This window comes from Cyprinus carpio, chromosome A6 (genome assembly GCF_018340385.1).
Source record: "Cyprinus carpio isolate SPL01 chromosome A6, ASM1834038v1, whole genome shotgun sequence".
In the NCBI taxonomy this organism is placed as follows: Eukaryota; Metazoa; Chordata; class Actinopteri; order Cypriniformes; family Cyprinidae; genus Cyprinus; species Cyprinus carpio.
In genome coordinates, this window is record NC_056577.1 from 12,801,304 (window position 1) to 12,945,482 (window position 144,179).

Genomic DNA, 144,179 nt, shown 5'->3' on the forward strand with positions numbered 1-144,179 from the left:
TCGGACATGAACGTGACAGTAGATTTGCCTTTCGCTATTCTCTGGGACGTTTAAAATCCTGAGATTTGCTCTCCGTGACCGGTTTTCCTAAGTCATCAACTCGATCCATAAGCGTCGCACTTTGCTCTTTTTTGATTGTTTTTTTGGCCTCAGACAGTGCCGAAAAATTATCGCTCACTCGCGTCTCTGTGGCGCACAGGTGGGACTGAAAACTTGCCAATGTCTCTGTTAAAGGGGCCATATGATGATTTTTTAAAGATCATTATTTTGTGTATTTGGAGTAACAGAATATGTTGAAATGCTTTTATGTTCAAACAACACATTATTTTTCAAATACTGTACATTATTGTACTCAAATACTGTACATTATGGTCCTCTTTGTCCTATGTGTTTGCGCAGTACACAGGCCACGGAAGGTTAAGACCGCTGACTCCACTGTGTGACCCTGTCACTCTCTCTCTCGCACACACACACACGAAGTGCAAAACCCCGCATTCGAACAGTCAATACCAAATGCTTAAACTAATAACAAAACATACTGCTCAAAAACAAAATATATTGTGTCTAGAGGGAAAATTATAATTTTTTTACCCAGTCATTTAAAACTAACATTTCAGAGCTATAACAACAATACCGTGATACAGTGATATTTTTGCTTAAGGTTATAATACCGCCAAAATCTCATACGCGGCCCATGTCTACCCTCGGAAGAAATCCTGCAGGCGCCCCGGTCATCTATGCAATTCGGAAAAAGAGGCAGCTTTTCTGCATTAGGTGTTTTTCTTTTGTCGGATATATGTTATAAGAAATGTAGAAAAAAAAAAAAAGTGTTTGTGGCTCATCTGCCAGTGGGTGCTTCCACAAGCATAAAAGTGAAACTCCGCCTATGCTTGCCACCAGCAAATTGCTGCATTGCTGATCGTAGTTTCAAGTATCGATACATCTGCCCTTTATGGAGAACATGAGAATGCGCAGTAATCTTAGACAAATTAATCCAGATTTTAATCAAATCTGCAAATTCGTTTGAAGAACCAAAATAGCCAGAGATCAGTTATCACGATTAGAAGATCTGGCATCTTTCAAATAATCTCAGATGTATTAAGCGAGGCACGAAGAACGGGCCCCAGATCTTCAATAGTGAAAGTGCTCTTTTTATTAAATTATTAATTTCAGCTGAAATTTCAATTATATCTGACTTTCTTTTGATAGCTAATCTTTTACCATAGGTCATAACAGAACATCCTCTTTCATATTTTAAATGTTCCTATTGTTTACCAAATACAGCATTATTAATTGCAGAGATCCAATGCTTTTAAGTCTTTCTATAATGGATTTCAAGTCCTCATAGTTTATTAGTGAGTTATTGCTTTTCCAATATCCTCCACTTATTCTATGATTTTTACACCCTGAGAATGCAATTTTAAGGCTTATGATTTTATGGTCAGTTAAAGCAGCTGGCAGTATAGATGTATCTAAAATAAAAGGCTCTATCTCTGATTGTAATGAGATATTTTTGTTGCTCAAGTTAACTGCTTAGTTGAGGTTTTTTTTTTTTTTTTTTAACCCTCCAAATATCAATTAAGACCAACTTCCAAAGATCCATGGAACCATTCATGACCAAATTAAAGTCACAATCAATAAATTAGCATTTTGGTTGTTTTTCATGGTAGAGATGACAAATCACCTAATAACCAAATGTTTGCTTTTGAACAATACCCATAAACATTAATAATAATGAATTTACAATCATTCACATCAATCAATATTAATATCCAATGACCTTTGGAGTCCCCTTGGCTCCACACACATTTTCCACGGAAAGTATGTGCCAAAATTCCAACTAAACCTGAGTGACTGGGGCCATGAGCTAACCACATCTCACCTCCCCGTTGTTTTTTCCCCAAAAATGTAAATCTTCAGGGCATGAATGAGTCTCTTGAATGAAAATTGTCTTTTTTGTATTCTTTGCAAAAAAGAAAAAAGGCTTTTCTTTTCACCAATTCCTCAAGCCGCTGGTGTTAATAGAACTGAACTTTAAGACTAACAAAAACAGAAAACTCCAATAAAAAAGTAATATTAAAGAGGAGGAAAAAAGAAAGCTCTGCTTTTCTACTTCTAAATTTGGACATATGGAAACTAAATAGTAAATAAAAAGTTCTTATCTTCAAAACAATCATCCCTGATTTTGCTTTAAGAGAGCAGGAATCAAGCAGTATCCTTTTTTTTTTTTTTTTTTTTTGAAAGATTTCTCTGCCGTCAACATATGCTTTAGAGACAAAGTAAGCCTTTTCCCCTTCATTGTGTGCTTTCTGTATGTAAGGCCATAGCAGTGCACAAGACGCTTTTTCTTCTTTTGTCAGGTTAGCAGTGGTCAGTACCTATCAAAAGTGGTCAAAGGAAGGAACAGTGATGGCGACAGGGTCATGGACGACCAAGGATTGATGCACATGAGGCTGGCCCATGTGTTCTGATCCAACAGACAAACGACTGTAGCTCAAATTGCTCAAGAAGTTAATGCTGATTCTGATGGAAAGGTGTCAGAATACACAGTGCATTGCAGTTTGTTGCGTATGGGGCTGCATAGCTGTATGCTGACCCCTGCCCATCGTCGAAAGTGGCAACAGTAGGCACGTGATCATCAGAACTGGACCACGGAGGAATGGAAGAACCTGGCCTGGTCTGATGAATCCCATTGTCTTTTACATCACATGGATGGCCGGGTGTGTGCGGGTTTGCCTACCTGGGGAACACATGGCACCAAGATGCACTATGGGAAGAAGGCAAGCCGGCAGAAGCAGTGTGATGCTTTGAGCAATGTTCTGCTGGGAAACCTCTGATCCTGCCATGTGGATGTTACTTTGACATGTACCATCTACCAAAGCATTATTGCAGACCTTGTGCACCCTTTCATAGAGCTGATGATACTCTGCTCTATATTTCTTTTACGGCCCGATGAAACATACAAAATTGCAAATCTACAGGAATGCATAGTTGATATAAACAACTGGATGACTAGAAATTTCTTACTGCTAAATTCTGAAGAAAAAACAAAACAAAAAAAAAAAACAGAGGTTTTAATTATTGGACCAAAAACCTCCACATGTAATAACCTAAAACAATGTCTAACACTTGATGGCTGCTCTGTTAATTCCTCGTCATCAGTTAGGAACCTAGGTGTGCTATTTGATCGCAATCTTTCCTTTGAAATTCATGTTCCTAGCGTTTGTAAAACTGCATTTTTCCATCTTAAAAACATATCTAAATTGCGACCTATGCTCTCAATGTCAAATGCAGAAACGTTAATTTATGCATTCATGACCTCAAGATTGTAATGCTTTATTGGGTGGTTGTTTTGCTTGCTTAATAAACAAACTCCAGCTGGTTCAAAATGTACCAGCTAGAGTTCTTAATAGAACCAGAAAGTAAAACCATATTAGCCTGGTTCTGTCAACTCTGCACTGGCTCCCTATTAAACAATGAATACATTTTCAAATCTTGTTAATTACTTATAAAGCCCTGAATGGTTCAGCTCCTCAATACTTGAGCAAGCTCATATAGCATTATAGTCCTTCACTTCTTTTGCAATCTTAAAACCCATGTCAACTAGAGACCATGTCAAACTAGATGCGCCCCAGAGACAGATCCCCTGCGAAGACCTCACCACCTCGACGACCATCAGCACAAGACCACAGGGACCAGACAAGTCCTCTGCGCACCTGTGTGCAGCCTGGAATTAAACCACGCTATGCTGGTTTCGTCTGGCCAGAGCAAAACTAGCCACCCGACTGAGCCTGGTTTCTTCCAAAGTTTTTTTCTCCATTTCTGTCACTGATGGGGTTTTGGTTCCTTGCCACTGTCGCCTTTGACTTGCTTAGTTGGGGACGCTTGACTGATTGTAAAGACACTATTGGAAGATGAACTGACTTTAGCTGGAAAAATGACTATTATTGTCTTCTTGCATCATTGACAAACTATTTTCCTGTTTGACACTGTAAAGCTGCTTTGACAACCAGTATTGTATAAAGTGCTATACAAATAAAGGTGACATGACATTCATGGAAACAGTATTCCCTGGTGGCTTTGGCCTCTTTTAGCACGGTAATGCTGAAAGCAAAAATGGTTCAGGCATGGTTTGAGGAGCACAACAAGTTTGAGGTGTTGGCTTGGCCTCCAAATTCCCCAGATCTTAATCCAAGTGAGCATATGTGGGATGTACTGAACAAACAAGTCTGATCCATGGATGCCCCACCTCACAACTTTCAGGATTAAAGGATCTGCTGCTAACATCTTGGTGTACTCCTTCAGGGGTCTAGTGGAGTCCATGCCTTGAGTGGTCAGATGCAACCCAATATTAGGAAGATGGTCATAATATTATGCCTGATTGGTGTGTGTGTGTGTGTATATACACTTATATATATATATATATATATATATATATATATATGTGTGTGTGTGTGTGTGTGTGTGTGTGTGTGTGTGTGTGTGTGTGTGTATGCATGTATGTATGTATGTAAGTGCTGTCAAAATTAGCATGTTAAAACAAACAATTAAATTTTTTACTTTAACGCATAATTTTTAACGCAATTAACACAGGGGCGGAGCCAATTCGCCATTGAGTTTTTCTGCATTATCCTGTCCCCTCGTGCATTTTTCTTTCTTGAACAACCAGCCTGTTTTGGGGACTTGAGTGAGTTACTGACATTGTGAAGACCCAATATTCAAAAAATCATAGATTTGGATTGTCCAACTTCTCTTGCTATGACTGAAAGGGTCATCCCTTTGGCCTTCATCTGGACAACCTGCTGTCAGAGGGTTTCAGTTACTTGAGAATTAAGATAATTAAGGAAATTAGCACCAGGTGCCAGATTAACACCAAAAACTGGGAGGTATCTGAAAGTGTTCTCTAATTTTGATCAGTATTCTTTCAAAGATCTCATTTAAGTTTTTTTAAACTGTGCTTCAGAATACAGTTTCTGAAATATGCTTGAAAAACTACTGCCCTTCTACTCCTGTTAGGATAAGTTCAACTAGGACTAAGCAGCGACCTTGAAATTTAGAAAATTGTACCCAGATAGCAAAATTCCTGAGGCCCTGATCTGGCCCACATACTGCGTGGAATGATGGCAGTTGGGCGTTCCGCTCCTGTTTGCCAGATTTGGGCCACAAGCAAGCCATAGGAAGGCTGCATGCCAGCCATGAAAATAAATAAATATAATATACCAGAACTGGCCCAAATCTGGGCCCCATTTATTTTAATTCTGGCCCAGATCCGACACCTTGCCCCGGCCCACACACACTGTGAAGAATGATGGCACTTGGGCGGTCCGCTCCTGTTTGCAAAATTTGGGCCACAAGCAAGCCATAGGAAGGCCGCATGTCAGCCATGACAATAAATAAATAAAATAAAGTAGAACTGGCCCAAATCTTGGACACATTTTTTTTTTTTTAATTCAGTAAGCCTTAGCATTGCTGCATGTAAGCCAACCAAAAAAAAAAAAAAAAAAAAAAAAAAAAAAAAAAAAAAAAAAAAAAAAAACTGACACTGGCCCTAATGTTGGCCACAGTTGATTTTTATTCTAACCCTGGTCTTCCCCCACATTCCTCATGTGGCCCACATGCTGCATGGAATGGTGGCATTTTGGCAGTGGTCCACAAGCAGGCCACTACACAGCCCCATTTTAGCTAATAATGATCTAAATAACCCATAAATATACAGTATCTGGGCCACACTGATCCTTAAGTGAGCAATACATCAACAATACTCAACATTTTTAAAATATCCTCCATAAATGTTCAAATAAGTTCCAGAAATGTGTCCTACTTGAAAAAAATCATCCCAACCCAAGTTTCGCACAAGCAGCAATTCAAATGTCACATACATATTCAAAGACATATTCCAATACTTTTAAAACGGTTCTTCACAAGTTTTAACTTAAATGCTTCTCACTCAGACACTACCCACACACTAAGTCTGTGAGTGTCATAGCTACGCTGTGTTAAAGAGCACACAAAGAAGATGAAAGGCTATATATCACAAGTCTTTAATCCAACAAGGGTAAATCCAAACACAATGTAGCACATCAACATTTAAAGCATGTAGACGTCAGACCAGACATACTCAGTGAACATACAGGAACTTAAGTACTCAGACCAAACAAGGATAATTAACTAGGCACACCTGAACAGAATAATACAATCAACAAAACAAGGTAAACGGTGCAAAAGGAAAACAAAGTCCAAATTAACAAACTGCGACAATACGAGTACAATCATTATGGTGCACTTCTGTTTTTATGCTGCACAGTACACACAAAAAATTAAAATTAAAAAAATTAAATCTGCAAGCAGCGATGAAAGGGCCCTCGCACCCGGGCTCACCGCCACCCGCTGGCCATAGCTGAACAGCAAATTTTGGGAAATATGGTTATAAAATGGTAAATGTTTGTGCCAAATTTCCTGTTGCCAGCAGGTGGTGCTATGACTATAAATCAATATTTGCCTTAAGATGAGTTCAGGCCAGGACTCTTATCAAACATGTGAAGTTTGGGGTAGATCGGACATTGTATGCATGACAATGTCCGTTACAACAACTTCCTGTTTCATAGTATCAATAGCATGCTTTAGTATTTACTAAGTGTTGCTAGCATGTCTGAGAATATTTCTAGCATGTTTAGCACACAATGGCATATTTGACTGTGTTGCTAATAGTGAATAACGATGTAAACCATGTTAATTCCTGTTGCCAGTAGGTGGCACTATAACTATAATGAAATGAACATGAAGATATCTTCAGGCCAAGACTCTGAACATGTGAAGTTTGAGGCAGATTGGACATTGTATGCACGAGTCACAGTTATGTTCTGCTTCACTGCATTAATAGCATGCTTTAACACTTAGCTACATGTTGCTAGCATGTTTTAACATGGTTCTAGAATTTTGCCAGCCTATTTAACACTTGTTGTTGCTTTTTATTATGTTGCTAGGGGTCCATAACAGTATTAAACATGTCACTTCCTGTTGCCAGCAGGTGGCGCTATGACTATAATCGAATGCGGGCATGTAGGTGTGTTCAGGACAGGACTCTTATCAAACTTGTTAAATTTGGGTCAGATTGCACACTGCATGCCAGAGTTACAGTAACTTCCTGTTTCACTGCATTAATACTTTAGCACTTAGCTAAGTGCTGCTAGCATGTTTTAGTTAGTTTCTAGCATGTTGCCAGTGTATTAAGTTTGGGGCAGATCGGACATTGCTTGCCTGAGTTACAACAACTTTCTGTTTTATAGTATTAATAGCATGCTTTAGCACTTAGTATGTGTTGCTAACATGTTTTAGCATGGTTCTAGAATGTTGCCAGCCTATTTAACACTTGTTGATGCTTTTTATTATGTTGCTAGGAGTCCATAAAAGTGTTACCCATGTCACTTCCTGTTGCCAGCAGGTGGCGCTATGACTATAACTGAATTTTGGCATGTTGATGTGTCCAGGACAGGACTCTTGTCAAACTTGTGAAGTTTGGGGCAGATCGGACATTGCTTGCCTGAGTTACAGCAACTTCATGTTTCACTGCATTAATAGCATGCTTTAACACTTAGCTAAGTGTTGCTAGCATGTTTTAGTATGTTTCTAACATGTTGGCAGCCTATTTAGCACTTGTTGACACTTTTTAATATGTTCCTAGGAGTCCATAACAGTGTTAACCATGCCACTTCCTGTTACCAGCAGGTGGCACTATGACTATAACTGAATTTGGGCATGTTGATGTGTTCAGGACATGACTCGTCAAACGTGCGAAGTTTGGGGCAGATCGGACATTGCTTGCCTGAGTTACAGCAACTTCCTCTTTTATGGCGAAACATCAAACTTTGTCAGGCCGCCAGGGACACGCCCTTCAATGAAAACTCAAGATCTTCGCAATTTAGCATCGTAAAGGCCTTATGATTACACTTTTAAAGCACATTTAAAGATGATCAGATTAAAACTGTAGGAGGAGTTTGTCAAAGTAGGAGGCATGGAAATGGCAAAAACTACACAAAAATCGTACAGGAAATTCAAAATAACGTACTTCCTGTTGGGTTTTGGATTTTGTACCAAGAGACTTTATTGTAGGTAATGGTGTGTTACACGTGTGTACCGATTTTCATGCATGTTACGTGATACGCAGTTTGAGGCGCACTCCATTGAAATTTAACAGGTGGCGCTATCGAGCCATTTTGCCACACCCACTTCTGAAACCTATATCAGATGTAAATTTTCACCAGTTCTGATGTGTGTGCAAAGTTTCGTGAGTTTTGGAGCATGTTTAGGCCCTCAAAAATGCGATTCATTTCGGAGAAGAAGAAGCGGAAGAATAATAATAAACGGAGCAATTCCAAGAGGGGCCTCACACCACTGGTGCTCGGGCCCTAATTATACCTGCCATTAAAAGCATGTTTCAAAAAATAAATGCTGACTATGAATATTTTTGCCCGGTGAATAACACATCATGTTGCCCAGCAGTTCCCAATTCCACTCCTTGCAAATCCATTCCAAAATGCAAATTCATTCTTTGCCACATAGGTGCCGCTTTTGGAGCGGTAAAAAAAAAAAAAAAATTCCCAGCGGTTTCCACAGTAATGCTGTACAGAACAGCACTGAGCTCACAAATGCTGCTTTATCAGGCATTACAGGCATGATGAAATGAAAATGAGACCAATCACCGCAGATTAGAGTCACGCAAAGGAGTGGCTTGGAAAAATGAATCGTTGAGCGAATTGTTTAGGAGTCATTGAGCAAGTAAGGTAAAAATAAACGCATAAGACAATGAAAGTGTTTTTTGACCTTGCATGCATGTCAACCTGTTGCTGGGAACTCCCCAAACCAACACATGAACCTTTCATTAGTCAAGTCACCTTTATTTATATAGCGCTTTAAACAAAACAGATTGTCAAAGCAACTGAACAACATTAATTAGGAAAACAGTGTGTCAATAATGCAAAATGACAGTTAAAGGCAGTTCATCATTGAATTCAGTGATGTGTAGCGTATGAGGCCTGAACCAGACAAATTAAAGATTCGATCGGGAGCCTGGTTGAAACATGAGCCAAATTCCACAGAAAGGCAGGATGTTGTAAATCAACTCCTAGCACCACAGTCTGAACCAAGATAACTAACCAACTCTTTCAGAGAACAGCTTTCAACATTAACACCATTAGAACAATTATTGACAATTTCAATTCGAAGAAGAGATTGTCTAATTTGGGGCAAGTAATCGAAGAGATGGACAGTCTGACCCTCACATGTAAAGCCATGAGAGTAAACAAGATCGTTGGATTGACTTCCCCCCACCTAGCAGAACCAGACTGAAATTCCGGGGACATATCCTTACTCCCCAGAATGGCACAGAGAATGCCTTCCAATGCATATATGCACCAAAATGAACTCAAAAAATACTTCTAAATGGATATCAGTCCATTGCTTAACTCCATATCATACATGTAACCCACACATTTGATTATAATGTTTCTAATCACTTATTGTGTATGTCTTTTTAAATAACTCTTGAATAGCTTAAGGGATCATATTCATGTTTAGTATGTGTGTGTTCGAATCTTCTTGCTTGAAACATTTCTGACCATCAGTTGTTTGTCAAATGTATCATATTCTTGTTATAGGAATCATGTCCAAATTATACCCTGCAAGAGCGGGAAAATTAGGACCACGTACTTGATAAGATAACATATGATTTATGAATGGGTGGGACAAACAATGCAACACCCCGAGAAAAGACAATATCTAATTGGTCAAGACAACATTTGAGGTGTGGCCAAAATGCCAGTTTTTAATACTCAGGACACCATCAAATTTTGCTTTTAGCCTGCTTTTGGCTTTTAGCCTGCTTTTAGCTTTTAGCCTGCTTTTAGCCTTTGCTTTTAGTCATGCTTTGTCATCACTTTTAGCGTTCTTCGAGCGCCGTTCCAGCGTGCTTCGGCCTGCACGCCTGCTACTTAGCCACGATGAGAAGAAACACCACCTAGTCTCATCAAACTTTACTTCTTTTCTTTTCCGTTTGAGAGTTTCGTGTTCTGAGTTAAGTTTTGTAACGCCGTGTCTCCGAGTCTGACCTCGAGTGCCCGTTCAACTTCAACCAGCAAACAACTCCGCATCGTCAGCCAATGCCCAACCACGGGCTTCCCAAGACGTCACTTCAACGACCACTGAACTTCCAGCCAATCAGCAACCTTGGGAAACCCCCTTTTCAGCAACAACAAGGGGAACCCCGTTACACAGGCATCACAAGTAACGTACCTCCAGACTCTGATCTGTACTGGTGTTATCTAATATAATTTTAACCTAATTGATGAACTCAATGCGAGGGTTAATTAAGTGACTGATGGTTGTTCATGTCTATGCAATTTCACGTATTGCTGTAAACTTGGGATTTCACATTTTCATTCTCTTAAACCCATTCTTTCCTAACTTTCTATCCTCCTGCAACTTGTGTGAATGTGTGAGTGCGTGTGCTTATGTGTTAGATTAGTTTATATGTCTTAGATTTATCCAATAAAGCCTTATTTATATTTGAAAAGATTAGTATCTTGTGTTTTGTGCTTACAAGTTAATGTCTTAAACTGCCGATCTTGTTACTGTGCTAATTAATAGTGTTTTTACTATACTTTGGATATTAATATCCAGTGCAGATTTGATGTTATACAGCTCGTTCAACGAATCGCTGGCCGTTTCAGTGATCAGCCGTGAAACAGTGATTCTGTTCAAATCCCCTTTAAAATCTTAAATGATTCCCTTTGAGCTAAATTGACCTGTTTCCCTTACAGTATTATTGGTGGAGCAAATGCGGGCAGTTTAATCTAAATTGTGAGCATAAACCAAGTTATTTAATATTTTCTTTTGCTGCGGATGAAAGATGAGAAGCTTCTGATTCGAGACGTGTGTGTGTGACCCGTGACGTAAGCAGCGTGCGACCGCTTGAATAGAATGAATGCAGAGGAGGCTGTAACTCAAGTCCGCCTCTCCATTGTTAAACGGCAGTAAGTGAACAAAGTTAACGTCTGAGATCGTACAATAAGGTAAAAATTTAGCGTGTTCCTCATTTTTGTAATGCCTTGTTTATAGCTAAATTGATTTCACTGCGTGTTCCAGTGCCTCTCAAAAGCTATACTCCCGGCAGGGAATCTCAGTCACCGTTCGCTGAACCGAGCTAAACTGTAGTAATTCAAAGGGAAATAAATCGGTGAATAAATGTTCCTCAATCTATTTATCAAAGCCTCGTTATTCATAGTTTGATTGCCAGTGCGTGTTCCACTGCCGAATCAGATGCTATTCGACTCCCTGGGTTAAACTTTAGAGATGAATGTTTCCCTGTTCACAAGGTGAATGCAATCTCGCTTAACACTGCGTGTGTCCGAGAGTAATTTGAATGGGAGTGTTTTAAAAGCTTGATCAAGTAAATTTTAAGTTTGTACCAACAACAAAGAAAACCTGTTGTGTTTGTGTGTCCAGAGAAACTGGCACAAAGATTTCAGATCCGCCGAGATCGACATCAGTTTTCCCTTAACTACAGCACGAAGCTGCTATTTGAATTAAGTTAAAGTTAACTCTATACCAACTGAGAATTTAAGCGCCACATCGCAAAACCAACTAAAAGCGGTGTTGTTATTTGTACAGTGTTGAAATGCGCCGACATTTCATGTAACATGCTTAACTGTACTTGCAATGCAATGATTCATGTGCTAGTCCACTAGAGTTTGTTTTGGTTGCCACAGTTACGACCGTGACACGGAAGTCTTAACCTACTTCCGGAGCAACTTTGAACTGCGCACGCGCAGCGCATCGACGCTAGTGTAAACAAACTCCACGGTGTTGCTAAGCTAACGAAACAGTTGTATTTACATTGAAGTCTATGCTAAAGCCACTAGCCTCAAAGGTTAGCAGTTAGCATTAACATCCAGTAGTTGAATAGTGTCTGTTTGGGCAACGCTAAAGTGATTTAACCCTTTAAACATCTCAACTAACACTTGTTGGTCTCTTTCTCTCTTTTATTTCTCTCTTGTCTCACGATACCATTAATTTGCATTTCACTAGAAAGGGAAATACTGACTCACAATTATTAATTGTGTCAAATTTAAATTTAATTGAAACATTAAATTTATTTGGAATCATTCAAATTTCCCCCTCAGATCATTTCATATGATCATTACTTCTAGTATTCTCTTTTGGGCCTAATTATTTTAGGTATGAATAAGCCTTGAACTTTGAAAGTTTAAGTAAACTTATTCTACCTAATTTATTTATTACCCATCTTAATAAATTTTATGCAGACTTATACTTATTATTTTATTGCGTTTTACCCTTCTTGCTTCCTGTTTTGGTAATACACTTAACCACTATTGTTTTATTTATAGGTTTTCTCCTTTATTTAATTAAATTTTAGCTTATTTTTGCCCATTTATAACTTTTTAATTTGACCTTTTCTTACCATTTCTTTCCTCTGTGTATTCTAGCTTGGGAACGACACACCTGAGCCCTAAAAGGAGACATTGTTATCCCTCACTACGAGTTCAAATAAATTAGAAAGACAACTCTCTTTCACTTAAAGTTTATTTTGTTTGATTAGTTGTGCAGCAACTAAAACAACGCTCTCCTCATAGTTGAGATAACCTTTACTGAGACTTACCATCTCCATCCTCTCTCTCCTTTCCTTTCCTCTTCACTTTTACCATTTGTAGGGACATGTAAGAACCATCAATCAATTCTATGTGAATGAATACACAATCTTGTCCAAGACGAAGAATCAACCTTATGAATTTGATTGTAATCAACCTCTCCTTTGTTCTTCCTAACCTCCCTACATTTGGAAACACAATCCAAGTTTTAGCATCTCATCCAACGCTGAGATCAATTTAATAGAGACGCGTGTTGAACAACTGTCGCCTTCGCAGCCTCCCTGGTGAGCGGTCCAACTGTAAGGTGTACGGTGTCAGTCCTGTCAGACTAAGGAAAGAGATATCAGCATTATTATTGTATTCTTTTGTCCAAAACAAGAGATTTAATAATATTGTTTACATTCTTGATAACATTTAATTGGGAAAATTAATTTTCCTCATTTGAAAAACAGAAATTGTTGCTTGTCATTGAATTTGTTTTTCACCTCTTTCTCTCTTTCCCTCTTCCTCATTAGAGTGACAAAGTCTTCGCATCTCTAGTCTACTTAGATGCCCTGAGATCAACGAAGTCATCACCACACTACACTAGTGGTTCACAATCACTGACACAACACTTAGTTGTCCCACCACACATAGGCTTTTACTCCACACAGATCTGTGTCAGTCTCTCTTCTCCCCAGTGTGCAAACATACCGCAGACTGCAGACCCCATCACCCATGGGGAAGATGTGAACACTTGGCTGAGAGGCATGACAGACAGCCTCACCCCCCAAGACATTTGAACTGTTATTATTTTTAATAATAATCCTAATCCTGAGAAGATTCCTGACACAAGATTCAAGCCAGAACAACAACCACGAGGAGCTAGTCAAGATCACCAGCCCCCTAAGCTATGCCTTCACAACCCAGCTGAAACTGAGCGACAAGCACATCACCCACCTTCAAGAGGAGCTGACGCGTGCTCAACGTCGCATAGACAAGCTGGAAGTGAAAGTTCAAGATCAACTCCAAGCACCCAACGAGAGGGAGCAGGAAACAACGGAACAAGTTAAGAAGCTCCAAGCAGCCCTGGCAGCAGCTCAGCTCAACCAGCAACATGCAACGGCTGCCCAGAGAGACCTGGTAAACAGACTCCAGTATGCCGAACAGCTACTAGAGAAAGCCAAGAATGACATCAGAGACAATAATTCTGAAATCAGTGCTTTGGAAGACCACCTTGAAAGGTACAGAACTGAAACAGACAATCTGACCCAACAACTAGACGATACCAACGATGAGCTCTACATGGTCAGACCAGAACTCCAATATGCTTACAAGCAGAAACAAGAGCCAAGGAAAGAGAAACATCTCTTAGCCTCATCACTGCTGAGCAGAGCAGAGTCCTACGTCCAAGAACTGGCATATGATGAAAGGAGCGAAGGGCCACAACCTAAAACCTCACCTGCCTTCGCCACACAACCCTTTCCTGCCAACAAAGGAAAACCTCCCGTCCAAGACCTTAGAGCTGCACACGGGATGACCATCAAAGACCTCAACAAGCTGTCTGAAAACATCAGCAGGTTCAGCCCGAACACCACAGAGGGCCACGACATCCAGGCTTACCTGCAAGATATCGAATTTCATCTGGAAATGAGACCTCATGTGACTGACAGAGACAGGTTATACATCCTTAGAGCCACATCCAGTCCAGAGGTACGAAACTTCCTAGATCGACAGCCCAGTCAAACTAAGTCAAACTACCAGCGACTTCGTGAGGTCCTGATTAACCCTCTGAAGTCGATTAACGCGTATACGCGTTTTGGGGTATTTTCTCCTGATAACCCCGAAAAGAACTTAAATTACACTTTCAGTTTTGAATCGTACAGATAAGAGCAATACATCAATCGAATCTGTAAAGGGTCTACTTTTTTTTGTATACAGACATAATAACAACAAAACTTTGTGCACTTATAAAATAAAGATAACAAAACAAGGAGTGCTGTCTGCAGCCTTTGTCTGCGCTGATCTTCAGATACAAATGCGTCATTAAAATGAACTGTAACTCAGTGAATACTCAACGAAGAGACATGAGAGAGATATCTATAGAAAGCCTGACATCTCTACTTTTAAACTAAACAAGTGCTGCTGAAAACAAATATTCTGTGATAAAGTAATCCATATGAAAACAACGCGATGTCCGTTTTTCACGTCTCTCTTCATTATCTTCTAATGCGACCACGCCCCCGCGCCGAGCGCGCGTTTGAGATTCAAATGTTTCACTGAAGCGCGCGGCTTTTGAATACGCCCACACAACAGAAGACAACGCAGCGAGATTGTTCTTCAAGTTTTTATTATTTTACTGTTTGCTTCGCGATGAGAGGAATAAGACATAATTCACCCCAAAAAGATGTGATGTGGTTGAGGATTTGAGATTTGGATTTCCTCAGAAAAAAGAATGAAGCACTTTATTCAGCAGAGATCAGAAACATGAGTAAGTCTCTTTTTATTTATATACTTGTACTAGTTTTCACATAACGTGTAAACATTTTACTAGTTAGACTTTTTCCAAAGACTTTTTCCAAACTATAATTCCTGACTAAATGTATAATCAAGTGAAATATTATGAAGTTTCAATAACAATATACACTACTATACCATTCAAAAGCTTGATGTAAATAATATAAATGTAACAATAAATGTAACTGTAACAAATGTAACAATCATTGCTGTTCTTTCAATTTATCCCCCCTAAAAAAACTAAAAAAATATATTCTCAGCTCATTTCAACATTAATAATAATAATAATAATAATAATAATAATAATAATAATAATAATAACAATAAATGTTTTTTTGTAGAAAATAAGATTGTTAAAAGGATTTCTGAAGGATTGTGTGACTGGAGTAATGATGCAAAAAATTCAGTTTGAAAGTCAGCTTTGATTTTTCCTAATAAACTGTTTAGCTGCACTCACAAGTGAATATTAAATTATGTTGTGGGATAATTAAATATATTCTAAAACTACAAACATAAAATTATATAGATTTATTTTGTCCTCACATTCTTTCTTGTAACTCATCCCTCTCAGTGACACAGCTGACTGAATGGCTCATTATGCAGCTCATTATGCAGGTCTTTGTCTTCTCAGGTGTGAATTCATGATAGTTGACGCCTACTCGCATATGACTTTTACCAACAAAAAGTGTCTTACAAAATTTAAATCAATATATTGTTTTCTGTAAGTGAGTAAACAAGATGATTTTCACATCATTTAGAAAAAAAAATTCTAGGCTACAAGCTCCAGTTCTCAAAATTCCTGGGAACCAATTTTCTGTATGTGTTTTATTGCCTTATTCAAGTGATTTAACATTTTTAGTTTTTCACTAACCACGCATAACATTTTTTTTCTCAAAAACAAAATCTTGTACATACATGCTGCTCACATATTATTATAGCCTAGATTGTGCTGATTACAGTGAGATTAGATTTTAGCCATTTAGATATTTATAAGAAACTGAAAAAAGCACAAATGTCAGGGCATGACAAAACTTCTCCAGGCCCCAAAAATACCCTTAGACTCCAGAGGGTTAAAGTGTTTACAGACCCAGAGTCTGAACATGGACTGTTGACTGCCTTGGAAACCAAACAAGGTCGACAAGAGACTCCACAAGCTTACTACAACCGACTCAAGCCTACTTTGGTGCACACAACAAGCCTGACCTTGAAGAGGATGTGAACTTCAAAAGCCTCTTCCTAAAGAATCTGCACCCTGGAGTCAGCCACCATCTAGGCGTCATGGCCTGTCCGCGCTCCATGACCATCCAACAGTTGCGTGACCTAACACAGAAGGCCTATAACAAGCAAAAGATGGCCTCAAAGAAAGGTAACAAAACATCCACACTCTTGAACTCTGTCAACAAAGACTCAAGCCTTGCACTGGACGACAACCAGTGGCATCACAACACCAGAGTCTTCCATCAATAGCACAGAGAACGTGACACCCATGTCCACAACCGTTTTCAGCCCAACCGCTGGAAAAATCCATGAGACCAGCCACGCTTCTCTAGAAACCAAAAGGATAGGAACAACTGGAATCCTAACCAGACATCCAAAGGTAATCACCTCACACACAAAAGAAAAACTCGTGTGTAAAAGACAAAAAAAAACACCACATCACCACCAATAAAACAACAATGCTGATTATTAACCACACGAACATGACAGCTTACCATCAGAAGACATGGAACAAGTCATGAGACAACTGAAAGAGTTCCTTCAAGACCAGTTTCACACTTATGACCACAAAGTTGAGTCATGCTTGCTGTGACCAGCGACAGAACGGAAGGCCGGTGATCACCTGGTACACCACATCAGAGATGACAAGCACCTGTTCAACAACCACCCGGAACGAGCAAGTCTTTCACGGCCAACCGTTGATGAAAAATCTGAGGTACTAAAGAACATCACCTCAGTCTCCCAACGCTCACTAACAAACTGTCAAATCAACTCCAACTCCAAGAACCACATTCCTGTCTGTGCAACAGCAACCACCAGAGCACAGAAGGTCAGAAAGTCTGCCACAGCCAGGAGGCACCACAAGAAGGGTGCAACATAGGAGACAAAGTTTTGCCACCCAGCTTCACACAGCCATGCCAAACTACCTCCGACTGTCTGCTAAAGAACTTCCTGCCTTGCTGGACTGACCCCCATTAGACCATGGACACGCCCTCATCTAAGCCAAGGATGCAGAGAGCCAGTCTTCAGTGACATACAAGCAAAGGAGGGAGGCAACACAGACTTAAACAGATCTGACCACACATACACTACACCTTTAACACACACAACATTACCTACACCCAGAGGTAACCACATCTACTGATAACACATTCAACAAACATATTCTTCCCACAGGTAGAATGTCCAAATTTTAGTGTAACAAAGTTACATATACCCTCCATGAAGAAACATGCAGCCATCCTCACAATAGGTTATAACACCTAACACTAAGTTAAGGTACATGACACACTAGCTGCACATGACATCCTAGCTCAACAGTAGTTGTAAGCCATGCTAGGAAAACCCACAGCAGCTTTGTTGTTTGTTTTGTTTTGTTCTTTTACCTATCCTTCTCCTTCCCCTCTTTCCTGAGTAGGTGAAACACCTAGACACCCTGCAAGGGTCGAAGGTCTGATATTAGGATTGACTCACCCCACCTAATATCCGCCAGCCACTCTAAAACTGAATGGAAGCCAGAGAGCTCCATGCACGATAGGTCAACTCATTTCATTGCAAATGATGTTACTAGAAAATTAACGGTAAACGTTTAAATTAAGACAACCTAGAAGAACCAAACAAAGTTAACCACAAATTTGATTGGCCAATCAAAATAAAACAATGATTTCCAAAATGATCTAAACTATCCTCAATGTACTAAACTACACTGACTAATTGAACTTAACCATGTGTACTTAAATAACCTAATGCCTGCACCAGTACAGTAACTGTCATGGAGGTGTTGTCTTGTTGTTTGCTGTGTTTGTCTGCTTCTTCTGCCTTTGTTTCTCCAGCGATCGACGATGTCTTCAACTAAACACCTCGCCGATCGAAGTGGGGATATGTAGGGTATGAGGCCTGAACCAGACAAATTAAAGATTCGATCGGGAGCCTGGTTGAAACATGAGCTGAATTCCACAGAAAGGCAGGATGTTGTAAATCAACTCCTAGCACCATAGTCTGAAGCAAGATAACTAACCAACTCTTTCAGAGAACAGCTTTCAACATTAACACCATTAGAACAATTATTGACAATTTCAATTCGAAGAAGAGATTGTCTAATTTGGGGCAAGTAATCGAAGACATGGACAGTCTGACCCTCACATGTAAAGCCATGAGAGTAAACAAGATCGTTGGATTGACTTCCCGCCCACCTAGCAGAACCAGACTGAAATTCCTAAGGAGACCTGTTAACCCCTCTGGTCTTCACAGGACATATCCTTACTCCCCAGAATGGCACAGAGAATGCCTTCCAATGCATATATGCACCAAAATGAACTCAAAAAAGACTTCTAAATGGATATCAGTTCATTGCTTAACTCCATATCATACATGAACCCACACATTTGATTATGTTTCTAATCACTTATTGTGTATGTCTTTTTAAATAACTCTTGAATAGCTTAAGGGATCATATTCATGTTTAGTATGTGTGTGTTCGAATCTTCTTGCTTGAAACATTTCTGACCATCAGTTATTTGTCAAATGTATCATATTCTTGTTATAGGAATCATGTCCAAATTATACCCTGCAAGAGCGGGAAAAAATTCGGACCACGTGCTTGATAAGATAACATATGATTTATGAATGGGTGGGACAAAACAATGCAACACCAAGAGAAAAGACAATATCTAATTGGTCAAGACAACATTTGAGGTGTGGCCAAAATGCCAGTTTTTAATACTCAGGACACCATCAAATTTTGCTTTTAGCCTGCTTTTGGCTTTTAGCCTGCTTTTAGCTTTTAGCCTGCTTTTAGCCTTTGCTTTTAGTCATGCTTTGTCATCACTTTTAGCGTTCTTCGAGCGCCGTTCCAGCGTGCTTCGGCCTGCACGCCTGCTACTTAGCCACGATGAGAAGAAACACCACCTAGTCTCGTCAAACTTTACTTCTTTTCTTTTCCCTTTGAGAGTTTCGTGTTCTGAGTTAAGTTTTGTAACGCCGTGTCTCCGAGTCTGACCTCGAGTGCCCGTTCAACTTCAACCAGCCCACAACTCCGCATCGTCAGCCAATGCCCAACCACGGGCTTCCCAAGACGCCACTTCAACGACTACCGAACTTCCAGCCAATCAGCAACCTTGGGAAACCCCCTTTTCAGCGACAACAAAGGGAACCCCGTTACACAGGCATCACAAGTAACGTACCTCCAGACTCTGATCTGTACTGGTGTTATCTAATATAATTTTAACCTAATTGATGAACTCAATGCGAGGGTTAATTAAGTGACTGATGGTTGTTTATGTCTATGCAATTTCACGTATTGCTGTAAACTTGGGATTTCACATTTTCATTCTCTTAAACTCATTCTTTCCTAATGTTCTATCCTCCTGCAACTTGTGTGAATGTGTGAGTGCGTGTGCTTATGTGTTAGATTAGTTTATATGTCTTAGATTTATCCAATAAAGCCTTATTTATATTGAAAAGAGAAGTCTCTTGTGTTTTGTGCTTACAAGTTAATGTCTTAAACTGCCGATCTTGTTACTGTGCTAATTAATAGTGTTTTCACTATACTTTGGATATTAATATCCAGCGCAGATTTGATGTTATACAGCTCGTTCAACGAATCGCTGGCCGTTTCAGTGATCAGCCGTGAAACAGTGATTCTGTTCAAATTCCCTTTAAAATCTTAAATGATTCCCTTTGAGCTAAATTGATCTGTTTCCCTTACAGATGTCATTGTCCAGCTCAGTTCAGTTTAAACAGTATTTTTGCAATCATTTGCAATGAAGTCAATGATATTGCTGTAAATGAAGTGTCCCCAACTAAGCAAGACAGAGGCGACAGCGGCAAGGAACCAAAACTCCATCGGTGACAGAATGGAGAAAAAACCTTGGGAGAAACCAGGCTCAGTCGGGGGGCCAGTTCTCCTCTGGCCAGATGAAACCAGCAGTTTCCCATAATAGGGGCACTTTAACACAATTCATTTGTGGAACCTGTATTGCGTGCAAAGCATTTAAAAAAAAATATATATATATAGTACAATAAGTATTAAAGTTTTTAACGCCATGTGTTGCAATATATACAATAAATAAAAAGAAAAAGAAAAATACAGCGGTTCAGATTATACAAAATGCTTTACTTTTACTTGATAAAAATTCTACGCTTGACGCATTTTAAAATAAAAAAATCTTGCAATCGAACTGGTGAAAGCTCTAAATAAGCTAAGAGGCAGAATATTCATGTTTATTACTGACATTCGGGCAGGTGGTGATGAGGGCAGATACATCCATCGTTGAATATCAGACTCAATTATTACATAAATTGACAATTTATTTTTGAGATGAGGGGTAAAGTGGGTCTGAGTTTGATCCCTAAATATTTAACTAACTTATTTAAATATTTAACTTGATAATAGGATATTGTTTGGAATAGAAAAATTGAGACCACCGGAATTAAGAGGCATCAAAATAGTTTTAGAATGATTAATTTTAAATCCAGATAGCATGCCTAATTCAACTATAATTCTGAGGGCGTTAAGAAGTTAGCGCTACAAGTCAGATAGAAATAGTGTCATCTACATACAAGGAAATCGAATGGCTTGATGTGCCTAACCAAATTGGTGTAATAAAACTGCACTAACATACTGTACCAGGGGTTCTATTGAGAAGTTTAACAAAAAAGGGGAAACCCTGCCTTGTACCTCTGAATTTTTAAACGTATCTGAGATGAGTCCACCAGTAGATAACCTGGCCATGGGATTAGTGTATAGAGTTTGTATCATTCTATAAACTGGTCACCAAAATTTAACTTCTTTGAAGTATACCACAGAAAGCCCCATTCAAGCCGATCAAAGGCTTTTTCGGCATGATTAAATAGAAGGCCACTAGGTGTTTTCGATTTCCCTGATTCTGCGATGATGTGTAACACTCAGCGGACGTTGTCAGAGGCCAGGCGTCCAGTGATGAATCCTGATTGATCTGGATCAATTAGTTTATGCATTACTACTTGTAGATGTCTGGCAATAACTTTAGCATGGATTTTAACATCCTCATTAATCAAGGAGATGGGCCTATAGTTAGAACAGTCAGAGTGATCTTTGCTGGGTTTAGGTAGAACAGTGATTAAAGCTGTATTGAGGTCTCTGTGAAAATGGCCTTTCGATATAGCCTCATTTAAAGTGCGTATATAAATGAGGCTAAAGGTTGTAACCTAGTTCCCTTTCTAAGTCCCCACATCTTCTTTCTAATACTGATATATTCTAATTCTTATACCGATAAATATTTCTAAGTCTAGCAGAAAATGGCTTTGTTCCTTAAAAAACCTTTGATAGATGCCCATAACATATACTGTAGTTATCATATCGAGTTTTGATTTAACGATCCAAAACTGTGTCAAACACAGCATTCATATCAGATCCAATGATGATTGAATAACCATGAAGAGATAAAAGTTTTTTCAAAACTTGTGGAAAAAAAAGGAGTCGACATATGAGTTTGGGGCATATACTGTATATTAACAAATGCATACCTGTTTCCTTCAATTAAAGCACAGCAATAAGCAACTCGACCTTCGTCATCAGGGCCTTTGTGTTGTGTAAAATTAGAATTACATTTAAAAAGAATTGTCACCCCTTGCTTTTTAGAATTACAACTTGATGATACTATGGGAATATAATGCCTGTTTTGCATTCTTTGGGTGTCTATAGTGGTAAGGTGGGTTTCTTGAAGAAACGCTACATCGATTTTCTTTCTGTGGATAAGGTTTAAAACCAGTGTACGTTTAATTGGAGAATTCAACCCCCTAACATTAAGAGACAATATATTTATATTAACCATAGTCTATACTTGCTGGATTCAACAGAATAAAGCATTATATAAAAAACAGGTTGTTGAACATATAACCAAGATTTTTATATCCAAATACAGCAACAAAATAATTAGCTGGGTGCTTTATGCACCTAAGCGCCCCCTCCCTCTCCAATATAACCCTTTTAGCAAACATCTGTGGTGGTCGTGATTAACCCCTATGATTTAAACAAGTTGAGGGATATAGAATTATAAGATGATTCATACAGAACTCAGAATAATCATCTAACGTGTTTTTTAAAACTACTCTTTATGGCAACCAGAATTAAATTATGAACTAAGGCCCATCTTTTCTAGGTTAGCAAGCTTACAATATTGAACTTAAAACTCTCTATAAAGCAATATCTATCAATCTGCACGAGGTAGAAAAAAAAATACCGTATAAAAATAGGAACATTAACAATTCACTCTGATGGGCTGAACCATGAGCAAACATTGGAAAGGTTTCTAGTCCTTGTATTGAACAAATCTGTGGTCAAAAACATTATAAGTCATCCTCCATCGTCTCAGGCGGGAAGTTTAAAGATCTGCGAGCAGTAAGAGTCGCCGTTCCATCAAGACCCTCAAGATACTTTTCAGCATCTTCCGGAGATTCAAATGATTATTTCTTACCCTTGTAGGTGACTTTCAGCAATGCTGGGTAGATCAGGAAAGTTTCATAACCTTTCTGGTGAAGCTTGGCTCTTACAGTTGATATGCCTTCCTTTTTTGTGCCGTCTCGTGACCGTAATCAGCATAGAACTCCAGACGCGCTCCTCCGGGCAAAGCGGGTTTTGCTTTACGTGCTCCTTGAAGGATGGCTTGCCTGTCAGGATAGCGAAGCAGCCGAAAACAATCAACGATCATGGCCTGGGTGAGTTGGAGCTCGAGCATACGCGATGGGCTCTGTCAATCTCAATCTGGCATGAGCGTGCGAAAGATCGGGGATCCATTTAGGCAGCATTTTCTGTAGAAAACTGACAGGGTCGTCTCCTTCCATTCCTGTTGGCAGATTGACCAGACGAACGTTGTTGCGATGTGACCGATCTTCGAGGTTGTTGCATTTTCATTGGATCTGCTCTAGTTGAGTCTAGCAGAAGTCTTTTTTTGATTGGCGTAAACTGCCTTGAAGATTATCAACTTTCATTGTAATCGACACCATACTTTTACTCAGAGTCCATTTCTTGTTTCATTGTTTAAAGAACAGCGCTGTTTTCATTAATATAGTCATTGAAGGGATTAAGAGCTGTCTTTATCGCCTCTGTCAACATACAAGAAACCATTTCTCACATAGCCCCCTGCTGTGCTCCGATTGCATGGCTAACAACTGAGTGGTTGCAGATAAAGTTTTAATTGTTGGTGATTTTAATATCCATGTTGATAATGAAAAAGATGCATTGGGATCAGCACTCTTAGACATTTTGAACTCTATTGGGGTTAGACAACACGTGTCAGGACCTACTCATTGTCGAAATCATACTCTAGATTTAAAGCATCACTATGTAACTTTTTCTGTGTTCAAAATTTCCTAAATGTATAATGAGCAAGTACATCAAATTCATCTATCAAAACCGCCTTTTTGTCTTATCCCAAATCACTACAGTACATTTATAATATTTTTGGACTATTGTATCCTGTTCGAGTCATCACCGCTGCGTGAACACACAGATACCTGCGTGAATAGCCATAGACAAACTTGGAGAAGTAGCTCCGGTTAGAATGTTCTTCTGGGGGATGCATGCAGTTCTGTTTATTAGCGACAAAATTTAGTGTTGCTGTAATACTATCACATGGAATTGATGTTGATGGTGCTGAAACTATGCAGCCAAGCGATGATATCTCAGATCATTATCTAGGCTTGTGCAAACTTCATATAGCTAAAACTGTAAATTCTAATCCTTGTTACAAGTATGGTAGAACCATCACTTCTACCACAAAAGACTGCTTTGTAAGTAATCTTCCTGAGTTATCTCAATTCCTCAGCACATCCGATAGCTCAGAACAACTTGATGTAACAAACTATGGACTCTCTTTTCTAGCGTTTTAGATACGGTTGCTCCTTAACGCTTAAAAGATTAAGGAAAACAGTCTGACACCGTGGTGTAATGAGCACACTCGCATCCTAAAGAGAGCAGCCCAGAAAGTGGAGCTTAGCTGGAGGAAAACAAAACTAGAGGTATTTCAGCACGATTATTTACAGAGGTGTGCAAAAGGCCACTCTGAAATGTGCAGTTTTACTGTACTGGGGGGTCCAAAAACCAGTCAGTATCTGGTGTGACCAGCATTTGCCTCACATCTCCTTCATATAGAGTTGATCAGGTTGTTGATTGTGGTCTGTGGAATGTTGGTCCACTCCTCTTCAATGGCTGTGCGAAGTTGTTGGATATTAGCAGGAACTGAAATACGCTGTCGTATACGCCGATCCAGAGCATCCCAAACATGCTCAATGGGTGACATGAGGCTGTGCATTATCATGCTGGAACATGTGTTGTTGTGGACGAATGGCACAACAATGGGCCTCAGGATCTCGTCACGGTATCTCTGTGCATTCAGAATGCCATCAATAAAATGCACCTGTGTTCGTTGTCCATAACATACACCTGCCCATACCATAACCCCACCACCACCATGGGCCACTCGATCTACAACGTTGACATCAGCAAACCGCTCACCCACAGATGATCTTGGAGGTGAAGAGGCTGGATGTGAGGTCATGGGCTGGTGTGGTTACAAATGGTCTGCGGTTATGAGGCCAGTTGGATGTACTGCCAAATTCTCTGAAACATCATTGGAGACGGCTTATGGTAAAGAAATATACATTCAATTCACGGGCAACAACTCAGCTCGTCCGTACTAGGGTTGAAACGATTAGTCGACATTATCAACAATGTCGACAATAAAAAAAAAAAGAATAATAAAATTAAAAAAAAAAGGTCGACAAATATTTTTGTTGTTGAGTAGTCAAATAAACTCATATGGCCTGAATAATGCTGTGTGGCATAATAGCGCAAGACTGTAATTCAGCTATCCTGGATGCAATTCAAGAGAAGAACACAGCGCTTCAGTTCACAGCAAATGCAGTCTAAACTTAAAAAAAAAAGCTAAGTGGCATTTGGATGAATACGTAAATATATGCTGCCCCGATTTCCTCTCAATTATCAAATAAACAAAAACTGACAGCAGTGAGAAAGCAGCAGTTAAAAATGCATCTGATTACAGCAATGGAGAAGTTGCACGAGCTCTGCAGTTTGGTACCCCAGTTAAGTCCTGCCATGTCACGTTTATTTATAAAGTACTTCATGCAATAGATAGCCTTAAAGGGTTAGTTTACCCAAAAATGAAAATAAGGCTGCGTTTTACTCACCCCAGAGGCATCCTAGGTATATATGACTTTCTTCTTTCAGACGAATCCAGTCAGAGTTATTTTAAAAATTGTCTTTGATATTTCAAGCTCTACCATTGCAGTCAGCGGGTGTTGCATTGCTTCGGTCCAAAAGAAGTTAAATAAAAAGTGCCCTTCCATTAAAAAAAATAAAAATAAAAAATTCTCACATGGCTCCGGGGGGTGAACAAAGGCCTCTAGTGAATCGATGCAATTTTGTAAGAAAAATATCCACGGAAATGCAGCGGAGAGCTCAAAACAAAGCGACGGTCACTAATTAGAAGATTTGTAAAGAAGACTATCAGAGGATATCGATATAAGCCAAGAAAAGACTGGTTTTCCTTTGCTAAAGTAAGGAAACTTTGCTTCTTTTGATCCTGTAAACAAATGTTGGTTTTCATGAGACTCACCGACGCATGCGCAACGCTGACCTCATACATCATCCTCCCAGAGCATCTTCTGTGTACAACTGTTGGCGCAAGCTACATTCAAGTGATTATTACGTTTTGAATATGGATATTTTTCTTACAAAAACGCATCGAGTTGATACAGGAGGCCTTTGTTCACCGTGTGAGACACTTTTTTTATGGAAGTGCGCTTTTTATTTAACTTCTTTTGAACGGAAGGAATGCAACACCTGCTGACTGCAATGATAGAACTTGAAAGATCAAAGACAATTTTTAATATAACTCAGACTGGATTCGTCTAAAAGAAGAAAGTCATATACAACTAGGATGCCTTGGGGGTGAGTAAAATGTTTTTTGGGTGAACTAACCCTTTAAAATCAATCAGCTTTACAGTACTAAACATGAAAAACCAGAGTCACTTTCAGAAACTTCTCCAGTGTGGAGCTAGCTAATTATAATTTTTTTTTTAATAGTTTTTATAAAATTATTTATATGATAGTTTGCTTTACAGAGATCAAAGCTTGATCTAGCTCAGGACTGTTTTGATTATCATAACCCTATAAGGCATTTTAAGAGATTATATAGTGAATAAAATAGTTTATCTAAAAATAAATATTTTGTTTCTCATCCATATGACTTATAAAAGGAGATGTTAGGCAGAAAGATGTCATTCAGTTACTTTTTCATAAAGCCAATTAAATGGTGAATTAGAGTGTTTCTCTGTTATCTCATTTTGTGCCAAATATATTTGTTTGTATAATTTAATAATTGTAATTACATAATGATTTTCAAAAGCTGAAGTGATTACCTTTATTTGTTAGAATATGTATAACTCAATATTTCAACTAATTGCAAAACCTGAATAATCAATAAATGTCTACTGATTAAAGTTTTGCATCTTTTTCACCATCTGTTTGAAAATCTGCAATTGTAGCTATTTGCGTAATTATCTTCCTTGCATGGGTTGTGCACCGGCACTGCTCCAGCATGGATGAATCTAATGTGTGGCTATCAGTTACCGTACCGGTGTTGATACTGCACTTTTTATTCACCGATTCTACATCTTGAAAGACCCAAATAAGATTTTTCACTGGAGAATGTCATCTGAACAAGTAAAAAAAACCATTACAATAATTTCTAATCAACCTAACAAACTGTTATTACAATAAATTGCGCTATCAATGGTGATTAAATCTAACTATTGGTTAGCTCATATCACAACAAACCAATTATTATTGTTTTCAAATAGCTGACATTAATAACATCAGCAACGCATGAGTGCATGTATTTAATGTGTATTAGCATTACCTGTATATTTCAATTTCTGTAATCTAATCTCTAATTGTCATACCATTCGAATTCTGGGTTTGACTAAGGGTGAATCTCCAGTCACTGATGATTGTCGTTTCAACCTTTCTGCATTACAATCCGCCATTGTTCCAGCTGCTGTGAGAAAAGGCTATCTGTCACCTGCAGCATCCTCACGTGCAATTTAGCATACTAGCCGGGACAACTTCTTTGTTTGTAGATGTGACGTAATAACGCAGCGCCATGCTCGAATTTCCCGCGAAAATCACTCAAATTTGAAAACTTTATTACAAGCCTACCATTGTGAATTGAGTTAAAAGCGACAGTTTTGAACACTGGCTGGTAATGTACTTGCTTAAATTTATTTTGAATAATTTTTAACCAAAAAAAGTTATGGACTGCAGCTTTAATCAGTGAAAAAATCTATGATTAGTCGATTGAAGAAGTTGGGGGAAGTTGTGGCCTAATGGTTTGAGAGTTTTTTTCCATTTAATCATTCTAATAATCGTTAGATTAATCGATTATCAAAATAATTTGTTGCAGCCCTAGTTCGTACAGACATGAATAAAACACATTGAGTATGATATACTGCAAAGCTTTATTTCAGTAATTTCATAATACATTTCATAACAGGCAGAAAACAGGGCACATTTTATTAAAAATAACCTGTGCAAGTTATCTAAAAGAGCTCAATTACTTGTATGGCGTACATGCCAAAATCTTCAGACTGTTTGGAATTTTTAAGCACTTGAAGACTTCCCTCAATTTTGCCCAGTTCAGCATACAGTTTTACCTGAAAAGGGTTGCAAGAAATTTTTCATTGTAATTTCAGCTTTATAAAATAAAAAGCACAGAATTGTAATTTTCCGTCAACAATAAGATTAGATTCAACTTTATTGTCATTGCACATGTAAGGTACAAGGCAATGAAATGCAGTTAGCATCTAACCAGAAGTGCAATAAGCAGTAAGTACAGGATATACAGTGTCTACAATAAGGAATAAGGAACGTGCCCTACCTGTGATCTCACAAACTTGTGAAGATCAAAGACCAATCTTTTGGCTTCTGGTGCCACAGCCAAGACGGTGAAATGAGCATCTAGTAGTAAGCAAACCCAGTCTATGATCTTTAAAAAACAAAAGACAAACACCAACCTTAGACGAACAATATGTAATGCGAAAAATAGTTTGAAATAATATTTACAGTTTGGTGACAGACCTGAGAAATACTTGGGGTCCGTAAAGCTCGGATTTGTTTGTGGGCATCATGAGAATATTTAAAATAAAGGAACCTCAGATACTGTAAAAAGACCAAAAAAATGATTTGAGAGAACAGATCAAAGATTATATTTTTCCCATTGATCCTTTAACAAACAAAGTAAGGCATATCACAATTTAAGGGACTAAATAATAGGACATTGTATACTCAACATAGGCTAGATGTGTTGGTTTGTCTGATACTCACTATGACCTGTGGCACCGTGAGATCTTTTAGATGTGGCAGCAGGGATCTGTCACTGTACGCTGTCTGCAGAACCTCATTTCTATCAGTCAGATTAAAGAAAACATGAAACCAGAACAACACAAAAAAGCATAAGGTTTTTTTTTCTCTTCATTTTTCTGTAAACCAGTAAGAGCAAAGGATACAGAAGGGCACCCTTGTGTAACCCCACAGGACAGCTCATATCCAGTGATAAGGGATCTCTTTGTAGCTTGTTGCTGGGGGTATCAGAGACATCACTCTCTAGTGCTGGGGGGCAGAAGCCGTTCAGCTGCCCTCCCTCCTCATCTGATCGACTGTGTGCCTGAGTCAGCTCTTTCATGAAAATTACACTGTCTGTGTCAAGATTCACAGTCTCCATCTCCAAGTCTGGAGTACTATAGTCAGACAAAGGATTAAAAAAAATGTTTTACATCAGTTCTTTTCAAAAGGCATTTGTGCAAAAAAAAAAAAAAAAAAAAACTAAAAAACAACAAAAAAAGTATTTCTGGGTTACTGTATCTTCCGTAAAATAAGTTGGGACAAAAGGTGCAATTGACCTATTGTACGCCCCCCTTAGTTACAGTTGCTCCCTCGGACAAACAAACAGAGTTGCTCACTGCATCTCACAATGACAGCTGTCGGTGTGAAAACCTTGTTCCATGATGTTTTTGCACAATTTTGGACACAGAAGGGCCACCATTCAAGTGGGAATTAAATATTCTATGGAGGGATATATAAAAGATTTTAAAATAAACATGGTGGGTAACTCGAAGCGAAGGTTTACAGATCACAATGCAAGCGGGAGAAGTCTCATATTACGGTCGTCACGATTGTGGATGACAACATCCCGGATCAACACTGTTCATGTATCGAAGGAAACGATTAAATTAATGTACATTTAACAAGTTTAATTTGGAAAGGCACTGAAATGTAGACCTTTGTTTATGCGTTTTTGACCTACACTTTACATGTGAGAACAGTTCGCTATTTAGGTTTGTAATAGCACTAGCTTAAACGTTTGCTAGTTTTAGCCAGAGATACCTTGCTGAAGCACAAGATGACATTAACGTTCTGCTTGAGCAGATGAAAATTGTAAGTTAACGAGAGTATGACAACCAGAAAATGAACATTTTTGTCTCCATTGGGATTGGGGTTAAATGCTTAGGGACATATTGCTCTGTTTTGTTTGGGTTTAGGAAATGTATGAATTATATTGCCCATCCTTTCAGGATACCTGGAATCAGTGTTACAAGTACCACAGGCACATTGTTTTTTTCAATTTTTTTTAAGCATAAAAACAATCAAACTGATGAGCGCTTTGGATCTTCCAATGTTTCTCTATGTCGCTGAAACCTAAAAATCTTCGAGTTCCACTCCCCGTGCAACTGACACTCGACTGCCATTGGCTCATCTGCGTTCGAGGGGAGGGGCTTAGGTCAACTGCATATTGTTGAGGGAAAAAACAAAAGTTGCATCGGTGTACAAGTTGCATGATGCATGTTAATAGATACAAAAATAAGTAGGGGTGCAACGATAAATCGATTCCATTCTCCGAATGCATTGTGATTCTGAGCTTAGGGTTTTCACAGCAGATGGCGGACTAGGCTAGTTTTTAACCGCACACTTAAAAGCTGACAAATAAGAGCACTTCAGCGTTCTGCTGAGTAATGTACGTGGTTAAATGTACTTGCACCTCTGCTTTTATGACACAAAATTAATGTTAAACATCCCACTGTGAACACTCCTGTAATTCGCTTCAACCTTTTTGAACTTTATGAATGATTTTAGGTTCAAGTGGTGTGTGTTTAAGGAACTGGAAGCAAGCAAAGTACGGCTGTTTCTACAGCACACAGTGCCATCTGCTGTTAAAAACTAAGCTCAGAATCGATTTCAGAGAGAATCATGATCCATTTGGAAAACAGAATCAATCCACAAAACGATTTATCGTCACACTCCTAAAAATAAGGTAAACAATTGGCAAAATAAATATTTACAAACACTACATACTTCATAATGGCACTTATTATAAACAGCATTTAAGCCATTATAAAGGCCAAACCTACAAACAAGCTGAACCGGTTTTGGGCTCACATACCTCCCTCTCATTCAACACAAATTCAAATGTTTCAATATTCGTGATGCAGCCTAAAATTTGATTGCTAAACTATAATGTAAACTAGGCTTTGTACTTCATGTCCAAAGATCCACAAACAATAGCATCCTTTACGTGAGCACATGTTCACAATGACCAAAACATTCCTACATACGACAGACAATTTCAACTGAGCCATGTCATTTTTTCTATATTTGGTTGACTCGGTTTTAGTTTTTTGATGAATTGGCTGTGATTTCAAGTTAGCAATGCTAGAACTAATTTGTTGCGTGTGCACATATTTGCTTAAAAAAAATGTGACATTCTGGAAAATACAGTATTATGGCTCAGTTATTAAGGGTGTAAAGGTCTTAATGTGAGCACAAAACTCACCTGAGAATAGCTTTGAGACAAGCGCAGGTGACAGCTTCAGGAATGTCAGAAAATATTTGGAAAGCAATCTGACAGAGATGGAAATCTTTCTTCACCATGGCCAATGAGAGTAGTTCAGGGCAAACACTACATTTCCAAAAACAAGACAATGAGCATAGTTACACAAAACACTAGGAGATGGGAGACAGGGGCTGAGCAGGTGAGTTCAAACCTGTAGCAGAGGTACCGAGTCTCCAGCAGCTGTAGAAATGCACACTGAGGGTAGAAGTTGGCATCTGTTTGGGATCTTGAAACCAGCTCTAATGCCACCCTGCCTGCTGCCAGCTGGAGGTCAGCCTGTGGAGCCCGACGAATAAACTCACCCACCTCTGCTTGTACATCCTCTACTGCACTAGTCTAGCAAAAAACACACACTGCATGGTCACAACCTAATGAACAATCCATCTGCAAAGGTTCTTGAATATATATGCAAACTCAAAAAAATAAATTAATAAACAAATGTCCCTTTTTCAGGATACTGCATTTTAAAGATAATTCAGTAAAATTAAAAAAAAAAAAGCTGTAAATTGGAAAGGGTTTACACAATGTTTTCCATAAATAAAAACACCAGAAGAAAGAAGCCTAGGCTCTCTGATCATCTGCATGCAATAGGCCTGCTGTAGGGAGGCATGAGGACTGCATATGTGGCCAGAACAAACTAGCCAATAAACTGCAATGTTCGTAAAAGACACCGAAGACAGTGCAGTCCATGAGGATGAGAGTACTGTAATTAAATCAGATGGTCGCTACACCAGATACTGACTGTTACTTTTGATGACAGCATCTCTCATGATGCTTTGCAGACTCTGCTCTGGCTGTTAATGTCTTGTCTTGGAGGAAGTGTGGCTTTGGCAAGATATCTGAAGGGTGGACGGGCCCTCTCCCCTTATATACTGTCAAAGCTAGCTTGCTATTGCTAACCTCTTGAATGTATCAAGTTACAAAAAAAAACAAAAACACTGAGGCAGCCTTATACCTTTATATGTTCAACGAGTTGATCCACTGTCAGTGCAGACTTGACATTCTGCAAAAACAGTAAAAAAAACCTGTTAAAAAAACATTCATAAGTGACAATAACAGATAGAACCAAAGCACATCTATATATACAGTACAATCAAACAATTTAAACTAAAATATTAAAATCAAGTAAAAAAAAAAAAAAAAAAAAAAAAAAATATATATATAAATATATATATATATATATATATATATATATATATATATATATATATATATATATATATATATATATATATATATATATATATATATATATATATATATATATATATATATATATATATATATATATATATATATATATATATATATATATATATATATATATATATATATATATATAGTATATATATATATAATATATATATATATATATATATAAATATATAAATATATATATATATATATATATATAATATATATATATATATATATATATATATATATATATATATATATATATATATATAACAATGAGCTCTCCGACATGCATATGGGAGGGCTTTCAACTGAAAGTACTAACAAACATGCCTGAATCATAAACTGATCATGCAGTACAGTTGAATGTTTCCTACAAAAAAAAAAACAAGACAACAACAAAAAAGGTTCGATATACACTTTACATTAAGTAATAAAATGTTTTTTGTTTGTTTGTCACAGGGGTCTTCAACTTTCAGCATAGTACTTATTTTTCTATTTAAAAACTGGGCCATAGTCCCAAATACATATATATTTATATATATTGCATTTAACCTTAAGGTGGTTTCAAAAAAATTTAAATGTTAAATTCAGAGAATGTGAGTGGAGCAGTGTGATTTTGACTGAAATGAACCAATACTGATTTTGACAATACTTTAGGCCACAAATTTTGTCAAGGAATGAACGTAGTGTGCCGTTTCTGATCAGTTGAATGAGGAACGGGAAATGGTGAACCCGGAGTGGAGTGATTATTGAATGCTTTGAGCGTGGAAGATAAATTGTTGCTACTCCACTCTGCTCACATACTCTGGTTAAGTTTAAAAGTTATTTGAAACTTGATGACCCATGTTATCCCAGCATTACATTTGTTTTAAACCTTTCTAAATCTTACAAGATTTCCAATGTGACCCTATCAAACTGTATTTGTAAGGGTGGGAATCTTTAGGCAGCTCACAATCTTGATCTACATTTTTATTAGGGCTGCCCCTGACTAAGTATTGGTTCATTTAATCCATTAGTCGAATAATTGCAAGTTTATATCGGCGGGGCCTTTAATATGTAGCCTATTCCATGCTCAAGAGGCATTTATTTATCATTTGCATAGTTAACACTGGGGAAAACTGGGCACTGAAATACTTGTGATGAGGCTCAGACATACAGTGACAATTACAGGACCATACATAAATAATCAAATGGTATACATGAACATACAAAATATAGACATAAGGGTAGGGCATTAAGATATTGAAGTGCCATGTGCAATTCCATAGGCAGAATAATAAACACAGACAGAGCAATAAATACAAATATGTGGTTAAAATAAGGGTAGACAGTGTTAAGAGTATTAGGTAGTCCTTAGGTACAGAGATAAAAAAAAAATACTGAGGAAGATCAGTGTCCAAAGTGTCAGTGTAGAGTGTAAAGTATTGCAGCAAAAGTAACAATACAATACAATAAATAGTAAACCTTAAGAGCAGTAAGTAGTCCTGAGTAAGAAGTCTGTGTCTAAAGTGGCAGAAGTGTTTAAAGTTTTGTCAGTAAGTGATTGAAGGTCTAGTTGAAGGACAGCTGGCTGTTAAGCAGTCTGATGGCTTGAAGATAAAAGCCGTTCTTCAGTCTGGTAGTCCGTGATTGGATGGATCGTAAGCGCCTGCCAGATGGCAGTTTGGCAAACAAGTGGTGAGCAGGGTGAGTGAGGTCCTTGATGATGCTGTAGGGCTTTCTCGAGCAGCGCATTTGACAGATGTCCTGTAAGGCCAGGAGTTTGTGTCCAGTAATAAAGCTTTGCTGTACTCCCCACTATCTGAAGAGCTTTTTGGTCAGAAGATGAGCAGTTGCCATACCATAAAGTGATGCAGCCAGTCAGAATGCTCTTTATAGTGCAGCGGTAGAAGTTTGACATGATGTCAGAGGAAATGCCAAACCTCTTCAGCCTCTGCAGGAAGTAGAGACTGACAGGCTGTTCACACTATGATCTCTGTGTGTGGGCTCCAGGAAAGATCCTCAGAGTGACTTCCTGTAATCCATGATCATCTCCTTGGTCTTGCTGACGTTTAGCAAGAGATTGTTTGTAGCACACCATACAGTGAGTGCATTAACTTCATCTCTGTAGGATGTCTCATCCCCATCAGTGATGAGTCCTAGGATAGTTGTATCATCAGCAAATTTGAGGATGATGTTGGAGTTGTACTTATCAGAGCAGTCGTAAGTAAACTGTGAGTACAAGAGTGGGCTGTGTACACGTCCCTGTGGGGCGCCAGCGCTGAGTGCGAGCGTGGAGGATGTGTGCTCAAGCATACTGACAAAGCTTGCCACAAATCATGAGCAAAAATGATGGCGTATTTTGACTTTCTGCACAAGGGCACACTTTGGCTTCCAGTATGAAACATACGATGTGTCTATAGCGCTCAATAATGCTCACACTACCCTATTTTTTGGGTAAAAACAGGAAAATAATATTTCTGTCTAAAGAAATTTTAAGTAAACAAGATAATCAATTCTTTCTTTAGTGTACAGAAGTGTACATGATTTTTTCTCAGTGGATGCCTAAGAGGCTCATATTTCATATTAAAGACATGGACTCGATTTTGATTTTGCATACCTCCTGACAAAAAGAAAATTCTCTCATAGATATTTATCATAACATTTTATAATAAAACCTTAGACCCTTCTAATGATTTATACTTATAGGCTACCTCCATATTAACTGGTTGCCCTGCAGTAGTCTAAAATAGTGTCCTGATAAATTATTAATATCATCTAACAATTATATATTTATTCATAAATACTATATTTGTTATTTTTAATAATGTAATACTGTTATTAAAATGGTAATATTTTGTATTTATTTTTGTTAATACTTTTAGTATGAATAATCATAATTATTATTATTAGTCATACCAATATATAAGCACAAAATTCTGGGACAAATTAAGCTGCCCTACATACAAGCACAAGAAGCCTAGTGTTCTTTTATAATTGGGCTTTTCCCCAAAACTGTGGGGCAAAAATTTCCCAAAATTATACTTTCATGCTTTTGCCGGCAAGTACACTAATTCTCATACTTTAAGGGTATTTATAGCTCCAAACATGCTGTGTAACTGAGGTACTTGTTACATCATAAGAAAAATGGCATCTACGCTAATTAGTCTATTTCTTTCTGAGGTCACCATAGCCACCATATCCAGCCCAGATGGTGGATCAGCACCTAGAGACGACCTCTACAGCCCTGAATATCAGCAGAAACCAGGACAACTACATGAGCCCCAGAGACAGATCACCAGTGAAGAATTTGTCTCCTAGACGGCCATCGGGACAAGACCACTGAACCAGATGAGCCCTCTGCACAATCTAACTTTGCTGCAGCATGGATCAACCTGCAACCTGGTTTGACTGGCCGGAAGAGAACTGGCCCCCGACTGAGCCTGGTTTCTCCCAAGTTTTTTTTTTTCTCCATTCATGGAGTTTTGGTTCCTTGCCGCTGTCGCCTCTTGCTTGCTTAGCTGGGGAAACTTAATTTCGAGCGATATTGTTGACTTGATTGCACAGATATTATTTAAACTGAACTGAGCTGGTCGATGACGTCATTGAATTCAATGATGAACTGCCTTTAACTGAAAATTAATAAATAAACAATTATCCTATTACAAATAAACAATACATTCACTATATATATACTACAAAACTGCTTTAACACAATCTTTACCATTAACAGATCTATATAAATAAAAGTGACTTGAAGGATTTTCTCAATGTAGATCGTAATGCAGGTGAGAGGGACTACATCTAATTAAAATACATACACCACTCACTATTACTCTGGTGCCAGTGATTATACCCCTTTACCCATTTCTTAAGTTGCTGACCCCTGGTTTCACATTTAGTTGAATTTACATTTATCTATTTGATAGATGCTTTTATATATTTAGTTAGATTGCAATCAAGGTACACATTTTTTTTTAATCAGTTCTTGCTTTCCCTGGTAATGAAGCCCATGAATCTGACATTGCATGAACATCCCCACTATAAAATCTGAACTGAAAAACTGGCATAATTGAAAAGTGTCTTACATTTCTGGTTGACATTCTGCTCTTGATTTCTGTTGTCTGTGTGACGTCACTACAAGTCCAGGAAGTCACAAAGCTGCGTGATTTGGATTCTGCTGAAGATAAGGCAAAAGGTATTTTGACACGTTTTTCTGTTTTTACATGTTAACATTTCATATATGTCGCTCTAGAACAGTACAGGGCAGATATTCCATATTTCAACAGAAAAGTCTTTACCACTCCGACTTGTCTGCTTCAGTTTTCCCATAGCAGCTGCGAGAGATGACTTCTGGCAATCAAAAGGAATTACTGAGAGCATCTTCCCATGAGGGACATACAGCTTCCCAGAATAACACCACAACTGTATTCAGGAGAAATTATGTGTTTAACTCAATGCATGATTAAATTATGTATACCTTAATGAAAGGTTTAAAAAGAAATGTATACAAATATATAAAACAGTAATCACACCTGACTATAGATCCTTCCTGCCATTTCTTTACTAGCCTGAAGAGTTTGAAAATGTGTGTTCCAGATGCAAAGGTAATCTACGGATGACAACAACTCAATGATCATTCCACCAATCAGATACAGAGTGATAAAAGAGGGAAGGGAGTGGGGGTGGAGGGAAGTAAAAAAAAAAAAAGTAGTAACAATCACAATGTCATTCAGGAGTAGGGGTGTGCACTAGTCTGTGTTTGTGGAAGTCTTATATTGCACGAGCCACTAGCTCACATTTGAGAATATGTTATTAATTCAGATAGTATATCATTAGTAAGCAACGAGTTATTGGGGAAATAAAATTGAACCACTGAATTAAAAACAATGTCTTTGGGTGGGTGGGGACAAGGGAACATTAAAGCTACATTTTTATGACTGCAGATATATAAACAAACCTCAAATTAGGAAAGAAAGTTGGCGCATGATGGATTTTCAAAAGTACATAAGTAGGCCTGGGCGATAAATTGGTTTCAGTATTTATCGATGGTAAACCATTAAAGAAATAGAAAAAGAAAAATGTTCGATAGCGCACGATAGTTTCATGCTTTTTTAATTTAAAAGCACACTATGACAGCCAAGCAGACAGAACACACAAACACATGCTGAAATGAGTGCCATGCCTGTCTGCGATGAGGAGACTGTGAATCAAAAAAAGGAATTAGTCTAATTTAAAATAAAAATTTGCATTCGAATGCAAAAACAGTGTATTTGAATTTTAGGTGCGTGTCAGGGAGCCTTATCAGTGGCACATGAGATGCAGTTATGATTAAGTAAGTGTCGTTGTTGCATTTTTATGTTTTTGTTAGCCTATTCAGTTGAACCCACAAGATGCGCCGCTGCTGTGTTTTCCATTTAAAATTAGAGAAATATAGAAGCTCAATGTGGAGAAGATATTGTTTAGGTTAAACCAAGCCATTCACACAGAACGCATATTCAGCGCATTTTTGAGATGCAAAATGACTGTTGCACTCGCGTCTCACACAAGAGATGATTAGAAAGCCATGTAAAGTTAAAGGAGGTTCAACTTTAAGAGAACATGTCTCGAGAATTTGTGAGGGTTTTATTCCATTCCACTGTGTCTCATATGTTTTTAAATGGAATCGTGTGATCGGCGCTTTGGCTATTAGTATTAAGCTATGCATAAATACACAATGCTCTTTTGTTCATAATTGTTTATGCAACTTAAAATCATTTGATTTATAAATATTAGTTTAGACGTTATGCATTTTTTTATTTTATAGATGACAGTTATTTTATTGCATTGACAGCAGTTGAATGAGGTGCATTATTCTGCTCATTGCGCCCTCCTGTGGCCTCAGGGGACAGGCCAAATGTTTCCCTACAGGGGTCATATGATGCTTTTTTAAAGATCATTATTTTGTTTATTTGGTGTAACAGAATATGTTGACATGCTTTAATGTTCAAAAAACACATTATTTAACAAATACTAGGGCTGGACAATAATTCAATATCAATATGTATTGCATTATATTTTTTTTCAATAAGTGATATAGCTTTTAAACATTTCCGATATTTTGATATACCAGTGTTTCCCATACATTGATTTATTTGTGGCATTTGACTTCGTTGAATAAACATGAACACTGCACGTTTCAAAATCAAAACACGTCGCGGGTGTTTTATATGAATGTATCTCTGTTTTCAGAAAAGTTTCGATGGCATTTTCATTTTATCTGATAAAGAAGCGTTCATAAGCAGAGCTGCTTTGATTATAGCCATTACTGGAGAACCCACTGGGTCTACCGCTCTCAGATGAGCAGAAAATAATTCTTTAAAACATTAAAAACTTTACTGTTCAAAAACTTTTGACTGGTAGCATATATTAGCCTATAGTTTGAAGGTAAAGATATTAATTTTAATTAGGTGGGTCTGAGACTATTTGACAGTGATTTCACATTTATTGTTTGTATGAAGGCTAAATAAAAAAATACAAAAAAATTCCCCCCTAAAATATTAAATGGTTTTAAATGAGTTGTCAGACTTGGTAAATTCATTTTTCATAAGTTTGTATACACAGACATCTGTTGTGGGCGTTCTTTGCAGGTTTTACGAGGCTTTTTTAATAGTGTTCATATCGATATCGGAATTATATCGTATCGACCGAAATTAAGAAATATATTGTGATATAAATTTTGGCCATATCGTCCAGCCCTATCAGATACTGTACATTATTGTAGGTCCTCTATGCCCCACCTTTCTCAAACCAGTGTTAATTTTGGCAGGGATTTTTGATTTAGTCTTAGTCTTTATCTTGAGACGAAAATGCCTAATAGTCTTAGTCACATTTTAGTCATTTGAGTCTTTCATAGTTTTAGTCGACGAAAAGTCATTGCATTTTTGTCAACTTTTAGTCATTACTTTAAGCCATTATTTTAGTCAAACTGCAGTTACCAACATTTATTTTGGTAGCTATTTTATATGTAGTTTTCAAACAAAAATAGTCATTAATTCTTCTCTCTTTAGACCAAATCAGTTAAGCTTATGAGAAATTTTAATCAAGGACTGAATTTGGAAAAACTTAAATGACGACAATTTTCATTTTTGGGTGAACTATCCCTTTAAACAGTAGTGAAAAGGGAGCAACTTATAAAAATTATAGTTGTTCATATATAATATAGATAATTTAATTTTTGAAATAGAAGCACAATAAGAAAAATATGAAAGACATAGAAATTAATATAATTTTTTTAGATACAGATTTACTTAACATGTACATTTATTTAACATCTTTTGTTGGTTAACATTAATGACATGGATAGGTAACTTAATATTCTACACGAAAGACATTTGGACTACTGTGTGTGTATTTGAGCACTGAGAACTGATCGCACGCTGGATATGAAGCTGAAAAAGTGGAGCGTGCGCGCGAGAGAGAACAGTACTATCAGCGCCATTCCACCTATCCCGCCTTCATTAACTTTAAGTTAATCGACAATGAATTGTGACTCCTGGGAAAAACGGGACGTCTGGTCACCTTAACCCTACCTCTTCGGGTGCTGAGGCCATTGTTTCAGATCGCTAGTTCGTGTTCTGGTAGTCTATCCATCCACTGTGGCTGCCATACTCAGACTATGTGAACACCCCTTATCCGATTGCAATCCAATGATAGGGACGCACATTTTAAATGACAAGACAGTAGCCTATAGGATGTATTTTGAATGTCAGGTAGTCCTCAAATAACATTATAGTCCCGTCTCGTCCTGTTAACAAAGACGCTGCATACATTTCGTCATAGTTTTTATCATCATATATTAGGTTTAGCTCGCCAAGTCTCGTCTTAGTCACAGAAAAAATGTTCGTTAACGAATATTTTTCATCCTCGTCTTCGTTGACGAAATTAACACCGTCTCAAATGTGTCGTTTTCTACAAAGTCCCTCCTTCTGACAAGAGCAGTCACCTCTGATTGGCCAACTGACCCAGTGCATTGTGATTGGCCGATCACAGCAAGCACTCGTCTGAAACGTAACGCCCCTTTCCATAATTGCGAGCTTCATCTTTCAAAATAAATGTAAAGACGGTTAACAATGTCCTTAGTTTTACCATCAGTTCAAGGCCGAAAGGGGAACAGAGTCACGGTACAGACACAGTAATGTAGCTCGTATCTGTTTGCAGTGCACAAGCCACGGACAGTTAAGACAGCTGACTCCACTGTTTGACTGTCTTTCTCTCACGCTCTCTCTCACACACAGATGCAGATGTATTTGAACATTCAATAGCAAATACTTAAACTAATAACAAAACATACAGTAGCTGATTCAGAAGCGCCAGATTGTCGTAGCAAAGTCAGAATTACCTCCTCTCCCAGGTTCACGAAACGGTCGTCCATAACATGCATTGTTCTGTTGTAATCTTAAAGATTCCTAAATGCATCTACTTTCGCAAGGCCAAATAAAGTGGTTTTGCTTTCGCCTAGATACACAGCATCTCCCTGAGATCCCATCATATGACCCCTTTAACACTTATTTATAGGGCTGCAACAAACTATTATTTTGATAATCGTTTAATCGACTAATCACTGATTATTTCACTGATTAATCAGTAGACATTTGATTATTCAGCTTTTGCAGTTACCTGAAATACTGAGTTATACATATTCTAACAAATAAATAAATGTAATCACTTCAGCTTTTGAAAATCATATTATGCAATTACAATTATTAAACAATTAATTTATACAATAAATATATTTGGCACACAAAATGAGATGAGAGAAACTTTTATTCAACATTTAACTGTATTTGAAAAAGTGCTATCACCTTAATATAATAATAAATAAATAAAAAACCTTTCCCAATAATATAAAGATTTTATAATTAGCTCGCTCCACTCTGGAGAGCTGCTTTATAACAGAAAATCAAGTTGAAATTTTGACTGAAAGTGACACTGACTCTGGTTTTTCATGTTTAATACTGTAACGCTGATTGATTTAAGGCTATTTATTGCAGAAAGTACTATATAAATAAACGTAATGTGACTGGACTTTACTGGGGTACTGAACTGGTCCGTGTATCTTTTGGTCATTTGATTTTTTGTTTAATATTGAAAGTAGAAAAATGAGAAACGGCTCCTTTTTCGTTTTTACATTTTTTGCAAAAAACGAAAAACAAGAATTTGGCTTAATTTGTAGTTTTTCTTTCAGGGGTAGAAAAATGAATAAACAGCTTGAATATTCGATTTCTACACGTGGGTGGGAATTAAACGCCCCTTTCTGCTGATTGGTCAGAAAAAAAAATAAAAAAAAAATCAAACTGTCATCAGTTCTTCTGCAGTTCCTCGCGGCAGAATACTAGTCCTCTGCTGCTGCTGGGGGGGATTTCATAGCCTACCCATATTTTCCAAACTGTAAAGTCACTTTTTATCATGATATATACTGTGATTTATTCTAAAATGACTTAAATAATGCATTTAACGTCAAATAACCTTAATGTAGACTTTTAAAAATAGGCGCATCAAGCAGCCTACTAGCTGTGTATTGGTTCATGTTTTTGCGCTAAAGCAGTGCATTCTGTTGTTTTTCTTTATTTTTCAACGGGACGACATTTTTTAGTCATTTTGAATGTACACAAATAAAAATATGCATTTTACCATATGACTATAAATGACAACTTATTAAATTATTTCCCCCTCTTGAGGAACAAATCCAGGTGAACATCAACTAATTCTCAATATTAATTAAATAACTGTTTAGATTGCTGCATATTTCCTGTGCACTTCAATACTGGTCTGTGCTTGACAGTAGACACGTTTTTGTGTTTTATTTAACTAGGGTAACTAGTCAGATGTTGTTCTAAAGGCTTATTAGGTCTACCTTCTTTTTTCCGAAACACACACAAAAATGTCCTGCTCGCACTTACCCATTTAATGGCAGAGAACGGTGACTTTCACTTTTCATTCTTTAAGCGGATGCAAATCTGTCATTAATTAATATGCATCTCGTGGCGTATGGTATATTCCAAACGTTCTGAAGGTATACAGTAAGGTTTGGTGAGAAACAAACCAAATGGCATTTAATTACATTTATGTAAATCTTGTGTTACATTCCTGTGTGCGAGTGCACAAGTGTCAGACTAAATCAGACTACAGTTACTTTTTTATAGATTACATATTATTGACACAATAGAAATAAATGATTCATCGTTTATTGATTCTCTCTAATTCCCCTTTTTTTTTTTTTTTTTTTAAGTGTTCCTTTCTAAAATAGTCTACCGCTTATATACACTCAGAAAGTCTTCCAGTTTGTGGACATTCACACAGTTATCAGTCATTAATCCGGTGGCTATACAGCATTTGACCAATGGGTTTACAAAAATAATTTCAGGTTTAAGAAGTGTGTTCAACATTGCATCAACTACTGATGAACGCATTATTTTTTATTTAAATGATCACTCAGTAGGTTAACCATGTATTATTATGTATTATTGAAAGGCTTTTGTCTTTCAAACTCATTAAAATGCACAAATTCTCATTATTTCTTATTTGCAGACATTCTCAAACTCTTTGTCCTCTGAACCTCTTTCACCTAACATATTTACTTTGAAGGGTGGTCAATCAGCAATTCTGTAAAAGACAATATCTCCCTTGCGTTAAACTAAAACAAAATCAACTATCCTTTAAGTACCCACGCTCAAACAGCAACATTACACACTAAAGTTAAAAAAAGTGAAATCATAATCAGTGATCCTTTAAGTACCCTCTGACATAGATGAATGGTCATATGGCACAAAGAAATGAAAGTAAACATAAAATATTTCATCTTTTTTAGTAAGTGTATGATTTATTTTAATGTTACATTTTTATGATTTAATTAGCCTACTTTTCAGCCTTTCATTAAACTCTACCCAACCCCCCCCCCCCCCCCCCCCCCCCCCCCCCCCCCCCCCCCCCCCCCCCCACGTTCCTTTACGAACCCCAATTTGGGGAAACCCTGACGTAATATAATGTTTAATGCACTTCATGTTGTTAATTACAATGAAAGGAATATGGTCCTCATGGTATATCATTATGGTACAAGATCCATTATCCTGTTTAAATCAGTGTGATAAACGAGTTAGGTCAAAAGTAATCAAAAAGTAATCTGACTATATTACCTAAAACGTGAAATGTAGTGGATTAGTTACTGACTACATTTTTTTGTCATGTAATTTGGAATCAGTAACGGATTACAATTTGTAAGTAATCTACCCAGCTCTGAATATACCCAAGTCAAAGCATTATTCTTTCCTTTTTGTATTAGTTTAAAATATTTATTTTGAAATTAATAATATTTATAATAATAATAATTAATTACTTAATTAAACAAACAAACTTACTGGGGGACCAGGGTAGGATATACAGTAGCCTGCCCTGGCATGCCCAGCTGATGCAAAGCATAGAATTTATATCTTCACAGAAGAAAGCCCTAGGCTCTGCCACAGAACAGGTTGTGTCGAGCCATTCATTTGGCTGGTTGTTTGATGAGAAAAAGATTAAATGTAGTTGCAATAAAAAAAGTTTAAGAATCTGTACAACTGCTGCTGCAGCAGAGGACTAGTATTCTGCCGCGCGGAACTGCAGAAGGACTGATGACAGCATGGTTTGATCTTTTTTGGTCTGACCAATCAGCAGAAAGGGGAGTTTAATTCCCGCCCACGTGTAGAAATCGAATATTCAAGCTGTTTATTCATTTTTCTAACCCTGAACGAAAAACAAAAAATTAAGCCGAATTCTTGTTTTTCGTTTTTTGCAAAAAATAAAAAAACTAAAAAGGAGCTGTTTTTCATTTTTCTACTTACAAAATTAAACAAAAAATCAAATGACCAAAAGATACACGGACCTGAACTGCAGAGCTCATGCAACATCCACATCGCTGTAATCAGACACATTTTTACCTGCTGCTTTCTCACCAATTTTAGTTTTTGTTGCGTTTAATTCATTATTAAGAGGAAAGTGCACATATTCATCCACGCCGCTCAGCATTTTTAAGTTTCATCTGCGTTTGAGCTGAACTGAAGCGCTGTTTTCATCTCTTGAATTGTATCCAGGAGTGCTGAATTACAGTCTTGCGCTACAGCACCACACTGGTCAAACCGCTTTATTGCAGGCTCTTACATAAGGTCATATGATATACGACTACACGGAAAAAAAAAAATTGTCGACTTTTTTTTATTGTTGACATTGTCGATAATGACAACAAATCGTTTCAGCCCTACTTATTTCATTTGCAAATAAAAAATAAAAGGTTATTTTTCAATTTTATTTGGTGTTTGACTTGTTCGACTCAAATTTGGTAAATTAAAAATACAGTGGTTAAAATTAAGTTTTTTTTTACTGCTCTGTTTAAAAAAGGTTATAAAAAATTTTCAATAATTATCAATATCAAATGACGTGAAACATTATATTGTGACCATTTTTTTTAGCTATATCGCCCAGCCCTAATTTATAAGTGACCCAAACTCACAGACCTTGCAGAGATTTAGTTTGTATAGAGAAGCATTTACTACAAAACGAGCTGTTTAGAGACTGAAAACACAATGTCATGAGCTGCTCATTTTTAAAAGAACACAGTGGCACAATTCACGCATTAGACTATATAATTAAATCACAGCCTTCGCAACTAGCTAAATCACACTAATCCATATTAAAACCTTGCATTGTTACAATTCATATTTATCTCAATTTTGTCAGCTTGCATATTGTTAAAACAACAATCAAGATATATATTGTCTGCAATAATACTGCACACTCCTAGTGAAGAGAATAGATTATTAGATTTGAAGATGAAGAATCACCTTTACAAGCTCCAGCAGAGGGGTGGGGGAATCCAATCACAGCCACATGAGCCTCATCAAGCACAACAGCAGCACCAGACATCAGTTTTTCTTCCCCAAGAGGAAGACTGAGACATAAGGAGCAAGATAGGGCCTGGACACCTTCAGCTCCTGTAGATGAACTTCTGAATGGCAACACACTCTCATACACACTGCCATTCAAATCTGAAATAATGCAAAGTAGAGTTGGGCTGCTAGTAGTACAAAACTGTAATTTGGGTCAGATGATAAAAGGAATAAAGAGACTTACATAAGTACAACAGGTGTATGTTACTACCCCTGCATGTGGCAGAGAAGCTAATAGGTGCAGAGAGACCAGGTTCAGTCTCAATTCTGTGTTTCACAAGAGTGTTGGGGTTAAATCTCTGAACATACAGGCAGTGCTCTCCTCTCTATATATATATAAAAAAAAAAAACAGTTTAGAGCTGATTTAATAGGTTCCATTCATTATGCACAGACAGAAAGATCCACAAAGATTCATAGAGACTTCAGAAGAAAAAAAACCTGTTCTGTGCTGAACAAAACGACAAGCTGGTGCTCTGCCTTAACGATAGTGCTCCACCTGTGAAAGGGATTAAACAAGAAACTTACACTTAATTTAAACAGGTCTGGACTTAAATGAGTACTGAACATCAAGTAGTGAGCTAATGCAGTATTAAAATTGTTGGCATTAGCTTCAAAACAATATGCTGCACAAATCATGGCGCTGTTGCAAGTGAACCTTTATTTAAAACTGCAAATACATGTTCAAAATTGTGTTTTTGTCTTACCCCGATTCACTATGGTAAGTCTTCAAATTATTTAAATTGAGCCCTCAGAACAAACTTGAAAGGAAACTCCAGGTTTACATCACTGCATCACTCAAAGGGGGTCTTTTTGTGAAACATGACATACAGGTGCTGGTCATATAATTAGAATATCATCAAAAAGTTGATTTCACTAATTCCATTCAAAAAGTGAAACTTGTATATTATATTCATTCATTACACACAGACTGAAATATTTCAAATGTGTAATTCTTTTAATTTTGATGATTATAACTGACAACTAAGGAAAATCCCAAATTCAGTATCTCATAAAATTAGAATATTGTGAAAAGGTTCAATATTGAAGACACCTAGTACCACACTCTAATCAGCTAATTAACTCAAAACACCTGCAAAGGCCTTTAAATAGTCTCTCAGTCTAGTTCTGTAGGCAACACAATCATGGGGAAAACTGCTGACTTGACAGTTGTCCAAAAGATGACCATTGACACCTTGCACAAGGAGGGCAAGACACAAAAGGTCATTGCAAAAGAGGCTGGCTGTTCACAGAGCTCTGTGTCCAAGCACATAAATAGAGAGGCGAATGGAAAGAAAAGATGTGGTAGAAAAAAAAGTGTACAAGCAATAGTGATAATCGCACCCTGGAGAGGATTGTGAAACAAAACCCATTCAAAAATTGTGGGGGAGATTCACAAAGAGTGGACTGCAGCTGGAGTCAGTGCTTCAAGAACCACTACGCACAGACGTGTGCAAGACATGGGTTTCAGCTGTCGCATTCCTGGTGTCAAGCCACTCTTGAACAACAGACAGCGTCAGAAGCGTCTTGCTTCAAAAATGACTGGACTGCTGTTGAGTGGTCCAAAGTTATGTTCTCTGATGAAAGTAAATCTTGCATTTCCTTTGGAAATCAGGGTCCCAGAGTCTGGAGGAAGAGAGGAGAGGCACACAATCCACGTTGCTTGAGGTCCAGTGTAAAGTTTCCACAGTCAGTGATGGTTTGGGGTGCCATGTCATCTGCTGGTATTGGTCCACTGCGTTTTAGAGCACTTCCTGCTTCCTGCTGCTGACCAACTTTATGGAGATGCAGATTTCATTTTTCAACAGGACTTGGCACCTGCACACAGTGCCAAAGCTACCAGTACCTGGTTTAAGGACCATGGTCTCCCTGTTCTTAATTGGCCAGCAAACTCACCTGACCTTAACCCCATAGAAAATCTATGGGGTATTGTGAAGAGGAAGATGCAATATGCCAGACCCAAGAATGCAGAAGAGCTGAAGGCCACTATCAGAGCAACCTGGGCTCTCATAACAGCTGAGCAGTGCCACAGATTGATCGGCTCCATGCCACGCCCCATTGCTGCAGTAATTCAGGCAAAAGGAGCCCCAACTAAGTATCGAGTGCTGTACATGCTCATACTTTTCAGTTGGCCGAGATTTCTAAAAATCCTTTCTTTGTATTGGTCTTAAGTAATATTCTAATTTTCTGAGATACTGAATTTGGGATTTTCCTTAGTTGTCAGTTATAATCATCAAAATTAAAAGAAATAAACATTTGAAATATATCAGTCTGTGTGCAATGAATGAATATAATATACAAGTCTCACTTTTTGAATGGAATTAGTGAAATAAATCAACTTTTTGATGATATTCTAATTATATGACCAGCACCTGTACCTGCACTATGATCACCAGTAATCACAAGGATTTCTCAAACCATCAGATTCTACTGTGCAAAAAGAGCAGTGCTAAATCACAATTGATAGAAATACTCTACTAAAAGAACTACAAGAACAGTAATGTGGAAATTTAGTTTCAAGTACAGATGGTGGATAAAAAGTCTCAGTGTCTGTTTAGCCTGGATCATATTTCCATTTGCCTTCTATTGTTTTGTTGTTTGTTCTGAGGATAAGGTCTAAACACCATTGATTTTTGATATGACAATTTTCCTTGATAAAATTATAACAAAAGATTGCGAAATGTCTGATATAATGTTTATGCACTAAGCAAATAATGCTGCACATTCATGTTGCCATTTCTGTTGCATATGGGAAAGATTAAACAGAAAACTCACCAAAAGCAGAACGAAGCACTAATTTTTTTTTTTTTTTAAAGGTGCCACACATACCATTTAACAGCTCAGCCCAAAAGACAGCACAGTGCGATTAAACCAAATACATTTACTCACTGACCATCTCAAGTCCACTAAACAGCACTGTGAGATCCAGTGAATAGCGTTCAAGTTTAGCAAAGAGTTCTGATACAAACCACAAATGTCTCAGTGATTTAGACTAGTTTAAAGTAGAGATCGACCGATATGGGTTTTTCTATAGCTGATGCTGATGCTTAGAGGTCAGGGTCAGCCGATGGCCGATATGTGCTGCTGTTTTTTGGGCCGATATCTTGAAGTTTTCCCCTTCATTTGCATGCTAAAAGGTCACACTAATAAGTGGATGCACAACATTTCTACACTTATCATTTATTGAGCACTGACTTGAACCATCTCTCGAATCTTAATTTTGTGAACTGCACAGTATTAAAAATAAAAAAAATTATCCAAAGTTAACCAAACAAATCAATAAACTGACCAAGTATTAAATATATAAAACAGGTAATATATTATATAAAAAGTCAATAATTTACATAAAAGTTTTAGAGCATTTATCAAGTAGAATTATTCAAGTTTGTTGGAACATAAATGTAAACTTAAATATACATTTAAATAAAATACAATTTTATAAATAAAAATCAATTAAACTGAAAAATAAAAAATAAAATCTATAAAAAATAAATAGTAGTGCTGCAAACACACTAGCAACCAGCAACATTTGTGTTTGGTATAAATGACACAGAACATCTAAAGTGCATTCTAATTTCAAACTTACATCGCAGTCTGTTTATTATTAAAATAAAGTACAGTCAACCAAACATATAAAAGGCTACACTGGTCAGTTTAAATAGACCGTAGTATACCGGTCCACTCTGCTGTTATGCCAAGGACGTTTTTGCTCACGTGAAGAGGATGATCTTTTCCGTCTAGTTTACATAAAAAAAATAATAATAATAATAATAATAATAATAGTTTAACATTCAGATACATTGCGAATATGGAAACATTTGGATATGTGCAGAACGAGACGCGAGTAATAACCTCCAAATACATCTAGCCAAAGCCGCGCTCGCTCGTCCTCGTCTGCACGCACTGTCAAGATCTAATGCACTGTAAATACCGGATTTTTTTAAAAACAAATATGCCTACCGGAACGCAAAAATTTAAAATCGAACATTTTGCAGAACAGGATCAAATAAAGTACTGGTCATAATACTCGCAAAAAATGTTTAATGTGAAAAAAGCGGTTCACTGACTGTGCAGCACAGCCACAAGCGCCACAGTTACGTTTGGGATAATTTTATTTTAAATACTATAGTGTCATTTGAAAACATTGCAACTGCGTTTTAAAATACAACAATGAGCACCACGAAACCATTTAAAGAGGCGCATTCAGTGGTCTCCTTGATGGGAAACAGTCAACTAAGTAAAATGATCTCAAACCTATGGCGCGCTCTCTTCATTTTATCAAATGATCATAATCACATCTATTCATTTTACAGTCCTGCTACTAGCATTTTATTCAGACTAAAACCCCTTTAATTCGGGTGAGAAAGCTTTTTTCCCGAGTGGCTTTTGCACAATAATAATACCACTGCAGATGCATTTTGCAGCATTAAGGTTATTAATTGATCGTTAATTTAAACGACGATCGATCATGGAAATGATCAAATATTGACATCCCTAAATGCAAATGAGTTGGATGGAAACCTGGCTATTGTCTGCATCAAACCATGCTTCCGAAACAAATGTCATTCACCGTTCTGGACTGCTGCAGGACAGCTGTCTCTCCGAGCACGGTGCTGTCTGTGAGCCAGGTGGAGTAACGTAGCCCTCAATCACGCTGCAGTGTTTGTGAGAGCTGCCACCTTCTCCACCCCATTTACAGAGTGAAATTCTCTGACTACGAAAAATAAAGCATCAACAAGTGTTGACATTTCTCAACATCACAGCAGTAATGACTTTATGAACTACTTTTCTTCTAAAGTCGATACTATTAGAGATAAAATTGTAACCATGCAGCCATCAGCTACAGTATCACATCAGACAGTGCACTATAGATCCCCTGAGGAACAGTTCCACTCATTCTCTACTATAGGAGAGGAAGAATTGTATAAACTTGTTAAATCATCTAAACCAACAACATGTATGTTAGACTCTATTCCATCTAAGCTCCTAAAAGAGGTGCTTCCAGAAGTCATAGATCCTCTTCTGACTATTATTAATTCCTCATTGTTATTAGGGTATGTCCCCAAAACCTTCAAACTGGCTGTTATTAAGCCTCTCATCAAAAAAACCACAACCTGACCCCAAAGAACTAGTTAATTATAGACCGATCTCGAATCTCCCTTCTTCTGTCCAGATACTAGAAAAGGTAGTATCCTCACATTTATATTCCTTCTTAGAGAAAAATGGCATCTGTGAGGATTTACAGTCAGGATTTAGACCGTATCATAGTACTGAGACTGCTCTCCTTAGAGTTACAAATGACCTGCTCTTATCATCTGATCGTGGTTGTATCTCTCTATTAGTGCTATTGGATCTTAGTGCTGCGTTCGACACTATTGACCACACTATTCTTTTGCATAGACTAGAACACTTTGTTGGCATTAATGGAAGTGCATTAGCATGGTTTAAATCGTACTTATGACCGCCATCAATTCGTAGCACTGAATGAAGAGGTATCATATGGTTCACAAGTGCAGTATGGAGTACCGCAAGGCTCAGTACTAGGGCCGTTACTCTTCATGCTTTACATGTTACCCTTGGGATATATCATCAGGAAACACAGTGTTAGCTTTCACTGTTATGCTGATGATACTCAGCTCTATATTTCTTTGCGGCCCGGCGAAACATACCAATTTGAAAAACTAACGGAATGCATAGTCGATATAAAAAACTGGATGACGAGTAATTTCTTACTGCTAAATTCTAAAAAAACAGAGGTGTTAATTATAGGGCCTAAAAGCTCTGCATGTAATGACCTAGAACACTGTCTAAGCCTTGATGGCTCCTGTCAATTCTTCGTCATCAGTTAGGAACCTAGGTGTGCTATTTGAAAGCAACCTTTCCTTAGAAAGCCACGTTTCTAGCATTTGTAAAACTGCATTTTTCCATCTCAAAAATATATCTAAATTACGGCCTATGCTCTCAATGTCAAATGCAGAAATGTTAATCCATGTGTTTATGCCCTCAAGGTTAGACTATTGTAATGCTCTATTGGGTGGTTGTTCTGCACGCTTAGTAAACAAACTCCAGTTAGTCCAAAATGCAGCAGCTAGAGTTTTTACTAGAACCAGGAAGTATTATCATATTAGCCTGGTCCTGTCAACACTGCACTGGCTCCCTATCAAACACCGTATAGATTTTAAAATCTTGCTTATTACTTATAAAGCCCTGAATGGTTTAGCACCTCAGTATTTGAACGAGCTCTTGTTACATTATAGTCCTCCACGTCCGCTCCGTTCTCAAAACTCTGGCAATTTGATAATACCTAGAATATCAAAGTCAACTGAGGGTGGCAGATCCTTTTCCTATTTAGCGCCCAAACTCTGGAATAACCTACCTAACATTGTTCGGGAGGCAGACACACTCTTGCAGTTTAAATCTAGATTAAAGACCCATCTCTTTAACCTGGCTTACACATAACATACTAATACACTTCTAATATCCAAATCCGTTAAAGGATTTTTAGGCTGCATTAATTAGGTAAACCGGAACCGGAAACACTTCCCATAACACCCGATGTACTTGCTACATCGTTAGAAGAATGGCATCTACGCTCAGTCTGTTTCTCTCTTATTCCGAGGTCACCGTAGCCACCAGATCCAGTCTGTATCCAAGTCAGAGGGTCACTGCAGTCACCCGGATCCAGTCTGTATCCAGCCCAGATGGTGGATCAGCACCTAGAAAGGACCTCTACAGCCCTGAAAGACAGCGGAGACCAGGACAACTAGAGCCCCAGAGACAGATCTGCACAATCTGACTTTGCTGCAGCCTGGAATTGAACTGCTGGTTTCATCTGGCCAGAGGAGAACTGGCCCCCCAACTGAGCCTGGTTCTCCCAAGGTTTTTTTCTCCATTCTGTCACTGATGGAGTTTTGGTTCCTTGCCGCTGTCGCCTCTGGCTTGCTTAGTTGGGGACACTTCATTTACAGCGATATCGTTGACTTGATTGCAAATTATTGCACAGATACTATTTAAACTGAACTGAGCTGCATGATGACATCACTGAATTCAATGATGAACTGCCTTTTAACTGTCATTTTGCATTGACACACTGTTTTCCTAAATAATGTTGTTCAGTTGCTTTGACGCAATCTTTTTTGTTTAAAGCGCTATATAAATAAAGATGACTTGACTTCCTTTATCTCCCAGGACTGTTGTTGAATTTTCCAAAAGTTTTGGCTTGGGGTCCTTCACATGTGGCAGTAGCACTTTCCACCGCACCAATAACACGGTGCTGCCCGCCGAAATGCCTGAATTTAAATCGGCGCTACTAAACACGGATATCGGCCGATGCCAATATATTAAAAAATGACAAATATCGGCCCAATATATCGGCCGACCGATATATCGGTTCGACCTCTAGTCTGAAGCCAGATGTAACAACACTGACATTCTCAACAACACTGCTGTGGAAAACAGGACAAACACGGTTACAATCCAACAATCCAGTTAGTATACATTTTAATCCAAATGGCTACCAATCACTACTGGCCAGTAATTAGGGCTGCATGATAAATCGCATGCGATTGTCATGCGGATCTCGTCAGTAAAGCCGGTTCTGTGATTAGTAGTAAATCTTCATTACGTGCGTTCAGATGGAGCAGCATTTACTACACAGAGTCATAGTTCACTGACAAGCTAAGCAATATCGTGTTCATAATCGCATGTGATTTATCATGCAACCCTACCAATAATCACTTTGGAAAGTTTGATCAGCAGTCTCTATAAAGGTGGATCTCATGCCTATCGTGAGAAGTTTGGCATATGCAGCGGCACCGTCTCAATCTCTGTCTGCGCGGGTGAAATAATTATAATGCTGAAGATGAGGTAGAGATACAATTCATATTTCTTTATTAAAAAAGTAATTTGAAAACTTTCTGTGAGATGTAATTTCACAAACAGTGTGACTGAATCATCATGCGCTCTTCTCTTCCCCTCTTAAAATGTGCAAATGGTTTTGGAATTGTCACTTGCACATTCGGCAGTGTCACATTTTTTGCAAGTTTATAATTTGCATTTCTTTAAATATTGCCAGTGTTTAAAATCAATTCTATTCTAATCCAATTTACAGTAGGTGGCCAACCAGAGTGTGCTTTCTACCACCGTGAGCGCAGTCGCGTCTGCAAAGTGCATTTGCAGCTTTTGACCGCTGAGTGGCGCTTTAACCACAAGTTATCAAACAAATGCATCAAAGCACATTTTCGCAAATAGCCGTCAGCTTTGCCTCGCTTGTGTTACATTTGATGGCTGCACTCAGAGGAAAATGAAAGAAAAACACTGTAGTTAAAATATTTAATATTCACAGATTATACTTTAATAGCTTACTTAAGTCATGTTTGTTTCTTAGAATGAATAAAACAGAATAAAACACGCACATACTTTATTATTCGTCACCTGTCCTTTATTTTGGTAGATAACTACTTGGGGAAAAGATATCTGTCTGTACACTGATTAAAATACACTGATTAAAATTATTTCCATTAATTTAGTAAAACATGAGGCACTGAATAAATTCGCTCCCATTAATTAGGCCAAATACAACATTTATTCTTATGTGTCTACATATTTTTTCTTCAAAAATCTTTTTTGGTTTTATTTTATATCATTGCATGTAAAAATAATAAACTTTGTAATGAATATGCAAAATGTGAAACTGCAATCTTATTTGCAGTCTATAGCATTTTATAATTATTTGTACAATAATACATAACTTGATTTGTATCTTTATTTAATGTAAAAGATTTATAAAAAGTCAAATAGTCTTTAATTTACAGGTTATAACTGCATCTGTCTCGGTTGTAGACTTGTGAAGATTTATTTTTAATGCAGATCCCATACTTTAACCTAAAAGAAAAGTGCTTTCACTATTCATATTCAAGCGTTTGTGAAATTATTGATGTGCATGCAAGACAGGCGATTTTTTTTTCCTGATAATGAAATAACTTAAAACTGGGGTGCCTTACATACATGAGAAATATATACAGAATACTTGAAAGGTCTACTTTTAAATGAACCAATTCAAAACGAAAGCAAATACTCCCTGATTATGCGCATCCTGTGGAGATGAGAGTCGACAACACCGTGAATTTCATCTTGCAGCCGACAAGAAAACATTAGTTTATTAATAAATAATTAAAATGTCTCCTTTTTCATTATTAGGCTACTTCTGCCTGTGCTTTGTGGCAAACTTAATGTGTGTGTTTGAGCACGGAATATATTAGCTAAAGCTCATTATGGATTAGACTGTGTTAATTTAATATAAACATGCAATTAGTTGAATAATGACTTAAATTAATGACTACTAGTAACTAGAAAAAAACTTATGTGGGGGCAGACCTATTAAATACCCCCTTGAAATCTCTGTTAAAGTTTTTAAAGCATTTTATATGCATTTATAAATTCTACTTTCAGAACTGTCTGTAACGGAGAGATGCCTTAACATTGATTTTTACTCTGAAATACAAAAAAGGAAATTTAAATAAAATAGATATTTTACGGTTTGAGAATGGTCAACCCTTCTCCATTCTGCAGATATTATTGCTTCTGGTTTTGTGCATTGTAAACCACAGAAAGTCTACAAAATGTTGTATTTTGGATTTAGAAAAACACAAAGAAATGGTTCAATATATTGGTAATGAATACATTCTGTGAGAATTTATATTTCAGGTTTTGACTGCGAATGTCACATCAGTTACGCTAGAATTGCCCGATAATGAAACTAAAAATAATTAGGCCTACGTGAAGTCTCGGAACAGTTTCTTATTACTGTAATATATTTTTACATTTGTATTGCCAAAACGACTGCAGCATTGCTGCGTACCATTAAAACTGAAAATAGTACAAAGCAGCATAGGCTGTAGATTTAAGAACAAAAGTTTTTGTCTCTTTGGCAGATGCGCGTCTCTTTCGCCAGTTTCTTTTTTGTCTCTCTCTCAGAAGCACCTCATCTCTCCTGAGATGAAACAAAAACATTATATTGTATGTAATACTCTTTAGGCCTATGCAGTTGCAAAAATTGCCTATTTTCGTTTGCTGCATGTTTTTAGAAAACGTTTTTGAGAGAAAAAAAAATAATTTTATTACATTAAGAAATAATTACGGCAGGCCTAATGTTATAATGTAGCCTACGAAAAAGGACATTTTTTAGTTCCCCTCACTTTACAACATATCCTTTAAATTTAACTATCAGAACAGAACACAAATTAAAAATAAATAATTCTAATTAGGGGTGTAATGGTACACAAATATGACTGTTCGGTACGTACCTCGGTTTTAACGTCACGGTTCGGTATGATTTCGGTACAGCAGGGGGAAAAACTAATTTTTTTTTTTAATGGTTTACTGAACAAGTTGCTCTTTCTTGAAATACATTCAGTTATAGTTTCAATTTTCTTAGTGGTGCAAATCTACCTCAGCTTATGCTTAAAACTATAGGGAGCACTTTTACATTATAAGATTACAATTAGGCCTAACAACTCAACCCAAACATAAAGCCACAAGGATGCACTGTTTTATTTCAAATCAAAGTTAAATACACGTAGAAACAGCGCATCCTTGTGGCGCGGATGACACAGAAGAGCACACACAGCATACGGTGATATGGAGAGACACAGAGGAGAGTCGTTAAGTCGTTATTTTTTTTTCTTTGCTTACAAAAAGTGTTCCCGTTGCTTCATATAACTAGGGTTGTGCCGATGGACGATATCATCGTCCATCGTGATGGCTGACTGACATCACGATGGAGAGACACCATCGTGATGCCACGCCCCCGCCCCGCTGCGAGTCGAGACCATAGACTGTAAAAAAAATACACACACTAATCCTAGTCTCTTCTATAGACTATAGTTAATCTAAAATCTTTGCAGGAATTGCTCTGTAAATTAAATTGAGAATATTACTAATGCATATATGCTATTTTAAATACTCACTGTAGTCTATGCCAGAGACGTGACGTGTGTTGGTATGTGAAAATACGGTGTGAGGCATTTGATCTTGACATTGTTAGAATCTTGTCTTTTTTTTTCATGTTAAACACTGTACATTTATTTTAAATGATTAATTTTGTACAAGAAAACAGGCCTTATTAATGAATTATTTGTATCCTATTGTAGTGTCTCGGGAGATCGTGCTCATTGTTACATAGATGTGTGGCTTTACTGCACTGAAGCGGCAGTTTAAACCCAGAATTCAGCGAACGTCAATTAACTTTTGTCTGGTTAATAAATACCTTTAAAGACAATTTTCCTTGGCCATAATGTCAAATCAAATGAAAGAATGAAGGTAATTCAGATAACACAAATTTATTAAAACACAGAAGAACAACAAAGAACAAGAAAACGGGAACAACACTCAGACCGAAACGCGGGATTTACATACATAGACCATGTTTAAATTTCGATGTTTCTGGCCAGAAATACCAACATGTTCACTTTGTCTGGTTTTAATAAGCTTCGAATTGGAGTAACTACACTCCCCGCTGTGCTGAAGACCCGCTCTGATAGCACATATGCACAGATATTTCCGTGCTAATCTGGCCATGAACGGAAACCTTTTTTCGTTCGTTTTCGTTCGCTGGATGGCGAACACGCAAGTGGTCATGAAGACTGGTCGTCTGCCCATCTTTTGCGCGGATCACACATGAGCAGATCTTGCACACAGCTTCAGTCAGGTCCCTTGGCTGCCCACTCTCATCAGGTCTAAATCCAAAAAATTGCCATATAGGCGAAGTAGTACCCTTTTTAGCAACCAATACCAACGCCATTGTATAAACTCTTTAAGTGGAAGGACGCTACTTTTTTTTCCCTCACGTGCAACCTATTGGAAAGCCCGGATGACGAAATTATAGTTTTTAATAAAAAAAATATTTATGTAAAAAGATATTGTAGAGTTAAGTGGGACTAACTTAACTAATAAACACAGAGATATGTGTCCAACGTGTGCTCTCTAAGCATGACTTTATTGAAGTACCTGGTTTACCACTTCCCCCACCTAACCACAAGGGGGCAACGTCACATCATGTGTCCTATAAAATCCCTTAACACTACAGATATATTAAAAATATATTAAAAAGTGCACAACTCTTCTTAAGTGTAAGGACGCTACTTTTCTTCCCCCTTACGTGCAACCTATTGGAAATCGCGGATGAGTCATTAGTTGGGAAATAAAATAAATAAAGTAATAAAGTAAAATAAATAAAGAATAATAATTATATAATAACGAAAAATTAACCCCCAAGCCCCCCCCCCCCCCCCCCCCCAGGCGATATCATCGTCCATCCCGATGTTTTACTGTAAACATCGTCAACTGCCAATTTAAGGGACATCGCCCAACCCTACATATAACCCAGATTGCACGTCTGATGGCAGATGAACTATTCTGACAACGACTTTCATACCTTTTATGGACCTTGACACTGTTATTTATTTGGCAGTCTATGGGACAGTCTCAAGCCTCCAGGTTTTCATCCAAAATATCTTAAATTGTGTTCTGAAGATGAACGGAGCTTTTACGGGTTTGGAACGAAATGGGGATAAGTGATTAATGACAATATTTTCAATTTGGGGTGGAGTATCCCTTTAATGCACACGAACGCAACATACACACGTGTATGTGACTCAAAAGTTAAATGTGTATTTACAACACACTCTTCCAAGCGAGGTCCTTTTTATTCTGTCTCTATAGAAATATTAACTTGTGTCATATAGCTCCGGGTGACTGCTCACTGACAATATCAGTCATTCCTCCATGTTGACTGAGTGACTCCTGAGCAGGTTCCTGACTGGTTAACGCGGCGCGAATTGACGCCGAAGTTCAAATTTTTCAACTCGGGCGTCAGACGCGAATTCGCGTCATTCGCGCCGCGCTAAACGCCTCATTTGTGCCACGAGACCTCCAGACACGCGTAAACGCGTCTTTACATTGACTTAACATTGAAATCATTCGCGCCAGACGCTCTATTCGCGTTTGGCGTGAACGCAGCATTATGATCAGCATTATTAACAATAGCATGCAGTAAGAGCTTTTGTGTAAAGGTCTTTTAATTTTTGATGCATAGACTGTAGCCTAAGACTATCCCACGTTTTGAAATTAACTCACTGGTTTTTAAGTATGTTACAATTTTATATTATAATGTTAGTGTTGTTTTACTTAGCCATTTAGTCAGTTTAACTAACATTGCAATCCAAATACAAAAATAAGGTTTTTAAAGTGGAAGTTAAATTCACTAAACTAAAAATGAAAATAAATGACAACAAAAGCACGGTTGTATTAGGCTATTTTGATTACCCCATTACAGTCAATTTACAGTCAGTGCTATCATAAAATAGACTGATTTGCAGGTTTAAAATTCTACATGTCACATTTTGTCCAACTACAAATATTTCAGGGAAATGTATATTTTAGTCAGAATTATTGCACTCCTATTTAATTGAGCTCGCTCTGTTAGGCATGCATGCGCACAGCGGTGCTCATTCACTGAAGTGTGAAGTTCAGCAGAGAATCCCGAAGCAGAAGGCTCATGCACTTCGGACAGAAAAATGGAAATGTTTCCATGGCTTTCTAACATTTCCAGATGGAGAATATACCTGTGAAATGTAAGTTATGCATTCAGGAAGACAGCACATCTCAAACACATTAAACAGGGCGAGTAGCCTAGTGTCTCTGTCCGCTTAGACTAACATGTGAAACAAAACTATAAACTGTCTTACCAGTATTTAAAGGCCTTAATATGAAGCTGGTCACATGTTTAGAACAAATTGGATTATGCACTTTCTTCGCAGCAGCTCAGTCTGTGTCCTCCACTATATTTTCAGATGCGCTCATATCAAACTACTGTATATCGATATAAACGGTATTGCCTCATATCGAATTGCTTATAAAGAAGACATCGATATATCGTGCAAACTAGATATACCGCCCAGCCCTAATATTTCTACTCCAATTCGTTTTTTGAAATATGAACTTTTAAGTGGTGGATGTCACAAAAACTTAATGGATTTATTCAAACAAATTAAATATTGAAGAACAGTAAAAATTATAATGAATGTGTTATATGGTGCATATTTAGCAAAATGCTCCTCTCTAGAGAAAATTTTAAAATACGACAAATAATCCAAAAGCCACTTAATTCTTTTCAATAATTACACAAACATTACTTTACATTGTTCACAAGCTATTTTCATCTTTCAGTGTTTGAGACGGGACACAGATTTCAGTAAGTTGTAGCCTTCTCTTTCTTTTAACATACCTTCAGGTATTCGTTCATGTTTATTTCATGCTGTAACTGCTATTAAAGTGGAGATGATCAGTTTGTACTGCCGCTTCTAATTGAGGCGCTACAGCGATCTGTCACTCCACATCAAACAGCGCCAAAATGCCATTGAAAATTTGAATATTGTAATAACATGGACAATTTGAAATCGGAGATTTTGTTTCATATCAAAAGTAACAAATCCCAAAACTTATTGCAATTTATCGGATGGGAGGCACGCTACAATGTTCTGTTCATTATCTGAAAACAGGCTTGACTAATCGATTCTTGAGATTTATGAATCAATATTTCGTAAAAATGAGAATAGATTAAAATCGAGAAATCATTTTTTTACCCAGACCTGGCAGATACAGCTTCTTGTGATTGATGATCGTCTCCAAAAAAATCCTGATCAGAGCACCTTAGTTTTGTGCCTGCTGTTTGCAGCCCCATCAGAAAAAAAAACCATTTACAGGCTATAACTCACCAACTGAAAACCCCAGGCAGAAAATTTTTAGAACTCTATTTAATCATATAAAGCCCTGCTTTAAGGGGATGTTATAGTCAGAAGTCTGTGATCTCTGACCTGATAATCTCATCCTCTGTCAAAACATCCTCTATGGGCTGTTGTGGGGAAGCAAGTAGTGAGTCCAGGAACCTGACAGCCCCACAACAAAACAGCACCACTGGCTCAGAGTCAGTAGCTGACAGCACTCTGAGAACATCAGCTGAAACCTGAAATGAAAAGTCAGAAAAAAATATCTTAGATACTAATGTTCAAATGTTACACTTGGTATTAACATCATTTTCAGACAATTCATTTGAAATGTTGTAATTTTTTTTATTATTTTTTTTATAGTCCATTTCAACATTTGGAGGTGGTTAAAAATGCAAGTGGCCACATTGATTTTGCAGTTTAAATGTCAATCCACCTGATCAAAACAGCTCTTTCCTAGAGAAATCAGACAACAAGTTGTAAGTAGTATTCATTTCGTCAAAGGGGTCATATGATGCTATTTCAAATTTTGCTTTCTCTTTGGAGTGTTACAACTTGTTTGTGAATAGATAAGATCCCTAAAGTTGCAAAGACTAGAGTCTCAAACCCAACAAGATATTTATAAAAGTTAAGACTAGTTCACGCCCTCCTAAAACACCTTGTTTAAACATACCTCCACATGTCTGTCATTATGTGGGAAGATTTGCATAATGCCACCCAAATGTTCACGCAAAGAAAGGTGGCGTAACTTTGATTCTCGCTGTTGCCACCGGTGACATGTTGTGGAGACGCTGTTTCTTGAATACTTTGTTTGGCCTTCCAAAAGAAGACACGACTAGAAATCAGTGGTTAAGTTGTATTTACAACACTGTTCCAGAACAATTCAACCCAAATATTCAAATGTGTGCAGCACATTTTATGGAGGACTGTTTCCTGATCCTGGGAGAGTAGACTACAATGCCGACTGTTCTGACTCACAGTCTGTAAAGTATGTTTACATATGTAAAAGATTTGCCACTGATGATTCAAATGCGAGATTTGAGCAGTTGAGTAGCGCTTCTTGATTGTTTCTCCAATCACAAATGCAGACATTGTTTTATGTTTACGTGGCATGATGTGATGCAACGCAACACGTAAAAAGACAGTATAAGACATTATAATCCGTAATTATATCCCCACTGGATGCAACAAATGACTCGTTTGTAATGGGTTTTGTTGTTTTTGTCTTGTTGTGCTGGTGTTCTGACCAGGACATGCATCAAAGTATGGCAAGCGGCGTAACATTTCCCTCACAAGCTTGAGGCATTCGGCCAATCACAAAGCACTAGATAGCTGGCCAATCAAAGCACACCTCTCTTTTCAGACCGATGAGCTTTGTAAAAAATGACTTGTTAAAGAAAGGCGGGGCATAGAGGAGAAACAATAATGTACATTATGTGGAACAATGTTTTTTGAACCTTATACCACAAACACATTTCATTACACCAAATACACAAAATCACGTTCTTTTTAGAAACATGATATGACCCCTTTAACAAAAAATGTGTGTTGACAAGTTTTTTTTTTCCCATAACTTAGAAGAGACAACAATTAAGGGCAATAAATAACCGTGATTATATCAACATGGAATATCATTGACGATAAAATACGAGCTAAAATGCATTTAAAAAAATAAAAACTATACCAAAATTTATTTTTTTTTAAAAAGGAGACAAAATATTATTGCGCATTGCTGTACATGCCTCTACTAAACAAGCTTTCATGTGTGCAGTTGCCAGATATCAAGAGTTCAAAACCAGAAATCAGAGCTTCTCCGTTAAAAAATTACATATGTTTGTGATTGTGGATGTTGAATAAGTAAACTTAGTATTACTCAATTATTTTGGAATTCTGGAATTACTTTTAGGAATTTTACTAAATATTTTTGGTTTGTTTTTGCTAGTTTTCATAAAGTAGACAGAGGGAATGCATATCTAAGTCTTTGATATTACTTTATTAAATATCCTATAATAAATCAGTACACTAAAGGTAAAATAAACCATGTGTAGGCTATGAGTCCACATTCTAGTGATTTGTGCTCATTGGTGAAAGTGCAAGACCTGAAAGACAAAAATAAAATTCTCAAATGACAACAATCCTTTCAATTATAATTGAGTAATAAAAAATATATATCAGTTTACCTATTATAAAGCATGACGAAAAGGTGACTAAAGGTTTTCATTAACTAAAACTAGAGTAAAATGCTCAGACATTTAGTCAACTAAAATTTGACTTAAACAGTATGGAGGCTGCATTAACATTTTAATAATTCACTGATGAACAAGTACTTTCTTTGTTTTCAGGGATGAAGTCGGCAACACTGACTCATCTCCGCAGTAGTGATGTACCTGTATGCATGTTTCATAAGGAATACAATCTGAGAATATTTTTTTTTTTTTTACATTTGAACTGGTTCATTTGAAAGTAGACATTTCACTTTCTACAGATACATTTGTAATGTCTTTAACCCCTGGAATCGATTAACACGTATACGCGTTATGAGGCATTTTGTCCTGATAACCCCGAAAAGAACTTAAATTACACTTTTAGTTTTGATCGTACAGATAAGAGCAATACATCAATTGAATCTGTAAAGGGTCTACTTTTTTTTGTATACAGACATAATAACAACAAAACTTTGTGCGTTTATAAAATAAAGATAACAAGGAGTGCTGTCTGCAGCCTTTGTCTGCGGTGATCTTCATTTACAAACGCGTCATTAAAATGAACTGTAACTCAGTGAATACTCAACGAAGAGACATGAGAGATATCTGTAGAAAGCTTGACATGTCTACTTTTAAACTAAACAGGTGCTGCCGAAAACAAATATTCTGTGATAAAGTAATCAATATGAAAACAACGCGATGTCCGTCTTTCACGTCTCCATTATCTTCTAATGTGACCACGCCCAATGTTAATGCCCGATGATAATGTTTCACTGAAGCACGCGGCTTGAATACGCCCACACAACAGAAGACACAGCGAGACTGTTCTTCAAGTTTTTTTTATTTTACTGTTTGCTTCTCGATGAGAGGAATAAGATAATTCACCCCAAAAAGATGTGATGTGGATTACCTTAGGATTTGAGATTTGAGTCAGTGTCTTAATGAGCCAGGCGTTGCGTCATTCATTCAGTAAAGCAAATGCTGTAGTTTGGACATTCAGGAAAAGTTGCATTCTTGCTTGTATCTTAAACATGAAAACAATAACATGCACAGAGTGTCTGTATCGAACAGAGTTTAGATCGATCTCAGTCCGTGTGAAGATTTGCTCTTCTTGCTATTAAGTGAAAATCTACTTTAAAGATACTTTGCAACAATGGTAGAATTTAATTTGGGGTATAATTTGAATTTTCAACATGATCTGTGCGCTACTTCATTTACCCTAATTTGTCATATTGTAGACTATCTATATTTTGTATTTGTTTATTTTATTACTTTTAAATTATTGTTTTATTATTGAATTTAGTTATTTATATTTTAAATAGTTTTTTCTTCCAACTTTTGCAGGCAATTTTGTTTTTGATTGCAATTTTATTTGTTAAGGTGGTCTGGACTTGGGGGACTGCTGGGGGGTGGGTGGGGTGGGTGTTTGGAGAGGTTCAGAGGCAGGGTTTTTCCTGGGTCAAAATTGGTCTTCGTGGTGGCTGACCGACATGGTCATCCACACACAGCAAAGAGTACCCTAGTACCCACATGATCCACAAGCCCAATATTGACAATAAATGTTAAATTTAACCAAAAATTTAATATGGCATGTCATGCCGAAAAGGTTCTTTGTAAAATAAATACAAAGAAACAGTTGGTGATTTTTTCTTATCCTATTTATTCATTAAAAACCATCACTGTCAGGCTAGATAGTAAAAGAAAGCGATTACAACTTATTTTACATGTAAACATCATCGATACCGAAGTATATTTGAAATGTCAAAGCTATCGCAATTTCTCTATTTACAAATTATGCAATTATCAGACACAGATATTACCTGTCACTCTCACTGTCATCCTTTTTTTGCCCTCTTTGCAAAAAAAGCTGTGATTTTTCCACGACTGGCTTTCATAGTTTTGAAAGAAAATCCTTTTTTGATAGACCTGATAATTATTTTAGTATAATCATATCAATTAAAAAGTAGCATTAAAAACGTAGCGTTAAAAGGTGTAGTAGTGTAATTTTTTACCATAATTTTTTTTTATAAAATTAGCAGCTAGCTAGCAACAGCTTCCTTTGTGCTTTGATCTAGTTTCATCTTACTCCAGTCTAACTTTAAATGATTTTATAGGTAATTTACTACACATTGGCAGAGGCCTATACATACTGTGGATTATTAAGGCTAAATTTTACTAAACACTCTTGATAAATGGGGTAAGCACACTTACTTTCTCATTTCAGATGTGTATGTTCTTCTAAGTAATGATTTGTTATACACCGATTCAGACAATGACGGGCAGACCAATTGCTTTAACCATTCATTATAATGAATCGGCTCAAAGGAGTCATTAGGTCGCGAATCGGACTTTAGCGGACGTGTTGTGTGGGAATCCTGGCTGTTAGGACATCGCAAAAGATTTGTCAACACACACACACACACAAAAAACACTTCATAACTGGATAGATTTCTTTTTTTTTTTGGCATTTATTTAAAGTTATGTCAGCTGCATGTGCGGAATGCTTGTCACAAGTTGTAAGAGAAGATAAGGCAACTTTTTTTTTTTGACTGCAATTTACACCCAGCGGTCAAATAAGGCTTTGGCGGGACAAAATATCGTTTTGGCGGCCACCAAAAATTTTCAATATAGGAAAAACCCTGAGAGGGTCAGTCTGTTCGGTATATTTTAAAGAAGCAATTGTCTAAAAAAAAACAAAAAAAACAAAACAAAGGGAAGTCGTGGCCTATTGGTTAGAGAGTTTGACTCCTAACCCTAAGGTTGTGGGTTTGAGTCTCAGGCCGGCAATACCACGACTTCGGTGTCCTTGAGCAAGGTACCAAACCCCCAACTGCTCCCCAGGTGCCGCAACATAAATGGCTGCCCTCTGCTCTGGGTGTGTGTGTTGATCTCAAAAGATACATTGCAACAGCAGCACGATTTGCTAAAGCAGCATATTTAGCATGCAACCTATCACATGCATGCTACTTGTGTGGATTCAGTGAGTTCTGACCGCAAAAGATGAGGTAAGGTGATTGGATATGTATTTGACCATGTACAGCACTCCCACTTTCCTGTTTTTACATTAGAAGCTGTATTTTGCTTGTCAAAATACATGTTCGATTTTAATGTTACTGGTAGTTGTGGTAGAATTAAATGAATGTCAATACTCCGAATTTTGTTCGTGTACCCCAGTTTGAGAACCACTGCTCTAGACCTTAAGGTTTGGTCTGCATGTTCAGTTTTACTGGAGAATAATAATAGCAATAAATCCTAACAATTACAATAGGGTTTCAGCACTACATGCTCATGTCATAAGTTTAAGAATGTGGTTTGAAAACATTTCATGATCCATTGTGTTAATAATGTTTAACATTTGAACATCTTATTTAACATTGTTTTTCACATTTTACAACTATTACACGCAATGAAACCCAAATGTTTTTGTCAGCCAAACTCAGTTCTCCTGTCTCCTCCCGAGATGAATATCCTCTGAGATTAAAGTTAATATTTAAATAATTTAACAACAGTTTAACACACTTTTATGTTCACAGTTCTCTGATGTGGGTTAATAGTAACATGACACGCAGGTTATCAAATAACGTTATCTTTTTAATAAGTGTTTTATTTTTACTGTTTAAAATTAGGGATCGACCGATATGCATTTTTCAGGGCCGATGCCGATACCGATTATTACAGATCAAGGAGACCGATAACCGATATTTTGAACCGATATGTGTCTAGTGTAAAAATGAAAATTAATGTCAAAATTAAGAATAAAAAGGCCTCTGACAAAGACTCTCTTTAAATTATTTCAACACATCTTTAATTCTGAGAACTGTTCATAATAACAACATTAATATTAATAATAACAACAAACATAAAAAGTGCTGGGAGCATCCATCAGCAGCATTCTGTAAACTAAGTAAAACTTAAAGCAAATTTAAACAGCAACAAATGAACAAATAATGGAAAATAAATGTAATCTATATATATATATATATATATATATATATATAGAAATATATATATATATATATATATATATATATGTGTGTGTGTGTGTGTGTGTGTGTGTGTGTGTGTGTGTGTGTGTTATATTTAGCATTTTATTTGCAACCCATAATTGCATTAAAATCACACACAACCCATATTGTAATAGTGTTTTTTTTTTTTTTTAGACTGTTTATCACGGCGATACAAACTAGGAAGTATACAGGACAGTGTCATCCAGAAACGTGCAATGTGAGATTATTGACAATTTACGTTATTAGCATAGGGTTATTAGCAGGGTGTGATTTGTGAAATAAACAGAGGGGGGGATGCCTTTGAAAAATTTTATGAAATGTTTTTAATACGACGGAAATTGTAATTAGTATGATCTCAGTTTAATAAAAACATTATAAGCCTACGTTAGGCCTATTAATTGTAATGATTTAATGTCCACGGTTATTCAAACAACAAATTACATCTAGAAAGCGAGCAAAGAACACAACGGAGCTTTTTGAAACTCCGAATCAGTTAAACCATTGCGTCGCAAAATGATTCACTGTTTCGATGCGCTTCAATCGGATTGTGTATCGCGAATCATTTGATTCAGATCTGGACGTCAGAGCGGGTTTGCATGATGTTTTTATCCCCACCGGGGATAAAAGTTATTCAGCAGAGGCAGGGATGCATAGACCAGAAGGGGGGAAATCCCCCCCCATCAAGTCGCACCCTGGTTATTAGTCAAATGAGAGAGCGCGGCCCCGGAGATAACTAAATCAGGAATAGGGAGCTTGCGTCGCGTCAGGGCGTCAGAGCTCGCGCTTGATGCCCTTTCAGCTCTTCAAAATTGCATAATGGTAATTCTGAATCTGTATGATAAATTATTTTGCAATCATGTTAGAATAAAGCAATATTTCTCCAAATATGCGCAATTTTTTTGACTAAGAGCCCTAACGGAACGGACGCTGTTCAGTGAAGCTATGTGAACAACACAAAAAAAAACCCGCAGCAGACGTGAGTGAATTCATTTGTGTTGATAATCTATTCACAATATAACGTTAAGTTGGCCGAATGGTGAGAGAAGTAGGTTTTAGTTTCACTATCTCAGCACTGATGTGATGATCCGTTAAAGCATATCACTGCAATGACGGACATTGACCGGGAATTCACAGTATAATAACTGAACGGGGCTTGTCATCATAAATCAATTATATTTAGGTGTTTTGCAACTTAAGTGTAGTGATTTATTGCAACTTCAGGAACGTTTACTGCATTCTTACCTTCGAGAGATAACTTATCGATGTGTGATGATGATCACTGAAGCAGCTCCTGTGCTTTCGGTGTTAGAGCGGAACATTTTCCAGCCGCGACAGCCGTATTGATTGGCCAGGCTCGTGACTCCCAACAAATCAGACGGACGATGGGCGGGGCTTAGTCTAGGCCACAGAGCGGTGCGCTCTGACTGAGGTGGCTGGATCAGTGCCAGATCGCGCATTTCAAAATAAAATGGTTTTATCGGCAAATCGGTTTTGAAAATGGCCGATGCCGATAACAATAAAAATGCTTAATATCGGTGCCGATAATCGGTCGACCCCTATTTAAAATTATACTCAAGAATTATATAGTAGATCATATAAATATTAGTTGTATTCATTAAATGTTACTATGACAAGTACAGAAGTAATTGCTTTATGAATATAACTCAAATTACTCACCAGTAGCCTAACTATAGGCTAATCAAACTATTCAAACATTTAATGCTCCACAAATGAAATGTATAAAAAGCTAAATGCATCAAAAAAAAAAAGAAACTAATATTTTATTACCCAAGGTTGGCATAGGTTATTCACTTATTGTTTTGCTGTGTGCTTGTAATCAATCAAGCAAAACAGTTTTGACACTTTTGCAATCAATGCTTCAATGTTTAACATTGACACTTCATTACCTGTTCAAAATAATCCATTAACAAGTAGCGATTTGAGGAGCTTGCACTAATCCCACCCAGCACCAGACGTAATTTGGAAATTTTTCGGCCTTAATCAAGTCGGCCCTTAATGGCCTTCTTTTAGCCCAAAAATTGACATTGAAACTTGGTCTTTGTTTGGTCCATCTGATTTGGTCCAAATTTAGTCCAAAAATAGATGTTGAAAACTGGGATCTTTGGATCTCGGCATGATGTCTAGCTTTTGAGGATCTTTTGGTCTACTTCACTTTGTCAGGGAGGTCCTATTTAAGAGATTTTTTGATTGCAAATAGGTGTGGCAGTAATCAGGCCTGGGTGTGGCTAGAGAAATTGAACTCCGGTGTGATAAACCACAGTTTTAACAGGGGGGCAAACACTTCTTCACACAGGGCCATGTAATTTTTGGATTTTGTCTTCCCTTAATAAAAACCTTCATTTAAAAACTGCATGTTGTTCACTTGTGTTATCTTTGACTAATATTTAAATTTGTTTGATGATCTGAAACATTAAAGTGTGACAAACATGCAAAAAAATAAGAAATCAGGAAGGGGGCCAACACTTTCACACCACTGTATATACAGTGGGTACGGAAAGTATTCAGACCCCCTTAAATTTTTCACTCTGTTATATTGCAGCCATTTGCTAAAATCAATTAAGTTCATTTTTTCCCCTCATTAACGTACACACAGCACCCCATATTGACAAATACAGAATTGTTGACATTTTTGCACATTTATTAAAAAAGAAAAACTGAAATATCACATGGTCCTAAGTATTCAGACCCTTTGCTCAGTATTTAGTAGAAGTACCCTTTTGATCTAATACAGCCATGAGTCTTTTTGGAAAAGATGCAACAAGTTTTTCACACCTGGATTTGGGGATCCTCTGCCATTCCTCCTTGCAGATCCTCTCCAGTTCTGTCAGGTTGGATGGTAAACGTTGGTGGACAGCCATTTTCAGGTCTCTCCAGAGAGGCTCAATTGGGTTTAAGTCAGGGCTCTGGCTGGGCCATTCAAGAACAGTCATGGAGTTGTTGTGAAGCCACTCCTTTGTTATTTTAGCTGTGTGCTTAGGGTCATTGTCTTGTTGGAAGGTGAACCTTCGGGCTAGTCTGAGATCCTGAGCACTCTGGAGAAGGTTTTCATCCAGGATATCCCTGTACTTGGCCACATTCATCTTTCCCTCGATTGCAACCAGTCGTCCTGCCCCTGCAGCTGAAAAACACCCCCACAGCATGATGCTGCCACCACCATGCTTCACTGTTGGGACTGTATTTGACAGGTGATGAGCAGTGCCTGGTTTTCTCCACACATACCGCTTAGAATTAAAGCCAAAAAGTTCTATCTTGGTCTCATCAGACCAGAGAATCTTATATCTTTGTTTTTTAGCAAACTCCATGCGGGCTTTTATGTGTCTTGCACTGAGGAGAGGCTTCCGTCGGGCCACTCTGCCATAAAGCTCTGACTGGTGGAGGGCTGCAGTGATGGTTGACTTTCTTCAACTTTCTCCCATCTCCCGACTGCATCTCTGGAGCTCAGCCACAGTGATCTTTGGGTTCTTCTTTACCTCTCTCATCAAGGCTCTTCTCCCCCGATAGCTCAGTTTGGCCGGATGGCCAGCTCTAGGAAGGGTTCTGGTCATCCCAAACATCTTCAATTTAAGGATTATGGAGGCCACTGGTGCTCTTAGGAACCTTAAGCGCAGCAGAATTTTTTTTGTAACCTTGGCCAGATCTGTGCCTTGCCACAATTCTGTCTCTGAGCTCCTCAGATAGTTCCTTTGACCTCATGATTCTCATTTGCTCTGACATGCACTGTGAGCTGTAAGGTCTTATATAGACAGGTGTGTGGCTTTCCTAATCAAGTCCAATCAGTATAATCAAACACAGCTGGACTCAAATGAAGGTGTAGAACCATCTCAAGGATGATCAGAAGAAATGGACAGCACCTGAGTTAAATATATGAGTGTCACAGCAAAGGGTCTGAATACTTAGGACCATGTGATATTTCAGTTTTTCTTTTTTAATAAATCTGCAAAAATGTAAACAATTCTGTGTTTTTCTGTCATATGGGGTGCTGTGTGTACATTAATGATGAAAAAAAATTACTTAAATGATTTTAGCAAATGGCTGCAATATAACAGAGTGAAAAATGTAAGGGGGTCTGAATACTTTCCGTACCCACTGTATATACAGTTAATCGATACGTCACTTACATGGAGCGTGAAAATGGGCTGAAACTTAAACATTGGTTTTGATCTTTTCATGGTAAATACACTGATACCACTTGTTCTGTGATTTCAGAAGTGACAGAAAAAACCCTCTACGACACAGAAGTTCCTGATTTTAAAATTTCTGAAGGGAGCTGCTGACAGAGATATTGAAAACAAGTGATCTGAGAAAGCTCATTAACTTTATATGCTTCTTTCACAATATATTTCACCTATTTCACCATGCATCTCTAATTTTCTTCTGCAAATGTATATATATATATTGCTTGTTAGTTATTTTGATGTCCAAACATAAGTAACACTGAAAGAGCATTACTAAGTAAACCTAAAAATGTAAATTGTATTTTTTTTTTTGTATATTCTGTAAATTATTATTTTTCTTTTCTGCATTCCACCTCTGCTATAGTTTATTTATAATAAACCTGGCATTGTATAATAAATATTGTTGGCTCTGTGACAGATTATGTTCCTAGATTCTTAGTAATACCTCCAACATTCACTATCATTCAAAAGTTAAAGGGTCAGATTTCTCATGTATTTGAAAAAAATATTTTATGCTTAGTCACCACTGCTGCATTTATTTGATTAAAATACAGTAAAACAGTAATATTGTGAAATTACCATTTTTTATAACTATTTTCTATTGCAATATGTTTTAAAGTGATCAAAGCTGAATTTTCAGCATCATTATGCCAGTCTCCAGTGTCACATGATCCTTCAGAAATCATGCTTTGCGAAAACAAGAATAAATTACATTTTACAATATATTCACATAAAAAAAGTTATTTTAAATTGTAATATTTCACATCATTACATTTTATATTTATGATCAAATAAATGCAGTTTTCTTGGTGAACAGACTTATTTCAAAAACAAAAACTGATCAAAAACTTTAACAAGGAATTTGAATATTAGAACATTTATTCTAATAAAGTGCAAGAAGCTCTCAAAAATATTAATGTAAACAGTCCTCTTTTCCTCTGGTGATTTGTATTGTATACCCAGAATTAGGGATGCACCGATCATGATTTTTCATGGCCGATTCCGATACCGATTTTTTTTACAAGCAAACTGGCCGATTCAGATACCTGATATTTTTTTCTTTAAGCAACAAACAAGAAAGAAGGAAAGTATACATAAACAAGATGTTTATTTGTTATTTAATAGGCCATACTGGCTTTTGGTTATTATAAACAATATCTGTAACCATCTGAAATTAATGTCAGTGACTGCACAGTAAGTAGCCTACATTCAGTACAAACATAGATGGTACAGACATCAGCATTTAGCTTTTGTTTTTGAATTGGGTTGAAACTACATAGAACTGGCCTTAAATTAAAAGATTAACTGTAACCATGTGAAATTAAAGGCAATAACTGCATAGTTCTTCAATCCAAACAACACAATCAACACACATTCAAGAAGATGTTTCTTAATCAGCATTCAGTATTTGTTTTAGTTTTAAAATTGGGTTTTAAATAAAAAAGGTCTTTACCAGTGAGACTAAATAAAAGTATGCTATATAAATAAATTATTCCAAAATGTTAAAATCATGTTTGTGCGAATAAAACAAAGATGCAAAGTGTTTCATTCGTCCAATTAAAAAAATAAAAATAAAAAATAGGGTAATGATTCACATCTGTATTTTTTTTTTACTTGAGCCAATGAAAAATAAATAACTATTGGCTTAAGTTTAAAAAAATAGATGTGAATCATTACCCTAAAAAAATTTTAATTGGATGAATGAAACTTTGTTTTTTTTTCAATGTGCTACAGCAGGTGAATTTTAAATCAAATTAAGTCAATGTAATTTTAAGGCAAAATAAAAATAATCATCTTACACAGAACTGGCGTTTACTTCTGGCTTTTCAAACGTTTATGCAAGTTCTACTTTACAAAAAAAAAAAAAAAAAAAAAAAAAAATTTCTCATCCAACACGCGAGACGTTGAGCTGAACATCCCTTCACTGTCTCCATTTGTGTAAGGCGCGGACAGGTACAGTACACTCGCGCAGCTTCAGCGAGCGCAGGAAAGGGGCTCTTATTTGTGCGCCAGTACACCAGCGGCTGTTCGCTTCCTGCTATCTGTGCCTCAGACATGTAACTCTGCACTTCCAGTGCTGAACGACTACCTGTGTCCTGCGCACAGATTTCGAAATACTTCCACACAAATGACATGATAGTGAATGATTACAATGCAGTCTGTGCACGCAGGCGCACTTCCGGAAAAATCGGCCGAAAAAAGAACAAAAACCGGCCGACTGTCGATCGCGTATTTTAAGCAAAAACCGGCCAGTTCCGATTTATGGCCGGTCAACCGGTGCATCCCTACCCAGAATACAATGCAAAATGACAGATTCCCATTCTCTATACCCAAGCTACACTCTCACACCGTGTCTACACTGGACGTGACAAATCGACCGTTGAAAATCATTTGAACTTTGTGTCAGTACGTCGTTAAATAGAGTAAGGCATCAGTTTACTGTTGGGGATATGTTGTGTCATGCCATGCCACATCCAATGTTGACAACATCACTGACTATAACAGTTTCTATTGTATTGTATTGTCCCACCCATGTAGACACTGTGTTAGAACTCTTATTAAATGTTACATATGATGCCATTCATAATTGATAGAATATTCCTATTTCAGAGACTGAAAATCACAGATAAACCACAAGGTAATTATAACTTATTTCAAGAATAATAATAATAATAATAATAACAACAAGAATAAATAAAAATGCATCTGTGACTTAATATTTTCAGTGGGTTGAAAGTTCTCATTAAACACATTGCCTTCTCATCTTTGTGGGTTGAAAGTTCTCATTAAACACACTGCCTTCTCATCTTTGTGCATTTTCAGATGTTGTGCACATTTACGAGTCAATTTTTAACTGCAACTTTTGAACATCATAATATTGGTTGTTTTCTTTCTCTTTCCAGAGTTTAGCTTCAACCACCATTTAAGCTGACCTAAGCAGCTGATCAAGGATCACCAGAAACTCTGCAGAATGTTGGTCCTCCATGCCAGGGACTGGAAACCAGTGTTGTAAGTCATCAATCTAGAAGTCATCCTTCCTATTTGAATTGTCATGTTCAGAACATATTGCAGGAGATCTCAACATTGTCTTTCAAGGTCCACTTACATGCAAAGATTTGCTCCAACCTAGTGCAGTGCACCTGAACACACTGATCAAGGTCTTCAGTTTTCTAACTATAAAGTCACAAACAGGTGAGTGTGATCAGGTGTGGACCTAAACTCTGGGTGTGTATCACTCAGGTCCCCTGCTCAGTAGTCAGTGGTTAAGGGCTGTCTCAATCACAAATTTTTTTACAGTGCACTGAAATGTTTTCTCAAAGCTGTGAAAACCAGGAAGCATCGATGATCACCACTATGTTCCCTTATAGGAAGTTCTGAAGCTCACAACTTCGAGAATTCACTACAAAATGACAATTAATAGATTTTAAAACACAAACCAATATTATATTTCAGCATAAACATACATCACTAGAAAGGTAATGTATAATCTAGTAAACATTTCCAATTTATTTATGACTGAAATCTTGCACATACATGTAACAAAGTATTTATCATAATATGCTGTAAATAGCATTAAAAAAAAAAAGATATCAGTTTTACTGTTGTGCATTAATGTCAGGTCGGAAATAGTCACCAGTAGGGATGTAAATTTTCGATCATTACCATGATCTATCATCATTTAAATTAACGATCAATTAATCGATTAATCATTAACCTTAATGCTGCTAAATGCATCTATTTCAACAGCACGCAGTCACCGGAATGAGAAGATGTGCAAAAGCCACTCTCAACCGCTTTCTCTCCCGAAATAAAGGGGGTTTAGTCTGAATAAAATGTGGTAGCAAGATTCTAAAATGATTAGATGTGATTATTATGATCATTTGATAAAATGAAGAGAGCACGCTGTACATTTGAGATCATTTTACTTTATTGACGGTTTCCTATCCCGTCATGGAGATCGCTGAACGCGCCTCTTTAAAAGGTTTAGTGGTGCTTATTGTTGTATTTTAAAACACAATTACAATGTTTTCAACTGACATTATGGAATTTAAAATAAAATTATCCCAAACGTAACTGTGGCACGTGTGGCTGTGCTGCGCAGTCAGTTAACCGCTTCCATTGGCGCTGCTGCAGCAAAACAAACTGTTGCTCACATGAAATATTTTTTATGTGAGTATTATGACCTGTTCTTAATTTGATCCTGCTGGAAAATGTCAGATTTTTGCATTCCAGTAGGCCTATTTGTTTTTTAAAAATCCGGCATTTACAGTGCATTAGATCGAAACAGTGCATGCGGGCGTGCAAACGAGGACAAGCCAGTATGGGTTTGGCTAGATGTATTTGGAGGTTATTGCTCACATCTTATTCATCACAAATCCAAATGTTCCCATATTCGCAATGTATTTGAATGTTAAACTACTATTTATAATGTAAACTAGGCTTGTACTTTACACGCATTCGCATATAGATGGACAAGATCATCCTCTTCACATGAGCAAAAACATCCTTAACAGCAGAGTGGACCGGTATACTACGGTCTATTATAACTGACCTTTTATACGTTTGGTTGACTATTATATTTAAAAAAAATGAACAGACTGCGAAGGAAGTTTGAATTGCTAGAATATGTGGGGTGTGTGGACGCAAGGCGCCAGCACGACTGAACAGCTGAATCATTAAAAAAAATTATAATTTTGGAGTAAGATATAATCCAAGTGTTTACTTTTATTTTTGCACACTCAAAATAAAAACTGAAGATGTGCTTTTGTAAAATAAAGCAAACAAACAAGGATTTGCGTTGTCATCCTTTTCTTTACGTGAACTTGTTTGAGCACTGCGCCACACTTGTTTTAAATCTGTTAGCCTAAATAAGTGAGTTTTTTTTTTTATGATTTTTTTTTTTTTTAAGCCTATTACTTAGGCTATACATTTTCCTTAAAGCATCCCATTTTGTCCCAGGGCTTGAAAACCTGTGCCCTAGGCTAGTTAGGTCCATGCAGAAACTTGCTCGTAGTTGTGGTGTCACCGTTTAGTGACATCATTGAAAGCTCTGGGAAAACGTATCGTCAGTGTCAGTCACAGTGCCTTTTTATTGCTGTTCTGAATCCAGCAATTATTAATTTACAAATGATAAGCTCTGATTATGACAAGTGTAGTATAAAAGCTTTGTTTCCTAGAGGAATAATTGGTTAGCTGGAGAATGTTACATTGCAAGGATGCTTTTGGATGCTGCTCGAGCCCATAGCCTACATTTACATGGCTTTGTTCTGGTTTGCCGGTTGCTCACGAATTTCCACAAATTCAGTAATATTTAGGCATTGTTTCTTTTCCTAAATCCTCGCCGTCTAACCCTCTAATTTCGCAGGTTTATTTTATTGTCATTAACTTTTTAATCACTGTTTTCGCATCTCTTTGGTATACAGGCAAATGAAAGATTTCATGCCCATGAATTAAGAATTTGTTAGATTTATTAACTTGTTCCCTATTTTAGTTAAATCATGGGCTGTTTAAGGAACAAAATTCATGAAACATGGGCAGTGGCCACAAAAGAAGTCGCAGGAACGAATTATGTTGTAGGAATGAATAGCCTGCCTATCTGTCCCGTGTCCCGCAGCCCTGTGAAACGTAGAGCCTGGTATGAAACAATTATCTGGGGAAATTAATTACTACATTTCTATTGCTTTCCATGTTGAAGAACTTTGTGTTGTTTCTATTTTAATGTACTTTTAAAGTTTAAATCATATTAAAAGCTTAATTTTTGTACATTATGAATGAATGACGATGCATTTATATACCTTCACTCACAGCCGCTCGCACGTGTTTTGCACATGAGCCGCACGCAGCCCAAAATTAAATAGCTTAATCGACCACCCATAGCTTTAATCGATTGCATCTCTTATCAACAATTAATCGATCATCTATTAATCGTTGACATCCCTAGTCACCAGTGTATTGTGAGCCACTGAGCACATTGCCTAAATTAGTGTACACAATATATTAATTCACAACCTAGTAGGAACGTAACGATTCACTCAACTCACAATTCTATTCACGATTTTCATTTCACGATTCGATTCACAATTTTATTTTATTTTTTAACAAAATGATATTTAAGAAAAATTATGAATGTGTCATTTTATTATTGCTTGGACAAAATGCTGTATATTTCTTTGTGAAATTGAAATATAACTATAATAATATACTAATATAGCACTTGCATATTATTGCTCTTTTGTTGGTTTTGATTGCTTCTATTGTCCTCATTTGTAAGTCGCTTGGGATAAAAGCGTCTGCTAAATCAGGGGTTTTCAAAGTGTGGGTCGCGACCCACTTGTGGGTCGCAGAATGGAGCAAGGTGGGTCCCACAGTCACTTGGCTGCAGCTAAATTTGCGTTTAAATGACACACACACTCACACAGTTCAGTCTAGGGCTGCACGATATAGCCTACCAACATTAATTACGAATTGCAACATCCTTAGTGTGATTTTCGAATTGCAATTAATAATTGCATTATTAAGTTTAAATAATGAGCAACGTCTTTATTAAAAGGCTCAATCAGTCAACATTATTAATGAAAAAAACTTGCTCACTTCAATGCACTGTATTCTACATGAGATTGCATACACCAGAAAATTCAAATGTTACGGAAATGGTTCGAGGAAGGCTATGTTCATTCATTTCTATTGTCTGTTTGAACTGCACTGTTTTCGTTCGGGAAACGGTCTGTAAAAAGCATTTCACATGTATGGGGTGAGCAGGGTATAAATGCAGGGTTAATTGTAACACTACAAGATTTAAACATTTCCACATAACAATTTACAAAATGTTGTAATATTTCCTTGACATATCTCTATATAGAGAAAAAACGTGCCAAAGTTCAAAAATATTTTGAAGATATTGCTGAACATTTAACCATTGCAAAAGTACATTTCTGACTGAAGTAAATTTGTCTTCTCATTTTTTTAGTGTTTATTTAAAATGAGACGCATCTGTTAATTATTTTGACCTATTTCACAATTATTTTAATCTCCAAACTGTTTTAGATAGTTCTGCTTTACTTCTTGTGCTTTCCTAAAAAAAAAAAAAAGTGTTGGATTGTGCACCGCTCTCCCTTACACAAACACGGAAGGACCATGAATGCATTTTCTGCGCTGAAGCCCACGATGAGTTTAACAACACGCAGCGCAGATTACAGTTCACTGGAGTGAGCCTGTTTCACGTTTTTATGGACATTTCATATTTTAACGTCTGTAAACAAAGAAATTAAAACTTAAAGTGAAATTTTACAGTTGTATACTAAAATAAAATGGTTATTTTTCTTAAATACTTAATTTCTGTGATATCAAACTTTAATTAAGATTAGGCTTCAAGTAAATTTTTTTTTTTTATCTCAAATATTTTGGTGGGTCATGAAATAGATTACACTTGTCTAGGTGGGTCATGGAATCGAAAAGTTTGGGAACCCCTGTGCTAAATGACAACATTTAATTAAAGCTGCAAGCAGCGATCAAAGGGCCCTCGCACCCGGTGGCCATAGGAGAACAGCGAACGTTGGACCATATGCTTATAAAATGGTAAATATTTGTGCCACATTTCCTGCAGCCAACAGGTGCCGCTATGATTATAACTGAATATCAGCATGTAAATGTCTTCAGGCCATAAATCCTACTGAACATACAGTTTCGGGCAGATCAGACATTGCATGTGTAAGTTAGTGTAAAAGAAGTAATTTCCTGTTGCCAGCAGGAGGCGCTAAGACTATAAATAAATATTGGCCTAAAGATGAGTTCAGGCTAGGACCCATATCAAACACATGACCTTTGGCCAGACCGGATATTGCATGTTTAAGTTAGTTTAAAACAAGTAATTTCCTGTCGCCAGCAGGTGGCGATATGATTATAACTGAAATATTGGCCTTAAGATCTGTTGAGACCAGGAATCTTATCAAACATATTAAGTTTAAGGCAGATCAAACACTTCATGTTTAAGTTAGTTTAAAATAAGTCATTTCCTGTTGCCAGCAGGTGGCGCTATAATTATAATTGAATATTGGCCTTTAGATGTGTTCAGGCCAGGACTCTTATAAAACGTGTGAAGTTTGGGGCAGACTGGGCATTGTATGCATGAGTTACAACAACTTCCTGTTTCATAGTATTAATAGCATCCTTTAGTACACAGTAAGTGTTGCTAGCATGTTTAAGAATATTTCTAGCATGATTAGCACACAATGGCATATTTTACTGTGTTGCTAATAGTGTATAAGTGTAAAACGTCACTTCCTGTTGCCAGTAGGTGGCGCTATAACTATAACCAAATATGAGGATGTAGATATCTTCAGGCCAGGACTTTAATCAAACTTGTGAAGTTTGAGGCAGATTGGACATTGTATGCACAAGTTACAGTAATGTTCTGCTTCACTGCATTAATAGCATGCTTTAACACTGAGTTAAGTGTTGCTAGCATGTTTTAGCATGCTTTTAGGATTTTTCCAGCCTATTTAACACTTGTTGATGCTTTTTATTATTTTGCAAGCAGTCCATAACAGTGTTACACATGACACTTTCTGTTGCCAGCAGGTGGCGCTATGACTATAACTGAATACGGGCATGTTGATGTGTTCAGGACAGGACTCTTGTCAAATGTGTTAAGTTTGGGGCAGATCGGAGATTGCTAGCCTGAGTTACAGCAACTTCCTTTTTCACTGCATTAGTAGCATGCTTTAGCACTTAGCTAAGTGCTACTAGGATGTTTTAGCATGTTTCTAACATATTGCCAGTATATTTAGCACTTCCTGACACTTTTTAATATGTTGCTAGGAGTCCATAACAGTGTTAAACATGACACTTCCTATTGCCAGTAGGTGGCGCTATGACTATAACCGAATACGGGCATGTTGATATGTTCAGGCCAGGACTCTTATAAAATGTGTGAAGTTTGGGGCAGATTGGGCAATGTATGCATGAGTTACAACAACTTCCTGTTTGATAGTATTAATAGCATGCTTTAGCACTTAGTATGTGTTGCTAGCATGTTTGAGAATATTTCTAGCATGTTTAGCACACAATGGAATATTTTACTATGTTGCTAATAGTGCATACCAGTGTAAAACATGTCACTTCATGTTGCCAGTAGGTGGCGCTATAACTATAACCAAATATGAGCATGTACATGTCTTCAGGCCAGGCTCTAATCAAGCTTGTTCAATTTGGGGCAGATTGGACATTGCATGCCTGAGTTACAGCTACTACCTGTTTCACTGCATTTGTACCATGCTTTAACACTGACCTAAGTGTTGCTAGCATGTTTTAGCATCCTTCTAGAATTTTGCCAGCCTATTTAACACTTGTTGGTGCTTTTTATTATTTGCAAGGAGTCCATAACAGTGTTAAACATGCCACTTCCTGTTGCCAGCAGGTGGCACTATGACTATAACCGAATATGGGCATGTTGAAGTGTTCAGGACAGGACTCTTATCAAACTTGTTCAATTTGGGGCAGATTGGACACTGTATGCCTGAATTACAGTAACTTCCTGTTTCACTGCAATAATAGCACGCTTTAACATTTAGCTAAGTGTTGTTAGCATGTTTTAGTATGTTTCTAGCATGTTTCCAGTGTATTTAGCACTTGCTGACACTTTTTAATATATTCCTAGGAGTCCATAACATGGTGCTTTGGTGAAAATGTGTTGGAGATACATCATTTGTGAATAAAGACGTACTTTTTTGTGGTTGCTGTTTTTTGCGTACACAAGGCATGTTAAAAAAATATCTTCATCTGTGTTCTGCACAAAAGGGTCTTATAGGTTTGGAGCGACATGGGGGTAAGTAATTAATGACAATTTACATTTTTGGGTGAAATATGTTCTAATGTGGTTATAATTGGTCATTGTTCTGTTTTATAAACATTTTCTATATTTTAAAGATTTATTGTTTTTAAAAATGATGTTTAAACAGAAAAGATGGATTAATTTGATGAAAAGTTTCAGTATAGTAGGGCTGGTCCGAATACCATTTTTTGAGCTTTGAAGCTTTGGTAGTAATCAACACCGAATATTCGAAGCTTCGGAGGGAGGGGGCTGAACATTCTGAACGTTGAGTAATTAAATACATCGGTATGGCGGTATATTAAAAATTTATATCATAACGAAAATATACACCGTTTTTCATTATGAACCGGTATACCGCCCAGCACTAATTATGGAAATAGAATGGTTATTTTGTATTGCAAACATGATACTTGACTCCGAACTGCTGACCATTGGGGCCCGTCTCACACCTAGATTGCCTACACTTCTTCATTTCATTGTTGTTTTGTTTAGGGGATATGCGCTAGCGTCGCAACATGTTTACATTATTCTACACCCCGCCTCCAGTTGTGCGGGGGTGTTGGAAAGTTCGGAAACCGTATACTGTCGCTCAGCCTTTTCAAACTCTTTTTGCCCCCAAAAGAAGAATGAAAAACGAACTTCGTTTGAAGTATATCGGGGCCTTTAGTGTGCGCACGCTTCAGTTGTACACGCTCTGAATAAGTGCATGTCAGAACAGAACACGATTGAAATGTTTAACCGGCAAGGCTTTAAAGCACATGCAAACAAGTGCAGTGTCTCGTGAGTGTAACTCTACAGCTGAATTAATATTTCATGTAAATGTGTCTCGTGAGTTGCAGTTGGAGCCGGGAGTAGAGCTGGGCAAAAAAAAACATTTTTCGATCAATAGTTTTATTTAAATGATGTCGATTTGATATCGATTCTCAAAAGCAGGGAACTAATTTTTCAATGGTGCGACTACAAAAAAAAATCAGGTCGCACCGGTGCAACGAGCCGTTCGAGGGGAAAAAAGAAAGTCTCCGTGACTCTGAAAGTCTCCCTGTGGTTCAACAACAGACACTAGAGCCCTGCATTTCAGCCCAGCATGACGGACCCCAACTTTTTTTTACACCCGAGCCAGGCTTCGGAATAATTTTCACGTCATAATTCAGACGCGGGCCGGGCCTCCCGCCTGTTTTAGACTTCTCACTTTTATATTTTAGACATCCATCAATTAGTGATGAAACAAAATTGCTGCGCTGGTGGAAACAACACAAGAGCGTGCTACCGCAACTGTCAAGAGCAGCTCGACGGTGTTTAGTGTACCGCAGCAGCAGCGCAGTAGAACAGTTCTACATTCAAATACACGCAATAGGCTCAAGCTTGCCACAAAGCACTGGCAAAAGTAATTACCATAAATGTGACGGGGGAAATAGTAAGAAGATATTTGAATTATTTACTAATAAACTAGTGTTTTCTGAGTCTGTGTCGCAAGGATGAAGTTGCTGACTCGCCATCTCATTAGACGAGCATTAGAGAGAAGTGCATCTTTACGAATTATGATAATGAAAGATTTTGTTTTTGATTTGTTTTATTTCGTTAAGTAATCATTTAAAGCTTTCTATAGATATATTTATCATGTCTGTGAGGCATGTTTTCACTGAGTTTAGGTTCATTTTTGGACTCCTGTTAAAGATGAGATGCAGAAACCACAGCGTGTTTGTTTTCTTTATTTTATAAAAGCACAACGTTTTGTTGATATTGTGAGTGCACACAAATAAAAAACCCTTTGCAGTTACAAATGATGCATTACTCTTACCTTTATGTGCAAAAATGATGGCGTATCTACTGAAAATTGCAAGTGATCACGCTGGCGTCTCCATGTCCTGAAGCGGCTCCGCACAAACTATTGGATATAGCGCACATTTATCTGGGTCTAATGTTTAAACTGTTTTATATCTCTAGATTTTATTTTAGGCAAGTCGTGATGATTTGAGAAGGCTAAATTGATCAAACATAGGCTCACTGTCTGCCGCTGGCCACTTGGTCGTTACTTTAAAAAAAAAAAAAAAAAAAAAAAACTCAAACTTATATTTAAAAAAAATAACTAAATTAACTTAAAAAGCGAAACGAAATATAATCACTTTGCTATTACATACAAAACTGAACTATTTTAATAGCTGAGACAGTAGTATAAGCTGTTTAGTGTCTGTTCAGATCAGACACTAGAGCATCCCTTCATTCAGACACAGTGGAAGATTTGATAAGAATCAGTGAAGAGGGGCCAAGTCTGGGAGACTTTGATGCTAAAGAGAGTGTGGCAAGCTGGTTTAGCCAAGACCAAAGATCAAGAAGGCCAAACTACAGGAGTTGGCCATCCAAGGGGCATGTGACTGCAATCGAGGATAGTCCATAAGACATTGAGCCATGAGATGTTAAGTTGGAAGCCCTTAAAACACTTAATTTAGAATTTATTTTTATTTAATTTATCTTGAGATGTTTTTAAGTTTAAATTTCAGCTCAGTGAAGCACTTTAAGCACCAACACTTTTTCAATAAGTTACCTTTCTTGTAGAAAGTGCTTCAAATAAAGAACTTTGTGTTGACCAGATTGTTAATTAATCATTTACAAGTCAATATTGCCTATATGGACAGCGATTTAAAAAAAGTGAACTTGTAAAACTGCGATGTTAAATGCGATGTGGTCAAAAATTTGGGTGCACCTAACTTTTGTGCTGGTGCACCTAAGAAAAAAAGTTAGGCACACCAGTGCAACAAGTTAGTCTAGAGCCCTGAAAAGCCATGGATCGATCTGGTCCAGTATTTATTTCAGCAAACATTTAAAAGAAGATCTGATTAATGTAAATCTTTTCATTAGGCTTCTCCATTAGATGTCGCCCTCTTATTTACCTTGCACACTATTACAACAGAAACCCTGTCATTCATTCAGTGCTTATGGTGGAGATACTGTTGACAAGAACCAAGAACAAAGCAATATGCGCAATTTGCATTGCTCAAGTAAAATTCTATAGTAATACTAAAACTCTGCGGAAGCATTTGACCACGCGTAAAGGCGCCATAATTTCCGCAATGAATGAATGAATGAATGGAGGATGCTGCAACGCACTTTTGTTTACACAAGCGAGGATGACGCTTGCTGTGTTTTCAGCCTCTGTCGTCTCACTATGACGATATGAATACACAAATTTCATCCCCAGCTGCTCTGAGTCACTTCATCAGCATTTTACCGTTTAATCTGACAAATCATATCACAGCAGCTGCAAGTTCCTCACGGCAACCCGTCAAAATAAAAGTTTAGTTTCACGTGAAGAAACTGTCAAAAATATATTACTATTTAGCAGTCTTAAGACTCAATGTAACAATGCTGCTACTACTACTACTAATAATAAATATTAATAAATCTTTATTTTTAAAGGAATAATCACATTTGTTTTCTTTTTAATTTTAACAGTAAACCTTTGTTGTGGAGCACTTTGTTTGCCAGAAAATAAAAGGGTTTTTCATTTGATTAGGATAAATTAAATTGTTTTATGCCTCCATCTGATTACCAGAAAAATTAATTTTATATGGCGCTATTATTGTTTAAAAAATGGCCCTATACAAAAAAAGATAAGGTTTAAAATACAGGCCTGTGGCTCTTAATTTCTTTTTAGAAATTCACCATTTGTAAAATGATGTTTACTGTAAACTTTTTTTTTTTTTTAAATATCAATAGCATCTGTATTAAAACTATATTCACTGAATGTAATCGAAAGCCTGTGAATCTAAATCGAATCATCTGAATCACCCAGCCCTAGCCGGAAGACACGGTAAATACAGCGCATTGCTTGAGGAATATGTTGTGTCTTGTTTGTTAATGTTTAATTATATTACTAGTGTTGCCTCCTTTGTTCACTGTTACACTACTGCATACATTGCATCTTACACTGGTGTCGTTTAGTTTTGTAACGTGAGCCCACACTTCAGAACGTTTCGCTCTTGCCGCCATGACCGATCGCACGCAAACACATGCGTATGGATATCACACGCACGTCGAGCAAACGGCCACATCATTCATTCAGTTAAGGAAATAGTAACCAGCAGCTTTTAATTCTCCATTAACATTGATGTAAACGGAGATAAAACAACGCAAGTATCGATAACAGTATCGTTTGTCCTGAAGCTTATCGGTAGTCCGGTATTAACCCAATTACGTAACTTACGGTCCAAAAAATACCGGTTCTCGGTACCTATCCCTACCATCCACCCAATTCAGACCTTATGAAATTGAACTATACTTACTGTTGCTTTAAAAGCCTTTTCCAGGTTAACATCATCTTCTTTCCAAACTCTGACGACCTACAACACAACAATCATGCCTAAATCAAGTTCTTAACATGTGAAATTGAAGCAGGCTTATGGGGAAAATAATGTCTGTCTTCTTACCCTGTCATCTGTAACGACCACATATTCCTGGGACTGCGTGTTAAACACCGCGGGGCAAGAGATTATTTGTCCCTGTTTCACTGACCAACTGCCCGTAGGCTTCTGATCAGACACCTAGTTATCAGAAAAAAAGAAAGAAAAAAAAAAGAACGAAAAATAAACCTTTAAAAAGTATTACAAATTACTTAGCTAACAAGTCTCGTATGAAATAACATGTACAGAATGGATTAACAGCATATGATGCTGTTGGAGCAATTCCTGGGTTTACACGCTGTAGAACCGCGTGCGACAGTTTCTCATTAGACAGACGGTATTTACTAACTCGTTTTACCTTATAAACGGTAATAGATCTCGAAGAGTCAGTGACGAGGACATAATCGATATCTCTACCCTGTTCAACTCCCAGAATCCCTATATTAGAGGAATTTTGCACTGGTCCAACTCCACACAACGTGTATCCTTCATACAGCGTCGCCATGTTTCTCCAAGTGATATTTCTATCGCGAGACTTGTCCCACGTAAAACCAGAACGAGAGAATTTTTACACAATCTTTGCAACACTGCCTCACTGTGGTTTGGAGTAATTTTCTTAATGGCCTGTGGCTATAGTTGCCGATTCCGCGTATTATACGCGACTATGGGCTTCTTTTTTTGTTAAGTTGCGTGAAAAAAATCCCGGGTCGCGGTTTTTTGGCCTTATTTAAAAAAAATAGTTGCCTGTTAGGAAAACCTGACAAACAACTTCGTTTCTTTTCATTTCTGTTCACTGTATTCTCTAATGCACTGACTGACACCCTGTCTGCTCACAGTTAATAGCCAATCAGTGCAAAAATATAAGGGCTGTAGCGTAATTTGCCAAATATTCCGCCCCCTTCTCACGCGCCTTTTTTTTAACATAATTTTTCTTTAATGAGGGATTGGAGGAAAATCACGTCCGAAAAGAAGGCGCGTGACCATGTAATCCAAGTAATGATAGTAGCACGTAGAGGAGTGGGATGACTTTTTTCCTTTATAAGGTAGCCTAATTTTTAATTTTTACAATGTTTTTGTAATGTATTTATTATCAACGGATGTAATAAAAAAACAAGTAGGCCTATAGCCTACTAATACTAAGAGTATATATTTGGTCGAATAGACAATATTTTAGTAGACTATTATAAGTATGTGGTTATGTTACAGCTCCCCTTTGAAGTTCTTGTGTTTTTCTTTTCCATCTCTCAAATGCTCACAGGTGATTGGAGATTGGTTTTGTTCCTGCTTTGTTGCAGTTTGCTGATTTTTGTAAAATAAGTTATGTTTTTGCTTTTCAGATAAAAGTAGTTTCAGGTTAATGTGTTGCAGGCTCATTTATTGGTAATAAATAATTGATAATAAATAATATTAATGATAAATTATTAAAAGATATTGGGCTTGTTTTTTGTCTCGCGAGAGTTGGCAACAGTGCCTGTGGCGCGAGATATATGAGTTGACATAACTTTTTTGCTAGTGATTTTCTGAAGTTACTCACTCATCATTTTACGGGCCACAATTTTGTTGTTGGAAAATTACGTTTAACATGATTAAAGCTGACTATTGCATGTTAAAATTTACTTTAGCGGGGTTTACAACCCTTTTAAATGCAAATGACCACTCCAAGACCACCTGAAATGTATAACACTACAGGTCATTATCAAATATTCAGCTCTGATGAAGCTGTGTGTGTATTTATGAATATATGCAGTTAAGACATAAGAACAGTAGCCAGCTCATCGCATAAACTTGGTACAGGGGTGTATAAGATTAATTGAAAAGACAAAAACTAAATAAGCAAACAACAACAAAAAAAAAAAAAATCTGTTTACAGTTTTATTAATAACAACAGTAAATCATGTAATGTGGAGCAGAAAAAAAATCTCTACACTATACAGATTTGTCTTTCACCTTTTCACCGCCGTGCTTCCGACAATTAGCGCATATTCTCATTGCCGTATTATATAGGACAGGGACAGGGATGGTCAACTGGCGGCCCGCTGGATCATATTAGACTGGGATGATCAGTTTTAAAACAAAAGTAAGCCACGGAAAGATTGCTTTCAGTTTATGATGTTAATACTGAGGGAGGTCGCTAGTTTCCAGCCGCTCCCCGTACAGCATGTAACTGCACTCTAATGGGAATCACTAACATTAACAAAAATGAATGAAAAATTGACAATGAAAATCGCATTTTCCGGTCAAGATTGTAAACAGATGATCTTTTTTTTTACCAAATTCAAGGGGATACCTATATGTTTGGATCGTTTGGAAATGTAATCTGAAATGAAAGATTTTAATTTAAATCGCCAAAATGACAGTCTTTAATCAAACAAAGGAAAGCCACAGGAAAATCCAAATAAGGAGTACAAAAGGTGAAAACCAAGGCAGACCCGCAGGCTGGGTATAAGTAACACAGGAGACCTCTGTGGCTGGAACAACCAGCAGGCTGGCGAGGCGGAGGCTTGACCGGGCTCAGGGGAGAACCGGGGATCGGAGCTCGCAGAGCGGGGAGGCCGCGGCGTTGGACAGCAGGTAAGGTTCTGTGGGGTGCAAAGGGGTGAGCACAGAGACGAACGGGCAGGGATAGCAGAAGACTAACCTAACCCCGACTAGACGGGACAGGACAGGACGAGACTAATTTCTTGTGCAGACGGCAACAGCTTCATTAGGAGATAACAATCTGACAAAGAGACACGAGAACGAGAGGGTAGAAGTAGCCCAGATAACAAGGCAATATGAGAAGCAGGTGGAGGGGAAATTATCTTAATGAGAAGTGAAGTCAGCTGTGACACAGAAGCGAAGAGCGGGGGAGACAGGAGGGGAGAAACCAGCAGGGGGAGACAGAGAGAGAAAAAGAGAGAGATAGAGACAGGATCATGACAAGACCATGACAGTGACAGAATGGAGAAAAAACCTTGGAAGAAACCAGGCTCAGTTGGAGGGCCAGTTCTCCTCTGGCCAGACGAAACCAGCAGTTCAATTCCAGGCTGCATTGTGCAGAGGACTCAACTGGTTCCTGTGGTCTTGTCCCAGTGGCCGTCTCAGACAAGGTCCTTACAGGGAATCTACTGTAGGGCTCATCTAGATGTCCTGGTCTCCGCTGACTTTTGGGGCTGTAGAGGTCCTCCCTAGGTGCTGATCCACCATCTGGGCTGGATACATACTGGATCCGGGTGACTGCAGAGTGACCATCTGATCTGGATACAGACTGGATCTGGTGGATACGGTGACATCAGAATAACGCCGCCTTCACACTGGCAATTGAAATCAGCTCCGATACGTCTACGAAATGACCAGAAGTCATTCATTTCCTATGGAGATTCGCAGACCGCATGCAAATGGCTCCGAACCGGGTCCGAGCGAGTGCGGTGCGAAAAAAATTTAACTCTTGCGAAAGGCTACGGACAGTTCCTATCCAACAATTCCAGCGGAAGTTGGCGTTGCTATGGTACTGATAAACAAACCTGAATTCTTAACTTTTAATAAAATAAATAATGATTTTATAACGCTAAGTTGTCATGGCATTTTTTTATTTTCATGATTTTCTAACATTATTAGGGCAATTAATACTCTCTCGCTCGAGTGCAGGGTTGTTGCAGCCCTATATGCCACTATATCACATTTAGCTTACCAGACATGTCAACGTCCTGGGCAACTTTTCTCCATGCAGCAGCCTTCCGACTGATGTCTCTATAACCCTCATCAGAGAGATCATAGAGAATTGCACATTTAGATACTGACAAGATCAATCATTCTAATCTCTCTGCCATTTTTGTTCTACTCGCTTCCGAAGCTTTCCAATGCTTTTCAACGGTGTAGTACGACGTCCACTGGGGGCGTATTGCGTATTACGGAGCTGATTTCAACTGCCAGTGTGAAGGCGGCGTAAGAGAGAAACAGACTAATATTAGCATAGATTTCATTCTTCTAACGATGTAGTAAGTACATCGGGTGTTATGGGAAGTGTTCCTGGGTTCTGGTTGACCTAATTAATGCAGCCTAAAAATCCTTTAACGGATCTGAATATAAGAAATGTGTTAGTGTGTTATGTGTAAACCAAGTTAAAGAGATGGGTCTAGATTTAAACTGACAGAGTGTGTCTGACTCCTGAAGAATGTTAGGTAGGTTATTTCAGAGTTTGGGCGCTATATAGAAAAAGGATCTACCACCCGCATTTGATTTTGATATTCTAGATATTATCAAATTGCCAGAGTTTTGTAAACACAGCAGACGTGGAGAACTATAATGTAACAAGAGCTTGTTCAAATACTGTGGTACTAAACCATTCAGTGCTTTATAAGTAATAAGCAAGATTTTAAAATCTATACCATGTTTAATAGGTAGCCAGTGCAGTGTTGACAGAACCAGGCTAATATGGTCATACTTCCTGGCTCTAGTAAGAACTCTAGCTGCTGCATTTTGTGACCAGCTGGAGTTTGTTTATTAAGCGTGCAGAACAACCAACCAATAAATCATTACAATAGTCTAAACTTGAGGTCATAAATGCATGGATTAACATTTCTGCATTTGACATAGGTCAATAATAGCTCATAATTTAGATATATTTTTGAGATGGAAAAATATAGTTTTACAAATGCTAGAAATGTGGCTTTCTAAGGAAAGATTGCTATCAAATAGCACACTTAGGTTCCTAACTGCTGATGAAGAATTGACAGAGCAGCCATCAAGTCTTAGACAGTGTTCTAGGTTATTATATGCAGAGTTTTTAGGTCCTATAATTAACACCTCTGTTTTTTTCAGAATTTAGCAGTAAGAAATTACTCATCATCCAGTTTTTTATATCGACTATGCATTCTGATAGTTTTTCAAACTGGTATGTTTTGCCGCGCCGCAAAGAAAGATAGAGCTGAGTATCATCAGTATAACAGTGAAAGCTAACACTGTTTTTCCTGATGGTATCTCCCAAGGGTAACATGTAAAGCGTGAAGAGTAACAGCCCTAGTACTGAGCCTTGAGGTACTCCATACTGCACTTTGATCGATATGATACCTCTTCATTCACTGCTACAAACTGATGATGGTCATATAAGTACGATTTGAACCATGTTAAGCCGGAAAGTCGTGGCCTAATGGTTAGAGAGTTTGATTCCTAACCCTAAGGTTGTGGGTTCGAGTAAGGTTGTGGGTTCGAGCAATTCCATGACTGAGGTGCCCTTGAGCAAGGCACCGAACCCCCAACTGCTCCCCGGGTGCCGCAGCATAAATGGCTGCCTACTGCTCCGGGTGTGTGTTCACGGTGTGTGTCCACGTTGGATGGGTTAAATGCAGAGCATGAATTCTGAGTATGGGTCACCATACTTGGCTGTATGTCACGTCACTTTCACTTTTTCACTTTCAAGATCCAATAGCACTAACAGAGAGATACAACCATGGTCAGATGAAAAGAGCAGGTCATTTGTAACTCTAATGAGAGCAGTCTCAGTACTATGATACAGTCTAAATCCTTCTAAGAAGGAATATAATTGTGAGGATATTACCTTTTCTAGTATCTTGGACAGGAAAGGGAGATTCGAGATCGGTCTGTAATTAACTAGTTCTTTGGGGTCAAGTTGTGTTTTTTTGATGAGAGGCTTAATAACAGCCAGTTTGAAGGCTTAATAACAGCCGGTTTCCATTGTTAATTAGCATAACTGAACAAGTTTATAGTTATCCAAAGAGACTTACAAATGAGGACAATGGAAGCAATCAAAATCAACAAAAGAGCAATTATTGCAAGTGCTATAACAAGTCTCAGTTAGCTTAACGCAGTACACGTAGCAAGAGTTTTTTTAAACAATGTAATAAAAAGAAAACAGAAAGAATAGAAAAGGAATACAGCAAGGTAGTTCGCTTTTGTTAATTGTATAATAAATAAAAAGAAAACAGATAAAATAAAAAAAGATAAGAAATCTAGTGTTAAGCACAAAGCTAGTTGTGTTATTTTTTAAAGAATAGAATTAGAATAGAGAGTTCTAGAGTTAGAGGATCAAATAAAGATGGAAGAGATGTGTTTTTAGCCAATTCTTAAAGATGGCTAAGGACTCGGCTAAGGCTGCTCGGATTGAGTTGGGCAGGTCATTCCACTAGGAGTGTATGGCGACAAATCAATGATGCTGGCACACGCGGTAAATCACTTCCGCACGAGGAAAACAGACTCCAGGCTTATGGCGGGTGGAATGTGACTATGAGGTGTGATTTATGCATTTATTTTGCTAACTAAAGGCCCGGACACACCAAGCCGACTTCAAAGAACTAGCGCCGAAGGAAGTCGACGCTGTTGTTGCCTCGCGTCCGACCAAAAAGCTGCGCTAGAACACACCGTACAGACTCCAGCCGACGTCAAACGTTCTGCACATGCGTGAGAGGAACGAGCTGTTCATACCCAGCAAACATTCGAACGTTTAATGACCGTTGAAAAGACGTCCCTCCAACATGAGAGAGGATCCAGGGCGGGTTGTGGTCAAAAATTTGATTGATGAGGGCCATAAAAGACATCTGTTTTGTACACCTGTTTGGACCCCCCACCCCTCCCTGTACACCCCGGTGACCTAGATATGAACTTGTGAACCTAAGAAGGAATTTCGGTGAGGGAGGGGAAAATGTGTTGGGAGACTATGTGCTTTTTTTTTTAAACTCTGAAAAGGGATAGCAATCATGAAAATGGTATAAGGGAAGTTTTTATTAAGGTTTTAAGTGCACAGTGCATTTCAAGAAAAAGGTTATAAACACATACGAAATGGAAACGATGTAATGATCGTTTTCGTAGTTGGAAAAGTGTAAAACGTTGTTAAAGTTGTAACAAATTAAAGAAAACTAGGTTACTGGTTATTTATCTAAAACAACTAAACAAGTCAAAAACGAACAGATATGTTTTCGTTAAGCAACACGCGAAAAAGATGTGAGAGCTTGTAGCATTACAATTTAAAAAGGTGTTTTTTTACCAGCTAGAAAAGAAAGCATTTATCACTTATACCTTACCTCAAACTAAAAAAGAAACGAATGTAAAGCGGTGATACAAACCAGAAAACTTGGCGTTTTGTCACAATGTTATAAAAAGTTAAAACAAAAAAAAGATTGTAGGCATTACGCGGATCTAAAATAAAAATCCATAAGACAAGATCCTACTTGTCAAATCCATGTTGTACTTTACCACTAACCACCATTTTAAAAAGCGAGACTTAGTGACAGAGAGTTAGACGAAAGAAAAAAAGATCTCACAGCAAAGTGTTAAGGCATCTCCGTTGACTCATCCTGACAGCACCGCAGACACACTTAGAATGAGGCTCGGGGAATGCTCCGGAAAAAAACCACGCCTCCAGCGCTAGAGACTGCCCCCGCTGTAGGCGTGATACCAACATCAAATAGATTTAAATGTTAAAATAATTAAACTAAGTAGTTTTTAATAAATAGACATCAGTCCTTAATTAGTGAAAACTTTATATCCGTTTAAACATAAGGTCAATTTGGACTTTTTAAATGATGTATGCCTATACGATTTTTATTTACTTTTAATCTTAAAAAATAAAAAATAAAAAACAATTGTTTTTAATTATTAAGTTAATTACTCTAATCTACGTCACCCCTCCCTGTACAGCCCCAGTGTGTGACCTTTTTATGAACCTAAATTGAATTGGGCGGGGAGGGAAAAGTGTTTTTGTGTGGGGGGTGGCCATTGAAAACTGTTCAAAACTATGTGCTTTAAACTTTAAAATGTGAAAACGTGAAAATGGTACAAGGGAAGTTTTTATGAAGGTTTTACATACACAATGCGTTTCAAGAAAAAGGTTAAAACATAGACGAAATAGAAACAGTATAATGATCGTATTTTGTACTCGGAAAAAAGAGTAAAAAAGGTACAAGGTATTTAAGAGTTGTTAAAACAATTTAAAAAGGTGTTAAAGTTGTTACAAATTAAATAAAAAGAAAACTAGGTTACTAGTTATCTATCTATCTATCTAAAATAAACAACACGTGAGAGTCAAGGATTGTAACATTACAATTTAAAAACTATTTAGAGTTTGTTACCAGTTAGAAAAGAAAACTAGGTTACTGGTTATTTATCTAAAACAAACAAACAAACAAACAAAAAGCACCAGATACGTGCGCTAAACAAGAGTCAAAGCTTGTAACATTATAATTTAAAAAGTTGTTAGAGTTTGTTACCAGTTAGAAAAGAAAAGAAAACTAGGTTAAAGAGTTTTATAACATTTGTATCTTACCTCAAACTAAAACAAAAAGAAGCGAACGTAAAGCAAACAGTAGTTTTTCAATGTTACAAATCAGGAAGAGTTAGCGTTTTGTCACGCCGGCAGAAAAAAGTTAAACAAAAGAAATAACACCACACAGCAGAGCTTATCCGTCGAATCAACCTCACGCGCCGCTGTCAACCTCAGAAGGAACTCAGTCGAGCTTCGATCAAGCCACGCCTACAGTCCTACCCCTCTAACGATAGAGAAGAGACCAGCACGAAATGGATTTAAATGTATGTTAAAATACATTAAACAAAGTAACGTTTTTAATAAATATACACCATTTCTTAATTGGTGAAAACGTTCTACCTGTTTAAACATTAGACCAATGTTTGTTTGGTTTTTTTACTTTAAAATGAGGTTAGTCTATACGATTTTTTTTGTCTAAACAAAAGTTCTTGTCGAAAAAAAAAAAAAAAAAAAGTGTTGTTTGTTTTTATTTTAATAAGCCACTCACACTTACTTTAACATCCTAAATCCTTTAATATGTCTTTTATTTTGTCAATATTAACTTCCGGCATTGCTATATCAGTTAAAACCTTAAACAAAACCTATACTAAATCAATAAAAACTTCTTTTATTTTGTCAACATTAACATATGGAATTAAATTTTACATTCAGAAATGTAAGTTTTTCAAAACTCCCCCATGATTAGTGTTGTTTAAAGAGGAATTCGTAATGTATTTGGAGTCGTTAAAAGGAATGAAAAGTCCCAAAGCAAGATTTTTTTATACTTCATTTGAGGGCTTTGATTTCTTTAATGTGAAAATCTGTTACTCCCCTACTTTTTCTTTATATTTATTTTATTTTTTCTTTGTTTTATGATGTACAGAGTGTGAACGAAAATTGAATGCAATCTCAGTCAGTATTTGTAAATCTACCAGTAATGTATGTCTTTCTGTGTTAATGTTCAAAGCATTGAAAAAATAAAAAAAATAAAATAAAAAACACCCACTAACAGTCCCCCTAACACCTCCCTAATAACGCAGGCCACAAAGATAGATTTAAATGTATGTTAAAGAATTACACAAAGTAACGTTTTTAATAAATCGACATCAGTTCATAATTGATGAAAACATTATACCTGTTTTTAACATTAGACCAATGTTTTTACTTTTAAAATAAGGTTAACCTATACGATTTTTTTTTTTTTCGTCTTAACAAAAGTCCTTGTTGGAAAAAAAGTGTTGTTTTCTTTTATTTTAATAAGCCACTCGCACTCACTTTATTAGCCTAAATTCTTTAATATGTCTTTTATTTTGTCAATATTAACTTCCGGCATTGCTATATCAGTTAAAACATGCGTATAGGCATACAAAAAGCTAACTAGAATGAAATGTTTTGGAAAGTCTTTGATTTTCTTGCCAGTAGACTTGTTATCAGTTGAAATAGACGTAGAATGTCTAAACTTTTACAACATTACACATTGCTATATCAGTTAAAACCTGTATACGCATACAAATATTAAACAGGAAAGAATGTGGTAAAATCAAGATGGGATTTTCTTGCCATAAGACTTGTTATCAGTTGAAATAGACGTAGAATGTCTAAACTTTTACAACATTACACGAAAGGCTAAATATTTCATCTCAAGTAGTGCATCGAAACGCGTCTGGTGTCTGGGGACTGTGTGATTACTGGCGCGGCCATATCAGCGAAAGGTATTTTTAAAAAAGATTGTAAAACCTCTAAAGGTTTTCGGGGGTTTGCAACTCAATTGTAAACTAATTAGTTTTGAGGGGGTCTGGCACTGTAAATGGTGGTGCTGAGGGTCAGCTAAAGCTCGACATTTTGTGTTCAGTGATCAAAGGGTGACAATTTAAACTTTATGAGGTAGACCTGTGAGCGTGAGGTTAGCTGAAAGTTCATTTACTGGTCATAAGGATGTGAGATCTATGATTGATTTTAACAAGACAGACTATGGTATATAGGAAAATGTTGTTTATTTAGTTTATTTTAGCTACATTTATAAGTTACATTTATAATTTTTATTAACCCGTAGATCTTTCAACCTCAACATAATCGTACTGAGAATGCAAACAAGTACACAAACACAAGCATACAATCACAAATACACACACACACACACACACACACACACACACACACACACACACACAAACGAACGTAAACATACAGAAAACATGAACATGCACACAAACATACACAACCATACCGACTAAAACTTACAATCAAACACAAATATACACCCAAACTCAAACAAGTACACAAATATACAAACAAACAAACTAGGTCACAAACACAAACATAAACATACTGTATAAACACACATACAAACAAACCACAAAACACAAGCATACAAATGCAAACATACAAACTAAAAATTACAAACAAGCATACAAACGTAAACAGCAAACACAAACATACAATTGCAGACATATTGTACAAACAAACATACAAACTAAAACTTACAAACAAACACAAATATACACTCCAAACTCAAACAAGTACACAAACAAACATACAAAACATACAAACATAAACCACAAACACAAGCATACAATTGCAAACATACAAAGATACAAACTAAAATTACAAACAAACACAAACATACACCCCCAAACTCAAACAAGTACACAAACATACAAAAACAAACTAGGTCACAAACACAAACATACACGCAAAAAACAAGCACTTACACAAAACACATACACAAAAACACAAACATACTGTACAAACAAACACTTACACAAACACATACACAAAAACACAAACATACTGTACAAACAAGCATACAAACTTAAACCACAAACACAAACAAATGCAAACATACAGAAAACATGAACATGCAAGCAAACAAACACAAATATACTCCAGACTCAAACAAATACATAAATATACAAACAAACAAACTAGGTCACAAACACAAAAAGACCTATATTAGATTGAAAATGTGTTGTCATAAGGTTTCTTTGAAACCAAAAGTGCTTCTTCTACAAATTGCTACAAATGTCTCACAGAACTATTACAACAGATTAGACTTTCTTTCCTCACTTTACAATTGGCATTGTTAACCATGCTGTTTAAAATAGTTTTTTAAAAGTTTAAAATAGTTTTCATGTAGGATTCATGTCCGCACAAGTGTTTTTAGTAAGAGTCCTGAGACAAGTGAAAATAGATGCCTGAAAAGACTTTTCTCTTTAAGATGTTTTTAAATGACAGACTAAATGCATTAGATTGTTTAAAACAATTGAGTTTATGCATTTTTTCTTGAATATGTATACAGTGACCGATGAGTACATGAAGTAGAAGAAACACATAACCTCATAAATGCATTGTGGTTGATGTTAATCAATTATATAAAAAAAGACTTAATTGATATATCATATCTTACTATCTTTTCAAAACACAATAAACATTCTTATGACTTTTAAATGCGAACAACCGGTTTTGTTGGAAATTAAAATAAAATAAAATAAATAGATTAATAAAAAACATAGTGTTATGTTTCATAGTTAGAATGCTTATAGTTTGTAGTAAAATCAGATATTTAAGCTAAAACATTTTTTCTTTCAAACACTCTCATGCACCACACAGACACTCCTCACAAACTGCCAACAAGGTCCTTAAGTTTTGTTTTAACATTTAGCTGTAGCTGAGACCCTGATGGAATTATTTTACGCACAGTTTTGGGGAGGTTATAGATTACAAATTACCCTATTTAAAATATAAAAGGTAGTGTAACTATTTCAATTTCTTTAAAAAAGTAATATAACTGATTACATTTGATTACATGTTTTAAAGACTTTTCTAAATATGTAATGTTTTCAACCGTTAATCTTTTGAAACATGTAAACCGGCCAGGTTAACTTTAGAGTACTCAGCAGCTAATGACTGTCAGACTTTCAAAATCCTTCATCACTTAAATTAGGTTGTGATAATTTCTTTTTAAAGCACAACCCACCACAAAATCAGATTTGCTCGGAGATTGTTCTGAGATTAAATACATATTTAAAAAACACAACAAGATAGTTTAATACCTATGATACTGTTTTGAAATCAAGTTTTTGCATAGCTATGACAGGGAAAGCACCCGGCATCTAACAACGGGTTGGTAAAACAGTTCGACTTAATAAATAAATGTACATCACCCAAGTAGAAAATAAGCGTATGTCCTTAACTCCTGAAACATCTGTGTCTCATATTTTAGAGCAGTCAATGCAGTTTATGAAATACATCAATTAAATCTGCACGTGTGTGAAAAATATTCAGATGTAACCCTTCTGTAATCGTTAACATTTTCATAATTAACTGCGATTTAATTATATATTTTTTTCTCAGTAACTGTAACTGATTACAATACATTTATTTTGTAATCAAATTACATAATTTAGCTATATGTAACTAGTTGCTCCCTAACACTGTTTATGCATAATTACAATAATAGATGGTGAAAGAGTTCATTAACCTCTTTAACGTTAAAAATGAGGACAATATCACTTAAACACTAGTTTGGCAAACATCAGGGTTTTCTCATAAAACAAGCCAGACCAAAGAAAATTATTTGGTTTCAGGAACACACAAATCCTAACGCCAAATGCTTCACAAGATAACATAACAACGGTTGTTCTATTACAACATAGCCAACGCTTCAAGCCTGTTTTAGCACATGTATATCGTATTATTCTTGAATATAATCATCTAGTCTAAATATGTTTTAACAATTATTTTTGTTTTTGTTTTTACAAAGGGGGTTTTCAATTGAACAAGTTTAACTAATACCTCATTCAAGCGCTGTAGACCTTCAGGTCAGGGAACTACAATACCCAGCATACACCCCAGACTTCAAACATGGCCGTCGTGGATCCATAACCCAAATTACTCATACCGTAAATGGCTGTGCTCTAAATCATTGGTCTTCTGATTAAACGCATGCTCAGATAACCTATATAAAAAGACGCACATTCCTCACTTTTTGTAGTGTATAATCTCCTTCCATGTTGTGATGTTACAAACCCATTTTTGTGAACCGTTTTAGTGATGCAAAGTCCGATTCACTTCTGCAAAATGAATCATTTGGACAGTTCGGTTCAATGAACCGATTCAATGAACCGAATCATAGGCTCCTTAAGTCAGCTCGCAGTTATGTCAGTACACATTTTTTCTTCTAACAACTCAGTGTCATTTTATATCAGTGAATCATTTAAATAAAGTTAACTGTGTGAACACATTGGTGGTCATTGTCTTTTGTTTTATGTTTTATGCACCGATCCTTTGATGTTTGTTTAGCTTAAATATCAGTTTTTAGTCGTTAACAAAAGTGTCAGGTATTAAGTTTATTTGTATTTTTAACTAATCACGATAGAGTTACAGGTTTCGGGTATTTGGGTGCGTGCAAGCGGTGAAAACTTAAATGTGACAGTAAATGTGACAGACGAGTGTGTTAGCTACTCAAACAGTCCACCGTGTCATCTTTTAATAAAATATACCATTGAAAGACACTAAGACACATTATGTAGGCTAAGTGTTCATTAAGATGCTGAAATGAAAATAAAGCGTACAAATATTCATAATTACAATAAGTAGCCTACATTATACCCTATAACAACACAATAGACCTGCTAAGTACAACTAAATTGCTAGAGTTGTGAGATATAAACCGCAATGTTTTTCATAGAGTTACACTTTGAAACCAGAACGGTATGTTTCCATAACTTTGTTAGCTCTTTATGTTTGAATTTGTTTACCACAATTTCACCATTTTTATCTTATTTTACAACCTAATTGTAATCGTTTGGTCTTACGCTTAGGGCCTTATACATTTTGTTTCCTAGTTTTTGCTGACACGTCAGCGGGGCATCTTTGTTCATACAAACCAATAAACGACTACTTAACAATAAAAATAATAAATGTAAATAAAATATACAAAATAAAAACTAAATTAAAGAATTTTTCGTTTATCCAAATTCATATCAGATATAAGCTACAAGATCGTTTCTTATTAATTATTATTAAATTGTTAACAAACAAACAAAAAAGTTTCTGAACTCAGAGAACAACGAATAACGAGTGAAGCTGATCAATCTTTTATTTCAACACTATATTGTTGAATATACATACATACATCGAAGTTGCGAAGAAAATGATAAAATTTGCCATTAAAAACAAACAGTACTTATGCCATTACAGACAATCTAGCCAGAATAGAAAGTCTCTGCAGATTAACATGTTTTGCTCCAATATAAAATCAATCAACGACGCAACAATTTCACAGGTCATAGAATCATAATTTTTGGAAGCCAACAGCACACATTGATCTGTTACAGATGTACACAGATAGAGAATGTCATTAATGTCCATCTCATCTTCACATTCAGACATCACTTCCAGAATTTTTCGTGTAGTGACATGCACAGGGTCCTCCCCCGTTACAAACATGCTCGTCAAATCAGGCCATGTATATTTCAGGCTTCTTACAAGTTTCATTTGGTTACAGAGATTTTTTTCCTGTTTGCTATCGCCCGTATAATCGTGATTTGGGTCGCATGCCGCAGTGATGATCTTATGCATCAGCCCGATCATTTGTCCTCTGTAGTGTAGTTTAAAAACAGGGTCGATAATGTCTTTTTTAAAACAGGTTTTTCCCGCGGCGCACTCCATTTACCCTCCATGGTGCGTTTGTGCAGCGTCAGACGAATTTTTCAGAATTCGATTCTTTCCCAGACATAAACTTTGCCCCCTTATCAGTATAGAATGTTGTCACCGTTACCTAGAATGCGGATTTACTGTTTTAATCCACGACGGTCCAGTGGAATTTCGGATTCGATCTCCGGTTTATTGATTTATTGTATTGTTTATTGTTCGCAGCTCAGCAACTGTAGCGCTTATCAGCCGGTCGTTGTTGGTTTTAGCTATGGGACCTACCCTCACCCCTTGTATGGTGTAAAGGGTCGGGGGTTGTCATCAGGAAGTCATAAACATTGGTCACGCCTAAGATAAGTTTCACTCAAGTCAGTCGTGATATTTTGGTTTATGATTTAAATTTTTGGATAATAATTAATAAGAAACGATCTTGTATCTTATATCTGATATAAACTAGGATAATATAAAGATGTTAAGTAAACGTCTCGAATGAAGACGAGGTTTAAAGCATTTTAATAACCAAATTCACAGAAATATTGACTTGTATGAACAAAGAGGCCCCGCTGACGTGACAGCAAAAACTAGGAAACAAAATGTATAAGGCCCTAAGCGTAAGACCAAACAATTACAATTAGTTGGTAAAATAAGATAAGAATGGTGAAATTGTGGTAAACAAATTCAAACAGAAAGAGCTAACAAAGTTATGGAAACATACCGTTCTGGTTTCAAAGTGTAACGCTATGAAAAACATTGCGGTTTATATCTCACAACTCTAGCAATTTAGTTGTACTTCGCAGGTCTATTGTGTTTGTTATAGGGTATATTGTAGGCTACTTATTGTACTTATGAATATTTGTACGCTTATTTTTCATTTCAGCCTCTTAATGAACACTTAGCCTACATAATTTGTCTTAGTGTCTTTCAATGGTATATTTTATTAAAAGATGACACGGTGGACTGTTTGAGTAGCTAACACACTCGTCTGTCACATTTACTGTCACATTTAAGTTTTCACCGCTTGCACGCACCCAAATACCCGAAACCTGTAACTCTATCGTAATTAGTTAAAAATACAAATAAACTTAATACCTGACACTTTTGTAACCGACTAAAAACTGATATTTAAGCTAAACAAACAACAAAGCATCGGAGCATAAAACTGCGACCACAAACATCAACTTAAATGAACAAAAGACAATGACCACCAATATGTGTTCACACAGTTAACTTTATTTAAATAATTCACTGATATAAAATGACACTGAGTTGTTAGAAGAAAAAATGTGTACTGACATAACTGCGAGCTGACTTAAGGAGCCTATGATTCAGTTCATTGAATCGGTTCATTGAACCGAACTGTCCAAATGATTCATTTTGCAGAAGTGAATCGGACTTTGCATCACTAAAACGGTTCACAAAAATGGGTTTGTAACATCACAACATGGAAGGAGAGTATACACTACAAAAAGTGAGGAATGTGCGTCTTTTTATATAGGTTATCTGAGCATGCGTTTAATCAGAAGACCAATGATTTAGAGCACAGCCATTTACGGTATGAGTAATTTGGGTTATGGATCCACGACGGCCATGTTTGAAGTCTGGGGTGTATGCTGGGTATTGTAGTTCCCTGACCTGAAGGTCTACAGCGCTTGAATGAGGTATTAGTTAAACGTGTTCAATTGAACCCCCCTTTGTAAAACAAAAACAAAATAATTGTTAAAACATATTTAGACTAGATGATTATATTCAAGAATAATACGATATACATGTGCCAAAAACAGGCTTGAAGCGTTGGCTATGTTGTAATAGAACAACCGTTGTTATGTTATCTTGTGAAGCATTTGGCGTTAGGATTTGTGTGTTCCTGAAACCAAATAATCTTCTTTGGTCTGGCTTGTTTTATGAGAAAACCCTTGTTTGCCAAACTAGTGTTAAGTGATATTGTCCTCATTTTTAACGTTAAAGAGGTTAATGAACTCTTTCACCATCTATTATTGTAATAATGCATAAACAGTGTTAGGGAGCAACTAGTTACATATAGCTAAATTATGTATATGATTACAAAATAAATGTATTGTAATCAGTTACAGTTACTGAGAAAAAAATATATAATTAAATTGCAGTTAATTATGAAAATGTTAACGATTACAGAAGGGTTACATCTGAATATTTTTCACACACGTGCAGATTTAATTGATGTATTTCATAAACTGCATTGACTGCTCTAAAATATGAGACACAGATGTTTCAGGAGTTAAGGACACACGCTTATTTTCTACTTGGGTGTTGTATATTTATTTATTAAGTTGAACTGTTTTACCAACCCGTTGTTAGATGCCAAGTGCTTTCCCTGTCATAGCTATGCAAAAATTTGATTTCAAAACAGTATCATAGCTATTAAACTATCTTGTTGTGTTTTTAAATATGTATTTAATCTCAGAACAATCTCCGAGCAAATCTGATTTTGTGGTGGTTGTGCTTTAAAAAGAAATTATCACAACCTAATTTAAGTGATGAAGGATTTTGAAAGTCTGACAGTCATTAGCTGTTGAGTACTCTAAAGTTAACCTGGCTGGTTTACATGTTTCCAAAAGATTAACGGTTGAAAACATTACATATTTAGAAAAGTCTTAAAACATGTAATCAAATGGAATCAGTTACATTACTTTTTTAAAGAAAATTTGAAATAGTTACACTACCTTTTAGATTTTAAATAGGGTAATTTGTAATCTATAACCTTCCCAAAACTGTGCGTAAAATAATTCCATCAGGGTCTCAGCTACAGCTAAATGTTAAAACAAAACTTAAGGACCTTGTTGGCAGTCTGTGAGGAGTGTCTGTGTGGTGCATGAGAGTGTTTGAAAGAAAAATGTTTTAGCTTAAATATCTGATTTTACTACAAACTATAGGCATTCTAACTATGAAACATAACACTATGTTTTTTATTAATCTATTTATTTAATTTTATTTTAATTTCCAACAAAACCGATTGTTCGCATTTAAAAGTCATAAGAATGTTTATTGTGTTTTGAAAAGATAGTAAGATATGATATATCAATTAAGTCTTTTTTTATATAATATTTGATTAACATCAACCACAATGCATTTATGAGGTTATGTGTTTCTTCTACTTCATGTGCTCATCGGTCACTGTATACATATTCAAGAAAAATGCATAAACTCAATTGTTTTAAACAATCTAATGCATTTAGTCTGTCATTAAAAACATCTTAAAGAGAAAAGTCTTTTCACGCATCTATTTTCACTTGTCTCAGGACTCTTACTAAAAACACCTGTGCGGACATGAATCCTACATGAAAACTATTTTAAACTTTTAAAACTATTTTAAACAGCATGGTTAACAATGCCAATTGTAAAGTGAGAAAGAAAGTCTAATCTGTTGTAAAAGTTCTGTGAGACATTTGTAGCAATTTGTAGAAGAAGCACTTTTGGTTTCAAAGAAAACTTTATGACAACACATTTTCAATCTATTATAGGTCTTTTTGTGTTTGTGACCTAGTTTGTTTGTTTGTATATTTATGTACTTGTTTGAGTCTGGGGTATATTTGTGTTTGTTTGCTTGCATGTTCATGTTTTCTGTATGTTTGCATTTGTTTGTGTTTGTGGTTTACGTTTGTATGCTTGTTTTGTACAGTATGTTTGTGTTTTTGTGTATGTGTTTGTGTAAGTGTTTGTTTGTACAGTATGTTTGTGTTTTTGTGTATGTGTTTTGTGTAAGTGCTTGTTTTTTGCGTGTATGTTTGTGTTTGTGACCTAGTTTGTTTTTGTATGTTTGTGTACTTGTTTGAGTTTGGGGGTGTATATTTGTGTTTGTTTGTAATTTTAGTTTGTATCTTTGTATGTTTGCATTTGTTTGTGTTTGTGGTTTACGTTTGTATGTTTTGTATGTTTGTTTGTGTACTTGTTTGAGTTTGGAGTGTATATTTGTGTTTGTTTGTAAGTTTTAGTTTGTATGTTTGTTTGTACAGTATGTCTGCAATTGTATGTTTGTGTTTGCTGTTTACGTTTGTATGCTTGTTTGTAATTTTTAGTTTGTATGTTTACATTTGTATGCTTGTGTTTTGTGGTTTATGTTTGTATGTGTGTTTATACAGTATGTTTATGTTTGTGTTTGTGACCTAGTTTGTTTGTTTGTATATTTGTGTACTTGTTTGAGTTTGGGTGTATATTTGTGTTTGATTGTAAGTTTTAGTCGGTATGGTTGTGTATGTTTTTGTGCATGTTCATGTTTTCTGTATGTTTACGTTCGTTTGTGTGTGTGTGTGTGTGTGTGTGTGTGTGTGTGTGTGTGTGTGTGTATTTGTGATTGTATGCTTGTGTTTGTGTACTTGTTTCTCAGTACGATTATGTTGAGGTTGAAAGATCTACGGGTTAATAAAAATTATAAATGTAACTTATAAATGTAGCTAAAATAAACTAAATAAACAACATTTTCCTATATACCATAGTCTGTCTTGTTAAAACAATCATAGATCTCACATCCTTATGACCAGTAAATGAACTTTCAGCTAACCTCACGCTCACAGGTCTACCTCATAAAGTTTCAATTGTCACCCTTTGATCACTGAACACAAAATGTCGAGCTTTAGCTGACCCTCAGCACCACCATTTACAGTGCCAGACCCCCTCAAAACTAATTAGTTTACAATTGAGTTACAAACCCCCGAAAACCTTTAGAGGTTTTCACAATCTTTTTAAAAATACCTTTCGCTGATATGGCCACGCCAGTAATCACACAGTCCCCAGACACCAGACGCTATTCGATGCACTACTTGAGATGAAATATTTAGCCTTTCGTGTAATGTTGTAAAAGTTTAGACATTCTACGTCTATTTCAACTGATAACAAGTCTTATGGCAAGAAAACGCCATCTTGATTTTACCACATTCATTCCTGTTTAATATTTGTATGCGTATACAGGTTTTAACTGAAATAGCAATGTGTAATGTTGTAAAAGTTTAGACATTCTACATCTATTTCAACTGATAACAAGTCTTATGGCAAGAAAATCAAAGACTTTCCCAAAACATTTCATTCCAGTTAGCTTTTTGTATGCCTATACGCATATTTTAACTGATATAGCAATGCCTGAAGTTAATATTGACAAAATAAAAGACATATTAAAGGATTTAGGCTAATAAAGTAAGTGTGAGTGGCTTATTAAAATAAAAAACAACATTTTTTTCCAACAAGGACTTTTGTTTAGACGAAAAAAAATAAAAATCGTATAGGTTTACCTTATTTTAAAAGTAAAAACATCGGTCTAATGTTAAAAACAGGTATAATGTTTTCATCAATTATGAACTGATGTCGATTTATTAAAAACGTTACTTTGTTTAATTCTTTAACATACATTTAAATCTATCTTTGTGGCCTGCGTTATTAGGGAGGTGTTAGGGGGACTGTTAGTGGGTGTTTTTTATTTATTTATTTTTTTTTCAATGCTTTGAACATTAACACAGAAAGACATACATTACTGGTAGATTTACAAATACTGACTGAGATTACATTCAATTTTCGTTCACACACTGTACATCATAAAACAAAGAAAAAATAAAATAAATATAAAGAAAAAGTAGGGGAGTAACAGATTTTCACATTAAGAAATCACAGCCCTCAAATGAAGTATAAAAAAATCTTGCTTTGGGACTTTTCATTCCTTTTAACGACTCCAAATACATTACGAATTCCTCTTTAAACAACACTAATCATGGGGGAGTTTTGAAAAACTTACATTTCTGAATGTAAAATTTAATTCCAGAAGTTAATATTAACAAAATAAAAGACATATTAAAGGATTTAGTCTAGATTTAGACTAGATTTAGACTCTTTTAACTGATATAGCAATGCCGGAAGTTAATATTGACAAAATAAAAGACATATTAAAGGATTTAGGTTAATAAAGTAAGTGTGAGTGGCTTATTAAAATAAAAACAAACAACACTTTTTTTTTTTTTTCGACAAGAACTTTTGTTTAGACAAAAAAAAAATTCGTATAGACTAACCTCATTTTAAAGTAAAAAACATTGGTTTAATGTTTAAACAGGTAGAACGTTTTCACCAATTAAGAAATGGTGTATATTTATTAAAAACGTTACTTTGTTTAATGTATTTTAACATACATTTAAATCCATTTCGTGCTGGTCTCTTCTCTATCGTTAGAGGGGCAGGACTGTAGGCGTGGCTTGATCGAAGCTCGACTGAGTTCCTTCTGAGTTTGACAGCGGCGCGTGAGGTTGATTCGATGGATAAGCTCTGCTGTGTGGTGTTATCTCTTTTGTTTAACTTTTTTCTGCCGGCGTGACAAAACGCTAACTCTTCCTGATTTGTAACATTGAAAAACTACTGTTTGCTTTACGTTCGCTTCTTTTTGTTTTAGTTTGAGGTAAGATACAAATGCTATAAAACTCTGTAACCTAGTTTTCTTTTCTTTTCTAACTGGTAACAAACTCTAACAACTTTTTAAATTATAATGTTACAAGCTTTGACTCTTGTTTAGCGCACGTATCTGGTGCTTTTTGTTTGTTTGTTTGTTTGTTTTAGATAAATAACCAGTAACCTAGTTTTCTTTTCTAACTGGTAACAAACTCTAAATAGTTTTTAAATTGTAATGTTACAATCCTTGACTCTCACGTGTTTTGTTTATTTTAGATAGATAGATAGATAAATAGTAACCTAGTTTTCTTTTTATTTAATTTGTAACAACTTTAACACCTTTTTAAATTGTTTAAACAACTCTTAAATACCTTGTACCTTTTTTACTCTTTTCCGAGTACAAAATACGATCATTATACTGTTTCTATTTCGTCTATGTTTTAACCTTTTTCTTGAAACGCATTGTGTATGTAAAACCTTAATAAAAACTTCCCTTGTACCATTTTCACGTTTTCACATTTTAAAGTTTAAAGCACATAGTTTTGAACAGTTTTCAATGGCCACCCCCCACACAAAAACACTTTTCCCTCCCCGCCAAATACAATTTAGGTTCATAAAAAGGTCACACACTGGGGCTGTACAGGGAGGGGTGACGTAGATTAGAGTAATTAACTTAATAATTAAAAACAATTGTTTTTTATTTTTTATTTTTTAAGACTAAAAGTAAATAAAAATCGTATAGGCCTACATCATTTAAAAAGTCCAAATTGACCTTATGTTTAAACGGATATAAAGTTTTCACTAATTAAGGACTGATGTCTATTTATTAAAAACTACTTAGTTTAATTATTTTAACATTTAAATCTATTTGATGTTGGTATCACGCCTACAGCGGGGGCAGTCTCTAGCGCTGGAGGCGTGTTTTTTTTCCGGAGCATTCCCCGAGCCTCATTCTAGTAATAGTCTTAATTTTTTTAATCAACAGTTATTGGTAAAGTACAACATAGATTTGATTTGAAATCTTTTTTTCTTTCGTCTAACTCTCTGTCACTAAGTCTCGCTTTTTAAAATGGTGGTTAGTGGTAAAGTACAACATGCATTTGACAAGTAGGATCTTGTCTTATGGATTTTATTTTAGATCCGCGTAATGCCTACAATCTTTTTTTTGTTTTAACTTTTTATAACATTGTGACAAAACGCCAAGTTTTCTGGTTTGTATCGCCGCTTTACATTCGTTTCTTTTTTAGTTTGAGGTAAGGTATAAGTGATAAATGCTTTCTTTTCTAGCTGGTAACAAAACACCTTTTTAAATTGTAATGCTACAAGCTCTCACATCTTTTTCGCGTGTTGCTTAACGAAAACATATCTGTTCGTTTTTGACTTGTTTAGTTGTTTTAGATAAATAACCAGTAACCTAGTTTTCTTTAATTTGTTACAACTTTAACAACGTTTTACACTTTTCCAACTACGAAAACGATCATTACATCGTTTCCATTTCGTATGTGTTTATAACCTTTTTTGAAAATGCACTGTGCACTTAAAACCTTAATAAAAACTTCCCTTATACCATTTTCATGATTTCATCCCTTTTCAGAGTTTAAAAAAAAAAAAGCACATAGTCTCCCAACACATTTTCCCCTCCCTCACCGAAATTCCTTCTTAGGTTCATAAGTTCATATCTAGGTCACCGGGGTGTACAGGGAGGGGTGGGGGGGTCCAAACAGGTGTACAAAACAGATGTCTTTTATGGCCCTCATCAATCAAATTTTTGACCACAACCCGCCCTGGATCCTCTCTAACATGTCCCGCCATGGTTGAAAAATATATCCAAAATGAAAATTGAACCGACGTCTTTGATGTCTTCTGGTCGTGAATTACATGTCTTTTCTGCAAGTCCCTGGACGTCTAAATGTGTCATCTTCTGGATGTCTATTTTGTGTTAATTTAATGTATTAATTTAAGTATATAGCCTAAGTCTGCATATAAAATTATCACACATCCATTCTGTAACGTCGTTAAAGGCAATCACTTCCCAGCAAACATTTGGATGTTTAATGACTGTTGAAAAGACGTCCCTCCGTCATGGTTGAAAAATCCCAGATAGCAAAATACACTCGTGCCATTTTCGCTTAGATTCTCGCCTGCCGAGACTTACCATTCGGCCCGACTTCGTCTGCCGCACTCGGACCGGATGCCTGGACTCACTTCGGAATCTGCCCGACACTAAATTGTATATCGCCTGGACGTGGCCCAGATTCATTTTTAATATCTACTTTACTGTTAACTAATCTTTCATTTAAAATTGATACATAGCCAAATAGTTACTTTCATTGTTATTATAAATATATAAACATCGAATTGTGATGATTGCATTTTAAAAGTAAAGAACTCACTTAAGTTGGCATAAGAAAAAATTTAATTACACAACAATTTATTTACAAAACTATGCAATTACAGCATTAAAAAAAAAAGTTATACAGAAAGTATATATATAAAACATAACATTTAGCAAAATTACCCTAGTTTAAATTTGGAAACTAAAATTTAACATGTATAAACAAACACTGAGGTGACACTTTATAATAAGATTTCATTTGTTAACATTAGTTACCTACCCAACATGAACTAACATGCCAAATACTTAATATTAACCTTAGTTAAATATAGTTAATATATTAACCTAGTTAATTTCAACATTAACTTTTCAACATTTTTAAGATCAAAAGTTGTGCCTGTTGACATTATTTAATGGATCAGAGCTAACATGAACCAACAAAGAACAGTTGTTGTTTTTTAACAGTAATGCATATTGTAACAAATGTATTGCTCATTGTTATTAAATGTTAATTTCAACATTTACTAATGTTAACTAATGATACCTTAATTGTAAAGAGACACAAAAACTTAGTGTTTTGAACAACACATTAGTAAATGGCAAAGTTTTAAAATTAAACACATTCTGTACTTTTATTTATTTATCTAGTCTTGTACAACCATTACCATGGATAATTTTGAGTGAAAGAATGGCTACATTTACATGCACCCAAATAATCCGTCTGAAATTGGATTGACGGCTCAATCTGATTGAAAAACGTTCATGTAAACACATTAATCGATCCGATTGAGCTCGATCCGAATGAAATTTTGATCGGATTGAAGGGGGTGGTTTATTCCTCTTCTAATACGATTGAGCATGCATGTAAACACTCGATCGGATTGAACCACGAAACTGTAAGAACTGCGCATGTGCAATGAGCCAGAAATAACATAATGACGTATGACGCACGAAATGAGCAGCTCTTCCTTTTGAATAAAGTGTTGTATGAATGCATGTCCTGTCATTATAAAACTCTCCTTTCACTCGGCAACTGTGAAGTGGAGCAGGACAACCTTGTTATGGATCCTCATCACCAGGCAACCTGTTTTGGGTGCAGGGAGGGGCTATTTTTTATTTTTTTGCGTGATAAATATGAGCAGCACAGCACAGCGGTTTATATGTATATTTATCCATAAATGGGTAAATAATCATTTCTGCACCTGTAAAGAGAAAATAATATACAAGTATCTATTAGTAAAGGTCTAACATAATGCATCAATGTGAACTACATTAAATTTATGTTGTAGCAATGTACCTGTTGTTTGACAGACTATTTACAGCACTGACTGCAATGATAGCACAATAAGTGACTATGCCCAGCATGATTAATATTTAGTGTGTAGCATGCCAGTTAAAAAAAGTTCACCCAAAAATGGAAATCATTTAGTCCCCTTCATACTGTCCATACCTGACAAACTTTTGATTACCAGCATTCTTCCAAGTATCTTCCTTTGAGTTCTGCACAAAAACAATGCTAGAAAAATACACATTCAGTAGATCCAAAGCTTGCTGTTGATCAGGTCTCTTCAGTTATTATTCCCTTCAGTTACTGCAGAAGATAACGGTGAAATGGTCAATGCAGACATTTTACCTGAACTTACTTTCTTGTGTTGTAGTCACGTTTTGGCAGAGATGAGCAGTACAGTCTGCTTACATTTAGCATCTGTAAAAGAAGAACAGATATTGCCGATGATCTCAGACATACTGATGCATATATGACTGCAGTACATTCTCATCATAAAAATAACTGAAAGCTTAGTAGCTTATGTATTTAGTTTAGGTTATTTGAAAACAACGACCATATACATAATAAAACAAATCTTCACTCGTACATACTTTAAGAAATATGGAGCAAAAACAACGTTTGCTTATTGCAACTGCATTTACAAAAATAAGAATGTGGAAGCTAAAAATACAAGCAACCCTTTCTCTTTGTAAATGCTTGGGCGTTATCATCCTCCTCTTCCTCATCTGTTTGTTGGCGGACTGTAGTGTTGCTCAAGGATGCTTACCAGAAGTGTTTTATCGAAATGAGTCCGTACATCCATATCTCTTGGTAAATAATACATTGTTTTGTTTGCATCCAAAACTGCACAAACATGGAGGACAGCACTCATGAGCACAGGTACGAGACTCCACCCACGATGCGCGAGTGAAGGTAAATCAGGCGAGTTCAAAATACAGGGGGACAAATCAAGATGGCGGATTGAGCGGTTTAGTCTCACCCAGGCTCCGAAGAAAAATTAGTTTTTCAAGTCCAAACTTTACTTAAATGAAAAATCAACCAAACCATATTGTAACAGAAGTGACTTATTTGAACTAGACAAACTTTTGAACTTTTTGAGGAATTAATTACACCGAAATTACTAACTAACGGAAAGATGGAAAAACATGGTGAAGCTAACATTGTCGACCATGCCTATGGCACCACTGCGCTGAGTGATATGAGTGAAACGAGTGAAAACGAAATCCAAGAAATGGAGCAATCTTGTGCTAATCACGAGGACGATCAAACTCCTGTGAATAGTCCGCAACCCAAAAAGTTGAGGAAGAGAGGTGCGAAGGCAAGGGAGGAGAATGCAAATAGCTTTATGCTAGCGATTGAGTCTGTGATGAAAAGATTCGACGGTCTAGATGGGAAGCTTGAAAACATTGAAGCGAGGATGAATAATGTTCAAGAAGCTCTGAAAAAGTTTGATGCCCTAGAAGTCAAACTGCAGAACATCGATGAACGCACCAACTCTATTAAACGAGCCACGGATGAAAATAAAGAAAACATCGAGAAGCTACAAAGACAAGTTGAGTTACTGGCGGCAGAAAACAAATCCCTGAAGGAAAAGGTTTTGGAAGCTGCGAGATACAATAGGAGATGGAACCTCAGGCTCTTGGGGTTACCTGAGAAGGAAGATGAGAAAACCAGAGATGAAGTCATAGGTATCCTTACAAGAGTGGTCCCCATGTCTGTTGACGAGCTCCACCGAAATGTTGACACCGTTCACCATTTGGGGATAAAAGGTGCAATGAACAACAACATGCCAAGACCCATCATTATACAGTTTGTTTCGCGAACGGTAAAGGAAGAAGTGTGGAAGTTGTCGAGGGAGGCCAGAGTGTGCAAAGAGAAGAAGATCATCTTTAAAAAGGATTTCTCCAAAGAGGATCAGGAGGCGAGGGAGAAGCTGTGGCCACGGGTGGATGAAGCCAGGCGCCGCGGAAAGAAGGCTTTTTTGAAGGAAGGATACGCGATCATCGATGGGAAAAAGGTTTATCCTTGATGCATATGTGATACGTCCCATAACTTTGATTGAAAAACTAATCACATGTTTTCAAAGTTGTTGTTCTTCTGTTATAATGGGCTGTTGAATAGACTGGGAAAAAAGACTAAATTGACTAATTGATATGACTAAATAGCCCAAGTTTTTTTGACTGAAACATTTGGAGGTTTGGTTGAGCCCTAATATACTTTGGACAGAATTGCTCATTCCTGCTCTTTTGTTAATTCAAGAGAATTTTCATTAGGCACTAACTTTATTTGTTTTTTAGTGTTCAATGTCGGTTTTGTTTACTTCTTTAAATGTTAGAGGTCTAAAAAATCTTACAAAGCGCAAGGCTCTTTTTTATGTTGTAAAGAACTTAAGCCAAATTTGATTTTTTTACAGGAAACACATTCAAGTACAGCAGATGAAAAAGTTTGGAAACAGCAGTGGGGGGATAATGTTTTATATTCTCATGGTACCAATTATTCGGCAGGTGTAATGATACTTTGTAACAGGTTTACAGGAAAACTAATTAGTCACGTAGGAGATAAAGATGGCCACTGGCTGATTGCAGCTATTGAAATATGTGACCAAAAAATTATTGTGCTTTCAATTTACGGATATAACAAGAAGGTGAACAATAGAAGTATGTTAGAGAAACTGGGTAGGCTAGTGAATGAGTGGAAAGCTGTTCATATGACAGATAAAGTTGTTATGGGAGGTGATTTTAACATTGCTCCAAATTCTTGGTTGGATAGGCTACCTCCTAGAGGCCAACAACCTGAAAACAATGAAGTACTACACAATTTTTGTATTGAAACTAATACTTTTGACTATTGGAGATTGAATAACCCTACGAATTTGGAATATACATGGATTAGTGCTTCAAACGGGAACCAACGGTCAAGGTTAGATTACTGGCTAATCTCACATTCAATAAGTAATAATGTTCAGAAATGTGAGATTACTGCATCTCCGCTCACCGACCACTGTTTAATAAACTTATCCTCGTTAGTAACCAAACAACCACGCTCTTCTGGTAATATATGGAAACTAAATAATAGACTTTTATCAAATGATTTTCTGTCTAAAAGTAAAAGGAATGTATATGTCAAATAAAGGGAAGTGGGAATGGTTTAAATTTGAAACAAAGAGGTTGGCAATTGAAATGGGGAAAAGCATGTCAAAAACAATTAAACTAAAACAGAAAGAAATACTGAAAAGGATTAACATACTCTGTGGTAAAACTGTTTCAGAGGAAGAACTAACTGAGTTGAACTCCCTCCAAAAAAAGTTTGATGAAACTTATTTAGAAACAGCAAGTGGAGCCTTTGTACGATCCAGGGCTAGATGGATCGAAGAAGGTGAGAAGAACACAACATATTTCTATGGCTTAGAAAAATCTAATCTAATCTAAAAAAAGAATTTGCAAATTAAAAAAAAAAAAATGACATAGTCATAGAAGACCCTAGCCAAATAAATGAGGAAGTTCAACTCTTTTACTCTGACTTGTATAGCTCAAATTTCCACAAAGAGAACTGTGAATCCTTTTTTACTCAGATTAAGAGTAATATTAAAAGGATTGGGGAGAATGACAAAATAAGGTTAGAAGACAAAATAAATTAGCAAGAAATAGAAAATGCCCTGAAAAAAATGAAAAATAGGAAGTCACCTGGAATTGATGGCTTGACCTCGGAATTTTTTACGTTTTTTTGGGAAGATATCAAAGAATTGCTATTGAATGTATTTATAGAATGTATACAAGAAGGATGTCTTACTCCAACAATGAAAACTGGTATAATAACTCTACTCCCCAAAACAAAAAAAGATATAACAAATTTAGACAATTGGAGACCTATTACGTTGCTCTGCAACGATTATAAGTTATTAGCGTTAATATATGCAGAGAGATTGAAAATAGTAATTGATAAAATAGTAGATGAAACTCAGTCTGCGTTTATAAAAGGCAGAAGTATACATAATAATGTGAGATTAATATTGGACATGCTGGACTATCAGTCTATTTTGGAATCGGAAAGCCTGATTTTATTTATAGACTATTTCAAAGCTTTCGATTCTATAGAACACGATTTTTTATTTTCTACGTTAGAAAATTTTGGATTCGGAAAACATTTTTGTTCACTGATCAAAATGTTCTATACTGATATCTACAGTTATGTCTCCTTAAACCCAGGACTAACACCTAGAATAAATATAACTTGCGGAATAAGACAAGGATGTCCAATTAGTCCCAAGTTGTTCATTTTATGTACACAGCTACTAGCATATCTGATATTAAATCATCCAAATTTTCAGGGTATACATTTTTTTGATTACGAATTTCGACTCAGTCAGTTTGCAGACGACACTGTCTTCTTCCTTAGGGATAAATCTATGGTTAGCAATGCATTGCAAATAATTTAAATTTTTTCCAAAGCTTCAGGTCTTCGTTTAAATATGAAAAAGTGTATACTACTTGCGTTATATGACTGTATAGATACAGAATTAATGTCAATCCCTGTTAAAAAAGAAGTTAAATATCTTGGAGTTAAGATGGTTAAAGATGAAAAACAAAGAGAGGAAATTAATATGAAAGAAAAAATTGATCAAATACAAGTATCCTTAAACCACTGGCTTAGTAGAGATCTTTCCATTTTTGGGCATAACTTATTGTCCAAGGCTGAGGGTATATCCAAACTGATTTATCCATGTCAATCTCTTTACATTGAGGAAAATTAACTCTATTATATATAAATTTATCTGGAGAAATAAGACCTACTATGTTAAAAAATCTCAGTTGGTTAAGGAGTATAATGGGGGGGGTATCAAAACAGTGGATTTTGAGGCAATGTTAGGAACATTTAAAATAAAGTGGTTGAAAGAGTTTCTATTGAAGCCGGATTCAATATGGTTTCACATTCCAAAAAGTATTTTCAAGAGGTTCGGTGGGTTAAACTTTCTTTTGAAATGTGATTTTGAAATTTCTAAAATACCTTTTAAATTATCTGAGTTTCATAAACAAGTTTTGCATCATTGGAAGATGGTATTTACCCATAACTTTACCCCTCACTGTGCCACCTTGTGGATTAATAGAGTAATTGTATCAAACAAAAAGTCTTTGTTCAACCAGCTTTGGTTTGACCAAGGCATTATCTTCGTTCATGACATTCTAGATGTAAACGGTGAAATCTTACAGTTAAAAGATTTTAAAAACAAATTTTATAATATTCAATGTTCTCTTAAAGAGTATAAGAAAATCTGTAAATCTATCCCAGTGAATTTGATACAGCTGATAAAAAACACAATTAGTTTTTCTAATGTCCAAATTAAACTTCCAAACTTAACGATAGGAGAATTAAACATTACGGACAAAAAATGTGACAACAAATATTTAAATAAAGCTTTCAAAGGATATATATATCATGATTATAATAGGAAGATAAAACTTAAAATATTAGATAATCCAACAATTGCAGAAAAACATTGGAAATTTATAAGATGGCCAATTTCACCCAAAGTAAAAGAAATGCAATTTAAAATTCTTAATAACTACTATCCATCTGCGGAGACACTGAGGGGTAGATTTGGTTATGAAGTTGACCCTTGCGACTTTTGTCATGAAAACCCAGAACGAACAGAGCATTTATTCTTCCTTTGCTCAGTTAGCAGGAAGTTTTGGCAAGATGTCCAAAGATGGTTAGATAATAAAATTAGCGAACTTGAACAATTTACAATAGAAGATATTCTTATTTATAATTCTAAACTGACAAGGGATCTTTCACTTTTGATTAACATTATCATCATTATGGGTAAATACCACATTCTAACGAGTAAATGGAAAAAACAATTGCCAAATGTAAACTGTTTTAAAAATGAATTTCGTATGTTATTATCCTCCTTGAACCTTGTAAAAAATTCTAAACAATCTGTAGAAGCTATTTGTTATGCTGCTGAAATGTTTTTGATCCTGTAACACATTTTATTTTGTGAACAATGCCTTATTTTATTTATTTATTTTTTTTTAAAAAAAATTTTCATTGTAAAATCTGCATTTTGTTGATGCCTTGCCCGGTTTTCTTATGCTGTTGTCTCCACGAGAGTTTGTAATAAACTTAAAAAAAAAAAAAAAAAAAACATTATAAAAAAAAAAGAGTTCAAAATACATAAGCAAGCATATATAAAAATGACCTGCTGCGTTGCATAAATATAGATTTGCTGTTGTTATTAATATTAGAGAATGTTCTGTCCTATAAATCTCTTTTATTATAATTTTTTCCCTTTTTTTACATTTTATCGCAGATAATTTGTTTTTGACATTCACGACATTGAACATGTAGTTAACATTAGATACTGTAAAGGTCTCCCTATAGTGAAAAAAGTATACCAAGTATATTTGCAGCCATACTAATTGTCAGTTTACTTCAAGTGTGTTAATGATTAGCTTGTGTGCTATTTTGAAACAACTATTTTTGTACTTTAAAATACACTATAAAGTGTATTTTAGTTAATTAAATTATATTACATTTTTAGTAATTAAATTATACTACAGTATAACTTTAAGTGTATTTAGTGTACTTTTTGTGCTAAATTGGAACAACTTCAAGTATACTTAGTAAACTTTAAGTACAGTCGTGGCCAAAAGTTTTGAGAATTACATAAATATTGGAAATTGGAAAAGCTGCTGCTTAAGTTTTTATAATAGCAATTTGCATAAACTCCAGAATGTTATGAAGAGTGATCAGATGAATTGCATAGTCCTTCTTTGCCATGAAAATTAACTTAATCCCAAAAATAACCTTTCCACTGCATTTCATTGCTGTCATTAAAGGACCTGCTGAGATCATTTCATTAATCATCTTGTTAACTCAGGTGAGAATATTGACGAGCACAAGGCTGGAGATCATTATGTCAGGCTGATTGGGTTAGAATGGCAGACTTCACATGTTAAAAGGGAGGGTGATGCTTGAAATCATTGTTCTTCCATTGTTAACCATGGTGACCTGAAAAGAAATGCGTGCAGCCATCATTGCGTTGCATAAAAATGGCTTCACAGACAAGGATATTGTGGCTACTAAGATTGCACCTAAATCAACAATTTATAGGTTCATCAAGAACTTCAAGGAAAGAGGTTCAATTCTAGTAAAGAAGGCTTCAAGGCATCCAAGAAAGTCCAGCAAGCGCCAGGATCGTCTCCTAAAGAGGATTCAGCTGCGGGATCGGAGTGCCACCAATGCAGAGCTTGCTCAGGAATGGCAGCAGGCAGGTGTGAGCGCATCTGCACGCACAGTTAGGCGAAGACTTTTGGAAGATGGCCTGGTGTCAAGACAGGCAGCAAAGAAGCCACTTCTCTCCAAAAAAAACATCAGGGACAGATTGATCTTCTGCAGAAAGTATAGTGAATGGACTGCTGAGGACTGGGGCAAAATCATATTCTCCGATGAAGCCCCTTTCCGATTGTTTGGGGCATCTGGAAAAAAAGGCTTGTCAGGAGAAGAAAAGGTGAGCGCTACCATCAGTCCTGTGTCATGCCAACAGTAAAGCATCCCCTGACACCATTCATGTGTGGGGTTGCTTCTCATCCAATGGAGTGGGCTCACTCACAATTCTGCCCAAAAACACAGCCATGACTAAAGAATGGTACCAAAACACCCTCCAACAGCAACTTCTTCCAACAACAGTTTGGTGAAGAACAATTAAATTTTCCAGCACGATGGAGCACCGTGCCATAAGGCAAAAATTATAACAAAGTTGCTCGGGGACCAGAATGTTGAAATTTTGGGTCCATGGCCTGGAAACTCCCCAGATCTTAATCCCATTGAGAACTTGTGGTCAATCCTCAAGAGGCGGGTGGACAAACAAAAACACACTAATTCTTACAAACTCCAAGAAGTTATTATGAAAGAATGGGTTGCTATCAGTCAGGATTTGGCCCAGAAGTTGATTGACAGCATGCCCAGTCGAATTGCAGAGAGGTCCTGAAAAAGAAGGGCCAACACTGCAAATACTGACTCTTTGCATAAATGTCATGTAATTGTCGATAAAAGCCTTTGAAACTTATGAAGTGCTTTTAATTATATTTCAGGTACATCACAGAAACAACTGAAACAAAGATCTAAAAGCAGTTTAGCAGCAAACTTTTTGAAAACTAATATTTATGTAATTCTCAAAACTTTTGGCCACGACTGTATATACCTATTTACATGCTTGATTAGTGATATTAAAGTGTACTTATTTGTATTACGAGTACATTACAAATTAATTATGACTGTATTTTAAACACACAAGCAATATAAATGTATTATTTTTGAGTAAAAATGTGCTAATTTCTCCCAACTGCTGAATCCACTTTTTAAGGTCATTACAATAAATACATAACTTCAGTGACAGACAGAGACCAAACACAAACAAATAAAACATATTGAAACAAAACCAAAACCACACAAGAACTTCAAAACACAAAATAATTTGCGTTTTATATTTTGTTGTTGTTGTTGTTGTTTTTACAAACATAAAAAAAAAACATTTTTTAACAGGAGCAAGACATAAACTTCACTTTTTGCTAAATTTGCTTTTATTTCTTTATTTCGAACATGTAAAATAAATACAATAAAAAAACAATACAACACAATACAAAACAAAACAATTTTAAATTATACATGTCCAAAAATTGTTGAAATTCTATAAAGAATTGGCTGCTCGCACATCAACTTGTATGTGGAAACTAGGGTTGTGACGATACATAATTTAATAATAATTTAATACATTTAGCAGACGCTTTTATCTAAAGCGACTTACAGTGCATTCAGGCTCTAAATTTGTTTTACCAGTATGTGTGTTCTCTGTGAACTGAACCCATGCCATCTTGTCAGCATGTCACCACTCGTCTCTCCCGGATAATCGAAAATGAGCAAAGAGGCGGGAGCTGGTTGCTGAAACCACGCCCACCTAGCGCAACGGTAGTGACATCAGCGGCAATCCACCTGTCACTCAAGTGGCCACGCTCTTAATTATGCAGAACTTTAAGGCTTAATATAATTTAAAAGGATGAGTTATAAAAAAATGTACCCACCTCACAGTTGTCATGAAGGGCAAAATGAGCTATATAGACCAAAATAATTTTTTGAACCAGGCTGTAAACATGATTTTTCCTGCTGTAAAGTTGGGCATTTTAACATGGGGAGTCTATGGGATTGACATCTTTTGCAGCCAACCTCTAGCGGCCAGATGATGAATACAGCTTAAGTCACTTCCTTGTTGGCCTCAGGAGAGAGCGCGGGAGGTTGCCGCTTGGTATGAACATGCACGGTTATCATACTGCAAACATTTGCATATCTACGGTTAAAAAAAAGAATGAAAAAAAAAAAAAAAAAAAAAATCTCACACCCGCATATTCAACTTATTTTCGCTCGGCTGATTCACTCTGTATTCACTTGGCTGCTTACACGCACGTGCAGCTGAGAAAATAACAAAGACAGAGATTAAATCTCATCTCCATATCTCTATAAATATGATAAAGAAGCAGAAACAGATAGTTCAGCGCCCAGCGGCCAATAGGGCGTCTACCTATATGATGTCTATGAATGCAACGCTCAATATGGCCACTCAATAGCAGGAAGCCCTGCCTTCTGAATGAAGGAGCCAATTGCTAATCGGTAAAGTAAGCGAATCACTGCAGCTACCGTTAGACGCGTCCCGGTTGCTATAGAAAAAGTCAGAACCTGAAAAGCCTTAGGGCAGTGTATCACATAAATTCATTCCATTTGTAACAATCCGTACAACTACAAACAGTGACACTTCAAACTCAGTAAAACCACATCTCAAATGTGCAAAATCTGCCCCCAAAACCCTCCCAGTTTCAGTCTTACCCACCCTCACTGTCACCCTCTAATTTTACAAGAGCCACAACTTTATTAAATACATCAGTTTAAATAAACCCATAAAACCACTTAACTCACCCCACGGCGACACTGCCCTCCCGATGGGGGGGCTGGAGGTTGAAGGAATTTATTGCAGTCCGTGGAACATTGCTTGTTGCACACCGATCCTTAAAGGCAAATGCGAGCCACGTGTCATCAGTTCAAAGCTCACAATGACTTGTGCAAATGACAGTCTCAGCCGCAGAAAAAGAAGACAGCAATAGAAGCCTGTTCAGAATGGGAATGGTCCATAAGCTAGCACGCTCTGACCGTTCAGCAGTTTAATGACACACACACAGAACGACGGCACTCCTAACTCCTCGTCCCTACTTACTCTCACACCGTCCCCGCTATCTATCTATCTTCATCGCCGGCGGCCCTAAATGACCGCGACCGACACCTTCCCAACAATATCTGAGTACTGCCGTCCACTAGTGGCGCCAGGATTTTTATTGTAGGTGGGCCTCCAAAAAACTGGATGGGCCAGTTAAAATAAGCCCCCCCCCACAAAAAAACGGGTTTCCCTTCATGTCCGTTCCAGCGCTTTTCTGCGGCACCTCAGCTCAGTGCTGAAGCGGACAAAGAAAAAAAATCACTCCCTACCCCCACCCAGGCCCAATGGTAGTGCCGCAGCTGCCGCCGTCCTATTTCGGCTTGTAAATAGATCGACCACCAGCCCGCATCCATTCTCTCCTACACTCTTTTTAATCCTTCTCACCCCAGTCTCTGAATACACAGATCACACCACGCTTTCAAATCGTTCCCCAATCAGTCTCTTTAACTGATTGTCAGTACGGTTTTAAGTCTCATTAATTAGTTGTCAATACAATATTCCAAACACACACACACATCAAAATACTATAGAAAAGCACTAAAAGTTTTTCAGTTTTGTCAGCTTGTTTATTTTCATATAAATATATGGCATGCAGTTGCATCAAACAATGATATAAACATCATTCAATGTAAATTGTGATTACAATTTCAAGGAAATAATCAACAATTATGATTTTTGTCATAATCGTGCAGCCCTATAATAAAGGATTTGTTCACTCAAATAACTTGTTCTTTTAAGAGTCATTGTAACTGATAAGAATTATTGTTTAATATCCCAGCTAACAATTTTTGGTTCCCAGAACGTTAGTTCCCTTTCAGTCGGTCACTCTCGACGGCACGTCGGTGACCGACGAAAATGGGATATCGCTTCGATAGACCAATCTACTTCGAGTGTAAACTAAACAAGCCAATGCACATTGGCATGCAATTATTGCATCCAGCTGCCGCTGATCACAGTGTGAGTATAATAAGGCAGCAGGTGCAATGCATACCAGCTTTTCACTTTGGAACAGAGCGTTAGTATCATTCTGCTCAACTGTGTCTGCTGTGAACTAAGAGTTCAGCATGCACTTGGAAACTTCATGTGTTGGCGAGACGGCGCTTCAGCGGTGGTCGTTCCAGCGTCGAGTGGATTGCACACTTCAGGCTGCACTACCCCCCTGTCGTGTTGCAAGCGGCCAATTCCCCTGTGCGCCTCAGCACTAAAAGAGCATTTCCTAAAGAGCAAATTTCTCTAAAAGAGCTTCATGGGTGCGTCTTTGTAAAGACGACGGATCGTCCTTATAAGGATGCCGTTTCACCCGTGCGTTTCTGGGTGCGGTCGTTACCTGGCAACGGGTGTTGGTCACGATTGCTGCCTCACGTGTCTGGGCAAACACGCTGAGGTAGCTTTCGTGGATGAGTCATCTTCTCTCTGCGGGAAGATGACCATCTCGGAGCTGCGAACCAGGCTCTGCTTCCTTCAAAAAGGGGGCGGAGTCCCGTTGCCGCTGCCGCGATTTGGGGCTCGTTCTGGCGGCCGACAGACGAAAACCATTTCCAGCAGTAGCACGGGCGGTTTGAGGATTATAGTGGTGGCAAACCCCGCAGGGAACCAACCCTCTGGGGACCATCACTCCTCTTGCATCTCCGATCCAGAGGAGTAACCCACGGAACGCGCTGGGCCCTCTTCAAAGAGCGTACCAGTGGTATCCAGTGGGCCTCCCCCTGACCAGATGTCGATCTCAGCATCGGAGGGAGAGCTGTCAGATGAAGATTCAGCTGTGCTGCTGCCCTCTGGGAGAGTGGCGGAGCCTGAATTGGATCCGGAGATGACAGCTATGCTTTCCCGGGCCGCCGAGAGGGTAGGGCTCGAGTGGAAACCCCGTCAAACCTGGCAATCTCGGGATCAGTTGTGCGAACACAGGGACCTGGTGCTCCGGCACCTCAGCCTGTTGGGCCTTCGGGTCAACTGGGAGAAGAGCAAACTCTTGCCAACGCAGAGGATCTCTTTTCTCGGTATGGAATTGGATTCGGTCGAACAGACAGCACGCCTCATAGAGGAACGTGCGCGGTCGGTGCTAGCCTGCTTGAATACATTCAAGAGCAGGACAGCGGTCCCACTGAAACTCTTTCAGAGGCTCCTGGGGCATATGGCAGCCACAGCGGCACTTACACCGCTGGGCCTGTTACATATGAGACCGCTCCAGCACTGGCTTTATGGCCGAGTCCCGAGGTGGGCGTGGAAGCGCGGCACTCACCGGGTCCAAGTTACACCGGCCTGTCGCCAAACCCTCACCCCGTGGTCAGATCTTGCGTTTCTCAGGGCAGGGGTGCCCCTAGAGCAGATCTCCAGGCATGCTGTGGTTTACACGGATGCTTCTACCACCGGCTGGGGGGCCACGTACAACGGGCATGCAGTCTCAGGGGTTTTGGACGGGCCCGCAGCTGCAGTGGCACATCAATTGCCTAGAGTTGTTAGCAGTGCACCTTGCCTTGAACCGTCTCAAAGGTCACTTACGAGGCAAGCATGTGCTGGTCCGAACGGACAACACAGCGACCGTGGCGTACATCAACCGACAAGGTGCTCTGCGCTCCCGGTCGCATGTCACAACTCGCCCGCCACCTCCTCCTCCTTTGGAGTCAGAAGGTTCTGAGGTCTCTTCGTGCCGTTCACATTCCAGGCCTGCTCATCCGTACAGCCGACGAGTTGTCTCGAGCAATGCTCCCAGGAGAATGGCGACTCCATCCCCTGATGGTCCAGCTGATTTGGAGATGGTTCGGAGCCGCTCAGGTTGACCTGTTTGCTTCTCCAGAGACCGCTCACTGCCAGTTGTTCTACTCCCTGACCGAGGGAACTCTCGGCAGGGATGCACTGGCACACAGCTGGCCACGGGGCCTACGCAAGTATGCGTTTTCCCCCAGTGAGCCTTCTTGCACAGACACTGTGCAAAGTCCGGGAGGACGAGGAGCAAGTCTTGCTAGTGGCGCCGTATTGGCCCATGCGGACCTGGTTCCCCGAACTAGTGCTCCCCGCGACAGCCCCTCCTTGGCCGATTCCTCTGAGGAAGGATCTACTGACCGTTTGGCACCCGCATCCAGACCTTTGGAAACTCCATGTCTGGTCCCTGGACGGGACGCGGAGGTTCTAGGTGACCTGCCCCAGGAGGACATGAACACCATCACTTCGGCAAGAGCACCGTCTACAAGACACGCTTACGCCTTGAAGTGGAACCTGTTCGTCGAGTGGTGTTCTTCTCGCCGAGAAGACCCCCGAAGATGCCCGATTGCGGTTGTGCTTTCCTTTCTGCAGCAAGGGCTGGAGCGAAGGCTGTCTCCCTCCACTCTCAAAGTCCAGGTATTGCTGCGTACCATGACCCCGTGAATGGGAAGTCTTTAGGTAAGCATGACCTCGTCATCAGGTTCCTTAGAGGGGCCAGGAGGTTAAATCCTTCCCGGCCCTCCTCCATACCCTCTTGGGACCTGACTCTGGTGCTGAAATCACTACAGCAGGGCCCATTCGAGCCTTTGCATTCAGTCAAGCCAAAGTTTCTTTCATTGAAAACTCTGCTCCTGCTTGCACTGGCCTCCATCAAGGGGTAGGGGACCTGCATGCATTTTCGGTCGACGATTTGTGCCTAGAGTTTGGGCCGGCTGACTCCCAGGTAATCCTGAGGCCCCGGCCCGGCTACGTGCCCAAGGTTCCCACTACACCCTTCAAAGACCAAGTGGTGGACCTGCAAGCGCTGCCCCTGGAGGAGGCAGACCCAGCCCTAGCTTTGCTCTGTCCTTCCGAGCATTGAGATGCTACGTAGACCGGACACAAAGCTTCAGGACCTCAGACCAGCTCTTTGTCTGTTACGGAGGCCGGCAGAAGGGGAATGCCGTCTCTAAGCAGAGGATGGCCCGCTGGACTGTGGATGCCATATCCCTGGCTTATCAGGCACAGGGTGTGCCCTGCCCGTTCAGGTTGTGATCTCACTCAACAAGAAGTGTTGCATCCTCCTGGGCGCTGGCTCGTGGCGCCTCGCTGACAGATATTTGTAGAGCTGCGGGCTGGGCGACCCCTAACACGTTTGCTAGGTTCTATAGCCTTCGTGTAGAGCCGGTATCCTCCTGTGTTCTCACCTCAAACGGGTAGTGGCACCGAGAGGCCCCGGTTAGTGTCGGCTTGCTAAAACCGCTCCAGAGTGTCCGTACTGTAGACCCTGTTGAGATCCTCCATCACCCTAGGCAGCTGGACGCGGCGGAACGTCCGGCGCCAGGCCTTCATGATGAATCCGTGAGAACCATAGAAGGCTGGGTTCCATATTGAGACCTAAGGCGGTACTCGTATGCGTATAGTCCACGGTATAGCCTTAGAGCCCGTGTTTTCCCCGGCAGACTTCTGCCTTTCCAGGAGGGTTTGAATCACCTCAAATTTCTCCATATACACCTAAACGGATGCTATATGTGTATTTGCTCCCGAGACCTCCTTCGGGAAGGATGGAGCCTCCGCAGCGTCCCTGTTCCAAGTGGAACGGGTACGTTTTCCCAGTGTTATCCAGTCTCACCCAGTGAGGTAGTGCTTTGACAATGGTGAGTGGAGCTACTTGTTCCGAGCCCCGGCCTACACCTAATAGGGGCGCAGGCGGCTCGCACAGGGCACTGGAAGGGGCAGCACCCATGGCGCTTTGGTAGGGATCCCATTTTCGTCGGTCACCGACGTGGCGTCGAGAGTGACCGACTGAAAGGGAACGTCTCGGTTACGTATGGTAACCCTCGTTCCCTGAAGGAGGGAACGGAGACGCCACGTCCCGTCGCCATGGTTGCTGTACCACCGCTGAGCCACAGGGTCTCTCCGCTCGGCTCCTCAGTGAAAACCTGGTATGCATTGCACCTGCTGCCTTATTATACTCACGCTGTGATCAGCGGCAGCTGGATGCAATAATTGCATGCCAATGTGCATTGGCTCGTTTAGTTTACACTCGAAGTAGATTGGTCTATCGAAGCGATATCCCATTTTCGTCGGTCACCGACGTGGCGTCTCCGTTCCCTCCTTCAGGGAACGAGGGTTACCATACGTAACTGAGACGTTTTTGGTTCCAATAATGTTACCAGAACGTTAAATTTTGGTTCCCATAACGTTATTTTTTATGGTTTGTTTTTGGTTAGCCAGGAAAGTTTTCTTAATGTTCCCAGAACGTTAGTTTTTGGTTCCCAGAATGTTATTATAATGTTAATCTACGTTCCCATGACGTTATTATAACGTTCCCCTAACGTTAGTTTTTGGATCCCAGAACGTTATTATAACGTTCCCCTAACCTCTTTACTCCGATATGATCACCTCGCTGCACATCAGTATTCATCCAGCACACTGACAAAGTATAGTATAAACGGCATGGAAATGATTTGCGTGGACGCCTAACGTTAATCAGTAATATAAAAACCACATCTTGTATTTATCTGTTGTTTAAGTAATAATCTGAGCACATCAACCATCATATGTAAGATTAAATAAGATTAAATCTGTCTGTTAATATGTAAGATTACGGAGTAACGTTACCCAGATGTTACATTTCTTCAGCACCAAATAATGACTTCAACACAATGTATGGTTCATAAAATATATATATTCACAGATATATAAAAGAATAAAAAATTACTTGACTTAAAGTAGGATATCAGTACATTCATTTCTTACCACTGAACAGTTTGTGCAGCGCTACCTTCTTTTGATCCGTAAACAAAATCCTCTCGATTAACATCATGTTCTCTTCAGTTAGGCATTTTAAATCCCTCTGAAATCATATTTACTCTCATAAATATATTAATTTTAAAGGCCGTGTTGCAGGGTTAATTTTTCAACAAATTTGTGCAATTTGCTTGTTGGTAATAAACATTTAAACTGTTGTCCATTGTATTTTATGTTGTTGGGTATCACAAAACGGAATAAAATACGAAAAAGTAGGTACTATCTTACAGCGGTTTGCAACGATTCTCCTTTCCCCCACAATGCATTGCATTTCGTCACGTTGGGGAGAGAATTTACCAAAGCCCGCCTTGAGAGCATTGAGAGTGACTAGAGAGACGAGTAGTAGACGAGAGTATTCAGATAGCGCAGATTATAGATAAATAGATAAATACATAGATATAGAGAGATAGACAGACAGATAGATAGATAGATAGATAGATATCGACCAACAGCGACCAAAACGCACTCACTTCCCTACAGCACAAGCTTTCCAACGCATTTTCCACAAAAGCACGAGCCAAACATAGTGACAGACACGCGGCTACGTTTGCAGCAACATTTTCACCGGAGGAAGAGATAAACGCTTAGAAACGCCCATATAGCTAGCATGATGCCTTATATTTCTAGATGACAAAGACAAAGTTTACCATTACTACGACACTATGACAAAGGTTACCAGTACTTATCTGAACTAACATCATGATCACTGCCATAGATATAAAGAAAACGTTGATTTTTCACTCAGTGCTATCCAATGACAGTAAAAAAAAAAAATTAATATTTTTTCCCCTTATATTAGTGAAGTACTAAAATTTAATTTTTTATATATATATATATATATATATATATATATATATATATATATATATATGTGTGTGTGTGTGTGTGTGTGTGTGTGTGTGTGTGTGTGTGTGTGTCACTACAGTGCACTGCTGCTCGTAGACTAGCTCCAGTGCTCATTGCTGCGTTGCTAAATGATAGCAACTAACCAGGACACTTCACCAACTCTCCACTCATTCTCCTCGGACCATGCATTTAACTGGCTTTGACGCCCATCAGTTCTTGGCAATTCCTCATTTGCCCTCTCACGTCTGGCTGGTTCGATACATGTTGGCTCTTGCCACCTCTTCCTCATCCCAGTTTTGATCGCAACGTTACATTGTCCTAAAATCGTTTTTTCAACGTGTACCACTTGCATAAACACTGCATCCGTAGGCAGTATTAGGCAGTATTATTGTTTCGTGTCCTGTGTGACGTCGGAACTCGGAGTACATCGATCTAGTACGAGTTCACGGGTGGGAAGTCACGGGTTTGACTGCCGTTCCAGTGCACTTTCACGGGTTTAAGGTTGGAAAAACACGGGTTACGGGTTGCCTGGGACGCGCATCATACTAGGCTGAGGCTACCTTTCCGCCACTTCTCCCCAACGTGATGTGAAAAAAAAAACGTTAATACCAAAAACGTAAAAAACTGGTCTTTAAGACCATTTTTGAGACATTTAAAAAATGATATACATATCTTGAGTGATTTATGTACCCATTAATCGACAGTGGTGGATAACCTGCAGCATGGGCTTTAAGTAATCATTCAATAAAGAGTTTGATAAACGAGCAAGTCAGTCAGCCAGTAAAATGAAAAGTGACCGTTAATTTTTAAATTCTGTGAGCTCGTGACTCTTTGTGGAAGACAGGTGAAAGCGCGTGCTGGAGAAGTGCGTGCAGATCAGAGGCGCGCGGTATATGAGGATTAAACAAACCCACAAATTTTTGATTTCTGTTATCACTTTACGCTTAACCCTGGCTTAATATTATAATTTATATCGCGTTTAGCTTGATCTAATTTCTGTATTTTAATAAACGCTGCATTAAATGAATTTCAGGACTATGTATAGGTCATTACCACTGATCTATATATGACTGGATCGATCATCGCGTTCTAAACTGCCAACAGGCAGTGAAGCCACCGGAAGTATTCGATCCGCCATCTTACTAATCCCTACCGGCAGAGAGCACCATTGAGTCACAGCTAAAACACTGACCTAAAATCACCCGATTTGAAGCAAATCAGTCAAACGGGATTAGTTTTTAATTTATGTGTATGTAAATTCATTTTACTTCAGGTGTTATCTGCAGTGTTTACGGTCTTTTGGGGCAGTATAAGCGATATATTTAAACCGTTTAGGTGGGTGTGTCTGCTGCGCACTGACGACACAGGTAACTGATCCAACACAAAATATAGCCAATTTCTTTATGTAAATAATTATTCAGGAATTATTAAACATAAATGTATTAGTATCAGAAATGGATTTGAATATATTACAGTGAATAATACAATAGCATCTGTTAATATTGCTATATACTGAACTGAAAAAATTAACTTACTATCTCGGAAATAAAGCCTTTAAATGTCTTTAAATCCATACTGTGTATAGTAAGTTATTTCTCTGAATAAATTATGATGTGTATATTTTTAATGTCATGATTGAGCAACATCTATTTCAGACCAAGATCCAAGATCGCGCAAATACGTTTACTATCAGTAATGTTACCGTTTACATGTAAAATATTGTATGCTAAATTAATAATTATTTTAACAACCGTTTGAATCATTAATTCAATTCAATTCAAGTTTATTTGTATAGCGCTTTTAACGATACAAATCATTGTGAAGCAAAATAAGTTTCTACAATATTTAGTAGTAGGTTATCAGTGATGACTGTCAGTTTATGTGCATACGCCAGAAATGTTCAGAAAAATCAATAAAAGACGTAAACAAACAGACGATTAACACTATTAACATCAATTATGCAATAAAACTTATAGCAAAATGTGGTAGTTCTGTATGTTGTCTCTGGGTTAGCGTCATCTGAGGTAGGGCTGCACGATTAATCGCATGCATTTGTCATGCGTGTCTCATCAGTAAAGCCGGTTCCGTGATTAGCGGTAAATGTCTGTCACCTGTTTTCAAACGGGAGCAGCAGTTAATACACAGAACTGTAGTTCATTGACAAGCTACGCAATATTCTGTTCATAATTGAGATTAATCGCATTCGATTATGAACACGATATTGCGTAGCTTGTCAGTGAACTCCGGCTCTGTGTATGAACTCCCGGTGCATTTGAAAACAGGTGATGGATATTTACCGCTAATCACGGAACCAGCTTTACTGATGAGACACGCATGAGAGTGTCATTGGAAGGAGGAGGCGCAGTGGGACCGGTTCCTGCATGGGCTGGCTGACTGTGTCCAGAGGGAGATCTACATGCTGGACCTTCCACCCAAACTTAACGGTCTCATCGAACTGGCATTAAGGGTCAACGCGCACTTGAGTCGCATGAGACTTTTCCATCAACAGACCCCGTTCCGCAGCACAGAGGACTCGCGCACGGACACGGTCAGCCCCGTCTCCGATCCCGAGCCCATGCAGGTGGGTAGAGCTCGGCTTTCCTGGGAGGAGAGGGAGAGGCGGAGATCCCTAGAACTTTGCCTCTACTGCGGCAGGGCGGGCCACAGGGCGGTCCACTCCTGCCCGGTAAAAGATCAAGCCCAGTAGTAACTAGGAGGCTACTATCGGGTGGGATCTCCGCCGAGAAGACCTCATCTACACACCTCCCAGTAAGACTAAGGTGGACAACCCACACGCACGACACAAGGGAATTACTGGATTCTGGGGCTGAAGGTAATTTTTTGGATTATAAACTGGCACAACAACTCCACATCCCCATGTTTCCCCTTCCTCACAAGATTTCTGTTAATGCGCTAAATGGACAGCAACCCCCTTTCATTTCCCATATTACTGGACCTGTAACCCTCATCACCTCTGGCAACCACTCCGAGAACATTACATTCCTCCTCATGGACTCACCACTGGCACCCGTAGTTCTTGGTCACCCCTGGCTCACTCTACACAATCCCAGTGTCACTTGGGTTCACAATTCCGTGTCTGCTTGGAGCATCCCTTGTCATAATTCTTGTCTTGTGTCTGCTTGTTCGTCTGTGCCTGTTTCTGTGTTCCAGGAAGAGGCAGTGAATTTGTCTACCGTGCCCGAGGAGTACCAGGACCTGAGGGAAGTGTTCAGTAAGTCCCGGGCTGCTTCTCTACCTCCGCATCATCCTTCGACTGTGCCATAGACTTAGTACCAGGTAAGGGCAAGTTATATTCACTTTCTGTTCCAGAAAGGGAGGCTATGTAGAAATATATTTCTGATTCTCTAGCATCCAAGTTCATTCATCCTTCCTCATCTCCGGCGGGGGCGGGGTTCTTTTTTGTGGGGAAGAAGGATGGATCTCTGCGACCGTGTATCGATTACCGGGGGCTGAACAACATCATGGTAAAGAATACTTATCCTTTGCCGTTGATGTCTTCAGAAGAAGCGGAAGAATAATAATAAACGGAGCAATTCCAGGAGGGTCCTCGCACCACCGGTGCTCGGGCCCTAATAAATATAGCTGCAAGCAGCGATGGCGGGCTCAAGCCATCAACGCAAACGCCACCCCGGTGGCATCAGGAAAACATGCATTTACAGTAACTCTCTGGCAGTCTGGTTTTAAAGGATTTGGCAATTAAAGGGTTAATCCAAACCATCAAGACTGTGAAAGACAAACACACAGAACAATATATAAAACTTTAGTAACACTTTTTAATAAGGTTTCAGTTATTAGCATTAACTATATGAATTAACATGAACAATAATTATACAGCATGTCAATGTCAGTTAATATTAAAAACTTAAAAAAAGCTTCATCTGTTAACATTAGTTAATGCACTGTGAACTAAAATCAACAAACATTAATAAATTCTGTGAAAATATATTGCTCATGTTAGTTAATGCATTTTCTAATGTTAACAAATTAGACCTTATTATAAAGTGTTACTAAAACCTTTATTGATTTACACCGCATGCATAATTATTAGGCATGTTGATATTCTGATTTTTTTTCCAAGCACATTTTACCAATTCCAAACGACATCAATCTTAATAACTACCATTCATTTTATATTTAATAATTTATTAGTGATATATAATTGTCCATGAAGGCTGGAAGAGGAAAAACTCCTTATATTCAGGTGTGCAGAATTATTAGGCAATTTTCTTTTACAGATGAAATGAGCCAAAAAAGAGTTTTAACTCAGACTGAAAAGTCAAAAATTATTAAATCCCCATGAGAAATTTACACAATTACTGATTTTTATTATTATTATTTTTTTCTGGTGATTAAAAAGATGTTAACGCTCTCTCTCTCTCTCTCTCTCTCTCTCTCTCTCTCTGTCACCCAGCCCCTAAAACTGTCAGAAAAGGATAAGGCCTAAGAGATTTCTTAAACTGTAATGCATGAAAGAAAAAAATATTAAATCCCCACGAGAAATATTCAAAACTATTGCAATACAGAAATTACAAAAAAAAAAAAAAAAACACAATTACTGATTATTATTTTTTATTTTTTTTTCTGGTGATTAAAGAGATGTTAACTCTCTCTCTCTCTCTCTTTGTCTCTTTCTCTGTCAAAAAGCCCCTCCCCCTCCCCTACAATCAACACACACATTCAGTCACTCAGTCAGTCACCAAGCCCCTCCCTTCCCTCACACAGAGAGAGTGGCCTCAGAGTGAGATCAGATGTCTGACAGTTTTTTAATTCTCTGTTATCCATACAGCATTGTAAAGTCATGAAACTATGCATATCTCCTCAGAATGAATTGTTCTCTGTATGAAAAAATGCTTTGAAATGTTTGGAAGCTGCAATTTAAAAATACAAGCCAATTAATGATTCCCTTTTCACTGTCATTTCAAAAAATCACCACGGCAAAACCGTTCAAGCTATCCAAAATCCATTCGCAATTTAAGTTCCTCAATGTTTTGGCATCATGTAGACAAAGTTTGGTGTGTATAGTGTAATTTTCCTCTGAAGAGTATGCATTAATTCACAGCTATTTGCTTAGCAGTAGTGTTGACGATTAATGTTCTTAATATAGGTAATACACAGCAAAATAATAATCCTCCTACTAATATGGCAACTCCTAAAAACATTCCCAGTTTAGCAAACCATGCTCCCCATGCTCCAAATTTCAAATCATTCCAATCCCAAATTCATTTGTCTCTTTGCTGTCATTTGCTGTAACTTCAGCTCTTAATTTTTTAATTTTAGTCATAACTTCACTAAAAGCTCCCCCAGGGGCAGTATTATTTGGTATAAAAGTACACCATTGATCTCCAAACATAACACAAACTCCTCCCTTGTCTGCCAAGAGCCAAATAAGTGCCTGTCTGTTTTGCCATGTCATTCTACTTGTTACGTGCACTTGGTCTCCTAATAAGGATAACGCATCATCAGAATTCCTCTCGGTTGTCCAATTGAGTCTAAATATACATTGGGGTCTGGCTCGTAACCTCTTTTAATTCTGTTGTCTTCCTTGCTTATGCTTTGTTCTGTTCCCCATTGTGCCATGTTAACTTCTTGAAGTAATCGTACTCTTACGCATATACCTTTCCATCCAACTGGTAAAGGCAATAATATCTCACCTCCACAGATCCAAAAGAAATCTGCTATTATTAATGATTGGTCTTCATAAATTTCTATCGAAGGTAATGCAATAGTTTGATTTTCACATTCTTCAGGTGCTATTTTACTTCCGTTAGTTGTTCCAAGTGCTAAAAGTTCTAGAGCTCAAGAAGGAATTCCTGATTTCCAAGAATTTTTCTTATCTATATACCAAATAATAGCACATTTTCCTTTAAATTTGCCCACATCTTGTATTCCTTTTGGTTTATGGAAACACTCATATTTTTGTTTATAATCTATGCTATACCATTTTGTAATCTCTACTTTCCATTTTTCAATTTTTATATTTTGGCTGACATCTGAATACTGACACCAAGATCCCCAGAGTGGTCTAAAAAAATAATCTGTTAATTTAGAATTTCCCCAAAATCCTAGACATTCAGCAATACAATATGGTCTGGTAAAATCTGTTAAATGACAAAAGTTTCTCCCAAATTTGGCACATTTTTGGTAGGCATTATTTGGTATGGCTATTACTTTGTTTAACGGAGATTTGGAGCACAGCAAGCAATTTTCTTTTCCTGTTTCTCTAGCAGTAAAGGCTGCCCATTCATACCACTCATTATTTTGGGCTGTATCCCATAATGCATCATTTTGACTAATGTCTTCATCACCTTGAATATCATAATCAGTGTTTCTACGATATTTGATTATCATTGGTTCTGTTGAGTTGATATCTTTATTACTTTTGTTCAAAGGTTGAAAAGTCAATTGAAGGGAAGTCAGATTGAGTTTGATTTTGCATTATTAGATACATCAGGCATAGGATGGTCTTCAGAAATGTTATCAGACTTATTCTCTTTCCTCTCCTGTTTGTCTGACAGGAGGAAAGGAGCTCCTTTTGGATCTTTTTGTGCTCTCATCAGTTTGCACTTCATCATGTGTCTCTGGTTTTTCCTCGTTACTTTCTCCTGCATTGTCTGGTTGTCTGTTTTCTTTTCTTTCTGTCTTTTCCATGGGAACTTTAGTACAGTGGTTTAGATGATACCAGGTCATGCTTCCCTCCACTTGGACTGCTGTTGGAGTAGCTCTCACCACTTTGTAGGGTCCTTCTCTCCTGGGCTCATTCCACTTTCTCCAAAATACCCTCAGATATACTTAGTCACCCGGAACAACTGGACATGCAGCCTCCAATTCCTCTCTGGGCTCTTTTCTTTTTTCCTGTAAATAGAAAGCTTTATGTATGGCAGTTAATTTCTTCATATATGAGCGAAGTTCCTTTTGTAATTGCTCTAGAGGCGGTCCTTTGTGTTGACCTCTACAATATGGCACAGGCATGGGTCGACCCTTAAGCATTTCATGCAGTGTTAAGTGCATGTTCCTGTTAGTTTGCATGCGATAGCTCATTAGTGCAAGAGATAATGCATCAATCCAATTAAGTTTAGTACTTTCACATATTTTGGCCTTGATAATTCCGACGCACCCTTGGGCCTGTGGAATCTAGGAATTACTTCTCTTGTTAGAAATTTATTTACCGTTCCTGCTCCCAGATCTGCTGATGGTATTGCCTCTACCCATCTGGTAAATCTGTCTATGATAACGAGCATGTATCTTTTTCCTTGTACTCGCTTTATCATATCCACATAATCCATTACTAAATGCTTAAAGGGCCCTTCGGGTACTGGAAAATGGCCTATTGGTGTCTCTATCCCTTTCCTCATGTATTCGGCACAAACTTCACATGTGGACAAAAATTTATCCACCATTGCATATAAATAAGCAGACCAATATCCTTGCTGTTTAATTTTTCTTACCACTTCACCCCTTGCACAATGGTCAAAACCATGTGCATCTGTAATAAGATTATTCAAAAATGAAGTAGGTGCAACAGTGTTTCCTTCATGTGTATGCCAGATCTCTTGTGAGTCTTTTTTAGCTCCTCTTTGGTGCCACATTGATTGTTCATAGGGGCCTGCTTGTTGTTGAATTCGAATAATATCATCCAATTGAGGTTGAGGTTCGATAAGTACTACAGGTGCTAATACTGCTACCTGACACCCTGAAGCTTTTTTAGCTTCTAAATCAGCTGCATTGTTTCCTTTAATGACATAATCATTTCCCTTCTTGTGTGCCTGACATTTGATTATTGCTAGTCTTTTTGGTAGCATCATAGCAGAAATTTATTGTCCTATTTGTTCACTATGTTGGATGGGAGTCCCATCACTTTTTTTGAAACCTCTTTGTTTCCACACTGCTCCGAACAGATGACATACACCATGAGCATATGCTGAATCTCTGAAAATGTTAGCAGTTTGTCCTTTTGCTAACTGACATGCAGTTGTAAGCTTTTAATTCTGCTAATTGAGCAGAGCAAGGCTATACACAATGTTGTGATATCACAGGTTCAAATTCTTTTTTGTTTCTCTTCACTACTGAATATCCTGTACGATTTCCTTCATGGTCTCTAAAGTTAGAACCATCTATGAAGTAAGTGACTTCTGCTTCAGGGATAGGTGCTGATTCAAAATCTGGTCGTAATCTAGTAAATGCCAATGACTCATTTACACAATCATGAGGTTTTTCTTCAAAAGCCAAAGGAATTAATTCAGCTGGATTAACCGTATGGCATCGCTTAATGGTAACATTTGGATATGTGAGTAGTGAGGAATAGGCTAGAATTCAAGCTTGTGTCAGGACAAATTTCCCTTGTTCTATTAATTCCACAATTTTGTGATGAGTATATATAGCTACTGGGTACCCCATAGTTATTGTGGATGCTTTTTCATAAGCATAATATACTACTGCTAAGCCTTGTTGGTAACATGGTGGGTATCCCTGGGCTACATTGTCTAACTTTGTGCTGTAATATGCTTTTTTTTTTCCTCCCACTGCAAGTCTTTTGCATCAGTACAGCTGATGCATAACCATCAGCTTTATTTGCCACATATTGATGAAACATTTTATCATATTCTGCTGTTCCCAGGGCAGGGGCTTGTTGTAGTTCTTTTTTTATCATTTCAAATGCTAGTAATGCATCTGTGTTCCATTTTTAATGGATTGCTCAAATTTTGTTTGTTTCATGATCTCTGTCAGTGGCCCTGTCTTTACTGCATAGTCTTCTATCCAGTCGACAATAAAGTCAGTCATTCATAGGAAAGTCATCATTTGTCCTACTGTCTGAGGCAATGGTGTTTTACTTATGCCTTCTAATTGAGCTGGAGCTATAGCTCGCGTGCCAAATCCAATCAATCTTCCCAAGTATTCAACTTGAGGCTGGCAATACTGTAATTTGTTTTTGGACACCTTGTGTCCTCCTTGCACTAATTTTGTCAATACTTTATTTGAATCTTTGTGACATTGTTCTACATTGAGGTAGAACAGATAATTAAGTCATCCATATATTGTAATAGTGTACCATCTATTATAAGATCTTCTAAATCAGCCTTAAGAATTTTATTAAATAAATGTGGTGAATGTTTATATCCCTGAGGAATTCTGGTGTATGTATACTGTTTACCTGCATATGTACGGCAAACAGATACCTACTCTCTTCTGCAAGCGGTACACTTAAGTAGGCAGAGCAAAGATCAATTACAGTAAAGTATTTGGCATCAGGAGGGACAATCGTCAGTAATGTGTGTGGGTTTGGTGCTTCAGCTAGCAAATCTTCTGTTATTTCATTTATTGTTCGTAAATCATGAAAAAGTCGCCATCTTTGGAGTGTTACAGTAACTAGTAGATTCTATTAATACTCCAGCCTTCACTAAACCTTCAATAGTGTTCTTTATTCCTGCTTCAGCATCTGAACGTAAAGGATATTGTGCTTTTCTAGGCAGACGTGCATCTGGCTTAAGTTGAACTCTTACTGGATTTGCTGATTTTATTAATCCAATATCTGTGTCATGTCAAGACCATAGTTCAGTTGGTACCTGACACTCCATTTCCTTAAATAACTCAGTCTCAGTTTTGTTTATTACTTCAGATCCATTTTTTAACAAATTCACCATCTGGTATATTTAAAGCTGCTCCCTGTTTACCTATTATGATGTACTGCGAGACTCAATTTGCTGTCCTTTTGTTTCTTTCTGCCATTTTTGTTCTATTTTTCATCACTCTCTGGATCATATATCATTGTGCAATGAAATTCTGATTTTGGTAGCTGTGCTTCAGGAATCTGTGCTTCAATAAACTTTCCCCACTTATTGATTGTCTGTCTCACATCTTGTTCTATCTGTCCTATTCAATAGACATTTGCTTTTGGCTCTGCAAGTACCATTTGTGTTTCTGTTCCTATTGCGTCAATATATTTTCCTTCTGGAGAACACCAAATTTGAGCTGTTATTGGAATTAATTGCATTTTTCCAGAGAATCCTATTGTTTTTCTAAATTTTCCAGAAAAGGGAAGATGTGAGGCATATTTTGCATTTAAACAGGTATAGACCGCACCCATGTCCAGGAGCATGGGCGCGGTTTTTCCTTCTATTTTAATTTGCATAATAGGCTCTTAATCAATTTAAGTTGTTAAAATTGGAAGCTGACTCTCCCCTGTAAGATTCTCTGGGTACACCTAATAGCCTGGATTGGGACCTCCCCAAGGGTTTACTGGGCCCTGTACTGTACCTCGGTTAGGCTGTTGCCAGCTCTCCCCACTTCGACCCTGAGGGTACTGTTGCCATGGATAGGTGAGACAGTCATTTTTATTATGTCCGGGCTGTCCACAGGCCCAGCACACACCTGGAGGACCAGTATAAGGCTTGCCTCTTCCTCTCTGGCCTCGCTGTATGGGTTTTTTTCTCCATCCCATGGGTCCTGACTGTTGAGGATAAACATTAATTATGTGCACAGGGATCGGGTGTGTATTTGGAGGGACTGCTGTAAGTGGTCTTGACCGAATATTTGGTTGCGGAGCACTTACTGGAGACATCATTGTCATTTGTTCTGCTTCTTCATTTTTTATTGAAGCTTGAATCTTTTTCTTATTTTTCTTTGTTAGTTCTTCAAGCTGTAATTGAGTTAGTTTACACTGTAGCTCTTTCTCTTGGCTTTTGAGCTTTTGTTCATTCAAAACTCTTTGTGTGTTTTAGAATTTAAACCGACCACATCCTCCAGCCTGCTCTTTACAGCTGGCGGCATAGCATAAATCACAGCATGTCTAAACAATGTTGCCATTAATGGGTCTCTTTCTGGATCCCCTTCAGTTTCTTGCTTCCACCTTTTCAGCTGTCTCTGGACATATGTGGTTGGATTTCCTGTGTCCCCCAGCTCTTGTCCCATTAATGATTTAGGGTCCAGTCTGATCAGGTACTCTGCACACAGTGCCTGCCACACTGCTGGATGGAATGCATCAAAAACAGTTTCATCCGTAATATGAGAGTTCACTGCTCTGTCTAGAGTAGTTGTTTGAAGAATTTCATCCATCTTTGACCCTCCTACAATTTTAGCCAGCAAAGTTTTAATGTCCCCCACAGCCAAAAGTTTGCCCATAGTTTCTTCCTCAAACACCCTGATCCACTTTCCAGCCCCCTCATGAATATCTAGAAGGTGATTGACCAGCTCCTCGAGGTCCAGGGGACATACTGTCCCTGCTCACCCTTGATTAAAATTGGGAATTGTGCAGCCAGTGGTCTGAGTGTCCCCTTTTCTCTGCAATGTTCCCAGTTTCCGTTATCAAATAATTCATCTGCTTGATTTTCATCCTCACTACTGTAGAACAACTTACTCTTTCCTCTCTCCGACTTATTTACGTCTTGTATCTTTTTTCCTGGCTCTTTAATTTTCTCTTCCATTTCTTCTTACATAGCTTGTACTTGTGCTTCAATTTCTCTGTCTTTTCTCCTCATTTTTTCTAACACTTCCTCAAATCTGGTTTTATCTTCCTGGTTTGTTTTCACTTTTTCTAACGCTGTACGTGCCTATCTATAACAATCCATCTGTAAATATTGTTCACCTCCCTTTCTCTCTTGCCTCTTTGTTTTCACAGCTGGTTCCAACTCTACCTGCCCTTCCATCTCCAGTTCTCCTGTTACGTCCACTGTTCCCTTAAGGATTGGGAACTCTCCCTCTAATGGCAAATATGGGGGTGGCTCAGAAAATAACTTATATTTTCTTGTTGTCTTTGTCTGCCCCCTTCAGTATTTTCCTGGCCTGTTTTAAACTTTTCAACATGTCCTCACCTTCCTTTTTAAACATGGCTATTATTTCTTTCTCTGTTTCCCTCTTTGCTTCTCTTTTTTCTCTTTTCTTACTGATGCTTTTAGTTTTATAGTTTTTTTTTTTTTTTATCAGAGTTTCCATTTCCTCACACAATCCTACATCAAATGTCCCTTCCTTTTGGCATTTTGTCATCATATTTTTCATTCTTTTCTGCCATTTGTTTGAGATCTTGTTTATTAGCTCTTTACACAGTGTATATTTTAATCCTATTATTTCCACTGGAGTGGCTGCCATGCTTTTTCCTATAATATTACCATCAACAGTCAACTGTATATATCTATTTATATAGTAAATTATTTACTATTTTTCTTTTCCTTCCACTTAATTTAACTATTTTAACCAATTTCTCCTAATTTTATTCTTTATTTCGTGGCATGACTCTTTGAATTTAATTTTTTATTCTGTCTGATGCATTTACACTTTTTGTATGAATTGACCATCTCAACTCTATTTTACTCTCACTCATTATGTAAACATTTCTAAAAATAATTCTTTATTTATCTATTACTTCTCTTTATTATTTTGTCTGCACCTGTAATTATTTTTTATGTATTAATAAATGCCTTGCTTTCACTTCTACTGCACTGGTCTCAGAGAATTTTCTCCTTCTCTTTCACACAGACATCCAAAATGCAAAAGTCTATAAAATATCTTGATTCAAATGTTATTGATACTATTTTCCTAAACACATTCACTCTTTCTAAACCCTTTATCCAGACAGGGTGTTTATGCTTTCATCCTTTGCCCCTTCATTTATAGGGTTTATCAGTCATTAATTGTCCTTTTATTTCAAGGCTCATCATTCATTCATCCCTCTCGTGTGCGGCACTAGCTGCGTCCAATTCTGCCAGGTCACACTTAAGTGACGGTCCATGAACAGTGCGCAGCTTTTACCCACCCAGTATGGAATTTATTTATTCAAACATTCATCATCACTCACACAGAAATTCATATGGACACAGTTTCACACAAACAACAAAACATTACACTCTTCCCTGAGTGACCTGCGGTGCGCTCTCTTTTTTACTGATAATCTCCCTCAACTCAGTATAAAATCAGTGCTCAGCAGGATTTTCGCCCACCCGTTCAGACCTTTGAGTTCTCTTACACCTATTTCTTTCTCAAAGTGGTATCCGTGGGACTTTCCGTGCGCTTTCTATATTACATCTGCTTCACATTTATTGCTGTCCCTCTTAGGCCCAGTCTACAATAAACACAGACCATTGCATGCAATGTATTTCTGCCTACACCATCCAGATTCAATTTAGGTCACCAAATTCAATTTAGGTAAACCAAATATGTGCATGCAGTTATTTCTTCTGGAATAAAACCCCCCTTTTTTATTTATATATTTAATTAATTTATTTCTAAATTTGTAAGATTAGACTAGATTTTAAGTGTCCTTGCAACTCAGAACCGACCGTTAAACAACACAATCTAATTATATAAGCAAAAATGCATACCTTATTTTATGGTGGCCACCGTTGTTTGGGTTGCTCATCGGGTCGGCTCAAAAGTGGTTGTCCACTCTGCTGCTCTTTTCCAGTCCCTGTTGGGGCGTCAAATCCGTAGTGTCGTCTGCCGCTGATCTGAAGAATCACACTCAGTCTGGGGTTTTGTTTGCAGAAGAAAAGACATTATTTCAAGGAGAATAAAGCCGAGAGTTCCTTGCAAGGAATATCTCCCGAATGTTAGGTGGTATCTCCTTATATACAGTTTTCTGGGTATTCAGGGTAAGGCGTGTTCAATATATTTCATATAGTTTTCCTTATACATACAATTCGATTCCTGCCTATAGAGAAGGGGCCCCCAAGACTTGTTATGGTAAAAAACAAGGCCTACTTTGTATGTTTCCAAATGTTTCTCATCTGAGGGTCTGTATATTTCTGCCAGGCAGGCACATTCTTTTTACACCCAGGCTATATGATTATAATGGAATAATAACTGTATATATAAATGGCTAGATTCACTTTGATTATACTTGATTAATAAAAATCTTATTAATAAAAATCTTCTACAAAAGTCTGATTATGTGTTTGGAGTTTTATGCTCATGAAGTTATGTTTAAGCTTCTATGCACAAAAAGCTTAGTTTAGAGCTTCTGTGAACAGTTTCACCATGGTAGTGCAACTAAGCAAATTAAGAGAATTCAAGCCCACATATGCTGAAAACCTTATTTCTCTGTTAGAGAAAACTTGTTAATGGAGTGTTAAGTGTAAAGCATGCCCACATGAAAGATGTTTCTAACATGTGAGATGAAATGTTATTTGCAATACAGAAAGACAAATTTTAATCTCTATGTTTGAGCTTCTATGCACAAAAAGCTTAGTTTAGTGCTTGTGTGAACAGTGACACTATGTTAGGGCAACTAATTAAATGAAAAGAATGCAAGACAAGATATGCTGAAAACCTTCTTTCTCCATAAAATAAAGTTGGATTATGCAGTGTTAAGACTAAAGCTTGGCCACATTAAAATGTTTCTTTCATGTGAAAAGAAATGTTATTTGCAATCCAGAAAGTTAGATTTTAATGTGTTAGGAGTTTTATGCTCATGAAGTTATGTTAGATATTCTAAGCACAAGAAGATTAGTTTAGTGCTTCTGTGAACAGTGTGGCGGGAGGAGCAAACGACAGACACAGTGGGGGTGGCGTCAGGCCTCAGAGAGGCTTTTATTAACAGAAGATAAACCAAAAATGGGGAAATAAGTGACCAAAAGGGGAGATGTGTCCAAAATAAACAGGAAATCTGGTGTCCTCGTCGTGCTGTGGGGTTCGTGTAGGTGGGGCAGTGTTCAGGAGGGAAGGGTCCAGGTAAGGGGCGGAGTCCGGCGGCCGTACCCATTCCCCTCTTCGGTCCGGGGCGCGAGGGGCGGCGGCTTCTTCCAGCGGCTACATCCTTTTTGCTGGCAGCGGTGCTTGAAGGGGATAGACGGCCTGGCATTCTGGCCTGATGGCCGTGTAAATGGGTGCAGTTCTCATCCGGACCGTGGGTCCGGCAGCTCACATCTCTGGCGGCGCGGGAATCCCTCTACGCACCTTTCCTGGACCCACGAGGACACCAGTGTGCATGCACGGGGATGAGACCCGTCTCCCAAGGAGAGGCGCGTTGGGCTTTTTAAACAGCAGCGGTGATGAGGCTCCATTTACATCAGGTGTGCCCCATCACACGCCGCCAGCCCTGGCTCGTCCAGCGCCCCTCCTCTCTCACACACCCACTCCTGTTGGGAGCCTGGTGAAGGGTGGCGATTTGGGATGGGGTGCCGATGTTAATTAGGGGGGAGGCAGCTGACTCTTCACAACAGTAACACTATGTTAGTGCAACTAAGTAAATGAAGAGAATGCAAGCCCACACATGCTGAAAACCTTAATTTGACCGTGCTGTGGACACTCTACATGACTAGCTGAAACATTCTAAGACTGACCTCAACACACTTGGAACGGACTGTTTCCATCGACTGGAACAGATTTTAGTCTTTGACAATCGGAAAGGAGCACAAACGTAATGACTGAGTCACACCACTACACTATACAACACACTTAACAACTGGCGCATCACGACTGGACAAATTCTGCCTAACCAAAAAAATAAAAACAACTCGCAAAAACCGCAGCATCCACCTGTGCTCCCGCAGCTGCTCCCGCCCCACAACACTGCGGACAACGCTGGTGTGCTTTTACCTATTGAAACGTTAAAGTCCGTTTTACTTTTCTTATAAGCTTAATTTAACAGAAAACATTAGTTTTTTGTATCTGCTATGTTGGTGAGCCTAATAAATGTCACAGCAATGTGACAGTGAAGGCATCTCCTCTGTATACCTGCAATCGCTGGTGTCAGTTGCAAATATTAAACATGTTTAACAAAATCTTTGTGAAAACAACTGGCAATGACTGATTCTTCAGTTCTAAGATTATAATCTTTAGATGCCACACACTATGCAATTTTTTCTGCCGACTGCAATCAGCGACTGAGCCCAACTGGAACAGATCTGGTCCGACTTGGCATGATCAGTCATCAGGATCAAATTCCATTCATAATCAGCCTGACAGTCGTGTAGTGTGATCTCATCTTAAGTGGACTACGAAGTGGACTTCACAGGGTATTCCACCATTTTAAGTGAGATTATATTCCGAAGGGAGCGAACATGTTCAGTTCGAAGGGCACTGCTAACTGCATAGGGTATAAGGGAACATCAATACATCACTTCACAGGAAGTGGAGAGGGAAAATCACTAGGGATGGGCGGATCAATCCTTAAGTATCGATACTCTTGATACTGGAGCAAGTTCAAGCTCAAACCGGTGCCCAACGTTTTGCTACGGTTTCCGGTTTGAATGACATGTTTCCTGGAAATGGTGTGGGTTGTGGCTAGAAGGGATACAGCTCAGACTGGAAACTAACAATTAAATTGTATTTTATACCTATTAGATTGTGTTTTATCAATATCTATACCTACTCCAACCCTAAACATACCACTTACAATAATGAAAAAATAGTAATTATTGTTGTACAGTGTGAAAAAAAATTATGCTGTATTGATGTGTGCATGCCCAGTAGCGTCATACGTATCTCTTCTAGCCTTATCCGTGCAACAGGGTTTGAGATACCTTTTCTCTTGTTTGGTGGGTGTGTCAAAAATGTCAGCCCAATCAACAGCAACATGTATATAAACCACGCGTATTAAAGAGACAGCTTGCACAATTTAATTAAACATCAAAATAAATTCACAAGAGCAAGTATATTGTTTGCAAGTTTATTTACATTAAAGGAAAAATAACTGAAATAATAAGAGCACAAGTATAGATCTGGAACTTCTTTAAGTCTGTCTAAATATCATTTAGTAATTGCAATGTCTTCTGGTCCATATCCTTTCCTTAGGAAGGTGGGCTAGACAATGATTTATATAACATAAAAATACTATACATATATATTTATATATTTTGGTATTGTATTGTGGAGCGACACTTTCATAAACGTTTCTATACTCCTCTATATAATGGTAAATTGATAAGTAATGATAAGCCTAATACTCACAATAAAAATAATAAGGTCATATACAGGTGCTGGTCATATAATATCATCAAAAAGTTGATTTATTTCACTAATTCCATTCAAAAAGTGAAACTTGTATATTATATTCATTCATTACACACAGACTGATATATTTCAAATGTTTATTTCTTTTAATTTTGATGATTATAAATGACAACTAAGGAAAATCCCAAATTCAGTATCTCAGAAAATTAGAATATTGTGAAAAGGTTCAATATTGAAGACACCTGGTGCCACACTCTAATCAGCTAATTAACTCAAAACACCTGCAAAGGCCTTTAAATAGTCTCTCAGTCTAGTTCTGTAGGCTACACAATCATGGGGAATACTGCTGACTTGACAGTTGTCCAAAAGACGACCATTGACACCTTGCACAAGGAGGGCAAGACACAAAAGGTCATTGCAAAAGAGGCTGGCTGTTCACAGAGCTTTGTGTCCAAGCACATTAATAGAGAGGCGAAGGGAAGGAAAAGATGTGGTAGAAAAAAAGTGTACAAGCAGTAGTGATAACTGCACCCTGGAGAGGATTGTGAAACAAAACCCATTCAAAAATGTGGGGGAGATTCACAAAGAGTGGACTGCAGCTGGAGTCAGTGCTTCAAGAACCACTACACACAGACGTATGCAAGACGTGGGTTTCAGCTGTCGCATTCCTTGTGTCAAG

At 37.5% G+C, this 144,179-nt stretch overlaps 1 protein-coding gene across 2 annotated transcripts; it reads right to left on the minus strand.

Annotated features, from left to right (window-relative positions):
• Window positions 1–27,874: 27,874 nt before the first annotated feature.
• nol11 (nucleolar protein 11) lies at window positions 27,875–85,409 on the minus strand. 2 transcript variants are annotated; one of them, XM_042758103.1, is made up of 18 exons: window positions 85,232–85,409; window positions 84,901–85,014; window positions 84,757–84,813; window positions 60,331–60,479; window positions 45,899–45,956; window positions 45,644–45,785; window positions 45,355–45,558; window positions 37,036–37,112; window positions 36,802–36,925; window positions 36,589–36,677; window positions 32,277–32,324; window positions 31,473–31,657; window positions 31,262–31,387; window positions 28,941–29,171; window positions 28,759–28,837; window positions 28,513–28,605; window positions 28,313–28,420; window positions 27,875–28,088 (listed from the first exon to the last, which is right to left on the minus strand). In XM_042758103.1, exons 1-18 carry the CDS (start codon window positions 85,376–85,378, stop codon window positions 27,975–27,977), a joined length of 2,145 nt encoding a protein of 714 aa, XP_042614037.1. In that variant the 5' UTR covers window positions 85,379–85,409; the 3' UTR covers window positions 27,875–27,974. The 2 variants fall into 2 exon arrangements, with proteins under 2 accessions (XP_042614037.1, XP_042614036.1); XM_042758102.1 differs by having other exon boundaries at window positions 36,589–36,680; window positions 85,232–85,408.
• Between the last annotated feature and the right edge of the window lie 58,770 nt (window positions 85,410–144,179).

Bases quoted from the DNA above. Each gene is read 5' to 3' on its own strand.
- nol11 (XM_042758102.1), bottom strand. From the start codon at position 85,378: ATGGCGACGCTGTATGAAGGATACACGTTGTGTGGAGTTGGACCAGTG. The intron at 45,559-45,643 runs GTAAGTCTCTTT...GCATTATTTCAG, and splicing joins CATACACCTGTTGTACTTAT to ATTTGAATGGCAGTGTGTAT. The intron at 37,113-45,354 runs GTGATTCTTCAT...TGTCATCCGTAG, and splicing joins CTCTGCTGGAGCTTGTAAAG to ATTACCTTTGCATCTGGAAC.